Here is a 144,179-nt window from a genome sequence, read left to right as displayed (position 1 = left end):
CCAGAGAATGGTGCAAGTCGTAGCCGAAATGGACCCCAAAGTAGTAATAGAAACTATCCGCAAAGTAATAATAACGGTAATAATCAGAGAGGTGGTAATGGTTACCCAACCGGCGGCCCTCAAGGTCAAGTTGGTGGCGAAGAGGGATATCCCAGCGGTACACCAAATGGGCCCCGAGGATCTGGATACTGATATTCAAGAGTGTAAACATGAATGAATCTTCACTTGACGAATTGTATAAAATAATGGACATTGATATTGTAAATAAAATAAATAATCATAAAACATGTTTTAACTTATTTATAATTAACAGTAAAATGTATTGCTCTTGTCTAATTTGTTCCAACAATAGTACTTATTAAAAAATTAACAATTTCCTATTAAGTAGTAAAATTACATTAAAATAATTAAAAATGCTACTAGTACTGTTAATACTCATATATTCGAAATTTTATTGTGTTTAAATATGAAAGCAACATATGGATTATGATCGCATAAGAAATCAAATGTGAAATTTCGAAAGAAGACTTCTCACAAAAAGATGTCCTTTTGAGTTTGCGTGCATTGGAGAGGCCTATGTCCACCAGTGAACAGCGGTGAGCTTATGATGACGATAAACGCCCATCATTACATATGTATATATAGTACAAAACAAAGTCGCTGTCGCTGTCTGTCCGTCCCTATGTATGCTTAAATCTTTAAAATTACGCAAGGGATTTCGAAGCTGTTTTTTTAATTGATATAGTGATTCAAGAGGAAGGCGTATGAATGTACAATACTTGTACACCCGGGCGAAGCCGGGGCGAGTAACTAGTAAGATATATTACATTATTCCTATTACAGAATGCATGTGCAATGCCACAATAAATTGCTACTTTTTACCTATCAATTACAATATGTAGCACCAAGAAATTACTAGTATTTTAAGTAAAACAATACAATAAATGCCATTTTTATAACTGCTAGTTCTGATAGTTTGGTCCTCAATTAATATATTTAATGAAAATGATTATAAAAGTGTAATTATTATAAATAATACCAGTGACAAGGTGTATGACAACTGTGTCCTGAATGAATTTGCCGATGTTGCAGATTTATCTGGAAATAAAATGTATTATTAAAATATATAAATAGCAAACTATATTGTGCAAAACGAAATGTTTATTAGTACACAAAATGGCACCCACATAATTACAGATTATTCCACAGATAGATCTTATTACATAGCTTTCCGATACTCAAAGCTGTTATAACTGCTAAAAACAAAGGAAATATATAACTGTGACAAATATTCGGCTTTAGATCCTTCAGATAAATCAATCCCCAATATTGACACTTACGGGAGAATTTGTAATGGAATCATGGAATTAACGTCTATATAGGCATACCGAATAAAATTAAGTTAGAATGCATTTGATATGAAAGAGTAATAATGTTGAATCATTTTGTATTACGCAAGAGTTAATATAATAAAATGCATTATTATAATAATTATTATTATAAACCAGTACAATTCAGGCAGTGCCATCTAGGTCCAAGCTAATCAGAGCTTGTTTATACCTACATAACTGATATAAATACTTAGATTTGTTTTTTAGTAAAAATATACGTAATGTATTTATTTAGAAAACACCCAGACGTATACAAAGAATCATACTCATGAATAATAATAATCTCAGGACAATACACAGAGAGCCATCTAGACCCAAGTTAAGCTACCTAAAGCTTGTGTTATGAGTACTAGACACCTAATACAGATACATAGATATATTTTTTTGTAAATACATACATATTATACATAGAAAACACCCAGACCGATACAAACAATATTTATACTCATACTCACGAATACAAATGTTTGTGCCGTGCGAGAAATCGAACCCGCCACCATCGGACGTAAAGCGGTGTGCCAACCGAGACCGCTAAACCACCGAGGTCGTCAGAATATAAACGAGGAATCGAACCCGTGGCCATCGAATGTAAAAAGATGTACAAAAGCGATAGACCACTAAGGACGTGAATGTGGTGAGTAACGTGCATAATTATTATAATATTGTATTATTATAGATATTACTTAAACTGCTCTCATTAGTGTTCAGCTGCTCGGGATCATCTAACGGAGCGACCATAGTTGTAAAGGCAGGTGTGGTGAGGTAGTACGTATAATTCGCTTCTTGCTGATATAGAGGTGCTATTGTTGCTTGACACTGAAAATAAATAAGAACGTATATAAATTATTATGTTAACATAACATTTATATATAGATCTGTACATAATAATGACATTGAGTAGCTGTGTAAAAGTTTACCACCTGACTTCGTTTCCAGAGATCATGAGACTAAAATTTATTAACAATAACTTTGTATTTCAATTGTTTTTTTTGACTCTTCAGTGTATGAAAGTTCAAGAACCAAACATATGAAATCCATAGACGGTGGTCGGCTTACCCCCTACTTCGTTGAAATCTATTTAATATAATGTATGTAATGTGTGTTGTGAAAGTATTACATATTATTTAATAAAACTAGTATGCTACCAAATTAATAGTAAACTCTATTGATTAAAAAAATCATCATCAGAATTCACAACGGTACCGTGCAAATAATAAATTGTTAGCTCCTACTTTTAAAATAATAAAAAAATAATCATGTTTTTAAATAAAATTATTCTGCAGTAAATCGAAGCGACAACATCTAAAAATATTTATAATTCAGATGATTGAACGATGTGCTCCGGTCGTTCCGGTCACATATTGGAAATGAAATGTGAGATCAAATAATGGAAAACGAACACTTTGTTTGTCCGCCGGATATTATTGATGATGATCATTGTATCAGGGCATTTATATTTCTAGTAAAAAATAATACATAAATTCATGCAAAACAGTTTTAACCTTTTTTACGAAAATTTCACACTTATAGTTTATATAGACAAGGAGTGTGGAATTCTATTTCTTTTTAAATATGTATCAATATAAAATCTATAAAAAAATGAAACACTATGTATTCGACTCACGCATAATCACGCAATATACTCTTTTCTTTATTGTTAAAGTTTGTTGTCTAATAAAAGGAGGAATATATATTCACGTACACTAAATAATAGTAATGACAATTCAAATTGTTTTAGTATTATTCAGTAGTTCAAATTTATAATTTGAATTAATTTTGATCGAATTTCAACCACTGGGTAACGCACCAGGCAAATTAGAAAAATGTCTATATATAGTCTATGGATACGCCGAATATGTATATACTACATCCGTTGAACATATACCAGAGATTTTGTTAAAAGACATCTGCGTGGATGTCCCTCATCTATATTAGTCACTATGTAGCCTGCTTTGTAAGCCGAGTTCAGGTTGGAGAGAGAGGTAGGGTAGTGAAATTACAGAATATGGCGATATAAGATCTTGTTTCGGAATGCTAATGTATGGGGTATCACGGGAAGAAATTGACCGATGTGTATGAAGAAGGTATGTTAACAGTACGCCTGTGCCAGAATTGGTTCGCTGAATTTCATTTCGGCAATTTTGATGTCGAAGATGCACCACGCTCGGGATGCCCGGTGAAGCTGATACGGCTTAAGTGTAAACTTGAGTGCAAAAATAACGAAAAAACGAAATGACTTTCCGAACAACCTAATATTATCAGCTATGTATTTTATGAAAACACACATACACAGCAATATTTCCATTCATTATCAATTTCCAGTCAAGTACATTTCTACAATTTCTATATATCCATCCTAATTATACTATTTTTAACCTTAATTCAGCAACTTTAATTAAGTGGTAACTGGTATAATATTATTATTTTATACTGAGTAATGATAATTTTAATGGTAGTCCATATCCTACACGCACAATGGCCCAGATAGAGGCCAAATACGGAATATAGAGTTCTATGTATATACATATAATTGTATGTTTGACTATCAAGTCTAAATCGCGTCCTCTTTTGAAAAAAGACCCGTCCTTCGTAGTAAAATAATAAAATAGCTGATGGATGACAAATATTACAGTAAAAATACATTAACTTTAATACTTACTCTAAGCGTCATTACTCCATCAACGTAATGTTCCGGTGTTACAATAAAACTCAGTCTCAATTTCGTTCGCATTGGTGACTCGGGATTTTCCATGCTAATCTTGTGCCATGGTCCCATAAGGTATTCTTCAGGTGCTGGTTCATCATTCAGCATCCATTTTAATTGTGCTTCGGGCCGGGATGGTGGAGAAGTGCAGTTTAAAAGCAGTTCATCACCAATTTCGTACTGTTTCTGTAGTCCGGTGATTTTTGGACCGCTTTTAGGAAGAACTGAAATGAAAGTGTAGGTAGATATTTAAATTAGTGAAATTGGAAGAACTAGTTAACAACGTATTGGCATCCTAATAATCAAGTAACTAAATGGACATTTGACATTTTCAAACGTTTTATAAATCGACGATTATTATTTATTCTACTTCAAAACTTTTCATATCAATGGTTAATAATATGTTTGTATCTATGGAACAGGTATAACCTTCTCTATAAATTAACTTAAAAACCTTATATTAAAATAAAAATATTGAACATAGTCAGATTTGATTAGTTTTTTTTTGTTTTTTCGTGTACTACAATCTGTCAGAATTGAACATTAAGTAATAAGTTTGTTGGCATGGTCGGTATGTGTCACAAATATCTTATTTACTTACTTTACATATACATTGTTTATTTGATATGGTCCTGAGGCCTATTGCGGTTTAGTCTGCGACTAGATTCGATATAGGCTACTTTTCATTCTGTTTAATAAAGACTTCGCGAAGAACGTCGCAGGCACTGGCTTGTATATTATAACTCGAGCTCTAGACAATATTGCATTACATTACATAGATAATAGAATATCGGTGAGGATTACAAAAAAATAACTAACAGTATATGGTGACGCGTTTCTCGCTGTTGACAACAGCGAAGTACGGAGCTTCTCCGGACACCTCGCAACGATAAACGCCTGCAGACTCACGCGTCAGGTTCTCCAAAGCCACCACATTACTTGATGAACGGGCCAGCTGGAAACAATTAATATTATATTTAAATTAATACTATAAAATTGATAGGTAGTATATAGAATAGAATTGAAGTAATCCTGATTAAAAAAATATGAGGTATCGTTTTACTCAGGTAGGCTTTGTACAACATGGGGACTTCTATCAGACGTCTTTCTGCTGATACGTAGCAGCATACTTTATCAGCTGTATCTCTTTTTGAAGAAGCCCTGAGATACGAGATTGAAATTATAAAATACGAAAACATGACACGTTAGTCTCCACAAGTGACAATACAGAAGTGATAGAGTGGAAGACACATAGTGATGAGATATCTATGGTGTTCACGTGAATAAATAGATTTACCATCAGCTAGTTTAGCTTTTATTTATATAAAAAATCCCGACGATAGATAGTGATAGACAAATTGAAATCGGTAAATGTGGTGACATGTTGAATTTCAGTATGATCGATGCATACAGCATAATTAAAACTCGATGAATACAATGCTGCCCACAAATATTGACAACAATGTACATCAAAATGGCTCGCACTAAAATAATTAAATGCGAGTGAAACCCATTCGACAAGGTCGATTACTTGTATACGAGTAAGATTTTGATGTTGTTTACTTTAACGATCAACCATCTATAGAAAATAAAATAATTAAATATTATATAAAGTTAATGTACTATATTTTAATTTAGTACAATATTATTATTATTATAATTTTAATTCATATAGCTTTATACATTATATAAATGAAATTACTAAATAAAATACGTAAACTTTTAAGATCATATTGCGAAGCAACAAAGTTATGTTGTAATTTTGAATCCACTTCAACGAACGCACTTAAAATTATTTCATACCTTCATTAAAGTTAATATTTCTATTATTGTCTATTTATTATGAGTCTTTACCTGTAAGAATTAGGATAGCAAATAGACATCATGAGTATCATGCTCTGTACCAAGTAATTTCACTGCAATATCTTATACTTAACGTTCACAAACGGCTAAAATGTCCTACTTGAATAAATGATTTTTGATTTCGAAGCATACGAGTGAAATTGCTTAGCGGTAAAATAGACGAGATAGTACTTATGTAGACGATGTTGTGTACCTTGATAGATTTTATTAATTACATAGAAACAGTACTCTAATTTTAATACTAAGTTAATACTTGTGAAATAGTCACGAAGATGATCTCGCGACCATAAACTAAATAGTATATCTATTCAAATATTATATAAAGAGGTATAGTTTGCAAATTTCAATGTGCCGAACATTGAAATTTTGTAAAATATAATTTGCAAACGGTAATCACAAATACCGGTAGCAAATACGGGAAAAATGTAATGCAGACAAAGTTGCGCGCATTAGCTAGCATGTATATATTTTTAAATACTGTACGGAATATAGTAATAGTACAAGAATTTAAGCTATGCATTTTAAATGGCTCTCTCGATCAACTCACATCTACGATAACGCCTGGCGCCGGGAAGTGACTGATGGGGGGCACGTTCATGGGCACGTATCGGTAGAACTCTCGGCCGTCCTTGTACCATTTTACCGAGTACAGGCTGTCACCCTCCATGTCGAACTGACAGCCCAGCAATGCCTCCCCGCCTTCAGCGGCGTGAGTTGAAATACGTAGCTCTACTATACGGACGCTGTTTGCGGAATCTGTTTGAAATTAGATTTCGTTTATTTTAATAGTAAATTTCAAAACTAAATAAATGATATATGTCGTGGCGATTGGCTCATTTGAATTCGATACTAATAGATAGAAATAGAAATAGAAATAATCTTTATTCAAATAAACTCATTACAAGCACTTTTGAATAGTCATATTTTGATTCTACCACTCATTCGGAATGCAGATTCATCACAAGAAGAATGAGCAAGAAACTTGTGTGTTGCTCTTTTTAATAGATGTTTTTTTTTTATATAAATAATTACAGTATAACAAGTAAGAGGCATGCGATAATCAACATAGAAGTCGCTACGCACTCATTATTAATGTAATCAGATAATATTGTCAGTGCTATAGATTTAAAGTTTTTCTATAAAAATATTATTATCGTTAACGAATTCTTCAATTTTATAGTAAGCTTTTTTTGCAAAGGAACTGTTTTATTTGACATTTAAATCTTTTTTCTGGCAGATTTATAACAGACTCTGGTATTTTATTGTAAAACCTTACGCAATTCCCATAAAACGAATTACTAACTTTAGCCAAATGACATTTAGGTAAAATCAGTTTGTTATTGTTACGTAAGCTTTTATTAGTGCAATCACTAACTCTTTTGAAACTGTCTATATTCCTTCTGGCATAGATGATATTTTCATAAATGTATTGAGAAGCAACGGTGAGGATATTTGATTCCTTAAAACACTCTCGCAATGACTCCCTGGAACCCATACCATAAATGGAGCGAATGGCCCTCTTTTGTAAAGTAAATATTGTATTTATATCAGCTGCTTTGCCCCATAACAAAATACCATACGACATAATGCTATGGAAATAGCTAAAATAGACAAGTTTAGCCGTTGCCACGTCTGTTAATTGTCTAATTCTTCTTACCGCGTAAGCGGCAGAACTAAGTCGACTCGCCAATTTAGTAATATGAGCACCCCATTGCAACTTGGAATCTAATGTGATACCTAGAAATACAGTATCGTCAACAAAATTAATAGATTTATTGTCCAATACGATTTTTGAATCTACCGGCCTTACATTGGGGAGAGTAAATTTGATACATTTAGTTTTATTTGCATTTAGTAGCATATTATTTGCCGTAAACCATTTTAAAACATAAGAGAGAGAACCGTTTACTTCGTCCATATCATCAATATGTCGATTGACTTTGAATACTAATGAAGTATCATCAGCAAACAGAACTATGTCAGCTATCTTTTCTACCATATAAGGAAGATCGTTTATGTAAACTAAAAATAAGAAAGGACCTAGAATAGAGCCCTGAGGAACACCCATTTTAATACTAGTTCCCTCAGACTTTACACCATTTATTTCAACAACTTGCATTCTATTATTTAGATAGGATTTCATCATGCATAGTGCTTCATATCTAATACCGTAATATTCTAATTTGAGTAAGAGTGTTTCATGATCAACGCAATCAAATGCTTTTGAGAGGTCACAGAATACACCGATAGCATCCTGTGACCTCTCCCAACAGTCAAAAATGTGTTTCATTAAAGCTACACCAGCGTCAGTAGTTGATTTACCGGCCGTGAAACTTGCCGACTGTGAAGCAGTCTATTTATTTTAAAGTGGTGAAGCATCTGATTGAGCATAATTTTTTCAAACACTTTACTTAGTACTGGTAAGATAGAAATGGGCCTATAATTACCTACTTCAGTTTTATCCCCTAACTTAAAAAGTGGAGTTATTTTACTATGTTTCATTAAATTGGGAAAAACACCGTCAAAAATACATTTATTGAAGATAGTTACTAAATATGGAGCAATAACATCTATAGCGGTGTTAATAACTTTAACAGACATGCCCCAATGGTCTTCAGTATTTTTTAAATTTAATTGTTTAAATGTTTTCGTAATTGTAGCAATGTCAATAAATGTAAATTTAAATGTAACCGGACACGAAGCAACATTGTCAATAAGGAATGATTTAGCTGTACTTGGAGAAGAGTCCAAAGAGGACGTAATATCAGTTGGAATACTAGCGAAAAATTTTTCAAAAATATTGACTATTTCTTTTGTGGACGTTACTAGTTTATCATTATAATTTAACGTAAAATCATTATATGGACTTTTAACTTTGCCAGTTTCTTTATTAATAATATTCCACACTGTCCTAATCTTATCCTTGGATTCTTTAATTTTTTTATTTAGATAATTAGACTTTGCTACATTACATACCTTTTTAAAAGTTTTTGAGTATCTTTTTACATAATTTACGAATGTACTATCGAAACGGTATTTTTTTTGATCATATAAATCAAATAATATATTTCTACTTTTAAGAATTCCCTTTGTAGCCCATTCTGAAAATTTTGTTTTGTTACTAATACTGATAGTTTTTTTGTTAAAAGCCTTATTATACTCGTAAGAAACAATATTGAAGAAATCTGTATAAAGTTTGTTTGGTTCATCAGATTGAGGACAAAAATCTAATTTACTACGAACTGATATTTTAAATTTATTGATCTTATAACTAGTCAAGTCTCTTTTTAATAAATTAATTTTCCTAATTTTGTTTACGTGATTTGGAAAAATTACTAATTGACCACAGTGATCAGAAGGAAGGTTGTTTAATATTATTTTATCTAAATATTCACTGTTGCTAAATATGTTATCCAAACAAGTAGCAGACGTGGCTGTGATACGAGTGGGTTCGTGGAAGACATTACTCAAGTCAAAAGATTGAAATAAACTCATTAATTTAGTTTTTGTGGTGTTATGTGATAAAATGTCAACATTGAAATCACCACACACTATAAATTTTTTGTTAATATTAAATACTCTTTTTAAAATATCCCTTTTTAAATAAATTATAATCACTATTTGGAGGTCTATATACACACATAACTATATAATTTTCTAGTTCCACGCAGGAAATTTCAATACAACACTCAACGGAAAGATTGCCAATATCACTACGTTCTTTTACTTTTATATTATTTTTCACCAATATCATGGAACCTCCTCTATTTACTATTTTTCTATTAAAGCAGCTGACAATATTATAATTGTTTAAGCTTAACATCATATTGCTCACTTTGAGCCAATGTTCAGTTAAACATAGAACATCTATATTATTTTTTTCTAAAAACAATTGAATAATTAATTCACAGCCGAGAAAACTTTGTATGTTCTGGTGAACAATTTTCAATTCTGATAGCTTTCCCTTTGTCTTTTTCAGCAGTTTAAATCTGCAGTCATATTTAAATTATTGTAAATAAAAGGATTCTTACTAGAATCAATATTTATGTCAATATTTTTATGATAATGATATTGATAGTTTGCTAAGTTCATCGCATGGGAAATAACTGTTAAGTCTTTTAGTATCGCATTTAGAATGTAATTCTAAATGGTTGATCTTAGAATTACTAGACATACCTGTACCTCGTTATTTACTTATATTTCATGTTATGAACTAATATTAGTTACTATTAAAATTAATAAAAAATATCATATTTCTAGATTGAGATTTTTCTTCACTGCTAGGATAGCAGATTCTCTGATTCTTTGATTTAACATAAAGTTCTAATTTCTAGTTTTGGAAACTTAGTAACTAAACAAGGACTATTATGAAACTCCACATTAGCGGAGGAATTTATCATTTTCACGAACTTGCTTATAATCTATAGCATTGTATGGATTGTTCAAGTTTACATACAATAATTATGCCACATGTGTATAGAAAATTTATTCTTCATGAATAGTCGAGAAGAAGAAGAGGTACATAATCCTAAACTAATATTGGCTCTAAACTCACCGCATAACTTTGACGCCTATCAAACCATTCATCGATAAATAGATGTGAAGTTATGTATTATATTATTAATTTGGGCACTTCTGAGATACAAAGTTCAAAGAACAACAATCAACCAGTGACGCCTTGGGGCACATGATCCTCATTGATATAAATAACAATCCAGTTTCATGTTGAAATAAATCACGATTTACAGGCAATAAAACGTGATGCGACTGTCAAAAACATTGCGAGCCCCGCGAGGTGCCTTTTCTGCTGTGATTTTTACGCAGCATCTGTTGCCTCTATAGATTGTTTATGTCTCGATACAAGCCAAGTTGTATTTTGTTTCACTTTAGGCTTCTTTACGAATCTTACTATATATTTATTTACGTATAACATATTATATTATCTTATATAACCTCTACTAAAAAGACAATGCATAATTGGTTCATAGGGTATATGGGTTTTATGCATGACGAAAAGTGGTAAAGATAAAATACCTATTATACTTTCAACATAACGCAATTACAATCGACTATGTTTTCACCATATGGTATATAGTCATGAGTATAACTCAGGACATATCTTTACGCTATGCTTATGTCTAAGTGATTATGCAGTCAACACCGTCATCAACTTTAAGTAATAGAAATATTTTACAGTTACGACAAATCGCTTTCGTAATTTGATAAACAATGCATACTAACTTAATTAAATTTAATGAATAATATATAATTTGAAAAATCGGAATATGTTTAATTTTAATTTACATTCATGCCAGTTTCTAAATGATAAATATATAGGTATAATAATATTTTTTTTTGTAAGTGACTAATTATAGAAATTCCATTTTAGTCTGTCATTTTATTCACATAAAACCTCCACAAAATATATTTAGTACTTTTGAGACGAAATTTGCGACCTACTCATACGTAATTATAATAAGTAGGAGTATATCTTATACGAGGGAAGGTTTAATGTAATTGTTCTTTATTCCAAAATGTTTCCATTTAAATTTCTTGGTGCTCTATTAAAATAATTAACTTAGATTAGCCTAACAAATTATTAAATAGATAATAAACCAAATTAATATAAAGAAAGTAAGTATGTGCAAAATCGTATCTTATTCTCTGTCACTTAGATTTCTAAATACACTTAGAAAAATATCGAAATATCAACATCACGACGCCGGCGTCGACTTGACAATACCTTTATCCTATTATCAAATGTTTAATTCACGGTTATGTAAATACGTTTAATGTAGATTTAAGTATCTACATAATACAAACAAAGTAACAAATTACACACTTATAAAGAGATGGAATCAAGATTCAGTACACAACCTTATTCAATAAAGCAGCCAGTTATAATAAATAATGTTTTGTAATTTAAAACGAATACCACTTACTTTGTTTCCACATCAATAATACGAGTATCAGTCCAACTACACGCATTTTCAATGTCTTATGGACTCACAGTTACTTACACGCAATTGTGTATATACATTTAATACCATTCATTTTATTATAGAACCGAAAATCCAAAAACATCGATCTACTTTATCATAGACAAATCATTGTGAATGTGCTAAAATACGTTTAAAACAGCACTGTGAAATTCCGGCAACAGTTCTAATTTTAAATCTCGCCGCCTGAGTCACGCATGCGCATTGCAAAGCTTGTCACCAATATCCACGTGATAGTCAGATTTAAATAATAATTTTATTACATCTATTTTATAGAACCTATTTGTTCTTTATTCAAATGGTGTTTCTGATAAATTGTATCTATGGAAAAGGAAAAGTTTGGCTATAAAAAATTAGAATTAACTACTTAATGAATAAATAGGTATATCTACTTGTCAAAACTCTCATTATAATAATATGTATAGACATTAATTGGTAGTATTTATTTTATATGAAACTATTCATTAATTTACAAACCAAGCATCGTCATCAGATCACCGACGCACGGGGCAGAAAGACGAAATAATTATTTACATTTTTATTTATTCATTAGGTGTTGAAATAAAATATTTTATAATCAATAAACATCAATTCATATCTAAACGTCCTGCAGATCCACTCTGGTGTACAATGTACAAACTATGTACCTCACTACCATCACATGTGTGCAGTCCATGTGGTACAGAGACATTCTACAAGATGTCGCTGTTCACATGAATAAATGTTTGAGTGTGCAGTTTATCCGACTTTTAATTCAATAAGTCGAATTCTATGTGTACTATTAATGTTTGAATGGTACCAACGTACACCAATTAAGTTATTATTCTATAAAACTAGAATCAATTTTATTTACTTAGATTGAACAACAAGCCCACAGTTTAACTGACGGTAATTCGTATATGAATAGTACCACAGACATCACGTCATCATGTGAGCAAACGTTGCCATTCCAGAAATCTATTATGTAACTCTCCCTACTCGTAACTTATCTGTGTGAACTTCATTCTCAATTGAAAGACATTTTCCAAATCAAGCTGCTTGGTAACTGAAATAGAGACAGAGAGTTGTACAAAATCTACCTCGTGTATTATTATTACTATAACCCAATTTCGTACTATAGGTAGGGTTTATATAGGAGTACATTTTTTACCACGCTAGCCAAACAGCCTATTATAAGACTTAATATTAAGGATCAAATTGTTTAGCTACAAAGAAGGATCAAAGCATGAAAACAAACAAGCAAGAGAATCTTTACATTCTTAATTTGCGATATGAAATAAGTGAACAATTTTGTTATTATTATTTTCTGCTAAATCAAAGACTTAGTATTCTTTGATTTAGCTGAAAATAATAATAAAAGAGAGTACCTATAGAAAAAGATAATAAACAACTGAAAATGTTTCAACATAAGCGAGTGACTGCAACCAATTACTGCACGTTTTATGTTCAATTCAATTATTTGAGATGCAACCATTGTTTTGTACATGTAAAAAAACAAGTTTTATTATGTATTCCGCATGCAGTATGCAATGCGTCAAACGACATGCTCTTACAGTTATTTTTCAAGCGACTATAAAAACGTGTTTCTCAATTCAACGTAGCGTAAATCATACGACTTGAAGATACTACTTCAACACAACTGAATGTGATTTTTTTTGCAATCGATCGAAATATATGAAATCATTATGAGAATGACCCCTCATTCTCATAATGATTTCACATATTTTTACCAAACACTGATCCATGTGTATTTCAATTTTTCTTTATTGTAATTTTTCAACTAATATAAAAATGTTTAGGTATATAGTGTACAATGATTTTTATCTAAACATAACAAGAAACAAACCAATCTCAATCCGAATCTAATGTAGAACAAAGCTCTGGAAATCTCAATTAATGTCGAGTTGCGGTAGGTACTCGGTATATGTAAGGCAAAGGCAACACACGGCAAATAAGTCTATTTGCGAACATTTAATATTCGCTTCGGACCCGGTGTTAATTAAGCCGGGTCGAATAGGGACAAGGGGCGGTGTGGTCCATGCGAGCGCCCAGCCATGCTTCAATAAAAGATACAAAACAGTTGGTTACCTATGCACTGCGACATATGTATGTTTTTCACTTGATATTTATGTACAATTTAATTTGTTTAAATAGATTTTATGTGCTAACTCTTTATAACAGAACACTGTTACTTACTTATTGTTCAATGTGTACTAATATTAAAAAGTAAGCAACAGATTTTGTAAAAGTGAATTCCGGAACTATAGCACACAAAGTTTATTTGAATAAATGATTTTCTATTCTTTCTATTCTATTCTATACTGATTTAAGTGTTAGATTAATATACCCATAAATCTTAGTATTTATTATATTATATTATTTATTAGTGGTAGCTAATACATGAATAAAACCAGATATCACGACATGGGACTATACCCGCCATTTGTTGATATTCCAGAAAACAGAAAAGCGCCACTGCAATACATTGCTATATATCACCGTTCAATCGAAACAGTCAAAGCAAGCTATTTGGCGGCAAAAATTGTTCAAATAGAGGTACTCATGGAGGACTTCGTGTAGTGTTTACCTTGGTAAAATAATATTTCCTCTTCTAGAAACTTCCTCCAAATCTATTTTAATTATTACAGCGTATTGTCTTATTTATTAAAATAAAGAAAATAATTGGTGAGAAAAGGACAACACACTTCAATAGGTAGATATTCTATTCTGGACACTTTTTGATGAGTAGATTAGTTTAGAAATGAGATAACGAGGTACACTAAATAATATATCAATATGATGTTATCAGTATGTTATTAATTACTAATTATATTACAAAAAGAACTATTAAATATCTACATCTACTAATGAGTTTATTCCCGGAGAACGCCTATTTTGTTGTTACCGATAAGAAGCTAAATAAATCTTAATAAAGAAGGGACACGTCTGTAGAATGAATGATTAAACGTTGTAGTTTCTTCATTTGTTTTCACTTTGGCTAGTACAATAGTGTGTAGTGTACAATAGTAAGGGAAAATTACGCGGCCCGTGGGATCGGGGGCGAGTAAATCATCATTAGGGGCGCGACCGCGGGACACGGCTTGTCTTTATAAAAGATTCAACTTAATATAAACGAGACGGGCGAGTAATGGCCGACTTGCTTCTAGTTTCGCAACTTGAGACACACAAAGTAGTTGACTAATAATTCATTCGTATTAAAATTAGTATTTTATAGTATTATTTTCAAATAAACCGTTTATTAATTGCATTCCAGGTAATTAGTGACTTATACGATTTTAACACTACGAGTAGTCTAGCGGCTCAGCACACCACTTTACTTCCGATGCAGGTTTTGTTCCTGCGCAATCCAAATATTTGTGTTTATATTTAAGTATAATTTATTTGTATTAGTCTAGGTTTTGTTGAGGTATTAGTGTCCATAGTAAACGCTTTGTTTAGTTTGGAGCTAGACATTATTGTATGAATTGTCCTGTTTTCTTATCATTGCTACAACAAATAATGTCAAATAATATTTATAAGATTGTGCTACAAACAAACAAACTAATAATAATGCAACCTAACCTGCTGTTCAATCAGGATAAAGATTAATCAAACTGACTTCTTTATGAAGTTCATAATATATAGATACCCACATTTCATTTTTGCTGTTCACCTATTAAAAGTATTTATACAGAAAATACCAAAACCAATTTGGGTTTACTGAAAGAGAATGGTTACAAAGTTAATTCGTACTGTTGCAATATTTTTTCATCACATTTTTTATGTCAGACACACTAAAAATAATGTAACGAGCGAATTTACTCTGTAACGACTGTAACTCACTATTTATTAATGCAATTTACACGTGCAATACCTAAATAAACTAAGAAATGAAAAAGTGATGTTAAAATAATAAAAATATTTGACAAGTTTCGGGACCGTATCTTTTATAGTTAGGTATATTGTGTCTAATCTATCTGTATATTAAGTAGAAATACGAACCAATTTGATAAATAAATATGCTTGTCATAATAATAATATAATGATATTCCTGAATACAGCGCCATCTAGTCTCAAGCTAAGCAGAGTCTGTAGTACCTATAATAATGTATATATATAATCGTTAACTGCTATGTAAATACACATATGTCTATTTTGTTTTGTAAATCCATACATAATATACATATATAACCATACCGTTACAAATAAGTATACCTATGAATACAAATATACCGTGCGAGGAATCGAACCCGCGACCATAAGAAGTAAAGCTGTGTACTCCTTAACATTTAAAAACCGGCCGGGAGTATCGTTTAGACTCATACCATTTCTTATCATTTTTAATAAAGTATGAAAACTGTGTACCTGTTTCTTTCAAGACAGAACAAAATAGTAAAAATTAGAGTACACCTCTTCAGGAAGGAAGCCGGACATCAAGACATATTAGACATACTTTCTACATCTTATAAAAAAAAATGTACATCTTTATATATACACTACAGCAGTAGTGTTTATACAAAAAAGAAAGCGGACTATCACCGTCCTCAATATGAATAACAAAGTTTAGATATTAAAGCATAAGTTTCAAGACGAATTAAGAAAAAATAATATAAAACCCATGTCAATGAGACGGAAAAGAAATTAATATAATTTCTATTTGTATCAGTAAATTAGTGTAAGCCACAGATAAGATAATATTAGATAGTGTAAGCATTATGGTGTGTGTCGAAAACACTAAACACCGGACATTATGGCATCGTTGGCAGGTCAGAAAGTTTTGATAATCAAAATGGCGGAGGAGGTGTCGGGTCAAACTAGTTTAGGATTTTCACCTCAGTTATCCCTTGACATGGGCCAAAGTGGGAATATTTTAAAATTATTCAATTTGCATAGGTTAATTGGCCATTTTGTGTTACGCACCTATGCTATCCGTACACCTATCTTGTGGCCCAGAACTATTTAATTAAAACATATTCGGGTGCTAAATCTTCGTTTTATGGTTTATTTTAACCACATATGAAATTTATTTGCTTGTTTATAGGATCCGTCTTCAACTTCAATCGGAATGTAATATTAATATTTTTATATTATAAATGTGAAAGATTGTGTTTATTATAAATTCGAAATTGTCTCTGTTTGCCTGTCTGTTTGTTAGCATTTCACGATTTATTCGTGTCTGAATGGATAATAATTAAATTGATATGAAATAATATTGTGTCATGAGAACAGACATGGATTATCTTTCGTTTAAAAAACAGCAGTGAAAAAAGTTACTTAAAGCGTGTATAGCTGTGTATTACCTATTGACGGCTGAACAGCTGAAACGTGAAGATGGATTATATCACAGACTATATCTTTTATCTTATAAAAAACAAGCTGTTTCGCGGCTAACTTAATTGAATTTTCTATTTTTGTTTTTTTCTATTACAGTCCCAATATAAAGGCCCATTTCTTCAACATAATTGTTTTTGAACCTACGAAGATATTTTTATAAATTAAATTGAAATGAAAGACAGACTAAATTGCGTATATATTTGCTGTATTTCTGTAACTATTTACACGCATATTGCCTAATTACGCCTGCCATATGAGTTTTTATTAGGACACTTTAATCATAATTAATAATTCTACCCCGTAAGAGAGCGGGCGTGAAGATACACAGATAAATAATAACAAAACTAATTAATAAAGTTATGCACTTAATAGAAAGTTGAAACTAATTAATTGCGAGGCCAGAAGCTTGGTTTTGTATCTCAAACCAACTGCACTGTTTGAAGAAAAGGTAAATAGGTCTAACTGATGTGAAAACTTCAAACGAATAAGTATCAACTACTATAAATTTAAGAAATTATTACATGGCAATGTCTCTATAATGACCTGTGTCGGTGTATCGGTGTACCGATGATGCCCTCGATGGTCTAGCGTTTTAGCTATTCGCCCTGGCGTCGCACGGGTGTACATGTATTATATATATGAACCTTCCTCTTGAATCACTCTATCTATTAAAAAAACCTCTTCATAATCCATTGCATACTTTTAAAGATTTGACCACATAGGGACAGACAGCGACAGCGACTTTGTTTTATACTATATAATGATGATGATGATGATATCTGTAATATACAATTTGCACACCACAAACATAATTTATAAATTCAAAGAATAGTAAGTTTTAGTTACTTTTACGTTTTTGTATGTCTTTTCCTTGCCTTTTCTCAAACTACAACTAAAACATATATTACGAAGCATGCTTGGTGAAGCTGATGATTTTATGCAAAGTCTACCTGGTATAAATAGATTTCAGAAAGAATTTTAAAGTCAGTAAAGAATTGTCCACAATAATTTCAGCAACTACAATGTACCTACAAAATGATAGATACCTATAAACAATTTGTTCAATTGATGATTCAATTGGGTCATTAAATTTTTTGATTCAATCAACTTCTTATTACTTCATCGCAATTTGTGCATACTAACATTATACATATGTCTGTCAGTCTTCTTGTTACCTTTTTATGACTAAAATATATAATAAAATTTGACAAAATGTATTCTATAAAAAACAGATGTAGGGTGGTTTTGATTAATTACAAATCGTAATGAATTAAATTTTATGTAAAGATAGATGGTTACGCGAGAATAGACTTGGATGGCCTTCTTTTATGTCAATAAAACAGATAACTTTAAGGAACAGCTAGTAGTATTTATTATTATATGTACGTACTTTTGTTTTAAATTAACATTTAATACGTCAAATTAACATTTCTTTAAAATAAAATATCATTTATTCTATTATTCAGTTTTCTTCTTCGCCTCCTATTATATATAACCTGATGATATAATAAATTGTATTATTTTTATTTGTATTAGTTTTTCTCAATTCATTTGCAATAAATCAATTGTAAATAATAATAACAGACGAAATATCCAAACCAGTTACAGTTCAATATTAATACCTAAAAGTTATTAAAATATGAGAGTAAATTTACATAATTGTAATTACAGTAATAAATGCGAGTTAAAATTAAAAACTAAAAAATGAGTGGCACTTTGAGATTCGCGGTATTACTAAATAATTTCTCCTGCTATATTCTGAGAAGTTACCATTGTTACTCAGTCGACTCCCTTAGGACTTAATGCGAATGCAAGTTCAAGTTTTATTAAAAAGTCCAGGACGTGGTAACTTTACAATTTTGCTTCAGATGCAAATTTCAAAGGATTTTTTTCTCAACATAATTTATATGTTATGAGAATTCACCCCAGTGGGAATTTGAATAGTATGTGAGTTTTGTACAGGAAGAACTTACTTACTTATCAAGTCAAATCTGTGTAGATTGCAATTTATAAATTTTTCATTAACAGAATACTAAAATAAAAATGAGAAACTTATGTGAATTCTATGTATCGATATAGCAATAGAAAATGAAATATAAAAATATTGTATATAGGAAGTAAAAGTATATGGTAACTATAATATATTCGTCTGCCTTTTTTTAGATGCCTTTATCCTTCTCCTACTATTTCTGTCCGTCCTCGAGGTATAGTCATTCTTCATGCCATATTCCATTAAACTTTGTTCAATCATTTAGGCGTGAAAAGCTTATAACTACAGAGTAACAAATAGACACACTGTTATATTTATAACATTAGTATGTATAACAGTAAGAAGCTATAATAAACCTTGTTTCAAGTTAAATGTGAAATTTATACTATTATGTAGGTAAGCACAAAACAAGCATAGAGCTACATCATGCATGCATCGTATTTGCATTACGCATACAGCGTAAACTTAGGAAACATTAATTATCTCTTGTTATTCGAACATTCGTGAAACTTTGAGTTACGAGAGGGGCACCTTAAACCAGATAGAGGACTATAAGTATAATTTTAGTACAACGCAGCAGATAGCAATTCTAAGTTTTGAGAGTAGCCTTAACACTCAACTTTAGCAGGCCAGTTGGCTGGCCGAGTTTACTCGCAACTTTACAAGCAAAGTTGACCACGCTCTGTAACGAGATTAATGAATATCTATGGCTGTTGTTAGTATTGTTTCATTGCCGTGGTCGGCCAACTTCGATATTATGAGCTAGACTTTCTACTCGCAACTTCTCGTAAACAGACTGAAAACTCTTGACTGTACACTGTAATATCTCAAACATAAATAAAAAACGAGTAGAATAGAGCGACTTCGTAGATTACAATCAGTAGGTCACGTACACTTTAATACTTTGCCATAGTATTTTTAGTGACTGGAATGGCCAACAACCTAATGGTAAGTGGCAACCGTCGTCTATATACACAAACAGAACAACAGACACACGTCATAATGTGACACCTATGATGTACCTCATGCGTTGCCATTCCAGACAACTAAAGTGCCATTGCATTCGTATCTTGTAATTTCACTTCCACACCTCACCCTACCACTAAAACACAGCTTACAGAACAACATTGGATATTAGTAATATAGTGACATTACTAATAGTCTAGAGACAAAGTTTGTGAATTTGGATTTACGGCACTACTAAAAATATTTAGAAAATCTTTTTAGTAGTACCGGTAGTATCACGCTACGACCAATAAAAAATGTTGCAAAAACAGGGAAATTGTATAATGTGTAAAAACAAAGTTACGGGTCACCTAGGTCTAAATACTTTTAAGATTATTTAAGAACATTCTATGTGTTATTATGATTCAATGATGACTTCAATAAATTCCATGATAGCACTGAATGTGAACAAACGTATATGCAGAAATACTACATCTTTAGTAATAGAGCTTCATGCTATTGAGATACATAGCTATAGTGAACAACGTATGTTAGTATCTTTTAGATATTTAAACTAGGTATATATTTATTGATTAATGAGTACTGCCGATATGACTTACACTCAATTGCTTATACTCCTATCATTTACTTAGTAATCACAGTCACATTTAAAAATGTGCTAAAACTAAGGTCACATTCGTATTAAATATAAGTACGTAATATGTTTTAAATAATACAGTTCGAAAATGGTAACATAACATTCAATTTGTACGTTAAACGGGTGAAAGTTTATTCAAGGGAGTGGAATAGAGGCAGTTTGTTTTGAGTTCTCACACAAAATAAATATCAATGCTAATAGTTCAGAAGATATTGGGCCCCAGATATCTCCCCTTTGGGTATCGAACAACAATAGCGTGAGCCATTTCCAGGCATTTCCCATTTAAATTTGTACCCTCGGTTTCCTTATCGATACGAGGGTGGCGATAGCGGAGTGTGTAAAAGACACGAGCGGGTGCATTACATGAGGGGATTGTCGATGACTCACAGCGACTCGCTCGTCGATTACCATAACTAACGGATTTCGATTACACTGATCATTTTATTATAGCTACACAAGTTTTTCTGCAAGGACGTCAGTGCCCGGGATATTATGGAGTGAAATAGCTTTTACTTATACATACTAATATGCACTATGAACTTAATGACCCCAAATACTAAATCCACTGTGTGCGAAACAATATATTTGGTCGAGCGATTAAAGCGTCAAGAACAAAGGAAACAAATCAATTTAAAAACTTACTTTCACATTTGTAATGTTATTTAAGTAGGTAAGAATTAGTTCGACTAAATGCGAATTAAGATGGCAGTAGTTACATAAGTACGTACTCGTAATAGTACTGTGGAACTATAGTTACCAGCTGATTTACTCATTTCTATATAACAATTTAAATTTGTTTTAGTGTATATCAGTTTGTATCCTATTTATGGCTAATTATATGCAGTATTGGCTTTTGATATCAAGGGCATCATTGGCGCATTGTGAACGCAATAATAATTTCACTAATTTGACGGCCTCGGTGGTCTAGTGGTTTAGCACACTGCCTTACTTCCGACGGTCACGGAATTGATTCCTGACACGTTACAAATATTTGTATTTATGAGTATTATTGTTTGCATCGGTCAGGGTGTTTGCTAATGTATAAATGTATGTATGTACAAAAAAAATGTATCAGCAGCATAACACAAATCTTAAGATATTACTACATAACTGGTAATCTTTGTACAAAGTCGTTTATGTATCGTGCATTATCTCTATCTCAGCTAAGTCAAACGTTAAGTAGCTTTGTGTTATTTGAAGATATAGTAAAGTGAAAATTACTAGGTACGGAAGTATAAAATCTTATTCCTCCAGAATAACAACACATAGATGATACAACAGACAGATGAAATGGGAAACCATGGCATCGTGTTATGTACGACATTTCATTTATACGAGACGGTAACTACTTCATATCAGGCTAGCTGTGAACTAGTTTGCCGTTCCGGTTATATAAAAATTATAAGCAAACAATAGATCTATTATCATTTTCGAGCAGAGATGACGAAGATTGTGGTTACACTCGTTTTCTTAGAGAAAATAATGGTACACACTGACTGCTATTCATCTCTGTCAGTAGCACCGTGTGATAAATCGAGATACAATATTCGTGCGCATGTAAACTAAATATTTCATTGAATCTGAAAATTATAGCAAATTTGTTTTGTCAAATCTACATTTAAGTAATCTACCTACTGTTATACAATTGATCGTGAAAGTTTCTAAAATAAATTAAAATTATTAACTGTTGTATAAGAAAAATCACAATGTCGAATATATACGAACCAAAATTAACCTAAACCTATAAAGCGTTCGCTGCCCGGGTCCCTACCAACATGCTGTTCACCTTCATGAAGGAAGACTACTAGCCGAAGCAACTCTCTTCTGTAGTGTACCGGTGCTATGGTGGCAGATTGCCATAGTGAGTGTAGTGACCACAAAGACAATATTATTATTTCATTTTTTATTATTTTATATACATGTTAGTCCGTAAGGTATACATAACATAGGCCAATATTGTTATACAAATAATATTATGTGCCTGAAGTAAATAAATAATGAAATTTAAGAGATATAAATGTTCTTTATTGAAGAATACTTAAAATTGAAAATTTTAAAGGCCATGGAAGTGATCGAAGCGTGTCGTATGACAGAGGCGAATAAATTGAAGTGTAATGAGTGAACAGAGCGAATGAAATTTATTTGTCAGAAATATATGAATGACAGAAAACAGTAATTGGACAGAATATGAGAAAAATTTAAAATGAAACCCATCTAGAAACAACTTCGCATTTCATTTACACGAGATCATATTCTCGAGCGATTTTTCATTTCAGGTACAAATAGTTACGTATTCCACGTCAGTAATGCTTTCGACTTTGAGTTCAAAACAAAATATTCACAGTGGCGAACTAGATTGCACACGTAGCATGATATCCAGGAGAAACTCTGGGAACTGGGAACCTAACGACCATTAACACAGAACTGACTGTAGAGCCTCAATACGTACTATAGCGAGTATGATCGGTATAACCCGGAGAACAATACGATACGTATTTTCTATGTTTGTTATTATTGGAACTGCTAATGTTATTTGCACGATAATGTGTTCAAGTTTCTGTTGACATTAATTCGATGATATGGCCTTTTATTTGAATAGGACCATACTGTTCAAGTAATGCACAAATTAAATTCATCTATAAAATTATTAAAGATTTTTAAATATGAGTGTGAGCGATTCCTATTTAAGAAAACTTTTAAAATTTACAGACTTTATAAAAAATGAGTAAATTGGAACTCCTTACGTTGACTAACTTGAGGTTTTCAATCCATATGTAATAAATATTCAAGCGGACTTGTTCGTCAATTCTACTTCGTTTTGCAACCGAGAAGAGTTTCTCGATAGCATCGTAATTGTAACTTGACTGATTAAACATTTTTTTTTGTGGTGATATACATATATAGTATATACCCAGATTAATAACAATAGACATAGAGTACGACGTTTTAATCTATCAACGCTGAAACTATCGAAATTGATCGAACTCTCTTAATAGGTCTTATAGGTTTTGATTAAATACCTATATAAATATTTGTAATATTGCTGTAGTTAATTATAAGCTTTCTAATAGTTAAAATAATTTTAAGCGTTGTCAATAACGAATATGTAACAAAGTAACTGCTTTGCATCTACTGTGTTCACCGTAAATGAAGTACCTTGAGAGTACTTACATGGTATTTGCTTACATGTTAAACGTAAGTGTTATTACCACGTCACGTGAGTATGTATAATATGCAGGGTTAATTGTAATTTGGTATACCAGACCGAAACCCAACAACAGTAGCTATTTATGTGGCTAATATTGCCAAACGAATATTATTATTTTTATCTTTTCTTACTTTGTTTAGAGAATAATGTAATGTTCAAGTTTTGGCTTTGTAAACAAACTTTCAGTACTAACATCTAATGAACAAAGCCACTATTTTCTCAAATTTCAGTTGACGGATTTGGATAAATCAAGTACCAATAGCAGTATCTATTTTTGAGGTCAATATTACCAAACTAATATTTTTATATATTATGAATATTACTGAAATAGCAAAGAAGATGGCGGTTCAACGGCAACTGTTATCTATGTATATATCTACATGAAGAGCACAACTGACATAAGATCTTAGGTTCAAATCCATCAGAAATTTCAAATTTCAACAATGCTAATTAAAGTCATATCCACCAAGCGCCAAGAGTTGGCATTCAGCCGCTTCATAAATCCTTCCGCGGATTTGGAGTGTCATCAGCACTGTACTCGCCCCCATATCGTTCGGTAAAGCTGTAAAGACTATCTGCGGCCGACAGCATTAGAATAGTATGAAAAAAAACCATTACGTCATCATATGACGTTCGTTGTACCCCTGATAACCTAAGAGCTGGTTAACTTTTGAGATAAAATTTTTTCTGTAAGGTGGAAAATAATTTTAGAGATTAATAATAATATGCTGAATAAAAATAATATACCATCTAGCTAGTTCACATGACATCATCATTTGCTTCTTCCTCATCCCATTTATTAAGGGTCGGCGTAATATGTTTTTCTCTTTTATTCATCCTTGTTCGCAGTCATCGCGTTATTTACTTCCTTTCTTACCATATCATCTTTCACACATCCATCTCTTTTTCGGCCTTCCTCTGCCCTTATAACCATGCACATTCATATGTAACACCTATCTAATTCACATGACGTCCTAAATAATTACGTTAGTTAGTATTTTATGTTAGTTGTTAGTATATACATATCTAAAATGTTCAATTTTAATTATTTTCATCAAATCCATAGCTTGGATAGTTATGTATAAATTTATGTTTATATTTGATTTTTATATATTTTGTTTCTAGTCAGTTTCTTTTTTTTTAACTACCTTCTTTATAGTGAAGGAATTTGAACACTATCTGTATAAATATTAATCGATTAACAAAATCTCTTTTATTAAATCTAAAACCGTCACAAATTGTGTATACTAATATTAACGTACTCAAAGTTCCACCCTACACTCATGAACATCATCATATTCATAATCTAATCATTCATAACTATTTCATGAATATTTAAGTACTTGTTGTAAATAAATACCAAGTTTACTAATGTCTCATATTTATGAAGTTGGTAAAGCACATACATTGTTGGAAATACCGATGATCAATCAATATTAATTCGAGGCATGGCGGTAATATTATCCCCTAATACGTAGAATGCAAAATAAAATATACGCAATATCGCATTCACCATTAAACATTAAATACCATTTGTGTTATTGAATAGAATTTTCATAGTTGTATTCCACTATATAGTTTCGGTTGAATATAGAAACGATTTAATATCTAAATCCGATTATAGAGTGATTTACCCAACCTACCAAAGTGTCGAATATATTGTAAAAGATTAGAATTGCAACAAAATTTTAAATGTCTATACATTTAAAATTTTATATAAGATAAAATAAATCGTCTTATTTTTAGAGTTTCATGACCTTCGACTTTGAACAATGATGAATATATACTATCTTCTCTTTTAAAACTACACATTAGTTATATTATTATATATTTAATAAAATACTCGGAAGTAGTACACATTTTTAATTCGCTATAGAAATAAATTTAATAAATCTAAGTACATTTTTCATTAAATTATAACAACCTGTGTAATGAACATCATTATATTAAGCATTTACCTACAACACTCTGTTGTGAAGGAATGTAATACTATATACAGTTATTTGTTTAATTCAGAATCTTTAATTCGAAATCGAAAATCGAATCACTATGAAGGGAGAATAATGTACGAATGCCCTTTTAGTGCAGCAACTTCGACATTTTACAAGTTGCATGTTCCCCTACTAGCTTTTATACGCCTTACTTCCTGTTTCCGCTACTTTCTTTGACTAATACTTGAGACCGTCTAATGCATTTATTATACTTTTCCAGTAATACATATAGCTGCCGAAAGTATCATTAACTCTCGCATTAATACTCCTACAACTGTATCTGTATGACAGCCATTAACTGTGTCCGAATAAAGTACACTGGAGTAGCTGTGCCTCGTAAATATATGTACTACTTTAAATGAAACGGCGGGTGCTTTCTTACCCATACCCACCGCATAGAATAACAGTGCTCGCAAGCGTTAGCATACTTGGATTAAGCTTCATAATTTTCTTTTTAAATTTTGCTGGGCTCCTAAAAGGTTATAACGTGATGATAAATAAAGATTTGGGCTGCAATTTGAAAAAAAAAACTGGCCTCAAAGATTAGGTCATTCAAATAAACAAACCCTTCTGTTTATATATTAGTCCATACCATATTACACGATTCATAAAATGAACCATATAATAATATCTAATAATTTATTGCTAGCAGTTTCCTAACACGGAATCTTGTTTCTTATCCTGCGGAAATCCACCATTTTACCTGAATACTGGCAAACCTCATATTTAATTTATTATATTTTATAGGTAGAGGTCGTTGTTGGCACTTCATTCTCTTTGTCTATTCCGTATAAACTGCCTAAATATGGTATAAATAAATTTATTAATAATAAAGTTTCAAATTTTCCTAATAAATCATTCCCTTTCTGCGGGAATGTATGGAAAATCTTTTTATACTTTAATTAGAAAATAATATATAATAATATATAAATTTGGTCCACTTCACGTCCACGTCCACTATTTTCTCAATGTTCAATAAATTTCACGAATTTGGTTAAATTAAATACCACTGTACCAACTATTTATTTGGACTACTATTTGAACTAAATTGTACCAAAAGCAAATCAATTCTAAAAGTATAAGAAGTAATTCGCATATAGATAAAAAAATTCAGTTATAGTCAGCTTTATTATATCAGCTAGTGTAATTATACAAAAAATTACATGTAGTAAACACGACATATTTCGAAACATATAGTGTGGAGAAAATATGGTGCTAACCAACAAAGTTTTCATATTTCTTCGTTCACTAACAAGAAGTCATAATAACAAAAGTGTTTAGTTTGTAACGACTTCCCGAGCAACTTAATGTTACCTGAATGAATAATGTCGAACGCGTGTTTGTTAAAATTCATCTAGTGTTGGCTTCGGACAGCAATACTTGTCTGGAGATGTAATCCTCTGCCGCAAACTAGAATGTTCAATTAATCTTCATTTGCCAGAGCGAAACATTGATTATTCATTGTTCCACGCATAATAAGGTGAACAGAAACAACGGTGGTAAATTAAACGTCAAATAGCGAGCGAGGATGACGTGAATCATCATAAATTGCTATCGTTTAATACAGTTTTGTTAATAACATGTTAAACAAATTAAGAATAATGAATATGTTTGCCCTATTTGAGATAATGTGATTGGTTGGCGTTGGGGGTCGCCGGGGCTGCCTCACTACATTATGCAGGCCGTAACGTAATGCAAGCAATCAGCTGCATTGCACGCGAGTGCATGTGTATGCTGATTCAATATTTTTTTGCTGATGAATGAGCTAAATGGTATTTGTTATGGACAGGGGTGACTGTTTCTTCGAATGACTAAAAATTGGTTTTTGGTTACAGTTTTTAGTAAAAGGAGTGGTAATTGTTTAAGAGGCATATCACTAATGGTAACTAAAAGGTTCCTATATTAACCATTGTAACACTTTTGATGAAATTTTGGCATCTGCTCTTTAGATCGTATGTTATATACATTTTGGCGACCATCTAAGAAACTACGGAAAGCTTTCGAGAAACAAAGTTCATAAGATATTAAACAAATGATAATCTAAAATAAAAATTATATTTCATTAATCCTCAGCCGGCTCCTTTATGAAGTAAGCACTGTGGTGGTTTCCTCGTCAGACAACACAAGATCAAACTATATAAGCCAAAACAGAATGGCTTGTTAATAACACTTAACGATTTGCTACTGCGTTTATCTAGTATGCATCATTTGGCTGAATATTTTTCTGAAATGTAGTCTCGCAATATTGCCATTCTAAGTGAAAAATGAACGTGATTTCTGCTCACTATTCACATATGGTTTCAATTGGTGAACGAAATTGAGTGCTATGATTCTGTGAAGTGAATATGGCCATTGTAATAATTCTCACATATTCAAATAAAGCGCTATCATACTTATAGCTGGCAAAGTTATTAATTGTAATTAATTAGGCTAGTAATAAATACTTAAGTATACTTAGTTTTTATTATAAGTGGTTTGTCTTTATTTTGTAATGTGTATAAATAATTTATCTATCTATTTATACTGTTAATGATTATAGACAAACTTTATTAAGAAAAGTAACAATACAACATGAATGCAACTTTTTCGTTTAATAAAGATTAAAATCCAACATAAATTTCTCCACGAGTCGTTTAATAATAATTTTAGAATAATTTAGCATATATTTATTTGGATTGTATTAATTTCCGTAGTATATCTGGAATGTATTAATTGTTAAATTATCTACTTAGGTTTTGTTTAAAATCGTTAAGTATTAATTTTATTGTCAATAACAGTGTTATTGCTATAAAGTGTATAAAAATACTTACTCATATTGCTCAGCCTTTCAACTATGAAGATGCTTATTAGCAAGCGTTCGTGCGAGACCAAGTGGAATATCATATTGCCTTTATGCTTAGCCTGGTAACCATCTAAAATAAAATAGATAACAGAAAGGGAGAACATAATTTCTGAAACCTCTAATCGTAAAAGGAGTAAAGAAAGTTATAAAATCAAATTGACGAAATTTTCATAACAGTCAATCGATAACAAATGTCCTTAGTGATCTAGCGGTTTAGCACTATGATGGCGAGTCCGATTGTAATGTAATATAATATATATATTTATTTATATTAATGGCAATATCTGTTTGTTTGTTTTTTATGATTATTGTGTCTTCTGTGTTAATTATAATAACATAATTATATTCAATACTAACTCATATACTCTGTATTAAATATAAATGTAACCATGTCCCGTGAGGTCCCGTAATATCCTATGTTACTCGTTGACAGTGTAGATTAAAGGGTCAAATTAAATATCGCTCAAGTATTTTTTTTGTTTTATCAATTACAAGCAAGCAAATATACAAATGAAATGTTTCTTCCTTACAAGATTAATTTAGAAAACACAAAACCCTTGAAAACTTTTTAATTGGAATTAGATACTAAATTAGAAGGGTGTGACACTCTTGCTTGTAGACGTTTTATTAAGTGTTTAATAATAATAAATTAATGGCAATAATAATATATCCAGTCGTAGCCAACAGCTGGCAGGTCCGTTTCAATTGTCGGACAAAGTTGTTTTAAAGTTCCACAAAGTTTATTTAGAGATGGATTAAAATTGAAAATGGTATCTTTGTAAGTTCCTGCCAGTACGTACTGAGTTAATTACACCCTTGTTAAATGCCGGTGTGTATTTAAACTTTATAATGTTAACCTATAGGTATTTTATTGTATTTCTAAATTATTGGAGAACGAAGTATGACAATATTTGATTAATCTACCTACGTGTGCTTGTCTTAGGCAAATATTATTATCTATTAATTAAATTTTCTTTTATATGTTCACTTATAAAAGTAGTTACGTAGGTTGTATAGCGAGGGCGTTGTGTCAGTGCTGTTGCTAACTACTACTTATTTATTTTTCATATGAAGTTTAAATGGTTTGCTAATCTGAATTACGCCCATAAGATCATGAGGTTAAATCTGGCCGACATAAAAAAAAAGTATATGTGTATGTATGGTATATTTGGGTTTATATTTCTGAGCGACTCTAAACAGAAAGAAGCATCGATAACAAAATCAAAAATTAATCCGACAGACAGCGGTAGGTTCCCTCCATGGTTGGATTCAAATATGCCCAGCGAAACTTAGGCATGTCAAATGTTGCATTCAGCATAACGTCTGGCAGACTGACACATGTAGGTAAAAGCTAGGTCATCCGGGATAACGGTAGTAACGGTAGGTTTACGTTTAATTTTTCGATGTCTAATTGTATTTTGTAATTGATTAAATCAGTCAGGACAATACGAGACATCTCATTCTCTGGAGTAGTATGGCGAACGTCACATGATAAGGTGATATCTGTAGTACCATTCATGTATTGTAATAAAAGTTATCATTTATCATTAGGTTGGCCGTTAGCTTCTTTGCCAATCCCATTACATAAAAAATATATAATATCTATTATGCAAATATAACAATTCAATTTCTAAGGAGATATATGAAATTCAGTCATGTTAATAGAACGATAACAAATAAAAAACATAAACAACTACATAAACAGACACAGAGTGTGAACTTCAACATTAGCTGATTCTAGGAAGAGGCATAACTATTCACTATTAATATACTAAGCGGGTCTTCACACGACTAATTGTATTGTAAATAAAGGTATTCCTCGAACTACTCGATGTTTCGACTAGCAATCTCAGTCGAAACGTCAAGCTAGAGATTAGCCATGATCACGAGTTGACTGGAGCACAGCGATGTCAAGATCGGTAGGTATCAGCAGTTTGTTCAACGAAACGTAGTTAATAGTAGCTATTATACTCATAGTAAACTTAAAATTCGTGTTTAGTTTATAGATATAAATTTCCATAATCCAGGTTAATGTAATATGAACTTTTCCTACCTTTAACTATATTAGTTGTCAAATTTAACAAAGACGATAATTCTTACATACGTAATAAATACAAAATATAGATTGGCAACCAGTGGCATGCAAATATGATATTAATAGGATAAATCCAAGATAAAACAGGAAGAATCTATCATTAATATAACTAAATAGACAACACAAGAGATTGTTATCGAAAAACACTAATTGCTACTAATTATTATTAACAATTTCCACTTCATAAATAAAAAAAACATGTTACTATTAATTATTAATTTTATAATATGTGTTGAAAAAATTAAATATAATTAAAGTATTTAGGATAAAAAAAATAATTCTGAACTGTAATGAAGAGTAACAGAATTTCGGTTGAATAAACTTTTAGCTATTTGCAACAATCATTATTAACGTATAAAATCATCTTAAAATGTTTAATGTAATTGAACCAGTTTATAAGGAAGGAATACTAAGAAATACATTAATTGTTCTCTCTAATTGAGTTTGCAGTTAATTATATAGGTAGGTATGGTATTCAATTTGTTGCGGTTGAAATAAAGCTATGTAAAACAGTCCAGTTTCACCCTGTAGATAATTATCCTCATTTCTATTCATGGCTGTTCGGGCCCATCCCGTTTTTCCTGACTCATTTCGCCAAGGTCAGGACGCTGTACAGAAATTATATATTTTATGTAGGAAATTAACAATAAGGAAATCTCTACATGTGTTCAATAATATAGATATTCCCTATTTTTTATATTCTCTCTGTTTTTTGACATTAAAGGGAAAAATCTAATCTTGTTACTCTATCTATAATTTTTCTTAAAATATGTATTACAGTACTTGATATTTTTTTTCGGACTACTCTAATGCTGTTGGTCGTAGCTGGCCTGCACAGCTTCACCGGACGTTAGGGGCGAGTGCAGATGGCACTCCAAACCCGCGGAAGGACTTATGGAGCGGCTGAAGGTCAACTCCTGCCTGACGGATACGACTTTAGTCTGAGGGTACCACTAGGGGTTCGAACCTCGGCTCAGGCCGTCGTAATTTCGATCCCCGTTTGAATTGGACGGGGGATCAATCGGAGGGGCGCCCGGGGGCGCCGGTGTGGAGCGCTCGGGCGCGCAGAGGCGCCCAGTTGAATGCGCGATATTGTGTGTATGAGGTCGTCGTCTTCGCCGGCGAGGACGGTGTCGTGTGTGTGTGTAAAAGTGTGGTGGTACTTGATTTCGTACAAAGTATGGGTTACACTGTTTTACACATTTCAGCTACCAAGCAGCTTGTTTTGTAAGATGTATTTCGGTTGATGGACAGTATAATTACCGGCTACGGAGGCATGGAAACTTAGTCTTTCAAAGTAGCAACGCATACATGGTGCAATGTTCGTCACATAATGATGTCCGCATTGCTGTTTAATGTATATCAGTGATGATTACTACTTACCATCTGCCGACCGTCAGCCAGTGAGCCATTCCAATAAACCACACAAAGAACAGTATTACTTCTGCACCAAGACTTAGTATAACAATTGTAACATATTTCGTTATGAAATTGTTATTTGGATATATTATTTTTATATATGATATCGTCTATTTCAGACAATGTAGAGACACTTGTTTTAAATACAATGAATATAAAAAGAGATAAAACCAGTAGTAGGTATTGCTACTAAATGGTTGAAAATTAATAATTACTGCCTTTGATCATACTTAAACAGTTAACAGTATTTTATTAAAACTTTATGGAAACGTAATCCCCAATATTAGGACGTCGGCACGTACCACTGCTCAGTGACACTCAGAAGATGATGTTATCGAAGTTTTCAAGTGAAATAGCATTTACATAAAAATGTTTAATTAAAAATGCTCCCACGATGTCAGTTGTCTACTTTCGTTTTCAGGAAATAACATTTGTGGAATTGTTTCTTAATAAATGAATTTAATTTATTTTAATTTATTACGTTTAACTGTTGTAATCTATGCAACTACTTGTAATGTTATTATGAAAAAAGTGCTTATAAAGTTTAATACAATTTTTGTTTTTTTAATTATTATTTTTATAATTTTAATTTCCAAGAATGTTTGTCCACTGGAATGAAAGCAAACTGTATTGTATTCAAATAGTTAGTTTTTATTATAATCCAAATCACCTACCTACTCTACTACTAGTTTTAAGTACCATCCAACCAATTCAGTTATTTGAGCTATAGAGCAAGATAAAGCAAAAGTGGTCATGTCGAGTAAATAGATTGCACTATATTATATCCCTTTAGACTTCTTGTTACATTTTTATTTTCGATAGAATGATGAGAAAATTGTCAGTTTTGCTGATGGATAGTAGTAAATATGGCCTTTAGAACATAATGGTTAGTGGTTTAGTACACCGCCTTACTTCCGATGGTCACGGGTTCGATTCCTCTAAAAATGTAGACATTTCTATTCACGAATAAGATTATTTGTATTGTTCTGGGTATTAGATGTTTCATACGCGTTTAGCCATGTAAACTAGTACACATATTTCTAAGTAGGTTATATAAGTTATATATAAAACTTATGTCCAATAAACTGATGTTAAAATATCTAACTTGCCTCATCTAACGAAAGGATTAAGAAATCCCATAACGTAATTTGTTATGAAATCCTATTCCATTCTCTCGCAATTATTTATCATTAAAAGTTTTACAGTGAAATTGTAACTCCCATTGTTTTCTATTCTGTTCGTTGTAATTACAAAATGGCAGGTATCCTTCAAGGTAGACAATAATAATGGCGCCTCGGAACAAAACACCAAATTTTATTCATTAACGAAATTCAATCGAAGAATGTTTAAAGTCACAACCAAATTCAATTCATACGTTTTAAAAGTTTATATTTAATATTACCGATTCACAATTTACTTCAAAAAAGGAGACGGTTTCCGATTTCAGAAATGTTTCGACGGTTATGTACATATTTGAATGATTTGGCAGAATTTTTTATGACATCATGTGTCGTAAAAATCTACAGGCTATATAAATAGAATTATAACAATTATATTATTGTCATTTACGAAAACTGATAACTAGGCGAGATACTTACCTACTTTCAAACTTATAAACTTCTATCTTTAAACTATAACTCTACTTATATCACAGGATCCATCGTGTCTATAATACTATCATTCTTTTTCACCACCACCTTTACTTTTTTTTTAAACTATTCTAATGCTGTTGGCCGCAATTGGGTTTCTATAAATTTTTATACCTACTTATTCCACTCCAGAGAAACTCATTAAAAAATTAAAACTTTAGCCATATCAAATCGCTGCTGAAGTAGTTAATATCATAAAAAAAATAAACACAATAGAGAAACAAATAAAATTAATAAAGAAAAACTAGCTACATTACACAACTTATTAATTCATCATAATGCATTTGATATGTTTGAGCTAAAGCTCTCATTAATCTCTTTTATTAAACTTACTCTCTTATTAAACTTACTTACTTGCAATCGATTCACTACCGATAAATCGATCGGTTTCTACCTAATAGAACAAATCGACACAGATAAAAAAATGTCTGTTAAAAAACCTGATGGAAAAAATAAGACAGCCAATTAATGCATATATGTAGATCACATAATTTATTTTGAGCTACACAATTTACCCATTATTTACATATTCATACTTAACTATAAATACTTCATAACAATAAGCAACAATTTCAACTGCATAGTTTTTTTTTTATATCGAAATATCTATAAAATAGCAGTTACTCGTAAATATTTTGAAGTCAGACTCGATAATTAGATAACATATTCATCACTTACAACTATAATGTATCACGTATGTAATGAAGCAGTCACAAATATATTTATAAGAACATCAAATGAAAACATTCACATAATTAGTCAAAACATCAAACATAAATAAAAAAAATCTTTTGCTGAAATAATAAATAATGAGAATTTGCAGAGCTCTCGTATGTAACGAGTTCTTTTCAAATTCAGAATGTCCTTAATTAGTAGGTATACCTGTCATATCTACAAATAGCTACTGACCCTTGTCTCAGATCCAGAAAGTGACAAGTAATTCATAAAGAATATGCTACGCCGATTCAGGCATGTGGAAACAAAGTCCAATAGAAGAATGACAAAACAGATTTACAATGCTTTAGTGATAAAGGTACCGTAAAAGGCCTAGGTCATGATATGTACTCAGGATATGTAGTCTAGGTGGAGCAAAAATAGGAGAGTCTTACTTAGTTACTTGCCTAATTTGTAAAGATCTTTAGGTGAAGATAGGTGATTTGTAACTGAATAACATCCTAGCGTAATTAATTTTATATAATCCTGATTCAGTTAAATAGTATATCACTATCAGATCAGGACTAAAACCTTATCAATTTATGTATCTCAAGAAATAGTAAAGTCATAAATAAACAATATAGATACTGTTTATACATTTCAGATATTTGTTTATATATTTTCGAAACTTAGGTCTCTCCTTCATATAGCTATAAAACGACTTACGTCTCGATCTCGATGTACTCCCTGCATCAAATTTGAGGTTTTCTCTTCATCTATGTATACAGTTGCTCTACATAGCACTTGAATACAGAGAGATGATATTTTATATAAATTCAGTAAATTAAATACAATGTTTAAATGCAATTAGCAATGGCGAGATTAGCTGACTTCTCTGATTACATCTAATGTATAATTATTTACATTTTATTACAGAGTATATTTATATATTTATTATATTTTTAATCTATATTGAAATATACATAGCTAAACATTACGTAACGTGATACATTGCGATTACTTCGATGCGCCATATGTAATATTTGTATTATACAAGCACCGAAGTGTTTTAATACTTTACTCGCATTTTTTTCTATACGCCGAATAAAATATTAGAGCAATTATTTATATGAGGCTGGATTTAAACTGTGAACAATTGTATATTGCTCTAATTAGTCTTGATTATACAATTGTCTTAAAAATGAGTTTGGTTGACCCATTGTTGACAAGACCTTAGGTATTGGTGAAACAAAGTATACTATAAAAGTATTTTTGTTTTAATACAAGCACAACAGAAATTTCTTAGATACTAATAGATGTTATATTTTTTTAATAATCTTATTTTTTTTTTCAAAATCGTTAGGTACATAAGGATATTTTAGGTTATTCCATATGACGTTATAAGTTAACGAAATACAAGGAAAAATAAATAAATGTAGAAACATTATATTGTAAAAGGCAAGTTTTGGGAACGAGTTTTATAAATGTAGATATATATATATGTAAGTATTCAGATGAGTTTGAGTGCATTTGTACAATAAACGGACAGTTTTATAATAACCTACCTACATATATTTTTTAATAAATAAATGATATATGTGTATGATGCAATATCAGTATTCAAAATTTAAACCCAACCTTTTTATTTGTTTCTAATACCTAATGTACAAATTGACAAATACCTGCCCAAAAGCATGACTGAACTTTGTTTCCAAGTACAAACATGGTTATAACTTAATTACTTAGTAAACATACCAATGTATGTTTGCATATGCAGACAATCTGCATTGAATATAATGTTATACAATCGCGTTATATGCATCGTTTGAAAATGTATACAAATCCAAAAAATGTTATGTTATGTTTTGAAAGTCCAAATATTGTTTTCACATTACCACTATGTCGCTTAGTGAAAATTGTTTAGTTTCATGAATAGATATAACTCAGGTTATAATATGTGAGTGTATAAACGTTTTAATACTTCATCACAGAGTCGTTGATTACATACTCTCCATAATTAACAGCAGAGTTATTGTGATAAAGTACAAAAGTATTTAAATGGTATGTCCTTTCAAATATAATATGAGTACTATACACATTAGTGTTAAAATAAAGTACAAACTTTATATTACACTACACCTCTATTACACTCTATTAGACCAGCGTTGTTGACAAATATATAGAGATATATTATGTATAATATATAAACTAAACAAAATACTAGACAATTCTTTGCACTTTTGTATTTACCTGTTTCTAGATTTATAAAGATTTCTTTAGCACTTTATCAAAGTGATATTATAGATGTATGTATTTCGCTACACTAATATTAAAAACGTCTTGGGGTCGATGGAGTTTTGATACTCTTTTAATAAAAAGTTATATGCGGGTAGCTGTTTAAATTCGAATAAAATATATAGTATCGCAGGATATAATCACCTGTCCACATTTTTTACTTTGAATCTGATTGCATTGTTTTTCCGAGAGAGAGAGAGAGCAACGAATATTCATCCATCCTTACAAATTGCATTTATAAGATTAATACAATATACACATTTATATATAATCTGATAAAGGTTCCCCTAAATATTTACATAGTATTACATAAAATTGTTCTAGTAACTGCGATATTATACAAATTAACTTTAATATAATGAAATTTAGTAAAGTAATACTTGACTAAATTATTTCTGAACGCTGAACTATGAACTCGCTATTTTAAGAATTTTCAGACAGATTATGATTACATTACATTTATAATTCATTTTTAAATCATTACATTTCTACTTTAATTATATTAGACGACATTTATGCTTTAATATTTACGAGGTCCCCAAACTAAAATAATTAAGGCATATCTGTAAGACAGTCTAATGCAGTGATGTAGCATTAAGTGACAAAACGATGATTATCATTTTGTTACTCAAAGTTAATCAAAAGTTGTCTATTACAAATTGTTACAATTGATTTAATCACAAATACATCGAATAGTACTTATTTAATTTGGTATTTGACAGGTATTAAATACAATAAACTTAACAATTATATAATGAAAGGTAGGTATGTTATATATATTATTACTTATATAAACAAGTATTAAACTGTACAATTACGGGGTAACAATAATACAATATTTCAATTTTGACTAGTTCGTATGTAATAATTTCTGCAGTAATATATTTTTCCATTATCGACAATAAACTTTTTTGACGCATTGTCTTTTTCCCTAAATTTTAGCAACAAATTAATATAAACTATATTATGATAGATATTTTATACATATTTGGTTTTATTTACTTTAAAATGAATAATTTCAAATTATTTTATGTATACATTTAAATAATTTTATTCTGTTTCAAATACAATATCAAACATACTTTACCTTGTTTGCCTGCAAGTTTAATTAATAAAATATTAATTAGAATTAAACCAGACTGAGTTCAAATTAAAAAAAAATTCATGGATATTTCTTATGTAATATCGACAGCTAAAGGTTAACATACTATGTACGATTGAAGTCACGGGAAATTCAATATTAATCTTTAGGAGATAAGTTACAATTTACAGCTTTAAACAACATTTTTAATTAAAGTCTATCCGTCTGACTTGCCTTGTTTTATTCCGAAATTATTTAGTTTATAATACGATAATAGAAATTCCTAATATACTACGTACTTACGTTTTATAGTATTTTAATAGGACTATTAATATATTGATATGTGTTAACTGCCTTTATTTACTTCTACAAATATTGCAAACTGTATAATTATAGGTATACATATGATTTTACAGTAAAAAAAATATACACTGATTTGTTTCAATGTCAGTAGATTATTTCTAGATTTATAAAGATTTCTTAAGTAGATTTTCCTAATTAATAAACTTTTTCAGATTGTTACTGTAACTTAAAAGTATGTTGTAGTTTAGACGATTTGTTTATATTAGTCAGCCGCTACTAAATAATATGGCACGTACCCAATTTTTAAGGTGTTGTATAATAGTATGCCCACATATATTTAGGCAAATATTATGTTAGGCATAATTAAATTATACAATGGCTATAGTTTAGTAACAATTCAGTCACTACATTTTATATTATATGAGTAAATAACTATAAAATAAGGTGCCAATCATTATCATATGTGATTTGTACAAGTTCTTCAGGTCAGAGTTCGTATAATTCCGTTCTTTAAAGGTTATTATTAGAGCAGTTCTAACGCTATACTGCTACGCTAATGCTATACTCGGTAGTTTGTGTCTGAATTTATTCATTACCAACGTTATATATTAAATTAACGTAACATATATTAACATTTTTGGAAACATACAACTCTTCCTTAATTATTAACACATAAAATGTAATACAGTTACTCCATAAACTCCAATTTTGGTGGAAAATCCAAATAAGTGCCGTGTAGGTAAATGAATATAGCTCCGGGCTTAACATGACTTGTGCCAATTATTCCTCGGTTACTGAGACGCTTCGGCTCACGTAGAAAACTATTATACTTTCATAATGGTTTATCACGAAAACTCGAAATACTTATCTAACCATCATTTTCTAGTGTTATAAATGTTGTATTATTGTTGTTTTAAAATATATTTAATAAATAAATAAAATTAAATAAATTTAACTTTGCCTACTTTTGACGACATTTATTCATTTATGGAAATGTTCCAACAGGTTTATCTTACCATTCCAATGAATGGAACGTATATTAATACCAGCATTTGGGTAACAATATAAGTCTTTGGACATAAATGAGGTCACAAAATTAAAAATAGTAAAGGGAAAGGGAAACGGCGAAATTTATACACGACAAATGAACGTCATAAAAATGGTGGCACATGTACCTATATTTTTTTATATAAATAACGTTACATTTATGAGTCCAAGTACACACGAGTTTCATGAGTATTCGGTTATATTAGAGAGAATGTATCGCCATTATAGTCTTCTACACTTTTACAACTTAATATCTTTGGCTACATTTTTCTGTGTTCTTAAAATAATTATTAATGTCTAATGATCTGTATAGATGTAGGCGTTATTTAACGTAACTAACAATTTACAGGATATATACGAATAACTAATTACGAGTCGATAGACAAGTTAGTTATTTACTTTAAAACATTTAACTGATCTCAACTTCTACTGTTCAGAGGAAGTAAATAGAGTATATATATATAACGAAGTTTTGTAAACGTATGTTATGCTAGTTATTTCACTTCATTATATACAGTATTACCGAAATTATGGAGGCTCAATACCATTTCGGATTCCCACGTTTAAGACTGAGGTCATAGGCCTTTAACTATAGTGATTTTGTTGCCAAATTTTATTTAGATAAAGAATCAAGTGAACACTCGATCAGTAGTTTTATTAAATTGCTGCACTTGGGGACAATATAATAGTTATAAAAGGGGAAATTGATACCTATGATATAATGACGTAGATATCAATATCTGAATATTAAAATAGAATATAGCCTATGTTGTCTTGAGGAAGTTATAACACGCTGATATGGTATAAGCAGATGTATCTACATTACCATATATTAGTAGCAGTTACAATTCCTGTAAACTTTTAAATGTCTAAATTAATATTCCGTCCCTAATGAATGATCCATTCCCATATAATGTTCGAAATAGAATCTCGCAATGCATTAAAATATCCAATTTAATCGTTTGTATTTAACATTTTGCTTTTATAAATAATTTCCTCTATCATAATCTTATTCTCAACTTTACTATCATTTACAACCATAATTTGATCTTAACAACATTAGGTATATTCAAATTACCCACTGATTATAGCTAAGTATATAAATTTCAGCTCTGTTTAGGTGTAACTGTAAGGTTAAAGTGCCTCGGTGGTCCTGGCATTATTAACAAAGTAAGTTAGTTAATTGTTATTATAACAAATTGATATTATTTGTAACTTAAGAGTAAGTATGGAATGGATTCTGGTCCTAAAAGCATAGAGAGCGAACCAGCAAATTGTCAAAATATTCGTCCAAGCGTTTTCCATCACTTTTCACACCTATACTTCACAACAAACGTAGAACTATCACAAATCTTGTTTCAGCACTTATAAGAGCATATCACATATCGTTTCATTCCGGAGTCATGTTGGTAACATGTATATAATCAACGTACACAACACAAGTAGACGTGTGGTGACACTGAGTCCGGTGGAGGAGCCCCCAGGTTTAACCGCGGCTTGGACCCGGTCCGCGCGCGATGTTCCCTCACTGAGCTCCCGGGACCTTGCGTAGCCTTTCAAGCGTTCCCCTTGGACGCTCTCCTCATTGCTACGCCAATACACTGTTGCTATTGTGGCCAAACACTGTCAAAGAAACAGATTTATGTTATATTGAAACATAACTTATCTGTTATTACATATTACATTAAGCGAGTAAGTAAGTACACGTTAAGCCTTTTTGGTTGCCGTACGCTTCCCTAAATTCAATGTGAACACAATGTAAACATCGTAATTCATGATATTTAGGGTTAACACTTCATGAATATAGATTGTAAAATAAATATGGATATAAATTTAAGTTTATTCTACTTTTAAACGAATAAACATTTTTTTTTTTAACTATTAACTAATACTTTTTACAAACCAAATATTACAGTATTTTGTTATTTTTTTTTATTGAACGTATTGAATTGTTTTGACCTTATAGTCAAAACAATTCAATACGTTCAATAAATTTATCGTTTTTATGTATATGGGGATTAGTATTTTAATATACATATGTGTAGTTAAACTATATAAATTACATGAATTTAAAAATATTTTTTGATAGAGGGAATCAAATGTTTGTATATAATATTAATGGCAATTTATAATCAAAATAAGTGATAATATAACACAAAAACTTTTGCGGATGGCAGATCGTAAACACCAAAAGTTGCCAACTTTTCAAAACAAGCAAAAAACGTAAATCGATAAAAGTTTTAGCTCATAACTTCTGTTTGTAAACTTATGTTGATCAAAATAAGTGAGAAATGTTTGTATTCAATATAATACTTTGGAGGGAAAACTTTGTTTAAACTCATGGAATGAGGTTCTGCAAAAATGCAGGCACTAAAAGGCTTTTACAGGGGTTCCAATGCACCTGACACCTTTGATAAACGTCAGTATAAGCAATACAACGTATAGTCTTAATTATAGTACATGCTATGTACGAATTATTATGTCAACAAAAATATAAAATTCTAATAATTATAGTATCTCAATAAAAGGTCTACTTGTTAAATTCAAAATATAAGGTACTATCTGTTACCTGCAACTTCGAGTGCTTTTTTAAAATAACTCATGAAGTAAGATATTTTCACGTCAAATTTAATTAAGATCCGTTGGTTGTATAAAGGTAACAAACAAATATATGTTCGTATTTCTAATATTAGGGAAAATTTACATAACGTCGTCAATTGGTATTAGTAAATATGCCTTAACAGTTTAACTTTAATACTCTATTTTAATATGTATATTTGGCATATCTATTTTCAATGTTATTTTTACATACATATGGTACATAGTAGAAAATGAAAGAATGAGTATAAAGTTAAGACAGTTAGCTCGAGATGAAATCATTAGGAATAAAACACGACTGTTTGCACGAAGGAACAGCGTGGAGGTTGCTAGCTTTGCTCTGTCTTACAAAACTCATCGCCCTGCGATATAAAAAACTATAATCAGGGTTGCCACTAAGCCTTATACTAAAAAATAAAAAAAAAATACAAATTCTTATACTAACATAATTTTATAAAAATTTTAACCTACTTTTTATTTATAACATACAAAGATTCTTCTATGGTTGGCATACCTGCTTCTAATACATATAATATAACAATTTTTAAAATTACTTACTTTTAATTTAAGGTCTCCCTTCCTAAAGTGTTTGGGCTTGGCTTTGAAGTCAAGTGCGAGACTGGTGACTTCCAGCCCGTCGTCAGTTATTTGGTGCGTGGGGGCCAGAACCGCCGGGGAGGGGGCCGGCTCACCGTTAATATACCACGCTAACCGGGTAGCCGGTCGTGACTTCCCCGACGTACAATTCACTTGGACCCTGTCTCCAATCTGATATCGCAGACGCGACCCTGTTATCGTTGGTCCATGGTCGGGCAATGCTGGAAATTTACACTAATTTACGATGTTTTGTAAATAGAATTACAGTGTATACAATTATTACCATTTCTAGTCCTGTCTGTCTGTCTTGAAATGTTATGTTGAAACATTATCATATGAAAGCAAAACGGAGTAAACCACTATATTAAGTAACGATGACATTTGATTTTTTTTATTTTCTATGAGCCATATCAAAGTTTCATGAGAACTAAGTTGTACGATTCGCAATGCAAGAGTATTCACTCGTATTACACTATTGCATATTTTAACGCGTTTCAAAAGAGAATTATTAGTTAACGTCCTCACATAATTAAGGCTCCGATTCAACACAAAATGAATCATAAAAAATTCCTTACATTTTAGCGAAAACAGAACCTTCTCCTCTTGACAGTCGGTTAAGATTTATGAATTAGATATACTCTACGCACATTTTTGTATATCCATTTCTTTAAAATGTGATCGCCGATAACCACGATTTCTTTTTAATTGAATGGGTATATTTAGGGAGGTCACGCCGTACGAATCTTTTAAAATTAAAGATTATTTTTTACTCCTCGCACAAGATACGTTGTTACGTACAACGTATTTTTATACTATAAATATTATAAAATTTCATGAAAAGCTTTTTATATGCAGTAAGTTAAATATATTAAATGATATTCTATCGATTGAGAATTCCGTTTAGGTTTGGCTAAACTTTATTTAAATTATAAAATATAGCTTGTAGAATCTACTTATTCAAGTAGTCATTATTTACAAATTTATATAATACTTTTTTGAAAGTTTAACTTTTTAATTAAAATTTCAAACGTTACAATTTAATCACAATAAATGTAACGAAAATGTGATACGTACATATAAACACCCTTAATATTATAAAGCTTCTCCACCATGCGAAAGAGTCGTAAATACTCGCACAAGTGTATAATAATAAAACTGTAAAGAGAATATTACATAATAATAGTAACCCTCATGGGAAACAATTTCATTGAAATACTGACGTACACAGAGTCTGCTTAGTCATTTTACTAACTGTCCAACACATTCTATTATCGTTTCTGATTAAATTGGATGTTAGTTCCAAAACTTGGAAGATCTGTTCGACTTTCCCTCGAAACTACTGTAGATTAATCGCTTATCCTAGTCTCGTCAATGTAGCATGCAATTAATAGGATCAATAGTCTATACATAGATTACATAGGGTTGAAACTTTATGGGAAGCTGATGTCTCATTGTTTTGCAGTTTCATTCACGTCTTCAGCTTTAATTTTATGACTAGCGTACATAAGAAAATATATTTTAATGGCAATAACTAGACGAGACGCATTATCATTAATACATTAAGGCGAATAAATATTGAGTAATAACTATGAATCTGAATAAATTTACCGAAGAAGTAAAGCGGAAAATTGACAATAATTTTTAAAATTTTCATACCAACTAAGCGTCTACTTGATAAATTTAGTATAATATGTACGAAATATATTTTCGAAATATATTCAGTTTTACCTTGATTTGTGATGTCTAACTATATAACAACCCACTAAAGTCCTATTTTTAAACATTATTTGCCTCATGAAAACAGCCTACTACTACTACTAGGTAATATTATATACCTAATTAATGACATTATGAATAGCTGACTTCGTATTGATTTTTGTTCGCTTAAATAGTAAATTATTCAATACAATAAAAATTTAAAATCCTAATATTTATATCTGTATAATACTTAATTATTATACAGATATATATATATTAGGATTTTTGCTTTTTGATTTGGATGCAAACTTTGCATTACTACATCAGAATAAAGTTGTTATCAATTGAATTTATTATAATATCCATATAAATGAACAATATTTCTCCAAAACTTACTGATTATTTATATATGATAAGCCCTGTATTACTATTTTTATTATTATTTAGTTACACAAACATTTCATAAAAATAGTGGATCCCAATTTTTAGCTCATATTTACAGAATAGAACAAAACTCTTATGCCTATACGCAACTTACCAACGATGGTCATGTCAGCGTGGTCTGACACAGTGAGGAAGAGCGGCCGCTCCCCTGACACCTCGCAGCGGTACCTCCCACCGGTTTCCAGGACCGCCGCATGTAGAGTGACATTGGCAGCGTCCCGACTTGATGCCTGCCATTATCATTGACATGATTGGATGCGAATGTAAACTGATAAACACAACAATATTATAATAATCAAGAAATTAAACATACCAATTGAATTAAGATACTTAATAGTAGAGGCGACTCTATAATGGACGACAAATACTTTTTTATGATATTTCTGTAAGCTTCAAAACTTGCCATAACGTAATTCGGCACCTATTAATGTACCTTATCGAAATGTGTATAAAATATATAATATACGTATATTCTCAATATATTTTATATGAATAAGTAGAATTATTTTTTATGTACCATTACAGTTGAATTTTGAATTACCATATATTTTTCGATACAAGTTTTGGTGTTTCGTGACAACGTTTGCTTACTGGCCAAGCTATAAAAGACATTATATATAAAAACAAAATATTTTATCAAGAATTGTCATTTATGTAGGTTCTAGAACTATGCTAACATGTATAATCCAGTTTTTCTTTTTAAGCCTTAGGGTTATTATAAAGAAATATTGTAGTAATTGAATAATTCTTAAAAATAATAGTACCTATTCCTTTCGACCTAATATTTTTATATAATTCTGTTGGTACTTAATTCAAACATGTAAGAATCTCAGTATATTTTATATTTAAAAAAAATATTTATTTGGTTTTCTGAGTACTATACAATGACATATGACCATATACCCTTTGAAAGATCTGAAGTGAAGATGAACATAGAAATGATCTTCATGTTATATATAACTAGGGCATACGGGCACAGATCTCCAAATGCTACAAACTGAAACTTGTACCAATCGATAAAATTAAACGATAATAGAATGTGTTGCATGAACTCATTCTTTACAATTTTAATAGGTCATAGATAAGTATAAAAAATATAAGATATTATTTATTTGCTTCAATAGTCATCACATGTAGTGTATATGTATACATAGATATAGTCACGTAATCTTAGTTACATGTAAATATTAAATACAATAATATTGCAATCCCCTTGCTTTTGATATCCTTCCTTGTTCAAATCCTTTGTTTACGAATTTTATTTTCCCCTGAAGGTTCAAGCATTCATTGTTAGTGATACTGTTTATAGCGAATGATTTGGTTACAGATATCATATCACATATTGTTTCCAAGCAACCATAAAATATTAAATAATGTTAGGGTATCAACGACACAACATTCGCCTTCTTTGACATGGCTTGTTCAAGACACCAATCATTATCATATATTTCCTTTCATCCTTCTGTTTATATCTATTTTCGTTATAACACAAGTAAAACAAAAAAAGATTTCTTGTTTTGTTTTCTTCTTTTCACTTCATATTATTACCACTATTTATCTTAGTAATATATATTTATATACTTCTTACACGTGTTAATAAAAAGTACTAAACAGTACTTAAATAATAATATGTCTGTGTAATGCCAACGGGAAAATAGAAGCTCGAATTATACTTTTTGTAATACCTATTTCTTATTCTAATAACATAAATGTACCTAACTAATTGTAATATCTAGGTAATTAGAATGGCCAAGAAGCTGACAGCCTACCTGATGGTAAGTGGTAACTGTCTCTTAGATACATGCGTTACTGTCAGTGTTACAGCCATTACGTTGTCTTTTAATACGACTCATATCATCATGTCATGTCATCATTATCATCGGCATTATTAGCCCACTACAGTCCACTGGACCTTGCTATGTTATGTTTAGTCATGTCTTTATTAAGTTGTAATTTTATGTTATCTTTAAAACAATGGCATACATAGAAATTCGTTTAATTACACTAGTTCAAAAAATTATAACATTTTGGTGCATGAAAGAAACTAACACAATAAAATTTAAAGCAGGAAGTCGCAGATTACATTTCAAACAGCGATGTTAAATCCATTACTATACCACTTTACGTCGCTCTATTAAAGACGTCTTTTAGAGACAGCCTATAGAGCGTTCATATAGTATAAAATTAGTGAGTTCTGAGAGCAATACAGTAATTGGATTGAATTATAGAGTATCTGACACATGTTTTGGGTACATACCTATTGTATTTCTTTATTTATTCTTAATTGTATATTATTAGGTTATCTACAATTTACATTATTAGCCGTTATTATAATTGTATTATTATGTTATAATGAGGTCTTTAAATAAATTACGTAAAGTAAAGATGCATTCAGTATTTACTAAAATTAGTTTTACAATAAATTCTATTATATATAGTTTTAATTTTAATAGACTTTAATTATACTGTTTTCTTATTGTACTTCTTTTACATGCACAATAAAAATTTTACTGTTATGGTTATTTAATGTACTATAAGAAACTCCTGTAGATAAGAAAAAGTAATATGAAGAGAAGAATAGAATAGTTATGTTAAACACAATCTAATAAAATTTAAACATATCTCCATCATGTAAGCAATTAATCATATTTTGTGCGTTAGAAAAACTAGTATTTGAACGTTCTGTTCTCTTTAATGAAGTGTTTTAAAGAATAGGTCGCATTCCCCATGGGAGAATGAATCCTTTCTGTTAAGGTCGTGAATAAATGAAAAAGAAAATAATTTGAGAGTTACTACACCTACTTTAAATTCACTGATATAGGTCCTAGTTTTAACCCAGGGCCTAGAATTTCGCCTGGATTACAAAGTTTAAATGTTGTGCATTAAACTTATCTGTAATTATAACGCAACTAGTGATAATAAATTGTACATATTCTTCTTAATTCAAAACAAAATGCGTGTATGTCAAAGTTTATGATGATTGATTGAGTCGTTAAAGAGTTAGAAGATAATAACAAATTCACTTTCATATATATTATTAATTATGATTAATTGTAAAGGTATCATACAGCTTTATTTACATATTAACTCTCCCTTATCTCTGTTTATTTATTACTTTATAAATATAAATATAAATACACTATTTACTTATTTCAGTCTCGTAATTGGATATATAATTAAAACTTTTGACGGGCGTCTTACAAAATTAATATAAATATACAACTTGTAAGTGGACATAGAAAATTAGTCTGAGACAGAAATTATAATTAGGAACAATAATTATTTTAATTAGCAAAATATTACTACTTTGGACGAAACCTAAATATTAAGTAACAAGTTATTACAGAGAAAATTTCATTAAAAATATAATAATTTTAATCTAAAGATTTTCATAAAATTAAACTGGCGATAGACTTCTTTACATAAAAACTATCTTTTTATGTGATTGAATGTGTGCCTATGAAGTACTAATGTGTAATGATGATCAAGTGAAATTGAATAATTATAATTGCTATATATAGACAACCCAATTGGGTTGTCTATATATAGCAATTATATATATTATAGGTTCTCTAAATTAATGTAATTATGACTAATTAGTCATAATTACATTAATTTAGAGAATAATATATATATTTATAAGGCAACGCATTCTGAAACAAGCTGAGATATCAATTCTCACCTTTAATAAATATGCAACGCACCTGTCTAATCACTATCCGAAAGGTGTACTGATTAAATTATAATAAATAACATTTGCTTCATATAAAAAAATGTGAAAGGGAGAAAATATAACTGGAATATTTGAAGTAGCAAATATAAGGTAGCCGCCAGACTGTTGTGTTTACACCTGCGCCCCTCGACGCAGTAATATCCGGTCGAGTTTTAGTATATTGTTTCCACTCGGTGAGACCTAAGCAAACTTGACTCACGGATTAATCCAATTACACTATGTTTGCTATCCAGAAGTTCATTGCAGTTTGTGATATCATCGTCTCAGATCAGTTCGTCCGCTACACAGTGTGTGAGGTGTTCTATGATGTAAACTATATAATTACATACATAATGACGCCTGTGTATGACTATAGTCTGTTATTGTATATTTTCAACTTATAAATTGTTATTAATTCATATTAAAATTAGTTTATATTATCATTGGTAACATCATTTTGTTTCTTATAAAGTGATAAAAATATATAAATTTATTACTAAGTTTATATTTTGAATAATATGGATTTTAACATTATATTATATTTAAATTGTAGTATGAAATAAAATTATTTATAATTAAATCTAAAATATAAATTACGTATCCACTTCAGATGAGCTTTGTATATTAGGTATTTTATATTTATTTATACCTAATCAGTCTATCAAACAACTGATTAATTAAACTGCACTTAAACTATTTTATGTTTCTAGAAAGGAGAGCTGTTCAGGAGTGGACGCAATCAAAATAGCGATAACACTTACCACGACATCGACGCCTGGTAGAGGGAACTTCCTGCACGGCTCGATATCTCGGGGTACATGACGGAAGAACTCCTTGCCGTCTTTATACCATTTAACCGAGTATAACACGTCAGTAGGTCCTAGTCGCCAGTGGCAGGAAAGCTGCGCCCGCGTACCAAGAGGCACGTGTGCTGGTACACGTAGCTCCAGTAACTCTAAGCTTCTCACGCCGCAATCTGTTAAAATAATATCCATCATCAATACATAATTGAACTACCAAATGAGAATATATAATACTAAAGAAAAACAATAATAACAGTATAAAATTCTCATAATGGTTGATTAAAAAATGTTTCACTCGGAGTAAATTGCTTCCACGACGCGTCACATATATGCAATAGGTAATTGTACGAATAAATGACAGTACTTTAGAATTGTGAAGATATTAAATAACTATTGAATGAAAATATAGTAGAATAGAATCGGATGGAAATTAGTAACCTCATTCATAAGATGCAATACCTAAATTATAAAATTATCTCAAAATATTTAATAACGCAGAATATAATACGGAACTTATTACCCCATTATTTGTAGAGGCCATAGTACGAAATTTAAAGAATTCATTACTTTAAACAATATTATTAAAAACTTCAGACATTTATTAAATAACAATCATAGTATATGTTAAACCAAAAGTAAAAATACTTTAATAATATTAGAAGATTTACACCTAGTGCCAAATAAAAAAAAACCCAAACAAACACATCAGCATTACATTCAGATTAAAGTTCACAAAAGTGCATGTAGAACTTTAATATCGATAATAAAATTAATTAAAGCGGCAAATTTTTCGACAATATTTTATTGTATGTAGTACGGGTATTTTTATTTGCCTGTAGATAGCGTGTTATGAAGGCAAAAATCCATTAAACGCCACGTCAAATAATTTCCCATGTGACGCGCTCGTGGCCCGTAAAAGAGGCACTATTGCCCTCGCCCAGCGGATAATATTACTTTACGACCCGCGGGGCGAAGCTCGAATGTAAGTAAATTGGTGAATAAAGACAACGAGCTACCAAACTGTTACTGTACACGACCTTAATTCTACAATTTAACAGGCACACTCATTAAAATTTGTTAAGTTATTAATTATAGGCAGATTTATACATTCCTTGTATATAAAACATAATGATTTTGGCAACAATACAATCTTATTCGCGTGGTGATGGAGTAAAAATACAATGTGTCAACATTCTTTTTTTTTCTAAATAAAAATAATATCGATTCAAAGGAAAGTTCGAAATAAAACCAATCTCAATCCGCTAGACATCGTAATAGTAGGCGGAGAGACTCGTGTCCAGCATAATAAGGGACCGTAATAGATTGTTATGACAATGATGTTCAATGTCAAACTACTCAAAGTCACCATCGACATCTTTTGGATGAATATCGCTGAAACTCCACTTTATGCCGCATTTGCATATGCGTAATTGAAAAATGCAGATTCTACTTTCTAATTAATTGTTTCTTTATACTCTTCGTCTAGGAATGGACAACCTTTATGGCTGACGTCGATGCTATGAAAATGTAATCAGTAAAAGTTTTCTGTATTTACGGTATTTAAATTTACTGGTTACGTTTCACGAAATTTGTGCGTTTGTTACCCTTTTTTAAGTTTTTACCCTTTACCTGAGGTTTGTTCAAAGTTTTACCTATTTCAGCCGCCAAGCAGCTTCCTTTCTAAGTTGTGTGTTGGTTGAAATGTATAACAAGGCAGTGACATGGTAGGAAAATTATATAAATATATAAAAAAATCTGCAAATGTTTCTGAAGTTTTTCTATTTTGGGTAGGTATTCAGTCTCTAATAAAAATGCGCAAACTCGCCAATGAATCACAATAGTAAATCATGTATTCCATTTAGTCCGAATCCTTGCTGCTCGCTTTATTTATTGCATTTTTAAATAGTAAGTTCTAGGGAAAGAAATAAATTCTAAAAAAAAACATACAAGAATATCTAAGAAATACACTTTCAGTGCTTCAATAGTGATCCTGAGCTATACGATAGATATACGATATTATTTATTTTATGCTATACATGGTATATATGTTTAGCAAAAAAGCTGTTTTAATGTTTAAGTTTTAGGATCCTTGATTAATAAGCTAATACAAAGCTTATTCATAAAGTGCACCAAAAATACAATTTCGTAAATCTTCTAAAACATATTTATTTTCAACACAATAAAAAATCTTAGGCTTTTTAACTGTTTTAGATTTCTTAAAACTTAATTACTCAACCGTTTTCTTTCTAGCCTCTAACGCCGGCAGTAACTTCTGAGGAAGGTTTAATGTACTATTTATAGATATCGAATAAATTAAACTAAGTGGAAAGTTATTATTTTGTTTTTGTCTAAAAACACATTTACAGCCATTACATACTAACAAATACAAAACTTTTAGTATAAAATAACAACACAATATGTGCTTCAATTCAGATGCGGATAATAAGTTACAACAAAAATAAATAAAAGTCTACTTAAGGACATATATAGCGCAACGCTGAAAAGGCATGGTTTGAAAGCCACGATTATGTGTCAAAAAACATCTTTATTTCACATTTTCCTCAAAGCGCGTCATAAGGACTACAAGACAAATTCCACGTGGTTTCCTTACATTCACATTGAATAAGTAAATTTAAAATCATCTGACATTTTCGACATTTCAATTCACATTCTTCTGTGATCTCCTATTGTACGTGCGGACATCTGACAATGTTATTTCTAATTTAGCGAATCTTATAATTCTGACGATTTCACACAAAAGGAAAAGTTTTAAGTTTATAATAAATAATTATGATCAAACTCTTGTACTTTAGAGTACTTTAGTTTATTTTTATATATAATATGTCATATTTATATATAAAAATTCTGACTTTTACTTATTTTGTATAAAAATAACATAAAACTAATTAGAAGTGGCCCAGCAGATAAAATAAAATTAATGTCTCAATAATCTATAAATATCTCAATGAATTTCATATAAAAAATATAAATACATTTTCACTTGAGAATCTGAAAATTTTGCACAAAAGACATAACTTGTTTTGAAAGACAAAATTTAAATGATTCAAAGAGAATGAAAGTTCAAAGAGGACAGCGATAAAAAACAATCATTAGGCATATCGCCATATTGTACCAATAAAAGACGGTTATATTTAAAAAAAATCATCTATCGTTTTCAATACTTTTCTTGTATTTTTAGACACTTTGGAGAAAAGTAGTTCTTAACCAATGTTCGTGATGGAATAATCAAATAGTCTTTGAAGTTATAAAAAATATAGTACAAAACTAACATTATTATAAATAACGAACTGTCGGTAATCTGAATAAGAATGAGTTCCACAGTAAAAAGCAGAAGAACAGTTCTAGTTGTAGAACACCTTGGTTTTCTTTAATGCTAAAATTTCTTATATATTATTATAAAAAATAATGAAGAGGATGAGAATCTTTATCTGAAAATATATATAATAAAATCGTAACGGATTGTTGTCTGAGCATGACATATATACATACATGAGACAAAATGTAATGTAAACTTTATGAAGGTAACAAAACCTGAAACAATTATTGTTAAAATTTTTGGCTATTTGTCTGTACGTTTGTCCATGTCAATCACACGTTAACTTTTAGCCAATTAGTTGTGATTTTCACTAATCAATTTTATTCTAATAACATTTCATAAGCATTGCCCTGCCTTTGCCGGCGCAGGCATCTTCTTCCATTGATCTTTATAGGCCTTCATGTCAAGGCATACACTCCTTTTATACTTATCACCTTTCAATCCATCCATCATTAAAAAAACATGCAAGTAGTTCATGCACTTCACTTTAGTGATTGTTTTATTCCAGTAATTTTACTAATAAATATGTAATTGGCCCTGGCTCAGTAATTATTTAATATTAAACAGAAATTTTCAGAATAGAAAACATGTCTGATCTTCAGACCCTTTGAACAGATTTCAAATTCTAAAGAGTGGTAAACGTAGAAGTTTGTGGTACTTTTAATATATATATTTTTCATAATGGCTTAACGACTAACGGTACGGTTTAAGTCCCCTCAATGTTATGCCATTATTATGACACGTATCACTCGAAGGGATAATACAGATACTCTTACAGAACGGAAATGGCAAGCGTGACGTCAGCGACGCGACGAACCGTCGACGGCCAACCTCTCAGCCATCGAGTGATAGTACACGTTTTGCTTATACAAAGAGAGTTCAGCTAGAACAGACCATAATATCCTTATATATATATGTATATAATAGCTTTGTAGTATTTCAAACACGTTGCCATGAATCCTAAATAGAAGTGAAATTTTAAACATAGCAATACCTAATAATAAAATATAGCATAGGTAGCTATAGCAAAGCATGTCTATTATTATGTTTGAAAGAATGATATTAAACTTTAAATCAATAATTAGTCGAAGACGAAGTTATGCCATGACATACATATATGTAAAATAAACAAAAAGTTACCCGCGACTCCGTTTGCTTTTTTTTGAGATAAGTGATAGTTAGTAATATCCCCATAGTGATACAATCTTTACGTCAAACTTTAAAATCCATTCAGCCGTTTCAGGCATATATTTTCATGTATAATATTAGCATGAATTATATTTGTTATTATTAATCGTATAAATAACAAAGTTTCACCAGAAGTTTTCTTTCCTGTACCCGTGTTTAGGAAATCCAAAAACGTCAGCTTATTAATTACTAACAACAGCACGTATTAAGTAGCAAAAATAGTGGTTTTCTCTTCTGAATATGTAATGAAGTTCGATGCCGGTATCAGGTGCGGTAGTAATGCGAGTGTAACCGAAAGTAACGTATGGTTTCAATATGTGTTATCAGAAAGCCGCCTTCCAAACGTCTTGTGTTTGCATCTTTTATTATATTACTTACAGTCTCCAACAGATGTAGTTTGAGAAGAAAATCTTTACAGTATCTTTATACGAATCCAGTAAACCGGAACGTAGCCTATGGTTTTAGCTGTTCACAAATATAGTAGATACGTGTTATTTGCAACTTTGTTGCCGTCCTTCGGAATTTTGATTAAAAACCTTTTTCAACATATTTGTAAAAGTTTTCAAAGCCCGGTCGTACGTTATGTTATTATACACATAGATTAGTCCATGACCCTGTAGTAGATTTCTGCATTTGTTTTTTCTTTATTCATTATTAATACTGACATACACACATATAAATGGGTGTGGAATATAAACTTTTACTACCTCTCACTCTAAAACTGAGGCAGCCCAACTGGCGATGTATCTATTTTTCTGTAAATACCACTGGAACCCTTTATTACGATGCCAAGTATAGAAGGAAAGTCTTTAATAACATAGAGTACATAGAGTAGTGTCATGGGATAGGTCACTTTATTATTATCATGCTATAAAAATAAATATAATTTCTTAGTTAATATACAATACACTAATAAATATAGGTATCTTTATCTATCTCTATGCCGTTGCTGTAAGTTCTGGAACAGAATTTGATTTTACTAATATATGTGTTGAGTTCCTGTGACCTAGATATAAGAATAATGTAATTTTATGTCTAAGATAATATTGTATGCCCGAACAAAGGCACGAACTGTGATTCTACACACATTACATTCTTACATCATTAACCTTCAACCTGTTTGGCAACAAAATATTTCTGATATTATTCTAATTAAAAAAATATACCTACATAATATGAGTATTTTAAATAAAATTACTAAGTTGTTACTTTTAACCTAACTCTCCTTTATCATACACAGAAATATTAATAATAACGGTCCAATTTGGTTTGAAATGCAGATAAATTATCATTTCCATAAAGAATCATCTCAAGTCTTAGTCGATGCCTTAAGGCTGAGAGATGAATTCACAAGGGATGCTTCATTCAACAAATATTCTCCAAGCTTTTCTTTCAAGCCAAGTTCATCGTGCATTGAACCTTATATTCGGAAACATCTCAGCAATCTGAAAATAATCTAAATGTATCTAATAATGCAAATGTCGTAAGTAATTTAAATCTCAATTATTTGCTTTCGGTAGAAACAGCCATAATCTGTAATACCTTATTAAATGGCTTTCTGAGTATGACACAGACGGAATATCGGATGAAACCAATTATTGGAACTGAATTGGGAAGCGATGTCGTTTATTTTCATTTTGGTTGAAATTTGAAAAATGTGAGGACATTATTCAGACTCAGAAAGCCTTTTCATATTGCATAGCCGGCAAGAAAAGTAGCTGAATAAATTTCGAAACTTGTGGAGTGTACCGCCGTACTGTTCACAACTTTGTTCAGTTTGTGTAAATTGTGTGCTGCTATTTGTTCACAAATATTTAGTATCTATTAAGTAATTCACATTAATTAAGTAATTATTTATAAACATTATATGTAATTTATTACTTACTTAAATATATTTTGTACTTGTCGGGGATCGAACCCATAATTATGGAAAATGAACTAGAATGAAGTCAACACACAAACAAATTCTACATCCATACTAATATTATAAATACAAAATTGCATATTTGTCCAATTAATACGTTATCACGGTGAAATGGCTGAACGGATCTTAATTAAATTTAACATGAAGGTAGATTTACGAGAATAGACATCGGCTTTCTTTTATTCAAAAGAAGTAGACGAACTCGCGAGTAACTGCTAGTTGTATAAAAATTAAATAAATGAACACAATAGCTAACCCTTGATTCATAATCATGATTTTTGACTTCTTCATGAGACAGTATACTATCTATCTGATCATAAAGTCAGTATAGACTGACCTCGCATTCTGCCTCTTTCGTAATTTCTTCAATGTTTCATCAAGTTACATCCTACATTCATTCCACAATGCTACAATTAATTAATTATAAAACTACATTTATAAAAATTAAAAATGAATATCTTGTTATACGTTTGCTTTGTAGATTGGATGCGCCAAATATTTTTTTTCAGTAATGTGCTTTCTGAATATACCTACTAAACACATTGAATGTAATAAAAAATATTTTTTACAATACACATTCTCATAGCGTATAAATTGTCGAATTGGAACTAAAGTAACACCGTCTAACGTAGGGGTTATCTACAATGATCGATACAATTAGATAACACGTCATGATAATTTAGCCATCATACTGGCGTGGCATTTATTGATATGTACGACGTTTGAAAGAGAGAATCGGTTATAACATTTAGCTGGCGTTTCGTAAGGCACGCGATGCCAAGTCACGGCAGATGGATATATTCTAACTGCATCTCAGGTCCCTTATGAGATAAGCGCGCGAATTGAATCTACGAGTATATAATGTAGTTCAATATATCGTTACATTTGGCAATATCTTTGATGCTAGATTGTGCCGTTTTTATGACCAATGTTAGGAATAATTTGTAGGAAAATTGAAGTGGAGAGGCACTTCAATCTTCCCGCAAATTATTCCAAACATTGGTCACCCCCAAATTACGTCCAATTTTTGTGAACTCCCTGAAAAAAGTACACTTGCGAACAAAAAACAGTAATGACACAAGTCTTAGCCCTAACGCTGACTATTTTATGGAACTGCAAATTTTTGTGGTTGCCCCCAAGACATACTGTATTTTATTTCTTGTCTGCAAAGCCAGTATATTTTTTTGTAATTATATTTTGTAAATAGTGCACTCTTCCTTTTATAGACTATATTCCTTTTGAGTTGCAATGACCCACGCGATTATTATTTATTTTTTACTTTCGTGTACATATTATAACAGGAATAATTTTATAGTAATAAATATATTCCCCTCTCTTGACGTCGCTACTGCTAGGTTGCTTTAGACGTGATCACAAGCTGACTGGAGTAACAGCGATGACAATATCGATAGGTGCTAGGAGTATTTTCTACTACCGTCACTAGATTGTCCAACGAAAGACTGTTGCACACAGCACTCACGATATTTATTGACTGATCCTAACAAACTTTGATTGAACTTCTTTATCATTGAATTCCACGCAGATAATAACATTAATCTCTCAGTTGAAATTGGGATATTTCTTAATTTCAATCATCTCCCGTCTCATTCGTGGATAATAGTGGCAATTAGAGGACTTTAGGCGCATGCAACTCAATCCAGAAAAATAATTTAACATAAAATTATTTCGTCCTAAGACCAGGTAAGCATATAAATATTTAGTATATAATGCGGTGTAATTGATATATTTCATCCGCCACCCTCCCTTACGACAAACCTTGAGAAGACTGACGATGCCAAATTTCCTGACATATTAATAAAAGATTGACGCATTGCACACCTCCCTTGACGTGGATTGAATTATTAACTTGACAAGTCTAGTGTTAACCTATTAGGGAAATTGACCCATTTTAGTATCATACTTCTGTATATAAATGTAGAATCACTGTCATTAATGTAACGTAATAAATATTTTTCTATGTGAGTATAATAGTAAACAAGCTAACAACCCACCTGATGGTATGCGGTAACTATCGCCTATATACACTAATAGCACTACACATATCACGTTATCATACGAGTATAATACCCGTGATACCCCATGCGTTTCCATTCCAGAGGACTCAGATTATCATGCATGCTGTAATTTCCATGCTTAGACGTATCCGTACATAGTACAGCAATACAGCATAGTAAACAAGGAAAGTCGCTTGGCGGCAAAGTAAATAAAACTGAGGTATTCCCGCAGACAACTTTGTACGATTAACCTCTATTAAAATATAAAATATACGTCTAAAACTAAATAATGATCTTTTTATCATTTATAAAACAATACATATGGAAAACTTGTACATGTTACATTTTTGGCAAACTAAATGAACATCGTCATTAATAAAGAGTTGCTATCGGTTATTTCGATAACAACAAATGCATTGTGTGGAATTGTTACAAAATGGCGCTACAATACAAATGGGTAGCGACTAGATTGGCCATCTGTTTTATGTTCAACTCAAGTGGCTCGTGTAATACTATCAATACAGTTCGCACATGGGCCTCGAATTGAGTGCCTTTTAATCGCACACTCACATTGATTAGCTGTCTGCGGATATTCATTCACACATCTGAAGTGTAATAAGGTCGTCCATCATCATTTGCCATATTAGACCTTCCTCATGAAAATATTTAACGGTGATCCTATGTATATATAAACACATAAATTCATTTATACAGACGATGTAGTGTATTAGAATATATAAAGTTCAAAAAGCATATAATTTGTGTACAAGAAAATATATCTATACTAATATTATAAATCTGAAGAGTTTGTTTGTTTGAACTCGCTAATCTCAGGAACTACTGGTTCAACTTAAATATTTTTGTGTTAGATAGTCCAATTGTCGAGAAAGGGTTTAAGCTATATAATATTACGCTATGACCAATAGGTGCTGAGCTGCAATAAAAAAGATTGCAAAAGATGGGGAAATTAAACGCAGACGAAATTGTACGGGTCTGCTAGTTGCCGCGTAAATTCTAAAAAATGACGTATTAGAAAGTGAAGTATAAAAAGAGTAATAAATATCCAAAATTTCATACATTCTTAAAAACTTTAATAATATTAGCAAGGTATTTTTTCTAAATGGGCTTGTCTTACTTGAATATTTTGTGCGTAAGTACATTCAATATTAAACACACTTAATTTAAGAGTAAAAACAATAAAGTTGGTTAGCCAATAAAAATACTTTTGTGGCTATTATAATTATGTAGACATTAACGACTGCCATCTAAATTAGTCACGCGACTTATGTAATAGCCGCGCTCTACGTAATTCGCGGAGCGTGTTCTACGTCGATTCATATTTACTTGATACCGCGAATGAAATATGCGTATTGTTTTGTAAAGTTTATTTAATTACTAGCAATGACTTTCCCTTTTATGATATACTATTTCTTTTTCTCATTCATTATATTTAAGCTTTATTAAATCGTATAAATAAAAGAATAATGTAATATTTAATATACTTACTATATCAGCGACTTCATTCATGAAATTGTACTTTGATATTTTCCATTGAAATATAATACAAAACTGTTTCAGTGTTCAGCAAACATTAAATAATATTTAAAGCCCACCCGTGATTGCTGTACCGTTTTTAACGATATCATCCAAGCTACAAGGAAAATTAATCTGTTGTTGATTTTGTGTTTTACCATATAATGTACGTACGTTGAATGTAAAACTAGAAAGCAATTACCCTATTTTAGATTCAATATCATTAAGGCTCAACTTGCATAAAATATTTCAGCATGTCATTATTATATATCAACCCATTAACCTCCCATTGTTAAGCACGGATAACTCCCCAATAAGGGAATATTAACCTACTATTACGACTCTAGCCAGGCGGCTTGGTATAAGAGATTGTTTCGAAATTTCATTCTCTGGCACTGTTATATCGTGCTTTATTCCCTTAGTTGCTTTTTACGACATCCTGAAGATAAAAAGAAGTGGCAACACATTGTTTTGCTATTCTGTCATCATTACCACAACGAGGACTCTGTATTACCAAATGTTTCATTGTACAAAGTGTAAACTAAAAGAATATATTAATAATAATTTATGTTACTAAATTATCTATACTTGGATTTTGGTTATTTTGGTTTTTTAATATGATATCTATTGTTTGTTTAGGCAAGAAGTACAATTTAACTATGTACAAAATATATATATATAGAAATAAACTGCACTCTAACTCACTCTTGTAATCATTTTTGACTATTCTTGTTGGAGCCATATCAATCTAGTGCCAATAAATACATCAAAATGGCCGATCAGTTCATATCCACGTTCATAGTCTACCTATATGCATATTTCAAACTTATACGAAATAAAACTAGCATGAAAACAAATCCAATTTATATAATAATATGCAATATAGTATATCTAATTATACAGCAACAGATTTATATTTAGCAGGATATTATAAAAATGCACATTTAACTTTAGAAACAAAGAACTATTAAAACGCCCTTTACTTTTCATAATAAAGTTGGGCCGCTTGCTTGTATATTTTTTTAAATCATTCACGTCAACAGCAATTCAACATTAAGAGAGGGCTCTTGGTTTCTTATAAAAAAGAGTACTTGGCATCAAAAGGACTTATTGTTAGTTAATAAACGCGGTACATACCTACCTATTTTATTAGCTAATTTAATAACAATTTCATTAGGGTAGCAGTAATAAATAACTCATACAGACGTATTTCTTATTATATTAATTTACGTCGTTTAATCATAATGAATTTTACTTTTAGAATAATCTTTAACCGACTTTAAAATAAAGAAGGTGATAAATTCGACCATGAATTATTATAGATAATTAATACATTATACCTAATATTTTTTTATAAAAATGAATGAAAATGCGAAAGGTAGTTCGATACTAATGTTTATTCAATATTCTTTTTATTTATGATATTAAACCAGCATTCAGTGCCAAAAAGTGACCAAATGAACATCACCAGTATGCTTCATGACCTATTTTATTATGCACACTTGGATATTTATGTATTTTAAATAGGTTTAAAAATAATGATACGAGGTATGTACTAAATGCATCTATTACTGTATTAAAAATATTTTGTAGCTATATATAACGATTGATATATATTCTATTCTATACTATTCAAAAATATATTCTTGTATGTTTTAATTGTGCATTATATTTATATAAAAATTGCAATTCCGTTATATAATCAAGTCCGGGGCTGCGATGTGTTTTACTTCTAAAGGAGCCATCACCAGGAAATTAATTAATGGGAGTTTGGAAGCACAGTGTTGACCGCTCGGTTGGTTGGCGTGTAGACCGTGACAAAGTCATTAATTGTTTGACGATGCCTTGTTTAAGGCCGAAATTTATGTCACAACATAGTCTTTTCTTATTGAAAGGCCTCTACTAGTAGTAGTGAACAGTTCACTAAATCTCTGTCGCACTTATCTCTAATACTGAATTAAACAAAATAATTGGAATACAGTAATCAGCACATTGAATATTAGTAAAAGAATGTATAACAAATTCAATTATAACAATATTTTTATTATTGTGGGGTCTAAAAGCGCTACTTTACAGGATATAATGCGATTTATTTTACATAACGAGCTGACCCACAGTCATCGTAGGGTTATGATCACCTAATCATATTCTTTTAATAAACATTTTTAGACCCCATGTTTGTTTTCTACATTTTATAAAACATGGTATGTAATGTCCGTTGAGACCTAAGACTATTTGATAGAACTCCATTACCACTTATTGGATAACTAAACCTAAAAAGAATGTATATTTTTGTTTAACCATACCTCGTCTAATTTTGAAAGCAAACAATGTCGAAGTTGTGAAATGGTACGGAGGCGAGTGTCAATAAAATTCCCGCTCGTACTTGGTAAGTGTCTCACAAGTAAACGGTTGTTGTGCTTTTTATGTGTAATTAAACGAGTGACGACGTGAGGACAGACTGCTCGACATATTTATGGGCCGTCAACGTACGTTTGAGTGATATTTTACTTGCTCTTATGTTTGGTATAAAATTAATCAATGGAACTTCACGACTGCTTTTCGCTCAGTCTAGTGATAATATGCTGTGATAGGTGGTGTCTAGACTACGGGCATACATACCTTACGGACATTAACCTCATTGCAAATTTGAAATGAACTAAATAATAGAACAGGCCAACTCACAGAGCACTATCGAGTGATAGAAATACTTACTTAATACATCAGACATACATAATAATTACACCTAAAATACTCGGATACCGTTGTAAGCAAGACGGTGTCCTAGACAGCTAGATCACGGAGGCCCTTATACGATAAAGCCGTGAGCCATCATGCCTATCGTGATGGCGTTTCAACAACAAATTTTTTACGCATGCTGAAATTTAAATTAAAATATTAATAATATTCTTACATAAATCGTAACAAAAAATATATGTACTAATCAGAAATTATGTCAACAATCTTAGTTACTGCGAACGCTACTTTTACTTACTTTAATGTGGGCAACATTTTGTGGAGAATATTTTTACCCTTTCTTATTATATTTTGTAAAATTTTGAAATATGCCTTGAAGGCAGTAACAAATATAAGGGGGCGATGAATTTGGCCACGCCGCAGGCAGCTTATACCCACATTTAGCTACTGATAAAAATTCGTTCCATAAAAGTCAATTTAATTTTTATTCTACTTGAATCATTACCTTTTATATACCTACATCTTTCATTAACGACAACTACTACAACTACACGTGCCTTTAATGTCGAATAACAAGACATATCTGTACTTATGACTCGGGATTCCAATTGCAAACTACATATTCATGAAGATTTATTTTTGCCTGACTCCATTTGCAAACTTTACATATTCATAAAGATTTATTTTTACCTCTGTTGACTAAAAGTGCTGATGAACCGCTGCTTAGAGCCTGACTTCCCAGTTAAAAGCATTGCCAACTATCGACAATGCGGTAAACGAAACACCAGATATGTCCATAGGTATTTCATTACTATCGAATTCAACATAGCTAATCTAGCACCGCCTCTGGTACTAATTTAATTTGATATTGATATTACTATCATCGGAAAATCAGTCAGTAATATAAATAGACACAGTGTCATCACCGCTAGTCTAATAAACATGTGAATTTCACATCTTACCATTCATAATAAGAACCTATTATCATCAGACCATATTAGGCTTGAGTTCCTACTTATAAGAGAAAGATTTAGCCCACTATTATCATGCTTGATAAAGGGATTTATTTGAAGTTTTCCTTCTATTAGTACTTTATTTCCCAAGTTGCCTTACTCAATTTGTAAGATATACAGTTTCTGACCGGAACCAGTCGTTAAATCGACTGGGGATAAAAAACACACTATCAAACTCACTTACACATTTATAATTCAAACTAATATTATAAGCAATTATAAATGCCTGTTTTCACCTTTTTTCTAATATTATATAGATGCCAATATTATTATTTACCTTAATTTATTACGCCACAAATATAGGTATCTTCTTTCGCACAATCCATACATACTTTTTGTTTTATCTACTTCCCTTGTATATGTATATCCAGGAATAACCTGTTGATTAAAAAACAAACAAAAACTTCGAACACGCTTCATATGTATGGTTTTTTTTTAATAGTTGCCTTAAAAAACAGTCGAAACCGAATCCATAATAAACTTTGCACCTGTTAAATACATATTTATATTAAACCCACCCAACGATTTATCATGAAATAGAAGAAGTAATCCGAACACATAATAATTATCCTCATTTACAACATTTAAGTCTGTAACATCCGTTGCTCAAACATTCGTATCCCGCAACTTCTCGGTAATATACTTCTTCAAATAACAAATAATTCGTGTAAATTGTGAATACATAATACAGAATAATTAAATAAAATAACGTCCCCACAAGACATGTTGCTGATTTAAAATACCTTTACATATGTGGGTAGGTAGCGACATATTGAATATACTACAAATATTATAGATGTAAAGATTTGTAGGTTTCAGTATCTTGTCCCATTTATGAATTGTTGTGGACATCTCAGTATTAATTGATTTAATTGGGTAAGAAAATTGCTATTTATATTCAATCAACTCAATATACAATCCCTAAAAAATATTTGAAATATCTGACACCAAAAATTATTATACAATAGTACGTGCAGCTATTTTACATAAATCTATTTCAAAATTAAAAAAATATATGTTACTAATGAAAAATTTGCCAGAAAGTTAATTAGTTTTTCTTCGAGTAATTACTAAAAATAAGTTTTTATTATATTAGTGAATATGATTACGTCACGTCCAAGACAGCGCAACAGACAGCGCAAGAATGAAATGAACCAGAGTCACACGACAGTCATAGTCAATTATAAAAACCCGCCGACCCATGGGTCATCTTTTATATATATTGACTATTGTTTACATGTATGTCATAATAAATAATACACTCTTATGACAGTATACTATACCTATATACTTTAGGATATAGGTATAGTATACAATTCATATCTCTCAAACATTGAATTCCATTCAGCCGTTTAGTTGAACGAGAAAGAAAAGTAACAGAAAGATAAACACACTGTAGCATTTACTATAAATATTATATTGAAATAAATTTCCTGAAATGTAATCTGTAATGATATACGTATATAGACAGAAATCAAGTATATTACACATTTGATGGGAATATCTTTATAACAATAATAATCTCAGGACAATTCACACAGCGCCATCTAGACCCAAGTTAAAGCTTGTACATATACATAGTTATGGGATCACTCATCAATACAAATGTTTGTGCCGTGCGAGGAATCGAACCCGCGACCATCGATAACTGATACATATACATAGATATTTTTTTATTTATCATTGCGTATTTATTTCAATTAAAAATAATTCGAGTGTTATCAGCTAGTTTAAAATAAAAACCTGTAATATTGAATTATAAACGTAATGAGTCGGCGTATTGTTTCAAATTTGGATATTAAATAACACAACTTGTTATATTGTAACAACAAACGTGGCACATTTTGAATAAGAATAAAATATTGCCCCACTTCCGTTCATTTCATTCAGGGCCCAGATTGAATACCCAATATCTTTGAAATAAGTCGAGTAATTAATTTTGCTCCAGTTTAATATTAGGTTTTCTGCGTAAATGAAACTTGTCGTCAAACAAAATAAATAAAAGACAACTGAAAACCGCAGTTTAGAGATTGCTATTAAAATATATTTTATAAAAAAAATAGAATTACAAGTATCGCATTTATGAATTGCTAATTACTTGAAATTCGCAATGCTTAATTTCACGTAACACCCACGTATTTTTTTTTTTGTTGGGACGTTACATTCATAAGACGTATTTAATCTAAAAATATATTCAGGTAACTGGGTTCATGAAACATATGTTAGGTGAAAGAATATTGGGATTTAGTGTACTTGATAGGTGTGTTATAAGTATAAAATACGATCCAAACGCTTATCCTTTCACACACATTGATAAAGTTTTAGCGCGTTTGAATGGCAATGGCTGACATTATCGTAAAAGTCGAAACTTTGTGTTGAAATAGCTCCGGCGAAACATAAGGGGTTCACGTACAATTGCTAAAGTTTCTAATATACTAGGATATACGTCCCTATTGTTCGTTATAATATCTCATAAAAATGTCAAATTGTATAAACTGTCTCCTTCGTGGTTCAATGAATCTAAGTTATCCGCTCACGGTTAATAAATTGTGGGTCGATATTTTGATAGAGCTGAATATTTACGGTAAATTTAACATCATAATACCCCCAAGGTTCACATATAACAGACTTCTGTGAAAACTAAGTTTGTTCGCTGTCCCAAATAACTAGGTTAATGAAAATTGGAGTTCGGGCTAGGCTCGCGGCCCTTTCACGTATTTAAAAGAACCTAAATAAATATAAAATTGCCTAGTCATTTTGATTACTGAACTATTTATTGCTGTGTATATAGAAAATTCTACAAGGAAAGACGAGAGATATATGTACATAAATAAATGAAAATATAGGTAAAATTATGGACTTATCTTTATCGGTATTTGATCCAGTCAACTAATAAGGTCTAAATAATGTGGCCAATTTGATAATAGCTGTCCAGTCTAAAACTATATCTAAAATGTATTAAATTTGACGAAAGTATTTCAACCGTGATACTGTGATATTACATGTGGACATAGAAATCGAATACATAATTTATAACAAACTTTCTTCCTGTATATTAAGCTGCGTATTTAATTGGGCATAAATTCGTAATTATTTTTTGAAAATAGTAATCTCATTCCATTTTATAAAGATCTCTAGGTTCTGTAGAAAAACCCAAACAATTTCATATAAGGCAGAGTTCAAGTTTTTTTTCCTGAATTGATCAACCAATTTTCTGATTTTATTACATCTTACCATTATCTTACTACGAAATTTAAAACGAAATGTGTTAATTATTTCTTCATTTTCCCTAAGGACCTTTACCTAATTATAATTCAATTACAAAATTGAATAATGAATCTTTTGAATTATAAATTCATGAGATTCATTCAACTATTTTATCTTATCTGTACATCTCTAAGAATATATATTTATTTCTTAATAACATTGATATTAATAAAATTATTACTAGACACAAACACAAGCTTACCATTTTAGAGAATAGTTTAAGAAAAGTGGTAGATATTCCATGTTAAGATATTAAATTCTATAATAGTATCCGAAGGGTAATTATAAATCTACCTCTTTAAGTTTAAAATTATGATAAAATGAGCGTAATATGGGGTCAGTTAGTCCATCGTCTCAAAATCACCAATGAAATAATTTTCAGTAAGGATGAGGACCCCTTGGAGGTCAACCTGACATTGGCAGCAATGTGGGGTCACTACTCCCCATTATTAGCAATCCCACTCCCTTGCCAAAATAAGTTGTAACCGATGTCCACCGTCTAATTCATTAAGTAAGAGTGGGTAACAGAAAATTTTCAATTTTGTTTATTTGTTTTACAATCGTCATTTGGCAACTGTTCGCTAGCAGCTGGGGATGTGGGTCTAATGACTAATGAATGTATGTCTACGGTCTACGTAATGTCTCAACTTCTCGACGACAGAAACAGTGTAGTTAGAAAACTATTTAGTAACTAAATTTATATATCCTGATACAAAACTACGATATCCATTCTTATTTTAGAAATGCGAAAGTGTGTCAGTCCATATGTCTATTTGTTATATTTTCTAGTCTAATAGTTTAGCAAACCGTTTTACTTCCTTTATAATGGTTTCGATTCGTCTTATGATGTAAACATTTGTATTCATGAGTATGATTGTTTGTATTGGTTTGGGTGCTTTCTATGTAAGTAATTATACAGTTGTTTAATACCTTTAATATAAGATCTGCTTAGCTTGGAACTCGCTGGTACTGTGTTATTTTGTCGAGATAGCCTTTGTAAAAACTCAATGATTTCCTACTTCTGTCTTACATATTCCAGCCGCTTAGCGCTTGCTTTGTAGGTTGAAGGGTAAGGTTGAACATCATGGATTGATAGATATAATACTAAGAGGCTGACTTAATGAAATTGGACATGAAAATAGACTATATAACGAGAAAAAAATATACGCGGAAGTGAAATAGGGGATGAAAGTTTGTGCAGACGAATCGCAAATAACAGCTAGTAATGGATTTATCTTGTTTTTCATGACTTTTAATCTCATCTCATTGAGTGCTAAATTAGAACAGTTAAGCACAGTATTGGTTTCCCTCGAGAAGTAGCTCATAAACCCGCTTTTTTTCTAGCTCATTACATACGAATACATTTGACAAATTTCATCAATTCAAACGTCCATATTAAAAAAGTGAAATACCTTTGGCGCCAAAATGCTGCCAAAAAATAAAAAAGAAATAATATTAGATTAGAGATTACAGATTTAAGAGAATAAGCGAGAAATATGTATTTCTATTATATATAAATAATTATAAAAGATATATAAGAAATAATTATGTTATACGTTAAAAATAATAGAAACAGTTCTACAGTGATATATTTCATACCTATAAAAGAAAATTCCCTATTAAACTGATGAAGGTACTGCTTCGCCAGTTCGCATTCTAATGGATCGCGTAGTCGCGATCTCCGAACATTCATTTATATTCAAGACTACATCTGTTTATATTGGTTTAGGCGTTTTTCATTTTAATTATATAGTATTTCCAAAAAAATGTAATATGTTTATCTAAATGACATACTTCAAGCTTTGCTTATATTATATACATCCCTAAATTTAATCGATGGCACTTAAATATTTATATAATGAATACCTAAATAAATATTGTATCGACCTATTTCCCTGAAATAACATTTTGTCTTATAATTACAATATATATTTAAACCATTCAAACAAAGTTTTAGTTACCTATATACGTTGCGAGTTTCATGCATGAAGAAACAAGAAGTTTGAGAAAATATCGTAACAAATTCTTCTACTAAAACAAGCAAAACAAGACGCAAACACAAAATCTTTTGTGACATGAAAGGTGATTTAGCGGTTTAGCACACTGCCTTATTTTCGATGGGCGCGGGTTCGCTTCCTCGCACGGTAGAAACATTTATATTCAGGAGTATGTATTATTGTATGTATCGGTCATTACATATAATACAAGCTCTGCTTAGCTTGGAACTAAATGACGCTGTGTGCATTGTCTTGAGAGATGATATATCTTATTATATTACCGTGCGTCTAAGTGTGTACACACTTAGACACACGATAATAATCAATGTTATAAAATAGTGTTTCTTGATATTTATTTATTAGTAGCTATGCCCGCGACACATGTGTATGTAGTAGTATTGGAAATAACAATATACACGAAATGTTGCGGGAATTCCACTTTGAAATAGATTCATCTGTTTCTGAGATTAGCGTGCGTTTATCTATGCGTTTCACAAACAAACAACAATTCTAAGTACTATTTATTGTGGTAACATAACCTTTAACATGTACATTTTTAAATAATTAATATAAAACCACAGGTCCTCGGTACGATTCAAGTAAATTATAATTTACTTTAATCGTATGAACTGAGAGCACATTTTTTTACGTTTTTCTAATAATTAGCTGTATCTACCACACTCACTCCACTACATCTTAAGACTTGTCTAATTTCCGGTAATACGTAGATAATAATCTTAAAAAATAGACACTGTTTTTCTATGTCCACTTAATTGTACTTAGAAAAAATTTCTCTTTTAAGAAAGACACAGATTTGTCCGCTCGTAATAAAGGTCTCTCTTTTCTGTTTATTTTTTGTGTTTTTTTTTTTATTATTGATGTGATGTGAATGACAATGCTATCGTGCGTATACTAAAAATAAAAAAAAAATTCATTTAAATTAATACAACACCAGCCAGAACAATAACTTAGCTGCAGCCGATTAATGGAATACACCTATATACCAGTTTTAATCTATTTCCAATCAGAGCTTCGTTGATATAGGCTTTTTTGGATACACTAATACATTCTATTAATATATGACTCAGATCTTCTTCTTTCCTACACGCTTGACAATTAGATGATGTAACTTTATTCAATAAATAAGCAAATTTAAAGATATAATTAAATGTATCCGGAACACAAACTATTTGCACTGACGATGTACTATTTATATTTGTGATTGATTTAATAGCACTTTTTGTACTAACGTAGTATTTCTGATTAATCAGGCCATACATCTGTAGCTACCCCTTCAGAGTAGATCTTTTGGCTAAAATATCATCATTCTTGTACATAAGTTCGGAGCCATTGCAACGCAAATAATAATGGCCTACATACACCGCCAACTTTAGTCGTCCAGAACATTAATAACAGAGTCGAAATATCAGGAACTCATTAATATAGCAATATTGTCACGGCAAATATGTCGATTGTACCATAAATCATAAAATTAAAACTGATACTTTGGTACTTACTAATTAAATACAGTTGAACTATTTATAGCTTTTTATTTTTTAGATATTGGGATCACATCTCCTACTCCGCATTTAAACGTAAATAACTGTAAGCTTCACATAAACTTAACTAAAGAGAGTTTACTTAATCCCGAATGTGAGCCGCCGGCAGGTGGCGTCGTAGGTCTTCCTATCGTATAACAGGATCAGAATTCACTTAACAACTGCTCCGCCGTAGATTAAATGAAATTACTAAGGTACCACACATTGCTGTTAAGTATATATACTTACAAATATAATCAATACGAAAAACTGATCAACGATTTATAATTTTAATAATTGATTTTATTATATTTAAATAAAATTTTGTACTTAAGATTTGATTATATACAAACAATAGTATTTAATATTAATGTTCACGCGAACACTGCTAGCGAGGAGTAGTATCCCAAACATTACAAAAAAAGACAACAAGAAGAAGAAAACGACTACAAAAAAAGATGGAAGGATTGTAAATATGATTGTATATATGATTGTATATATGACAGCGATTAGTGGAAAAGATTAGAGTATCTAATCTTCTCCGACCCCAAACAATAGAATAAAGGGGAGACAATAATGTATATGCACATTTATTGCTAAGCCACAATCGTGTTTCACTGAACTTCTCAAAGGTTAACAGTGAGAAAATGCACTAATTCCATCCCTTATACCATATTTTATTGGTCAATAAAGCAAATAAATAAATAACTAGACTATTGATTTATAAAATTAATTCATTTAATTGGCTAGAAGAAATAGGTTGCAGAAGTATAACGACCCACTCCTTAATATTGACATTGTTGACAACCCATGACTATTTCTCAAATAAAGATCACGTAGAAAAAAAATACATCTAATTGGATATGAAATATTTTGACACCACGGAAGTTGTATAATGCAGAAGTTTTCAACGAATAATCTATGCCAATTTCGCTCGATTCATTCTGCTCTTTCGTTAAATCGCACTTTCCCTGAGATGACATTATCTAGATCGATTTTTTACCTCCAAAACCCTCGTACCAAATGTCAATGGATAAAAATTGTTAAACGTGCACAGTTTGATATTCAAAACTGTGAGACAGTATGAGATTTTATTATTTGACGGAAATAGATACTGCTTGTATGGTTGCAGTAGTAATTTGTTATATATTATATGCCTCTTAAGATATTTAATATGAATATTTATTTCATGTCATCTACTTTAGAATCAATCATCAAAATGTATTTATTTATTAATTAATTATTAATCATTAATCAATTCATCCGTCGATTTATAAGCTGAATTTCGATTACTGGAATTACAGGATAAGTGGCATGATATCTTAATCCTCTAGAATGACAAAGAATGTATGATTTCACGAGTGTCACGTAATAACATAATGTCCAACATAGATATAAGCAGAGGTACCTACGTGCGTATATCTGACTCGGTATACATAAATGTGTTATGAAAATACTAAGCACATATTTTCTTAATAATAAGTCAGGAAAGCAATAGAATAAAAGGTGCTTCAACCTTTTATGGCTCGCATTAATACAAGGCCACCATAAACAGGTTAATCACCATTATGTAGGTACTTTCCATATAATATTTGTATAGTTTTGGAATCTAAAAGAGGTTGGGAGCTAGAAAGGTCTATACATAAGTTTCGAACCATCACATTTTATAATCTAAACAAAATAACTAAATCTAAACATTATTTAGAAATAAGTTTAAACAACATTTTTTGTTCATTCAAGATAATTTAGGTTGTTATTCGCGATCCAATCAGATTTTCTATATAACAGTCTCTGTCCGTCGCCATAATATGATCTATTTTCACGTCAATTTTAATTAAACCCTGTTCAGTAATGAAAAGATAAAATTAAACAAACAAACACACTTTCAGATTTATAGTTTTGAGTATAGACATATGGAGATATAAAAATATGAAGATATTATACATTTAGTTTCATTTCATTTCATTAATCCAACAAAGTATGTAATCATTTATAATTTTCTGTTCTTTCATATTTCATGACCACTATAAGTAATTAACAAAGTTTACAAACAAACATTTCTCATATTTATTATTAATACAAAGAAGAAGAATCATAACATAGTCATATGACCTCGTTTACTATTTGCCAATGAACTTTAACTATGAAATAAAAGCGAATGCACTTTAATGCATTTCTCTTTCATTTTATCACTATTAGAAACTTGTCGTCTTAATACACAACATAAACAATGTACATATCAGGTTAAACTTGTATTGCGTTTGACTGAAGTTTTTCTCTTAAATGTAAAACATGCTAATAGTCAAACTAGCTGAAAATGATGTTACCTATGTGAGATTTACGAGAATGTTAATTTCTACGAGTATGTTAAATTTTAACAGTATATTTTAAAACGAAAGTAAACCCGATTGATACTATGTCAATCGGGTTTACTTTCGTTGTATTAATTTAATTATTCCTCATGGATTGATCTTTTAATTGTGGTAATCCAAAATGTATCTCTAAATATGAGATATTTAATTAATATTAAATTGATTTGCTTAATTGAGATGACAAAAAAAATCCAAGTAAATAGTAAGTATTACAAGCACAACAAAGTATTATTTAATAGTAGTAGTGTAATGGCTCCTAATTCCTGCTTTTTACGGCTTGAACTTAAATAAAAACAAAATTAAAATTTTGTCGTTTTGGCGCGCAATTGGGTACTATGTTGACTTTATATGGATCAGGTTAGCTGAATTATACCCTCAATTTTCTCTGACCATCTTTTTAAAAATTAAAGTAATGATTGTTCATACAAACATTGGCTCCGCTGTTTTAAACTTAGGTCAATATGTACTTTCTCCTCTGCTTTGGAACAAGCAATAGCTGAAGTATAAAACTTTGTTCCCTGTGTAAATTCATCTATTCTCATATGCGACCTCCACTAAACTGACTGCTAATTGTATAAAATATCAAAAACTTTTCCAACATCTGTAAAAGCAACGTGTCGATTATTTTTATACGTCATATTTTAAGTTCAGTTTGGTTCGGGACGAGGTTTCGGACTTTTTTCAAGACGGCTCAACCATGCCTTAATCATTACCAACTTCCATTGTATTTATTGTGACATTCAATGAGAAAACTGAATTTACTATATACTTTAACTCCAGTTTCAATTTAATACTTTGTTGACAAAGTAAACTGCAGTTGCATGCTATAAAATCTACTTATCTAGACATTATTTTATTTATTAAGACATTTTTCATGTCATTGCCAATTTCAATAATGGTCAGTGGGAGCATACTACACATATATGGGAGCATATAGAATTGTTTATGACGGATTATCTCTACAATATGATCTCTACATTATACTCAGAGGAAAGCTGAAAATGTTTTGATACATTATTCATAGCATACCTTACCCCATGGTAGGTATATCAGTTACAACAAATGGGACATTTACATGGGTCTGAAACAATCTGCGACACATACTACTCTAATTGCCCATCATTGTTTAAGCTTAATACAACGATAACAAAGCCCTCATAGAGAGGCATTAAGCACTTCTCACGTGGTCTAATTAAGTGTTACTTAGAGCGCTGGTTGTGCGAGGGTGCCACTCAATTATTCGCAACTTGATGCGGGATCACGCCCAAGCGCCCAACACCCGCGCAGCGGCGACACCCGCAAATCCAACCAACGACGCATAGCAAAATTCCACACCGCAATTATGTGGGATACTCGACACTCGGATGGATTATGTGAAATTAAGCGCAGTACAGTAACTAAGTGAGCATAATTCACGCCGTCTCATGACAAACAAAAGGTTATGTAAACAGAGAACGTAAACGGAGTGTGTTCAAAATGTTAGTGTTTTGTTTGTTCACACATTATAACTTTAATTGCCGCGTATGTTTAACTCACCCAACACATACTGTCTAATCATTCAATATTAATTAACAAAATTTTAAAAGCGGTGAATTGTTAGTTCCTGTATTGTGAGACATATCGTATAGTATGGGGTCTGAGTTGCAGTATAATAAATATTGATAAACCGGAACCCTTATAACCTCGACACGTTTCCCGTCTCCCTTTCAGATGGTCTGGGTGTATTTTACAGTGTGATACTGTTAGTAACTTATGCACTTGAAAATTTATAAAAACGTGTACTGTGTCTTTTTTTTCACATATATCCATTGACAAGACATGGTTTCAGTTATAAGTAAGTTGCAACAGATCCATTTCTATTTGCCATAATAGCCAAAAAAGAGTATTCTAAGATTTTTAGCTTTAACCTTTAAAAGTCAAATGAAAGTTATTAATTTTGTATAGAAGTTCAAATGCATGCACACATACTTACTCTTTGTCGATTTTTTATCGTCATCATTTTTATAGCTTCTATAATATCTTCCTGGACCTACCTGTAAGAAAGAAAAATTCGATTTAAACATTGAAATGGTGTTATTATTCAAAGGGTTATTACTCATCCCATGGTTTGTATCTTTAGTGAATTGAAATTGGTGCCTTTAGCCTTTGTATTAGAGTATATTTCAGAATGTACCCGTCGCCGGCTTAGCTATAACATTGTGAGATTACGGCGTGTCGTTACGATCCTCGTTTAGATATGTCACATGAAGGATTGCAGATCTAGAAACGGTAAGGAAACATGCGGCTTCAGGCTTACTAACGCACCTCAAGTTATTTATTTTATCCCAGATCCTGTATCACATAACTAAGCCAACAAACAAGATACTACGTACGTTGCTTACGACGTGATTTGATTTTGCCTCGTCAAAACGTTTTTTTTATCGCCGTTCCAATCTCAATTGAGAAATATTTATGAACTGCTGTTTACATTATTTGCTTATTCAAATATACAAGACCAGCTTGGGGTTATGTACAATGTGCTTCTATATATTAGTTTGAGGGAAACAAAATTGTTCCATTGATTGTATTCATCGGTTCATATCCAGAAGAAATTGGAGATAATTAAATGCATCATACTCGTAATAATTGGCGACTTTCAAATATAATAATATAGTCTTTAAATATTTTAAAAGTGGCATAAATTAGTTAGGAATAAGATTATATTTCCGGAAAGTTTATTTTCATTTTTCAAAATCAGTTCCTAATTGGTTAAGCTGTCTCTTTATATAGTTTAAGTGATCCTCTTTATTTTTCATATTCCACTGAAAATTTAGAAAATGGGTCACTGATCAAATAGTTGAATTTTACATCAGTACCTACAAAATTTAAATATTGCAGAGCAGAATAAAACTGGCGTATGTATATGGAGAACTTTCGAGTCTAGATTGGAACGACTAGGCCACTTATAAAAACATCACTCTGTCTGTCAGATTATACACGATAGGACGGTACGGCAGCACGCGGCACCATCTGGGTCGATTTTGCGCCGCGCGCGCGCTATTGAACATGCTCTTGATATTGCTTACATTTATTTGACCATAAACAAGGTTATATATCTTTCCTTTATATATAAAATAATAAGATTTCAATAAGGAGGTACAATGTAATGACATAAACATCTATAATTTCACAGAATGCTAGTTATTAAATGATTTACTTTGATAATGAAAATAACTAACTTGTTATTGTAGGTTTTTTTTATTTTCTTGTGTTTAGTTATTTTTATAATAATATTTTTCAATATAAAACGTAAACACTTGCGACGAACTAAAGACAACACCGAGCGGTAAAGTCAAAGCATTAGTGGACCGGTGTTTGTCAAACATGTGGCATTCCTAAATATTATAAAAATATTAAATATCATGTTATATTTACGTATAAATAAAATTGGAGTGTCTGTTTGTAATATTGAAATAACAGTTTTTTACTACATGCATATGAATATAAATTCGGTATATACTGCAAAATACCATTTTTTACAAGTTTTGTCTATCTGTCAGTCTGTTTGTTCCGGCTAATCTCTGAAATGGCTGGACCGATTTTGACGGGACTTTTTTTGACAGGTAGCTGATGTAATAAGGAGTAACTTAGGCTACTTTTATTTTAGAAAATAAAGTTAAATAACCACCTGAACGAAGTCGCGGGAACAGCTAGTTGTATATATAAATATACAATAACATGATATTTAATACTTTATGAAGTACTCATGTAGGATGCTAAGTATCAAGACATCTAACATGTATGTCAGACCTTTAAAGAATAGTTTTGGACGATCCCTAATGCAAAGTTAATTCAAATTCTAATTTCAAAACTCTTTTAATTAAATTCGTTCACTTAATATAACTTATTAAAGAAGATAACGGACAAATACTTCTAACTATAGGAACGTGAATGAAGCATGCGTCCAAGGGAGAAAGGTTAAAAATAGCAAATTAAAACCTCGGAAACGCCATGCAACGTTCATTCTTTGATCTTTATTATATAATAAAGTTAGTTCATTTTGCCCCGGTAATGAATATTAATGTTCTTGCTTAAGTCATAAAATAAACTTTATCTGAACAACGCGTCGTCGTGCCTGCCACCTCGGCCCTAGTGATAAATTCACAAAGAATAAGCCGAACTCAGTCCGTTTTCAATTATAACCAAAATTCGTATTGTGTATTTTCCAACTTCAATAATATCATGAATTATTTAGGACGCACCGTTAATCATAACATGAGTTTGTTTTGTTAACAATGTATCTCGACTTTCGCCGTCTGCACCTTTATTTCACGCCTGGATAACCCCAAATATTCTGTTTCATTTGTTAAGACCATCCGACGCTTACTTGATTTTCTCACACTGACATTATATTTTTAATATATAAAATCTCGTTAATGGAATGTTTTTCAATAGTACATTTTTCACCGAAGAATAATAAAAGAAATAACCCTAGACAATTTACACAGAGCGATCTACTCTCACGGTAAGCTGAACTGTATCATGGGTACTATAATAACTAAGTATGATATAAAAGCTAAGATAGTTTTTTTTTTATAAATACATACATAGTATGGAAAACAGTCGTACCGATACAAAAATCATACTTATGAATATAAATGTTTGCACGTCCGATGAAACGAACCATCGAAAATAAGCGGTGTACTAAACCACTAGACCACCGAGGTCGTCGAAGAAAAATAGTAAGAACTAGCCATTAAGAAGCTTCAAATTACACCAGCTTTAAGAGAAATACATATAACATACTCTCATAAACAAAATATAACATACTCTCATAAACACAATCTCTTCATATCATCAACTTGTGGGTGTATAAACTCCAACATTCAACAAAGTACAACAGCACACTCACTTTATTGATCCAGCAAAAAATGTACCTATATACATATAGATGTTCGTAGCAAACGAAGACTGCATGGTAATTTTATCAAAACGAAAGTCGATTTTATATGATATAAAATCTGTTTCTGTGTTAAAATGTGTCTACTCCTGAAACTAATCTCCATATCGATTTCAATCCAATCTAGTTTTGTACCGTATCTACTCTTGAAACTTAATCGCGAGTATCGCATAAACCAATTAGAATGTCTGTTTACTTATTTCAATGACTACACGAATTAAACTAAATGTATACTTGTGCTAGCTATAAAGTTTGCGAAAAATCACAATTTCTATCGATTATGATTGAAGAATATATGGAAAGTTCTAAAGACGCAAATATTTATAACAACAGCAAATATAGTATACTAATTTAATAGCAGCACGCGAGATGCAAGTAACTGGACCACGATGCATGTAAATTGTAAGACTATAAACAAGGGCTAATCTCATTCCGAGGCCCGTTACGTTTGTTGAACAAACATCCAGTCTGTTTGCGTAGACAATAGCTTAGTACAATAATTGTGCATGAAGTGCCCGGGAGAGAGCCCAGCATGTTAGCACAGTGGTACCGCTAAGCTTTTCCGATGTGTGACTAATGTTTGTATATGCTAATGATATGGTAATTGCTGTTGCCAGTTCACTGTAACTGGATCAAGCTTCCCTCATTGTCGATAGCCAATGCACCTTCAAGTAGTTTGTTTATACCAGATTTCTGAACAAACAGTGCGCACCTCGCTGGGGTCTTATTGTAAGTCGGCAAACTGCTAACATTGTATACTTAAGACTAGTTTTGGTTTTGTTTTCAAAGTATGTTGTGAACCCTTAAGGAATCGCAATTAGAATTTAATGACCTTGCTCATGTTCCCATGTTTAGGATGAACTAAGATATATTGTAAGGGCACTCGTGTGCCTTCTAACGGATTACACGTATATTTAGGTAATGTTATGGTAAAATTATATAATATCAAATAAAGTGTAAAAAATGTATTAGAATATTAATGACAATGTAAATATATAATAATTCCTAAATATAAGAGACACATAACTTATTTATATTGTTATATAACTTGATTTTAACTAATTACAGTTCACTTTTATTTTAGAATTTAATGTCTAACATGTGGTTTATATTTATTCAAAAACAATATTAATCATTGGATACCGAATAGGTGGAAAAATAGATCTATAATATTTTTCCAAATAATCTTATCAATATATTATTGTATATCATCATACATAAAATATTAATAATTTATAACATTGATCCTTGATCATTTCCGATGTTACTAGTACCACTTAGGTTCATTTTACCAGTATTATGGAATATATTACGGGACTGAAGTTGATTATATTTAGCACAATTAAATAAGTGATAGTTTTTACGTAACAATACCTGGACTGCTGTTATTTTATATTTAATTTTATTCTTGATAAATATTGACAACATCGCAATAATTATCAAAATGTATAATATTTATTGGAATATTTTTAATCAAGTTTAATACTTAATGTGTGTGTATTTATTAATTTTAATAATCCCATAATAAGTTCAAGTAACAGTATAGTTTCTCATTACTATTCATCTAGTCCAAATATTAGATACAAAGAGAGCAGCACAGTTTGCTATACTATCTAACACACTGTCTCTTTCTAGACATACATCTTCGTATGTATGCACAAGAAAATATATACGACGATCGTTCGCGTCGTGCTTGAAAAACATTTGCTCCATTTTCCGGTGCTAAGAGCCATATTATTCACTTTGTTTAGCCGCTGTGGCGATTTATCTACGACGCTTCGCTAATCATATTCAAACCATAATCGTAAATTCGCAAAATATACCATCAAAACTGCCATCGCTGATGATGTAGTCAAAGTCATGGTAAACTCAACACTTGACATGTCCACATTTCGCTGGGCAAATTTGTATCTAACATGTTGGACAATCTCACATGACGTATAAAAGTAAATTATGTGGTATTTTTATAAGTTTTTTTTTTATTGATGATAATGGAATGTTTCTACCGCCTGCGCTAACGGCCGCTACCGAGGCATCAGTATGATGATTAGATGAACACGAGGTCAGAACATTTAGACCGTGCTTATCCATTTCGTAACAAATTCACCAGGTACTAACAGCAATAGTTTCCACGGGGATTGTATATACCACCACCAATACCAATTGGACCAGCAATTCCCTTTACTAAAAAAACCTGTATATTTTGGGAAGTTGATGTATATATAATATATTTGATGTAATGAAAACAAATAAAAATGGTCGAATTGAAATTAGATACATATAGATCCGGATTCCCTTAAGAGTCATTATTATGTAGTACATACTTCCACTGTAGTACCATACAACTCTTTGTAGGTACAAGCGGGTTACGTAATGGCATTCAATTTAGCAACGTGGAACGAAACCTATACGTGTATGCGTCGGACACTGCAATTTTGGCACTACATATACTGCATGTATCCAGGTCTTTTGAGGCTAAAACAGGTAGTTATCTACTATAATTCTATGAAAACTAGTTACCAGAAATAAATTGAAAATACGTATCTACCTATAATAAAATAAATAAATATATCTATAATAACAATAATAATAATAATAAACTCTTTATTGTGCACATCGAAAAAAAAACATTAAGTAGAAAATTAAGGGTACTCGTGTGCCTTCTAATTACGGATTACACGTATATTTGGGTAATGTTATGTATAATATATTGTTTTACACAAGATTTACGAGATGGTAATATAAAACAATATACATTTTTTAATATAATTGGTATGACAAATAAGATAACCCACTAAATGATGAGTGACAATTGTTGCCTATATACCACTATGAATGGCAACCACAGCACGTTATCACAGTGATGCCCATGATACCAATCTTGTGTTGCCATACGAGGACTAAATGTCATGCCATTTTTAATTCTAGCCATAGTGTCTTACCGTTTAAGATAGCCTAAAAAGATAATTGCTTAGTGGCTGAAATAAGGCATACATACATAAGGCAAGGAAATAAGACTCATGTTTGAATTTTGTCACTTTTCACAAAGTCTATCTCAGTAAAAAAAGTTATATAATAATTATACGCGTAAATAATATATTGTTACTTGCATCTGTAACTATTTTCGAAACAGAAATATATCTCACTAAAGCAAATCCTAAGCGAACTTTCACTACAATGTTTGATACAACTGAATATGTATAATCTACCTACGTATACGTACATTCAAATTAAACGAGTAGTTTGTCGGTGTTCGGTCTGAGGAAGCTCTTGTTTAGTTTGGTTTATAAACTAGTAGTCTATTAAAATGAACCAAATACATATTACATTTTGTGTATAATTCCGGTACTGTTATATATGCACTCGCTCTCCAAAACAGTAGGTATTCATTGTTTGGTTGAGTCCATTAAATTACTACATGATATATACTATATAATATATATATATATTATACCCTGTATCAATAATAATGTAATGAATGAGTGAAAGTTCAAATTTTTATTGATTAATATTGCAACTGGAGAATTCAGACAACGCCCAATATTCACATAAACTTGATAATCCAGTTCAATTACAATATAATATTCTTAAATACCAATTATAAAATTATTCGTATAAACACCCGATTAACTATACTACTAAAATACACAATATATGTGAAATAGGTAACTATGTGTACAACAAGTTAATCTGTTCAGTAAGAAGATTTAATAACGCAAACAAAAAAAAAATGGTTTACAATTACTGTAATATTAATAAGTAGCGTAAAATTGTGAGGTTTGCAAATAGCAATAGAGATTAGATTCAAAGCACGACAGAAATTTCTCATAAATCCTTTTATGTATCCATATTTACATCAATTAGGTGGCTTCTATAGTGACCCAACTCTCCCTTGCCAGGGGACTATTTGGCAAACTTTTCCCAGTTAATAATCTGTTGCTGTAGGTGACAGTTCAATGTTTATTACATATTAACCTTCATAAGGAAATGTACTTTATATTTATTATAATCAAATAAATTACATTTCTTTTAATTATTTGGAGATTAATGGAACATTCGATAGAAGTAAACATAAAAATATCTCAGGGTGCGATATGGCAAATTGACGTAACATCCAAATGATGGACGTCTCCAAAACTGAAGCATATAATCCATGTAGTAACGGATATAGTTTCTTACTCATAATGTATATGTAGTTAAAGGCGAGTAACAAATACCACGGTACACCACTGCAACAGATGGAAAATGCCTCATAAAACGCTAATTAACGTTATAATAATGGACTTATGATCCTTTAAATTAAAAGGGAAAAATCGAACACGATGCTGGATAAAGGTATCGTGATGTAATAGTTTGTTTGATTACACATTGGTCGATTACAGAAAGTACCTACAAGTCACAGGCGAGTCAAATAAAGCTGTACCACTCTGATTGTTATCTTAGTCCAATGACAACATCCAGAGCTACCATAAATAGTAGTCCATTTATTTAATATGTACCCACTCAGACTTTAAACAAATATTTTTAAAATACATAAATATTTAACTGAATATCACAAAGGAACCATTAAGGTACTTTCTTATAGGTACTCTCTAATATACAATTTATAAATATTACTATACTGTGGTATAAACTATAGTATAATTGTTTATAATATACTTAATGAAACGGTAGTTGAAAAGTGTTACTAATTATTTAAACTGAATTATTATGAATGGAAAGTGCTTGTCAATTTATTAACTATATATAGGCAATAACAGATCAACCATTCTCTATAAAAGACTCCAGGAGTAAAATAGAGCGTATATTTTAAGTTAGACTTCTAAAATTACCTCGGTGAAAACTGCATCCAATTCTGTGTAGTTCATGTTAAAAGTAAAGGCAGATAGACAAATACTCCACGAACTATTATTTTAGCTTTAGTTCTAATAAAGACCATTTATATTAGGTTTTTTATAAATCATACATTGCCTGCTACAATTTTATTAAACTTCTATGATTATTTCTCAACTAACATAATGTACACAATAAGCTACAAACTTCCACATTCGTATACTTCCTCTGTATGCATAGTGTTATATGACCTGTTTTGACAGTTGGACTGTCGTCAGTATTCTAACAAGATATTAAAGTTACAGTGTAATCACAATGTACATTCAGCAACTAGTGTACGCTCGTAACTTGTGAAATATAAATATACTGACACTATATTTTAACAATGTTATTGTTATCAATTAACACATAAACATATCAGCAACGAGCTATTAACAGCGACTTAGTTTGCTTTTAACTAAAAAAAAGAGCATCCTCTTTCTTTATTCTTTTGATGCAACTAACATCATGTATTATGTACACGTTAAGATCCGCTCAGCCATGTAGCTTTAAATAGGTAACAAACTGATAAACAGACTAGCCTTTCTTTTATAACATTAGTACCTATAGATAAATAATAGGCTTTATTAATACACAAAATAATCGCCCTGGCTTCGCCGGGTGTACATGTATTATATATATAAACCTTCCTCTAGAATCACTGTATCTATTAAAAAAACCGCTTCAAAATCTGTTGCGTAGTTTTAAAGATTTAAGCATACATAGAGACAGACAGACAGCAACAGCGACTTTATTTTATACTATGGAATAATAATGATTATATACATCATTAACAGTCTTAATATGACGATGTCAAGATTCCTAAGGATTGAAATTATATCACCTAGTAGTTCCGTACAGATACCCGTGTGTTTTAATAAACAAATACCTGTGGAATTGTCACATACCGCCAAACTAAACAAATTATACTTTGTTTACTAGACAATTGATAAACAACTCACAAGTAAATGCATTTTTAGTTAAATACACACTTATAATGCACAGGAAAATGAACTAACCAATACAAACAAACGTACACATGCAAATGAATATTTGTTTTGGGTGGGGATCGAACCCTGCATAGTTAAATATTGTAATTATGTTAATATTGTAGTCTTGTAGAATGATATTGTACACATTATTTTATATAGTTTTGTTCCCATTTATTGTAGGGTATAATAAATATGTTTACTATTTGAAACAACGTGGTAGCAAATAAACACAAACCCAATAAAGTTGTTTCTAAGGCCTGCTAATCAAAATAATTTTAATACATTAATAAAATGAAATAACAACACGTTAAGAACATATGCCATGAATTATATTTAAAAAAAAATAGCTAATGACATTATTAGCCTTGAATAAATGTTGTGCATAATATATGGCACATTGTGCTGACTGCGAAATTTATTCATGAATATTGTATAACAGAAAGCTGTACTGATAACAATAAGTTTTCAAGAATAATTCATAAACATTGCATTCATGCGAGCGGAGCACGTACGGTAACATACGGCCCTATTTTGGCGTACAATTTACCTGCAGATGCAACAAACACAAAGAGGTTATATTTCCGAGGAGCGTTATGGGGGGTGGTGGGGTGACGGGAGTGCCGGGCAGCCCGGCGGGTCGGATTACAGCGGCCATCTGCCGCGCGACACCGAACAATCAAGCTAACGAGCCGAGCTCGCGAGACGGGATTAAAGCCTAATGCCACTGCGAACAATACCGTCGACGGCCTTTATCAGTTACACTTAGACGCTAACAGATCGCTCGTGTCGTGACAATGGCCCTCCTTGTTTATGGCTAATCCTAAGTGGATTACTTCTGGCCCGCGGAACTGTGACGCGACGCCGCGCTGAAAGGTCGCCGCTCCGCGCTTGACGCACGATTACACATCCAACTAGGGTTTGCAAATGTCATCCGTGTTTGATAATGTCTACAAAGATAAATATACAATAATACATTACATACATATCAATCATATATGTAAATTCTGTACAATCAAAATTTAATAATAAAAATTATATTTGGCAAAAGGAAAATTGAGAGCACAATATTGATGCACAAAACTTGATTTGCCTTACGTAAACTAAAGTATATTTAAATATGAATTGGAAGAAATACCGTTATTAAAAAAAATATCAACTTCATTATAGGAACTTACAAAAATAAAGTAGCTATAGTAATTAATATTAATCAAATATGTATATCTTAAAGGTATTTATCATTATAATATTATCATTATTCATATGAATATTGTATTTATTGTTGAGTGTTAGTTATAATTGACATAGTTATGAACAAATACCTTTGTGTTCATTTTTTAATTCTAGTGCATTACGAAGAATTAATTTTAAATTATCAATACCATAAAAGAGTTGAGTTGGTAGCCCTACATGGCGCACTATGTAGTAGATACTTAGAAGTTCATTTCGTTTGACTGTTGGGAATTGCTACAAGGTAAAAGAAAATCTGATTTCTATTTATATTATAATTTCTTTTTTTTATAATATAATCATAGTAAATTTAAATACCGGAGAGAGTTATACAAAAAAACACTGGCGCCCAACGTGGGTAACACATTGATACATATGGTTTTTCTCTTTTACTTAATCCTTGTAAAATATGTAAATAATATAGTTAATATTAATTTCTATATATACCTAAAAAGTCAAAATTTCACCGTACTTTCTTGTCTATTTCTTTAATTATACAATTCAATCAGTGGTAAGATCCTTATACTTACATATGCGTTCAATTATTACTAGAATATTTCATCTTAAACATAAGTGTTTTTATTTGTGAAATTATCAATTACATATAACATACAACACCTTCCGCATACCATATAATTGACAAATATAATAGACACTATGTCAAATTGAATGAATTATTCGTATACTATATGGTACTGGCGAGATTGCAATTATCTCATCTGTGACATTACCTCAGAAACAAGTACCTACCGTACATTACAAATGGATGGAGATAAGAATTAGCCAGCGCCTGACAGTACAGTAGAAAAGTAGAGAAAATTGACACTAGATATACTCATACTTGGGTTAATGTTACTACAATGGATTTGTGTGTATCTGAGTATATTTTTACATTCCCTTTCAGCATTAATTATATTTTTTATTCAGGTGTTTTTTCATTTTTAACTTCCTACAACTTGAATCCAGAAGAGAAGTTCGTTTCTGTCACTACCTAATGAAATCATATGACATACTTTGTATAATAATTGTCTTTATATGAATTCTCTTATCTCTTATCGCTAAGCCAATCAGAAGGTATACATCTAATCTCAATATCGATTTTAATCCAATCTAGTTCCATACTGTACTCCTGAAGCTCAATCAAGAGAACCAAAACAAATTACAATATAGTGTAGTTCAGTATGAGCAGAGATGGAAGTTAGTTTCAAGAGTGGACTGAACAAGGATGGTTTAGTTTTAAAATATGTTAGGTATCGTTTAACTTCGTTAATTTTAAACTTTTGTTTTTATTTCATTTTAGACTTTTATTACGTATTTACAGCATGACAAGCACATATCCGCCCAGCAAGGATATTTTATTTATCCTTTTTATAAGAATCGGTTAAAAATTGCATATAAGAAGATTTTTTTAAATACCTATATTACAGGAAATTATTCCGTTGTGAGTATAAATAGATTCACAATATAATAATAAACGTAAATTTCGAGCTTAAGTATTCATGGTATTTACTGATAATGGTCTCATATTTTAGGAAATATTCAACATTGGAGTAATTCTCATTGTTAGTCAGATTATATTTATTGAATATTTTTAAAGTATAATTTTGGAAAATATCTCTTCGATATTATATTATTTGTTAATATCTACATTTCTTCCCTTTTACCGCCTACAATGTTATACGTTCTATTCTCAATATTTTAAAAAGTAGTATGGAAGAACAGATACTTTTGATTTATAATTCGATTTTAATATTTCTATACATATGCACAAGATTATGTTTTTTAAATTACAATAATATTATTTTTAGGTACATAAATAAGTATAATTATTTGAAATATTTTCCGTCTTATGTCTTAAATAATTAATACGAAAATTTTTAATACAAGCTTAAGTTCGCTATTGTCATACAATTGAGAGAAGCTTCAAATAAAGGCCGTGTCATGCCCCCAGTTACATATTAGACACCAGTTAGGCCGGAACTGGAAGTGGCCAATCTTTCATTAGATTACAGGATATTAGAGACTGGCCTGACAATGTAACGGAAAATTCCCCACCTTCATCTTCACCAATCAAAAGAAGACTATAAATCATTTGGACGAGTACAATCAATGACTTGTGGAATAAAAGATTCTGATTGTCATTCCCTATATTTATATCTTAAATTTAAAATTAATAATTGCATTTGAAAATCTTAATCTTAATAATAATATTATAAATACAAAAGTTTGAGACATACCCATGTTTGTTACTTTTTTACGTAAAAACTACTGAACGGATTTTGATGAAACTTTACAGTTTGCTTGTGCATCAGAGCAACTTTTACAAATAGGAATCTGTTAAAGTTATAATGATCAAATATCTTGCTTTGTCAGTTTTGTTTAGGTAAAAAGTCCCATCTTTTCACCTAAACAAAACTGACAAAGCAGTTTAAAGCAGAGCAATTACAAGATAAGAGGCACGGCATTTAGCAATGGCAATACCAGAGCTGTGGCTATGGTTACCACTTACCATCAAATGGACCGTCGGATTGTCAAAATTGTCATTCCAATAAAAGTCACACTATTGGTTAGTATCACTACTACTAGTTTAATTTAGCTACCGTGCTATGTACCATTGATTGACAACTTTATTAGCTAAGCAGTTTAGCACACTGCCTCACATTCTGATGGTTACGGTTTCGATCCCCGCACAGAGCAAACACAAATTCGTGAGTATATTTACATTAGTGTGGCCGCATTTCTATCTATATAGTGTATTTTATTTACATAAATCAATACATATAAAAAAGTAGTTCACGGCCTCGGTGGTCTAGTATTTTAGTACACCGCTTTACTTACGATGGTTGCAGGTTCGATTCCTCGCATGGTACAAACATTTGTATTCATGAGTATGATAGTTTATATCGATATGGGTGTTTTCTATATATAATATTATGTATGTTTTTCCAAAAAGGTGTGTATATTTATATCATTTGGGGCCAGACGGCGCTGTGTTACTTGTAAAATAAAATAAAAAAAAGGGAACATGAAATATACGACGAAATCTTTTGGGGAACTTTACCATGTAATAGTGTCAAGATTGTTGTTTTTCTCCACTCTATCCAAAATAGCACGTAAATATATACAATATTTACGTGCTATTTCGGAAAAACCTGTTTGCCTGATTTGGTTTTCACTTTTAAGTTTTAGTAAGTATCACTTACAATTTTGTGTTTGTTTTATTCGAATCGGTTTACTGATAAAAAAACTTCTACTGGTATGAAATCACCCCATTTTATATTCCATATAAAATAGAATGTCTATCAGTTGTCTAATACATATTGTTCAAGCTGTGTGTACTCTGATGATAGATAAACTAGATGACGCAGTGTTATAAATGCAGAGCATTCAACTTGTTTATATTATCGAACTCGCGACCATGGGACGTATAGTCAAAAAACAAACAGCTCATACATTATTTATATTTTAATTTAATTTTACTAATAAATAATCGTGTATTTTAATAAAATTTAATATAATAAGTGATAATTAATTAGTACCAGTGTTTGTTAAAGACTTCATCAAGATTTAATTTGTGAAATTCTTGCCCGATCGACATCTTGTCAAACGGGGTCAACGGCAGCAAAATTCGAAAAACTTTGGATAAACTTTGGATAAACCGGGGAAGTATTGTTTTTATTTATATGTTTACCTTTGATTGAGTAATCTATTTAATCAATAAACTACCTCTTAATATAAATACTTTCTTGCTAATCTAAATAATTAGATTGTCATCAATTCATCACATGCTATAGATCGTTTGTTATATACAAATTCTTTGAATGTTGTTTTATTTATAGAAAAATAAGTATCTAGATTTACCATTTTTTACTCATTTTATTCCTAAAGTAATATTAGAAATATTTAACAATAATTGCGACTTACAAAATACACTCCTAACTACCTACATAATAGTACTAACGATTCGTTTATTTTGTCTTTACTGTACTCCCTGACAATTTCTAGTATATTTTCTTAATTAATAATTAATACATAAATATAAAATAATACACAACTACAAAATTGTTTTATAAATTATTAAATTGTCAAGTAATCTTATATATTAACTCCCTAATCAGCCTTACTAAATTGTATATTTTCAATACTCATCTGTTTTATCTTTACTATGTTTCCAGTAAAAATGGTCACTCGCAGTAAGGACTTGGATGTGAAATTGAAGAAGGCTTTACAGGAGTTAAAAGACAAGAAGGAACTATGTGACAAATTAATTCAGGAACGGGATGAGGGGGAGGTAGAAATATCAAATATAGTACATAAAAATACTATATTAAAGCAAAACTTGGCTGAATTAGACTGTAAATTTCAAAATGTACAAAAAGAACGGGATCAACTGCAGTTTCTTGTCGACTCCTTTGACCAGTGCCGGAATGCTCATGACTGTGCACTCAACCGCATCCATGAATTGGAATGTGAATTGTCAGAAGCATATAATAAAATTAACACATTGACCACAAAAATGGGAGACCAAGAAGCAGAAAAGACTATGACATTATATGCCGAGTTGATCGAACAAAGTGTATGTGATGAGCCTGACCCTGTCCACTCCATCTCCGACACACAGAAGCCTTTTGTACAACAGAAGCGAGTAAAGCACCCTCTAACTAATTACAATAGTAAGAACTATAGAAAAATAAGCAGACAAATTAAAAGATTAAGAAAATCTTTCAAACTTAATCAAACTGCCTTATCAAAATTAGTAAAAGAAAAAAGAATTTAATTTTGAAAAACAATTAGAATATTATGAAAATCAGTTCTGGACCCATAAATTACAGTTTGATACAAATACTACAAGGTTATTATTGCATATAAAAGAACTGGAAACATCATTGGATGCTATTAGTGACAAGTACTCACATGCTCAGTTTCAAATATCAAAACATAATGTTGTGATGAAGGAATTGCTTGAATTTAACTCAAAAAGTGAAAGTGGAACATCAGAACAACTGTCACAGCAACATGCAGACTGCAACACTATGTCGGGCAATTACACATCACCTTCATCAACATCCACTGTCACTCCGGAACAAACAAATATACTACCCAATGTTGTTAGTAGTCACCACACATGTAAGAATAACACTGTAATATATTCAGATAGTATAGGAATAAATCTAGGATCGCTCATGAATAACTGTTTGAGTGAACATATCCAAAACAATTGTATGCCGAATGCCCCATTTAATTATATAGTTGATAGAATGTTAAAAAATCAAAATAGTTATACTGAATACACAACTATTGTGTTATTCATTGGAAATAGTTTAGGTATCACTCAAAATGATTTGATGAACTTATTTGAATCTGTCTCAAATATGAGAATTAAAAAATTTGTAATATGTACATTTCCATACTCAAAATCATTATCAAAGAATAGAAATAATTATATCTTTAAACTTAACACTCATATATATAACATGAGCTGTTATAATGACAACATTCATTGTTTTGATACAAATAAATTTGTAAAAAAATTTACATTGACTAAAAATACTTTGTATTTGTCACATTTTGATAAAAGACATATAGCTACTTTGTTAGCTTATAATATACACAATCCTGTTATAAGTAGTATAACGGGTACTTATTCTGACTGCACAGTTTTTAGTAGTTTTACTAATGTTTCTGTGCAAGAATCTTTAAACTTAAGTTACAGACAAAGAGAAAGCCATCACAACTAAATTTAGTACATCAAAATATTCAAGGCTTTCTTGGCAAAGAATTAGAGATAGAATTATTTATAAGTAAATTTAATATTGACATTGTATGCCTCACAGAACATTGGTTGAAACAGTCCAACATGGTATTTCAGTTACCAAATTATGAAATATTGAGTACATTTACTCGGCAAATTTCAATTAGAGGTGGTTCAATTATTTTATTAAAAAATAACATTAAAGGGAAAGAACGTAAAGATATTGTAGCACTTTCAAATGAATGCATTATAGAATTATCATGTGTAGAACTAGAGAAACACATAATTATATGTGTGTATAGGCCTCCTAACTCAGACTATGAAAAATTTGAGTCTACCATGGAAGATGTACTGAAGTTAGCATTCAAAAGTAACAAATTTATTTTGGTATGTGGGGATTTCAATATAGATCTTCTTGTTGATAGTCCTATAAGTAATAAAATTAGAAACCTTTTTAAAAGTTTTGATCTGGATCATATTTTCTTTGAACCTACTAGGATTACATCCACTACGGCAACATGTATTGATAATATATATTGTAATTTTAGTATTTTAAATAAATCGATTATAAATAGATTGCCGTCAGACCATTGTGGACAAATAGTAACATTCGCATGTAATGAAAAAAACGAGATTATGTATAAGTTCTACAGACCAACAACAGCATTTAAATTACAGAATTTTAAAAACAGATTAAATGGAAGTTTACCGTTTTTGATACTTGATAATATTGATCCAAATATATCATATAATCGTTTTTTCAATATAATAAAAAATCATTTTGATAAAAATTTTACAGTAAAGAAACTTAAAGTCAATAATTCTAAGTACGCTGAATGGTCAACATTAGGTATCAATATAAGTAGGGAAAATATGTATCAATTATATGATATTAGATCATATTTGCGTGATCCTATATTCTATGAATATGTCAAAAATTATTCAAAGTTATTCAAAAAAGTATGTAAGGCCGCCAAGGCACTTTATTTAAAGAATAAAATTAAGTTTTCTAAAAATAAAATAAAAACTACCTGGAATATAATAAATATTGAAACAGGTAACATTAAGTCGCGCCAGTCAGAATATGAGTTAAAAGCAGAAAATGGCGTTATTATTGATAATAATGAACTAATTGCTCAAACTTTTGATAATTTCTTTTCAACAATACCTCTCAAAGCTACGGAAAATTTAAACTCGTCACCTAGTTTAGCTGAAACATTATTAAAAAATACCATAAATCCTTGCGTTCATGACTTTACTTTTCATCATATCAGTTGCTCCTGTGTGATAAAGACGTTCAACGCTCTCAATCTAAAAGGAACTGAGGATATCTGGGGTATGTCAGTTAGAGTCATGAAAACTGTAATAAGTGAAGTTGCTTCACATTTAACTGAAATATTTAATATGAGCATTGATCAAGGTATTTTTCCAGATCTAATGAAAGTGAGTAAAATAATACCGCTATTTAAATCTGGTGACAAAGACAATATATCAAATTTTAGACCTATCTCAATTTTACCAGTATTTAGTAAGATTTTTGAAAAGATACTACTTACACAAATGTTAGCTCATTTTAATACACATGATTTATTTCATAAACAGCAATTTGGATTTATGAGTGGACGGTCTACTACTGATGCAGGCATTAACTTAATACAAAGTATTTTCGGTGCCTGGGAAGATTCACAGGATGCCATTGGTGTCTTCTGTGATCTCTCTAAAGCGTTTGATTGCGTTGACCATAGGATATTATTACGCAAACTAGAGCATTATGGAATTAGAGAAAAATCCTCAGAACTCATTGGATCATATTTGCGCGATAGAATTCAAGTGGTAGACATTAAAGGAAGCAAGTCCAAGGGGTCATTTATAAAAATGGGTGTACCCCAGGGTTCTATACTTGGCCCATTTCTTTTTCTTGTTTATATAAATGACTTACCATACCAGTTTCAAAACATACTTGACATAGTATTGTTTGCTGATGACACATCACTTATTTTCAAAGTGAAAAGAAATACAAAGGATTTTAATAATATAAATATTGCTCTTGAGGATGTTCTAAACTGGTTTACATCAAATAATCTAGCGCTTAATTCAATGAAAACAAAATGTGTTAAATTCTCGTTACCAAATGTAAAACAAGTAACGACAACTGTTAGTATGAATCATCATGTTTTGGACTTTGTTGATGAGACTTCGTTTCTTGGTATTGTTATAGATAATAAATTGCAGTGGGGTCCACATATATTCACACTAGCCAAAAGACTAAGCTCGGCTGCTTTTGCTATCAGAAAAATTAGACAGTTGACTGATACTGCAACAGCGAAACTAGTGTATTTTAGTTACTTCCATAGTATAATGTCGTATGGTATTATATTGTGGGGAAGAGCGGCTGATGTAGAATCAATTTTTATATTACAAAAAAGAGCAATTCGTTCAATTTATAATTTACCGTGTCGCGAATCTCTTAGAGAACGCTTTAAAGAAACAGGTATTCTTACTGTTCCCTCTCAATATATATATGAAAATATTATGTATGTACGCAAAAACTTAAATTTATTTCCAAAAAATAGTCACTTACACGCTTTTAATACAAGGAATAAAAATAAATTAAATATGCCTAGTTATCGTCTCAAAAAAGTAAGTACATCTTTCATGGGACATTGTATACGTTTTTATAATAAATTGCCAGATAGTGTTTTAAATTTAAGTGAAGCCAAATTTAAGATACATGTAAAAAAAACACTTTGCTCTAAAGCTTATTATAAAATAAACGACTACTTAAATGACTACAATGTGTGGACTTAATTACAATTTTTAACTTTTGTTATGATGCATATAATTTTTCCCATTGACATGGATAATGTAATAACAATAAAGAAACTTATTATAAATTTTGTAATGACATATTGTAAATTAAATAATGTAAATTTAATATTGTAATGGGTGAAAACTGTGATCGGTACAGCCTATGCTGTAAATAATATAATTGACGTAGTGGAGTAACCTGAAACAGTCATGCTCGCTATAAAGTTCAAACTTGTGGCGGCGTGGTGGGCCGGGTGGATGTGTGGTCAAATATGGTTGAGTACAATGATGGCTGGCTCATACGTCATACTCGTGAACGGGTGCTGCTTGTGGGGACTGGTCTGTTCAGGTTGTGAACACTGATTAAATTTTTTGTTCTTTGCGATAGCATATGGTGGTGGTCACTCTATTCTCCCAAATTTGAATTTTAATAACTGTATTTATCATAAACATGTTCCACTATTATTTGAAAAAAATTACGAGCTGAGTTTCTTGTCAGTTCTTCTCATCTCGATATCATTCCGAACTGACGGTAGATTTGACATATCATAAGAGTCTGTAATAGACCTACATGAATAAAGATATTTTGAATTTGAATTTGAATATACCAGAGTTTTAAAGAAGAAATAATTTGTATAAATAATTATTTAATGTAGTGTAGAGCTAGCGAAACGCTCCTAAACTTATTAACGAAATTACATTCATGAGAGCATCACTACTATTAACAGAATTTCAAAGGATGATTGAAAACACTCTGTTTTGTTTCGGCTGAAATTACCATTTTATAATTAAAGTTTATTTTAACCGTTTTTGTTTTTATTTACCTAAACCAATTGGACAATAATACTAATGTACTAATAAACACAATCGATCAATTCTTGTTTCAAAACTGATTATACAAATAATTCTAATTCTAATATGTGTAAATGAAATATTCAAATTTCTATATTTATTAAAACATTTAAGAGTGCTACTGTGACAAGTAACAGAAATGTAAGAATAAAAAAAAACAACAAAAGTGGTCAAACAATTACATGCTAAGTACAAATTATTGACTGTTACTTGTTTAGTACAAATTAATAAAAGACGTTTTCAATATATTTTTTTGTATGAAGAACATTTTTCATACAAATAGCATTCATCACACATTTGGGACGGAGGGGCTGCGTGCGTGGTAGGTGGTAGGCGAATGGGAACAACGCGCGATATATTACGGCTCGCGGCGACCACATGTCAACATGCCGCAAGCCGGCGCCGCGCCGCGTCCGCGTCGCCGCGGGTGGAGAACCGACGAAACTAAACGTTTCTGCCAAAAGTACGTGACCTTAATGTATATCAATCCCGCCATGATTTATACAGGAGGGATCTGTAAAATATGATATAAAATAAACATTGACAACCAAAACGATGAAATACGACGTAGTGTTGTGATTTAAGGGCGCGTTTCACGAGATTTTATGGCGCTATAAAATCAGCTCGCGCCACGCTCGCCACCCGACAAAGAGCGCACGTACTGCACAGATTTGACAAAACAGACGACGGGCCATTTATTTGTTCACTAGGTTTTTTTTGCCAATTTTATGGACTAACGCCAAGTTTATGGTCCAGTCTACGGGCAACGAGCGTTTGACATGTAAATTGCGACTTGATCTCAAAATTCAATATTATCATATTTTACAAAAAAAGTAATAATTGAGTAAAATACAAAGATAATACATTTAAATAATAATACAATGTGAGTTACTTAAAACCATTCCACATACATATTTAATTACGTCTGTATCAACTAATCTTCATTCAGAAGATTAACTTGTTAAATGGGTATTATTCTCTTAAAATTAATTAATTTTAGAGATAAATATAGGGATTGTCGCTTCAGAGTCAGTCACCGAGACTCATTAACCGTTATAAAATGCTGTCTATTGATTGACTTCAATAGAATCTCATAAAAATGCAATAAAGTCATTACACCCGAACTAACTGAGTCATCGGGTCCATTGTCTGAAAATTATGGAGGGATTATAAAATTTGTAATGGATTATTGTTTTAGAGGGCAGCGGACGGCGGCGGACACGCTTGAGACATGTTTCAATTACTGCACGCATTGTGTCACGGAGGCGACTGTACCCGACACAGTTAAGGATGACACTACATAAAAAATAAAATTTAATTCTAAACCAATTTCTAGTAACTACAAAATCAATTTTCTTTATTTTAATTATCAGTAAAGGTAACAGTAAATGTTGTACATATATTCTGTGTGTATTAACGTGTCACATTGTTAACAGCTAACTTTCAGAATTCTGTGAATGTATGAATTTCTCAGTCGTCTATAGTCCAACAAAAAAATAGACGACGGTAAACACATGCCTACTGCGTTACCAATCAGATCTTCTAATTAGTATATGGAGTCTACGACGAGATTAAGTTGATGAATCGATTAGCTCAAATGAAACCTAAAAACTATTTCCATGGGAGAATACGGTATGTACCTAAAATACAATATTGTCCTATGGAAATAGTTTTTCATATTATAGCTTAAAATTGAACAAACTCACACAAATGATGATTGGAGTATAGACATATATTTTTTAATTAATATCTAATGTAATTACACGGCAGTTTACTCCATAATTACAAACTTTTTAAGTAGGTATGTTTTGTTATTTTTAGGTATAGTATTGGTACGTAATATTATGTTATCTGTCGTATAGATTACATTCCTTTATATTCTATTATATTGTGAACAAACGAGTTATTTGTACCATTAAAAATAATTGTCGTTTTTATATGTGTCCTCTACAACTAACATTACATTTTAGGAAGTTGTTACTAAAGTAGTTTAAATAATTAATCTAAAATAGATATTTGTAATGTTTTGTATTTTTCCTAATCGCATAAGTTCTCGCATAAACATAACTATGATACAAATGGTATAATATATTTCACATACATACAATCAAGCACAAAGAAGAAATACCTAAGTCTAATTTGTATATTCATACTTTTATTTTTATGAAAATATTTTATAATTTATATCATTCTGTATTACATATAATATAAAATGGAAAACAATAACAATAATACGTAATAAAATATCACATTTTACGTAATACATGCACATCGTAATGCACAACAACAATATTGACATAATTTTTAATAATTTTAAATTGTATGGCATAATTTAACCGAATATAGTTGATGAAAAACACGGATGTAAATACAATGATAATCAAGATTAGATTGTAGTTATAAACACATACACAAATGAATTACATATTTTGGATAGAATTACATATAGAAGCATATTTTGAAAATAGATATTTGAAGCAATATAAATTATTAAATATACTTTAAAACAGCATATTACATGACACTAGAATTCGAGAAACAAACTGAAGTAATCCATAAAAATATACGAACTATATTTTTTATTATGGCCAGCATTGTACATATATTATTATTAAAACTTCTTTTTCAATCACTTAAAAATAGCCTGCTTGAGAACCCTAACTGTTTGCACTTATGGGTAGGTATAAGACGCCCAGAACAATAATGGGTTAGTTGAAACTGCCCGTTGCAAGCACCATCCGACGACATAAAGACACTGTGTGTGTTATGCGTAATCAAACGGAGCTTCCTGAAAATCCACAGCTGCTCCGCAATCGCTTGACTTGTATCTTTAATAATAAATAAGTCATTGATTACACATAAAGGGCAAGGACTTCAAGGCGTCTCAAATGAAATATCAATGACATTGAAATTCGATGATAACACTACGATAAATATCATATTCAGTACAAATTGAAGTTAAATTTTCAAATTTACGGAAATTATATAAATATTTGATTTAAATATTTCTATTTTTAGATTCAAATACTTTAAGTAACAATGTAAAGTTAATAAAACAAATATTCATATTGTAAACAAGTTATTTTATGTACTGAATATTTAATTTTAATTATTTTAATAAAAGCTATCTACTTACTTAGCATTTTAATAATTGAACGGGTCTACGAATTTGTTATTTTAGTATCCATACTCTCCGCACGAGGCTTTTAACTTCAACTGATTTAATAGTAGCAAAATACACATGTTGTCTTTTTGTTTTACTATAACTATAGGCTACCTATAGATGACCAATCGTTATCTAATAGCCGATCATAATAATAATAACACTAAGTAATGGCCAATTATTCTCACAACGGTTGACACATTGGTCTAATATAGGTGCAAAACCAATTAACTAAAATAATTAGTTTATTACATTATGTGAGGTATAACACTTCTATTATTAAAGTATTTTCCGCAGCAATCAAATAATTTAATGCCTTTTAACAACAATAACAACCAATAGATATCCTTATGGTTTTAAGTCGTCCTTCTGTTACAATATTAGTTACTAGCTGACCCTCGAAACTTCGTCTGCGTGTCATTTTCATTTTACTTTGCTCCTATTAGTCGTAGCGTAATGTTATATAGCTTAAAGCCTTCATCGACAAATGGACTATCCAACACAAAAATATTTTTCAATTCGAACCAGTAGTTCCTGGAATTAGCGCGTTCAAACAAATAAACTCTAGCTTTGCTTTAAAATATTACTAGCTTCTCGCCCCGGCTTCACACGGGTGGACATGTATTATATATACAAACCTTCCTCTTGAGTCACTAACGCAACGAATTTTGAAGCGGTTTTTTTTTAGTAGACAGACTAAAAAAACCGCTTCAAAATTCGTTGCGTAGTTTTAAAGAATTAAGCATACATAGGGACGCTACAGCTACAGCGACTTTGTTTTATACTAAGTAATAATAATGACAAACTACTCGCCGCGGCTGCGCTCGGGTGTATATGTATTATATATTTATATAGAAGGTTTATACCTTCCTCTTGAATCAATCAATCAATCTATTAAAATAAATCGCTTCAAAATCCGTTCCGTAGTTTTAAAGATATAAGCATATATAAGGACAGACAGCGACAGCGACTTTGTTTTATATTATGTAATAATAATAATAATGATACTATAGATATTATTTGATAGCTACTATTATATTTTGGACTAAAAATAGTAAGCACTATTAAATACTCAAACCATTCAATATAACCTTTAAAATGTGACAATCTCATTTCATTTCCCAGTAATTCTTTCTTATAATTATTAATTTTCAATAAAGATGGTCTTGGTATTTAAATAATTCCAAATTTCAAATCGTTAAGATTAAGAAATTCTGAAGAGCTCTACCAGGCGGATCGACGTGCAACGTACCAAGTCGCGCCATAAGGCATTATTTTTGTTCGAAACTCTAAAACGGAAAACTTTAGTAGCCTTGCTAAACTTGTTGAACCAGAAGCAACTATAACAGATGTATGTTCAACAGATATAGTTATGTAGGCTTTAGTCACGTGTAATAAATTAGCAACGTTTTAAATTCAAAACTTCATTTAGAGGTCTAGTCACATAACAATAGATATTTTTGCGATCATTTTGATTATGAAGTGTTTAACAACAAACTTAAATAGGACACGGTTGAGTGGAATGACAAAATAAAATAACGTAAATATAAAACTCACAGTAAGTAGGCAAAAGTTTTACCTGAATGAAAAGATTTAGCTAAACTGAGCGTACGTATATAGAATTGGTATACATTTTGCTAATAAAAGATGTAAATACAATCCCCAATCACAAGGTGAAGCATGAGAAGAGTAGTAATTTACTTCAATTACGAAACAGAGCAACCTGAAAAGTATTTGGCACAATTGGCTATCAGGGGCCTAACGAAGTATTTTGTTTGCGGATCAATCACCGCCCTTGTACTAATCCCGTAGTCGGCGCTGCAATTAGTATCCAGGGTTGTCTAAACATCATTTAATATTATTCTTATAATGCCATTTCTTTCATATATATATATATAATCTATAGAAATATCGTAATTGCTAATATAACTGTAATACAGTGAATGAAAAACATTCAAGCTATTTACTCTCTGATCTTATTTTCTTTTATAGTATTCATAGTTGTATGTATACCTTTATAATTTTCTTTAGGTATTTTGTATTTTTATAGTGAAGATTGGATTATATTCCTTCTAAAAAATAAGAAATTTCAATTCACTAAAACTTAATCAAATATATCCAGCGCTGTAGCTTAATTATAAGAACTTATAACTTATTATCATTTGGTTACTGTTAATAGGTTTTATACACAAACCAACGGTTTAAAAATAAAAGTACAATAACTTTATATGACATTTTTGTTATTTTTTACTATCATATGCGTCGTTTAGATATGCGCTTCATGACGAGTTATATTTTATACATTATTAACATTAATAATAATAAAATAATGTATATCCACAGTAGACAATTTTTATTAATTTATAATGCAACTAGCTACTCGCCCCGGCTTCGCCCTTGGTATATATATATTGTAAACCTTCCTCTAGAATTACGCTGTCTATTAAAAAAACACTTCAAAATCCGTAGCGTAGTTTCAAAGATTTAAGCATACATATCTAATAAATGCTGACTGCATTCACTATTTACTTAAATTTAATCTCTTTTTAAACTAAGTCACTTTTGCATTATTTTACTAATCATTGTAGTATATTCTGTATTATACCAAGAAAATTTATGAGAGAAAGAAAATGAGATGAAGAATTAATAATGCGAGTACATATACATAGTGTAATAAGGTCGCGTCTCAGAGAATTAATGATTTCTCGAAACACTACTGTATAGTATATAGTCAATGTTTTATTTAAACGAACCGAGAAAGACATCCAAAATTTATATAAAACTAACTGTTACCCGCTACTTCGCACGCGTGAATATATTTTATTAAAATAAATATGATTTCTGAAACAAAAGTAGTCTAAGTGACACCTTATAACATTAGATATCTGCGAGTAAAAGTCGCGTCATATTCGACCCAGCTATTTCAGAGGGTAACAAGAACAAACAAGCAGACAGACAGATAAAAATTATTTATTTTGATATAAATACCGTATATATTATACTTTCATATGCAATCAGTGAAAATTGAAATTACAACTAGACACTTCAATTTTATTTATATGTATACATATATTATATAAATTTTAATACTAACGGCCTCGATGGGCTAACATATGGGTTTAACATATCGCCTGACTTCTGAAACATTTATCATCAGAAGTATGATTGTTTGTTTAGGTTAGGTCTAGGTCTTTATATATTATGTACATAGGTATATACAAATAAAAATATTAGTGTATTTCTGTTAATTATCTAGCATTCGTAACACAAGTTCGGCTTGATTTGGAGGTAAATGATTCTGTGTGAATTGTCTAGAGTTTTTATTATTAGTATTATTAACTAGCTGACCTGCGCAATTTCGTTTGCATCACATACCCTTGATATTTATCATTATATTCCGACCAATTTACATAATAAATAATATCTTTTTAAATTATATTCCATGTATAATTTTGATGTAAAAGCTATATTATTGTAAAGTTTCATTAAAATCCGTTCAGTAGTTTTTACGTGAGAGAATAACAAACAAACATCCATACTCACAAACTTTCACGTGTATTATATTAGAAGGATAATTCCAGTGTTAATATATTCCTTCAACTCATAGTAGATAACCCTACTGTTTTAGCATCGCAGTAAACTATCACATCATTGTAGTTAAATTGTGAACTCAATATTAACAGAAGAACCATTACTTTATTTTGAATTAATCGAGTGCCTATTTCTCTCAGTCTGAAATACATTCAGAATTAGTAAAACAATCTGTAGTAATATAGGAAACTGATTGGTGTATTACTCTGTACACGATAATTTCTGGGACTACCAGATTTGAAATGAAAATATTACTGATTTATTAAAGTATAATACAAAACAGTTCATAATTACGCTATAACGCTCAGGAAATGAACAAAATATAAAATTGAAAGTCAACTAGAGCAATACAATATAAATATACGGTGCAAATGATGAAAAACTTGAATTATAACTCTATATTGAGGCATCTGACGTACATGGTAATGGAAGTGGTAATCAAAATACTTATACAATATGAATCATATTTAAAGAAACCTATGCGGATTAGCTAGATATTAGAATGATGAGGGAGGAGAATTGGAATAAGTTAGAGACCAAAATCAGCTTAAATATTAATCTACCATATTCCTTTGGCTTCGTACAACGTTCGGGAGTGTTGAGAGGCTAACTTTAGATCGCTTAGAATATTTACTCGTTCATACGTTCATATCTACATACAAGTTCTATTGTCATTGCTCAGATAACTATCTAGTCATGATAGGATAAGCTTGATTAAGAGGCATAGAGATAATAAAAATAACCATATTGAATAGACATACCAAAATAACTTTGTCATTCTGCATTCTGTATCGATTGCCAATTGAGCTCGAAATAACCGAACGGTAATTATCTGAGATGAGTACCGTATAGTTTTATTCAACCATTGTGGGTTCCGTCCGCAGACACCAAATCAACAACCTCTATTAATTTGAAGTCAGATGAAAGGAGAATAATAAATGTAGAGGACCTCATTAACTTCTCTACTGTCAATCATATATATTTTATAAAGACTCATCGCAATGCATGCCACTGCTAGACATAGGGTGCCAGCCAGTAAGCGTGATTTTCAGCTATTCGTTTCTAACTACTCGTACTACAACATCTATGAACATTGACTGATAAACACACAAATTAAGTTAAATGTCACGTTGCAATCTGTACACTTGCAAAACTTAATATCATTTTTGTGGCATCGTAATTAATAATAACACCGCGAGACGTAACTCGAGCGCAGTGCAAAATTTCCATTTCGCTAAATTATACAGTATAAGGAAAATATTCAATATAAGACCGGTGGTGCGGCAGTCGTGGGCTAAATTAACATATTATGGCCTATGTCTATACGCAACGCATCTACCCTTACCACTTTGGTAAACAAGATTATACCTCGAGGGTTACGTCTCTCATGAGTTATGAAAACTCCTGCCCGGGCTTGCATCATGTACCTTCTGGGTGTACTTCCAATGGAAAGGTTAAGTTTCAACGGGATATTCATTATTTGAATGTTAAAGTTTTGAAATCATATACGTGTATAGCATAAATACAACGCAGGTGGTAAGTACGTACCGCTAGGCAGTTATAGGGGTGTATTATATATTCTAACAATTATTAACAGATTTAAAAACTAAGCTATATATATATATAGCTATATATATATATATATATATATATATATATATATATATATATATATATATATATATAAATTATATTTTATATTGAGTATGTATTACATTTTTGTTGTAATATACCTGTAAGCTACTTATATAACAATGAATAGAATAGGGTACTTTCAGTCAATTGTTGTATGGATTATTTGAAATATAAATGTCGTTTTGTACAAAAATTGCTCGGGTATTATTATATTATCCATATATGTGTATTACAAAACCAAATAATTCAAATTTATTTTTCTTATCAGTATTTATCTCAATCCTAAACACTACATATATGTAAAGTAATAACAAAAATCTGATAAATAAATAAATAAATAAACTTGCATATTTATGATATTAGTAAGAATTACTTTTATTAGTGTACTGTTTACTAAACACTTGCATCTAATGTTGTAGTATAACTCAGATCGTAGCTTCACACTCCGCGTTGTTGATTTAGAGATTGATTTTAGATTTTCCGAGAAGCATTAATGTGGAAATATATCAAATATTAAAGTATTATAAATATAGTTTAGTCTGTTCAAGCACTAACAATTTAGTATCTAAAACCAAAACATTTATCTAAGAAATAAAGACAGATATATATTTTAACTAAAATATTGAAAATTGTGATTTTAGATTCATATGATTTTCATATTTGTGACTAGTAAAGAGCTGAACAATTTTTGTTGTAAAACATATCATATATATATTTTACAACAAAAATTGTTCAGCTTCATTTACTGTTATAGGAAACCTTAATAAAATGATACAGATTTATGATGCACTTGATGTTCATGGTGAAGTACTAACGTGCCTGAAATTTCTCTAATGATATTTAATCATTCGTACAATATTGCTTTAGCTTCTAAACATACAAAAATGACTTCAGACTACCTTTCTACATGAAATAGGTTATCCTAACTACAACTTAGAAAAAAAAATGACACAAATAACATTTTACAATTATATATGTATATATATATATTAAAAATAGATTTATTAAGTAGTGATATGAAATATTAACATATACTTTTATAAATCGGAAGAACTTAACCAATTATATGTACGTAGTTATACGAAAATATAATAATGGTTATTCCTGACGAATTCATTATATAATTAACACAATTATTGGCTTTTATATTTATTCCCTGTTGGACATTTTGGATTGCCAAGTGAACCGCATTAAAATTGCAATTCCAGCCAATCAAAGAATCAAGTGCTACTCTGTTAGTAAAAGTACATGTAGTCAGTAATCCAATATTTAAAACGTATTTAATAATTATATTAACATATATAACAAGAGTAATAAAATGCCTTTGTGTAATATGCCACTTATTTTAAGAACATATTTTCTAAATGTACGTATGTATGAACATAGTTTCTAATGTATATATGAACTTTGAACTTATCTAAGCACCTTCATATATGGTAATAATTTGGTAATTTTACTTTTGAATTAAATTATTACTTTACGCCGTTTACGTACAGTTTTCATAAAGGAAACTCGTCGTTTTTAGATATTTGTATATTTAAATACTTAAACCACTGGCAAAAAAATAAGGAAAATAATAGAGGAGTGAAATGATATTATTTAATATATTATTATTAACTAAATCATAAATGTAATTTTTATGATAAATTTTTGTTAAGGTGAAACATCGTGTAAATTTAATTTAATTCGAATAATAATTGTTAAACATTCCATTCTGTCGCTCGCCGTAATATCCGCCGTACTGTGCCTTTGTTCTCCTCGAAAAGGACTTGAAAATATTCATTATATTAATTATTTGCTATATCACGGCACACCATTAAAGCTTGTGATATTCATGGGATTACAACATATTTTTAACTAACAACGTTATTTTTGATCCCTTCTGCTTTAATGTACTCCGAATTAATAGGAGTCAAGTTTTAATTACGTCAATTATAACTTCATAGGTTCCACGAGGATTACCCACACACAGTGTATTTTATACTTATTCTGTATCTCTTGATGTGATTAAGAAATATGTGAAACATTAAATTTTAACTTTAGGATCACGTTATTTATTGTCTGAATATAACCTATATGTAATATTATGTTATCTTTGGTAAAAAGTGAAATAGTGAATATTGAGTACACAATCACAGAATCTCCACAATAAATTAGAAAACAGTACTACTGTATATATGAAATTATAATTGGCAGCAATGTGTCTTTATATAAAAATATAATTCAAAATTTTCCAAAAGTAACTAGTAATTACTCTCCAGACCTTGCTCCATCCGACTATTTTCGCATCAATGGGCCACACTTTGTCTGAGCACCGCTTCGCTAATTTTCAAGAAGTGTCAAAATGTATCGAAAATTGGTGCGGGTCAAAAGGTGAAGAATTTTTCCGCCGCAGAATTCGAAAATTGCCCGAGAGGTGGGAGGCTTGTGTGGCTAACGAAGGAAAATATTTCGAATAAAATCGCGCTTGTGTGTCTAGAGTATTAAACGATAAATTTTTTTTTAAATCAGTCCGGTTTCATATTTATACACTTGGATAATGTAAAGTAACTAGTATTAACAAAAATATTTTGTAAAGAAACTAATTAGTTATATTATTTATATGTATGACGTGCCTATGTCAATATTTATTATGCATTATAATATGTTGTACCTACACAATACTTGAATACAAATTCAAACAACCGATTAATATTTCATATATATAATTTTCGTTATTTTTATTTTTAACTCTAAGTTATTATTTAATATTTTATTTCTACATCACTGTAAATATATAGTATATTTTAATAAATATTATCTACTACTTTCCAACGTACCTTTTAACAGCCTCTTCATGATTTTCAATAATACATATATAAACAAAATAATTTCTGGAAATTCAATCAACATAGCACAAACACAAGAATAATAAAAATTCATGGGGAAAATTGTGCCGATTATTCATTACAATGGCTTCGTAAATTTCTAGGAATACATATTTTCTATGAAAATGTCCATATAACTCTATATAGTTGTGAATACGTTTTACAACTTAAATTACGCTAAAATATCGTAAATGAAAACAATTTATTTTCAATGTTGTTCAGTTGAAATTATTGAAAACAATAATTTCAACTGAACAATGAACTGTCTAATTAATAAACACGAAAAATATTAGCGTAAATTAATGTTTACTGAATGATTTAAAATTATTAATTTGTGCAACGTACAACGTTACAGGAGATTTATATTTATATTATTTATCGACAGAAGACTACAGAAATGCTAAGAACTGAAGGAAGGCATTCTTTAATAAAATATTTTAAGCTGAGACTATTTAAGCTATCTCCACTTTATTGATTTCATTATTAGTACATAAAGAAATATTCAGGAATTTCACAGTTCATTATTAAATATAAGATTCCTGAATATTGAAGTAGATAATTTAATAATCGCATAAATATTTAAGAAAAGTTAAATCTATTGGACTGCTTTAACTCATACGTATAAAATTTAATATTCATGGGTAACATTTTTAGTTCTAAATACTGCTAATAACCTCTATTTTATGAGATAAATGTATCATTATAGTATGACTACATATTATGTTTGTTATTTATGTCTGTAATTAAAATACTATTTCAAATAATCTCGTCAAACACTCTTTCACAAAAAAGGTGACTGTACTCCTGTAGGTGTACACACTACGAGAAATTATAATGTCTTTTCTTTTTGTTAGTTTCTTGTAGACATCACTATATCGAGGAACGTATAGCAAGAATACTGTAGTAAATCCACTTAGGCTATTCTGTAATTCAAGCTGTTCTCATCGGGTATAATGCAAATTATTATGCTAATGAACGTGTCTATCGAACCCACATCAAAAGTTCTTATTAGACGCGATTGTATTACAGATTATATTAGGTACGATGCCCTGCGGGATCCACGCAAAAACACTAAGAGCCAATAACGTTGCTTTTTGTTACTCACACGGAGACCTGATATCAACCCTTATCGATAAAACCTATACAAATTTTAATAAAGGACAAAATCTTTTTTCAACTTACGTCCAAGAGGAGGACATTATCATCTTATATAAAGCCTGACATGCATCTTCTCTACCTTTTCCATAAAAACTTTCTAAAAATGTTCTTATTAATACAAGAGATATACTATATGTATTTTAGAATATATATTACTAGTGCTGTTTTATATTTAATTTAATTTCTTTTTATTATATTTTATTCGAATATATACTCGTATATTCGATATTAAACGAGCGGTCGGTCCACCTTCGCTTTTATAAATAAACACCGCCATGGACATAACGTCATCATGTGACGGTACTGGTCTTTTCTTATTCATGTGTTACCATTCCAGTAGACTAGGATATCTTCGTAACCTGTAATTTCACTTTATTAAAAAAAATAGTTATATGTAAATTATATCAAATAAATCAGTAAGGCTTATCATTAACTATTATTTCTTGTTAATACAAATCACAATATGTTGTTTCGATTGACTTAAACCAGTATTGAGTAATAAAATTGTAGTTTGATTATAGTCGCTAGCTGAATATTGATGACTCAGCTCCACTGTAGCCAATCTGTACTCTATGCATAAGTAATGAAGAAAATATGGAACCTAGATTCAAGTGAACGATAAATATTGGCGTGGAACATCTTTACGGTATGTAAACAAATCAATTGAACAAAGACTACTCATAGGGAAATATTGAATTTGTTTCATAAATATTACACGCTCATTGTAATGCTAGTGGAGCTTAGAAATATCAAGATTGCTTGTTAATTTTTAAATCTTAGTCAGAAATAAGAAAAATCTATACTAATATTAATATTATAAACAAGAGAGGTTTTTGTTTGCATTCATAAATTCTATTATCATTAGATTGCTCCATTATCCCTGTATCACATAGACGATTCTTAAAATCTAGCAGATTTTGAGAATTGTCTTGAAAATCGTTTATAAAATACTCTATTGTATATGTGCTATGAAAACTTCGATAATGTAACCCAATATGTGAAAAAAATACCATTAAAATCCTTATATCAAATAATTGAACAAAATGATGTACTACAATTTTATAGAGGCCATCAATATCTACAAATATGTCCTTGATACCACATATCTAGCTATTACGGTTACAATAACTACTTTTTCATATTAAAATATGCAATAGTAACGCCTGGTATACTAATATTATAAAGAAAAGATTTGATCGTTTGTTTGTTATAACCCAAGAGACCATGACAGCCAGACATTCTTATTAGTAAATTTGAAAATTCTTGTATTTGTGGGACACACAACACAGGTACGAACAGTACCTACCATACTAAGTATCTGTCAATGAGCAGCGCAAGTTATAATATATAATACTGTTACGAACAATATGTGAAAAAATTGTTTCATAATTTAACGAATTTGATATGAAAATTTTTACACTTTTTGCTTTGTTACTTGTTAAAGGAACCACGATCCAGGTTTCATGTGTGGGGATTCTTCTTACCTGAGTTGGGGACACACATACAAGAACTTTCACATTTGCTAATAAGACGAATGTCTGGCCGTCGTGGGCTCTTGCTCTATTAACACAGAATAGGCTTAGAAACTACTGGACTGATTTGAAAAAATATTTTATTACTGGAATCCTACGCTTTTTTGTATACAGTTATTAATATCCAAATTTTATAGACAATGTATCCTTTTTAGTAAACCCCAACAACGCAAAAAGAAGGGTGTATATGTGTGCGTGTGTGTTAAAATATATAGTTTTTTTTTTATTTTTGTAAGAGACCTATGCGAGGCCAAGGCTGAATAGAGAACTTAATAAAAAGAATAAAAAAATCCTTGAGAAGATTATTATTCCAAAATCATTTTTTTTTCTAAATATCTAATATTATCTAAATGCGTTCGCCTGAGAGGTATTTGTTATGTAACGAAGTCAAAGTAATTAATTCATACCTATGTTTATATTATTACTGTTCCTACTGTTCACTCTACTATCAAACATGTAGGTATATAATATATGTAACAAACAGATTACAGTTTTTGGGGATTAACATATATATGATGGTGCATTGGTAATCATAATATATATAGATCCCGACTACGTGTGCTTTTTAAAAAAACAAGTAGTCTATGCATATACTCGATATATCTTTACATCAACATTTCTTGAGATCCTTCAGAAATAGTTCGTTAACAATATATAGACAGACATATTTATAATACTAGTATGATTACAATGTTCGAACACAAATGTGTACATTTTATAGTTACAGTCATGGAAATGAGAAAAGTGACCAAGAGCGTGTCGGACACACGCGAATAAGGTAAAAAAACTAATATAAAAAGTTGTTCAATTTCACAGTTTAACGAATTTTTACTTTTGCCGCTTCGTCAACTGGTTCAACAATAAACTATTATAAGTTGAACCCAGTACATCACTTCAACTGGATGTAAGGGAGCTCAGTCTAACTTGGTTATAGGTGGTGTATCACAATGTAACTATGTCTCTAGTAATAAGTTACAACGCGGTAAACTAAACACGGGCAAAATAAATTATAAATTTTTTGATCAAATAATCTAATATTTTGTTCTACGAAAATAAATAGGTAAATCATTAAATCGTATGATCTGTAAACATAATATAGGATAAAAACATTTAAATATAGTTATTCGGGCCTTAACAAGAATAAGGATTTCTTTGCGATGGTAACCGAAATATTATTTATGAACCTTTTTGGAATATATTATATTTTGCATCTAATGAAATTTAACAAAATTTGTTTATATTGATTTCCTTTTAGCCGATCGAATCTTCGTTATGATATTGTAAGTACGTAAATATTTTTTTGATATATGTATAAAGATATTAAGATTTTATAACTCATATAATCTGTCAGTATACCATAATTCTGAACTTTCTAATTCATTCAGGAGCCCTGATGGACAAATCAGTACAAAAAAGTTAGTAACAAACTCAGTTACGAGGGATTATTGAGTTGGTGGTGCTAGCAAAAGCGAGCAAGTCTCAGACGGCGGTTGAGTGAGTGTGCACCCCAGAGCAGATAAGCCATTGTCCTCGTTACTTCTAAGGTAATGCCGTCGAAATTCGCAACGCTGACGAGTAATTTGATTTTTTTACTTGAGTGCGTCGCGCGGCCGCGCACTGCCGCTGTCGCCGCGAGAATGTGAAACAATTTTCTCCTTATGAATAAAATTTTAAGGTGCGTATGCAAATTTCCATTACGTAGGACCGTCTCCGTAATGGTGTCATATGGGTAGGCATTTTCTTTTCATATAGACTACGTAAATGCGTCGTTTAATATAGCATCGTGGAGCTAAAGTTTATCTATAACAATCTTCAGCCTCGTTTCTGAGGTACATTATAAGGCGGTGTATGTAGGTTTTATATGCAAGCTATACTATAAAATTATGCTGCACGAGAGAGAATTTTTCTACCGGTAACTTTATTGGTAAAGAAAAGCAATTTCAATCTGCTTGCAACCTCATTCGCCTGAAAATATATTTGACCTGAACACTTAATGAAAATTGGATGTTTGACTGCACATCTATCTCAATCCAGTGTATCTACGTCTATAGTACAAAATTTAGAAAATAGAATGAACAATACGTATGAGTTTGAAGTAAAAATAGACGAAATAATGAGTCTTACGTCCAGTAAGCAGAAACTATATTCTTTTAACATTTTATATCACGTGTTTTATATCTGTTTACTTTCAATACCAAAAGGTATGATAAAGTATTTCGAAAATTAAAAAAAATTAAAGCACAATATTTAATAACATGTTGATAACATTTAATTAACTTGAAAATGTATAAGAACATGTTAATTAATAACATATTCTTAAAAATTCTATTATTTTATCCATTTCACATTATAAGTACTCAACACTTAATCTTATAGACGTCATTGTTTCTGACTGGCTTTAGAACTCTGTAACACTAAAGATGAAAGTCAAAGCAATGACATGAACAGTAATTGACGTTGATTATATCAGTTAGTAGTTCCTTAAAGTGACAGAATTGTATGGGAGCAAGAGGCTATTTCCGTAATAATATATTTTAGTGGATATAGGTCAGTACAAAGTACTTAGTACAAAACTGGATTAATTCAAACATTATTTTTTCTTTTAATTAGACTTTAAAGATAACATCATAAAGTGAATTTTCCAAAAATCACTATTTTTAGTTAATCCAGTATTGTCATAAGTGTGGCAAATATTTTTATGTAACTCGAACGGTAAAGAAATCGACAGATTACCTAAGGGTAAGGGCAACCGACACCTGTCGGAGGAAAGGGATTGTTAGTAATATGGACTCATAACCCATGACCATATTACTAGCAATGTACCATGTCAGGTTGACCTCCACGCGGTTCCCCCTGGAAACCATCGTGATTAATTCCTGGTGAATTTGTCACGATGCTAACTGACCTGACCTCATGTTCATCTTATCATCCTCCACTGGTGCCCCGCCAGTGTAAACCGTTAGCGCGGACGGGTGCACCATTCCATTATCATCCATAAAAAAAAAAACCGACACCTGTCGGAGGAAAGGGAGTGGAGTGATGAATCTAATGCTAGAAATATACCATCATACATGTCAGATTGAGCTCTACGCGGTGTTCTCTGGAAACCATCATGATAAATTTCTGTGGAATTTGTCACGATGGGCTAACTGACCTGACCTCATGTTCGTCTTATCATATTCCACTGGTGCTCCGTGCAGCGTAAACCATTAGCGCAGGCGATTGCACGTTCCCTTTATTATTGTCAAAAAATGTGTCACCTATATGTAATAACAGCATCAATCACCACCATTATTTCATCAAATCATGGCTGTGTATATATGCTGTCAATCACTAGTCAATCCAAAACACAGCTACCAAAGCAAACTGTTTGGCGACAGAAAGAGGTTACACAAACGGCTTTATATGAAGTCTAATAAATAAGTGTATGCCAAGGTATTCTTATGTGATTTACAGAACTAATACAGCCCTACATTCTGAGTAAGTGAGTAGTACACACTAAGTATCTTAATCCTTATAAACGCGATATTGAATTTGTTTGTTTTTTTATTCGTTCCTAACAAATCATCACCTGTGATGGGTATGTAACCTACATGGTATTTGGGATCGAAAAATCATGAACTACTTTTTATCATTCGGGCATAGATATCGTAGATGATGGTCAATTGATAGTAAGTGCTATATATATTTTATTACTAGCTTACCCGGCAGATGTCGTCCTATCTTAACTATGATAATAGATCGCAGTGGTATATTAAATCAAAAAAATTCGAGCCACTATCCTAATTTTCTTTTTTAATTTATAAGTACCTTCTGCTAATAACAAACACAACAAATCGGTTCAGCTCGAAGTTCAATTGATGACGACGGAAATAGGTATTTATTTTAATGTATATGTACATAATAAAATTATAGTGTCTCTTAAACATTTTGTCACACAGATGACCAGCTAAAATCATTATGGTCTGTTTTAACCACAGAGCAAAAGTAAAATTAATTTAATGGATATGTATTCATATAATTTTCATCAATACATCCAAATTGACTGTGTTTACCCCGTGTTATACAAAGCGGAAATTTATTCGGACGATTTGTGTTTTCGGGTTTCGAACCCAGTCACTCGAAAGCACTTAATAAAATAATATTGAATTGTTATTAGTGCCTCATATTACAACTTGCGAATGATATAAAGTCGCTGTAACATACTATAGTGTGCTTCTTTAGTTGCTTCTTCAGTTGATGGCCGGTTGAGTCAATTCTAAACAAAACAACAATAAATGAAATTTCACAAAACTTCATTACCTAAACAAATATTCTAGCTCGCATAAAAATAAATACCTGTTTAAATTAATAGTTTTCTAGTCATAATCGTAGCATAGAAATCGTTTTTTAGTCGATAGATTAATAATAGTAAAAAAATCAAACATTTCTTATAATTGGGTAAGCCAATTGACTATTGTTGGTTGGTAATTATAGGACGTTCATAAAAAGAATGTCAAGACGTAAGTATGATATGATAAGTAATTAATAAAGCAAGCAAAACAAATCAGTATATTTTTTAAGATTTCTATCTTCATAAATATATTATTTTGTTTTGGTTGCTTTTTTGTTTTGTTTACGAATATGTATTTGAATAAAGTTATCAATAGAAGTGCATCATTGTTACAAGCTCTCCTTAGCTCTCCAAGTGACCAAATGGCATTGGATGATACATCTACAACCACTTCATTATTCTATGTTAACTTTAGTTCATATTCATCTATAACGTAACTTGTTCTTTTAATTTGAATCTGGCATATAACATTAATGGATTCAATTGTGTGTTGTAAAAACGTCGGAAGGAAATTTACATGCAAAATAATGTTTTTAGTGGCCTTTTGAGAGTACGCAAACTCAACAATGTGAAACGTTAATATAATGTTGTTTTAGGACTATTTTAATTATAAGTATATGCGTTACATGTCCTTAGTAACACGAGTACGTACTCTAGACATGTTTAAGTGTGTTATGATCCGTTTGTGGCAATATCACTTAAAAGTCTATTCTTTCCATAAATCAGAAATGGCGAATGTGGATATCACCCACCTAATAGAAAGTGGTAACTCTAGTAAATGGCATATTAATAAGCGGTAATAACAGAACTATTAAATGTTTAAATAATATCCTGCATAAATTGTAAATATGGAACCATTTAATACATTAATATGGTGTAATATTCGAACAACGGATCGTTTTATTGTTGCGAATAAACTCTCACAAAGTTGCAATTCGGAATTTCTTCATAAAAATTTATCGAAACACGTTTTGATGATATGATAAAAACAGCATCAGTTTAATTAAGAGTCTAATAAACACATAGGTACAAATACATACGTATACTAATACGGAACATACGTAAATATTATAAGTGAATACCAAACTTTAATAATAAACACCAAATTATGGATTAGTAGATCTGTGGTTTTTGCTCAATAATGGTGACAGAAAAACTAGTTGTGCTAGTAATTACAATAGGTTGGCTATTTATTTTTAGCTTAACTTTGTGAATATAACCAAAAAACTTTTTTTGGTCATAACTATACAAAATTAGTTGACATTTATTTTACAACGACAGTCTAAAAATAATATGTTCCATAATATATATTAATAATAATTTATCAAAGACTACATTATTATATATGAAAATAAAGATATCTCATATTGTTAAAACTATTTGTAAAGGTTCTACAAAACTGGTCCTAGTAATGAATATATAATGAACATTTAAATAGTTCATTAAGTAAATACATTCTAAAAGGCACAGTACCCATGAGACGTCGGAAATACGAGCAGCTGTTATGAAATACATCCTCTTAAGTAGCTACTCACTTTCTTTTTATGGCATATAAACGCTTTTTTATATATTTAATCTTATATAAGGATATCTCTACAAAAGCAATTTGGTTTATTGTAGTAAATAATAAATAAGGTGCTTAAAACATATGCTCGGCATATGCCTAAAACAAATCAAATTGGTATGTACATATACAATTGATAATAAACATTATAGAGAAGCGTTATAGCGTTAATTAATTTTGACTTATCAACAGCTAATATCACGATTTCTTAAATGTATAAAGTCACGTCTATTTTATTCGTATTTAATTCACATTACTTCTCTGTGAGTTTTAAAACACAAAACGTATTATAAACAGACACTATTTTTATATAAACTAATCACACAGATCTGAATTAAATGTAATATGATTATACGCGCAATATTTCAGAACTTTTATAGTAATTTTCATAATCCTTTATATGTTGTGTTTATTATTATTATTAGTCTAAGGTTATGTTAGGTTAGGAATATAATACAATATATATAGGAATATAATAATACATACGGAAAAGTAAAGTATTTGTATCAATAAATCTCCATATATGAATAAATATTAACAGGATGAACTGTTATTACATTATTTTAGCTGAATAACGTCATCCCTGCGGAACTCCTTCGTACTATTTTTTTAGATCAGTTTAATTAAAATTACTATATATTTATATTCTAATTTTAATGTTTATGCAATAATAAATTGTATGTCACATAACCAAGAAAGATTCTGACCCATGCAACTAATTGGAGCAGTATAGTTTTCATGGTATATTTTCGGCACCCCGTTCGAGATTTCCTCTAATAACAATAATGTGAACTGTTTTATCCGCATGGCGGCCCCACTCTAGCCTTTATTACAAAGGTTATTATGTCATATTTCATAAATTATTCGAGGCAGCGATTACCCAGGCAACAGGGGCGAGATAACAACGGGGTCCTGCGAACAATTCCGTTGAGCGGCGCGGGGAAATTCTCGCTTTTCTCAAACCGACAACCCGTAGCCTCCTCTTAAACGGAACAAAGAAGACATTTATTGACCGATTTACAATTTCTAATAAATAATAACAATACAATAACATATGAATTGAATATAGATATTTAAATTCTATAAGAAAGAACAGATTTTATGTTTGATTTTAATCAATGGATTAAAATCAAAGCAGTTCTTTGTGTCAAATATTCTACTAAAACTATTTTCCATTTATTCTTCCCATAATTATGTACTGTATTTGAATTATATCTATTTTTTACTGAATATGTATTTAAATAATAAAAGCATATAAAGTACGTAAGTAAATAATGAAAATATTGTTCCTTAAATAGGAAAGCCTAATGGAATACAACACAGTCTTGAACAAAAAAAAATACATATATTGTTAATTGTAAATCAAACCTGTGGTAAAACTAAAGTTCTGACTGCAAAGATTTCCTTAACTTGGAACTAGACGACGCTATGTAAACTCTAACAATTATTATCTAGAGAATTTTTGGTTAAAGATCCTTACATATATTTCATGTATTAAATAATAGCTATAACACGCGGCGCTGCCCGCCACTATGTAACTCGCAGCTTATGTCTATGCTAGCTGTCTGCATAGGTAACCAATTTAAAATCTATTCAGTATGTATATTTTGGATTATTCATTACAAAGATATAAACATCAAAACTTTCCTCTTTATGATATCAATATGGATAAATAAGGAAACATTTTTTTTCTAATCACTCCTCCTCAGATGGTTAACTAGAACATTAAAATTTGTATTTGTATCTAAAAACCTGATATAATTCGGAAGTACCCATGTGAGCTATTACATGGGTAGTTCCAAATTATTTCAATATTATTCATTTATCGTAATTTGACTTTGTAACTGATTTTCAATAGCAAAAGTTTTAAACATTTTAACCTAATGGATTCCATTTCAAATGAAATTAAACACATTTACCTCGTACACAATATAGATGGAAACTATTACTGTATAGAAAAACATAATAGAAACGCTTTTATTGATTGTTTCGTAGACAATCGGGATTGGAGTCAGTTTGCGGGTAGCGGGTTGCGGCTAAACCGGACGGGGTTGCTTTTGAATACCGATGACGGCGCAACTACGCGACTCGTTTCAATCTGTACGCTATGCATAAGTAATGTGAAAAGTATGGAGATACCGCCCCGTTGCGGAATACACGCTCCTCTAAAATATCGTTGTATATTTTTATGGTAACGACTTCAGTTATTTGTTCCTTACCGTAGCAACCACTGTAATCTTCGTAGAACGTTCTCTGTATTTCTTGCAGTATGTTAAAACATATTTATTTAAATTTGACTATTTCATATAACATTTATTTTTAACTAATACTCTAATAATATTTATCCTGTTTACTATTATTTTTACGTCTACGTACCTCTGTCTTACCTATTTCAGTGGTCAAGTAGCCTGCTTTGTATCTATCTTTACCTGTATTCTACTATAAAGGTACATTGTGTATATATATATATATATATATATATATATATATATATATATATCTGTATTTCTATTTAATTAGTCATATGTCAGCCAATGAACTTACATGATACAGAGACTACACTACAAACCAATGACGACGCATGAGGAATACCACGGGCATGACATACTAACATATAGGCAATAGCATATACATATGTAGCCAGCTTGTTTGACATACAATTTCATATAAAACAACACACTGTGTTTATAATAGATTATAGCTAAGCTTACTTCTAGTTAATACAATGTTCTGTTAGATGTAGGTGGGTGCTAACGTAGTGACCAGTAACACAGGATTTACTTAGTTCCACTAGGCTTTCACAAACAAAAATAAAGAACTTCGCATTAATTGTAGTTATTTCTTCTAAGAGTGTTAATAAATGCCTATTACTGTGATTCTTTCTCATAGAGCTGTTCTTATTGTGAATCATGTATATAACAACTGAAGGCTTGCAGTTTCACTTACAGAGATTAAATCAACCCTTTTCAGATTATTTCGCGGAAACATTCGGAATCCGTAAAATAAAAAAAAATATACCATTCTACTAAAATATTAATGTGAAGGGGGGCACATTTACTACAAACAAAGAACGTGTGGGTTTGTTGACATCGCCGATAAAATAATTTATATAGAACGATCTTCAAATGCTTTGAAAGAAAATTTGTTGTTTGTTTTCATCCTTCTAAATATTATATAACATGGTAAGTTACCTTTATACACTTCAACCTTACAAATCCCTTTCTTATTAATATTATAAATGTTCAAATGAGTCTGTCTGTCGATCTGTCCATTTTACGTGTTCTCAAGTAAACTGCAGACCGAATTTAGATGGAAATTTGTAGAGAAATAGTTTGAAAGCTGAGGATGCACAGCGCATACATTTTCTTACGTTATCACATCAGACAGACTGAAGTCGCGAGTTGCAGCGGTATTTCATAATAGATAGATAAAATAAAGCTATCGTTTTTTTTACTTATAAATATGTATCTAGAAGTACTATACTACTACCGCATAACTGAAAAGAAAATTAGAAAAGTAACTTATAAACTTATTGATCCCGAACACTACTGGTATAATCTTAACTTTTAGGATGATTGGTAGGATAAGTTGATAACAAACACACTTTAACATTTCTAATATTGTTAGAAATTTTTATTAACAATAACCAAACTACTGTCTAATATAAGAGACAATAATATCTAACTGTCAAAACTTCTTTCAATAATGTACTTATTTAAAAAATTTCTAATACAAAAACAAATCGGATAATTTTATATGAAATCTTTGCGCTGCCTACCTCTGGGTATAGGCATCTCCAGTCATTGAAAAGATTAATGTACTGAATGAAGTGCAATTTTTCACAGCAATATTCCCTTTGCTATCTTTTCATTATTCTGGCAAATTTAAACGTACACCTACTTGTAATTTAGGGATGTGTACTGTACCGAGTGAAAAATGTAAAATTGTCCTATTGAATGTACATAGACCAAATGACATATATGTCAATAAAGGTGAACAAGAAAGTGTTTTGACTGTAAGAAATATCTCCCAGTTCTTGAAAATGAAGGACCGTCAGATTTACTAAAATACTATGTTTTTATATATGTGTACAAAAAAACTTTATTACTTATTGATTCGAATAAAAGTTCGACATTTTCTTATTTCCATTGACATGAAAAATAGATGGGCAAAAACTAATACAACAAAGCCAGCCATTTCGTATTGAGGATCGCGTAAAATACACCGCTGTTATAGTTCCATTGTCATTCAACAAACAATAGATAGAAATATTGAATGCGTGTCATTGATACTTATATTTTGAATTTATTGTTAAAACGTCCGCCCGTCAACAAAAATTCATCACTGTTGCCGTCGGTCGCGCGTCGCCTGCAGTAAGACGTTACCACATAACGGAGTTATGGCTTATAGCATGTAAAATAAACGAGCATTTGGCGTGGTTACTGTCTATTCCGGCATAGGCAATAACTACGCGATTATCCTATTTGTGCTAGCAACAACCACGAGGCGTGACTTGCTGGGATCTTTTTATATTAACCAACCTCGGACGTATAGTAATAACCAAACCAAATTCATGTTGTAACAGTGTAATAATAGTGCTAGCTATTTGTCGAGCCTGCCTGACGCGTGTCCGCCTTATATTTCCGGTTCCAATTCTGATCTTACGATATAATAAGTACATTACTACAAAAACTGCTTTCTCTAACAAAATATTTTTGTGACGGTCGTTTATGGTAAATCAATAAAAATCAGATAATAATTAGGTCCTTAATAATTTCATCAAACCGACAAGATAGAAACAGAAATAGGAAATAGAATAATTCCAAACACAAAATTTATATCAGTAATAACAATAGTTTATATTTCCATTTGCTCGGATTTTTTTTTATTATGATAAATAATATCAAAAGTATTTTCCGTTCGCCACGAAATAATAAGTCCACAAAACCATTAGAAAATAATAGAAAGCCTAAAAAAGAAAAACGTTGATTTTAATTAACTGTTATAGTCAAATATAGTATAATAATATTGATATAATAGAGCTTTTCTTTTAAAATAACTCGTGCTCATAATAATATAATAGTAATTGATATTCTCTTTGCAAATCAAGACTGAGTTTTGCAATGAGTAATGGCGTCAGCAAGTAAAAACTAATAGGTACACATCCCTACAGATTAATATATATTATTTTTAGCACGTAACTGTAAATCACTCATTCTAAGAAACTTGGGAATATTTATTCAAAATACGTCTTCCTGACTTAATTTCATAAAAGATTTATATAAATATTACCATACTAAAGCATTTCATTGTAACAGCACAGACTAGTTTGCAGTTTCCTCGTAAACAAAATATTTCAAAGTCTGAGTTAAGACCTCGTTTGTTAAAGGCTGCTGGCGCTCCGTATTTTTAAAATCACTTAAATAGAACTGTACTACTACACAACCTTCCAAAATAGCTATAAGTACTAATTAATGGTACCTTCCTGGCTTTAAAGAATTTTATTATAGAGAAAGAAATTATTACAGTCTTATTATATGCATTGATAATATTAGAATATATGTAACTATTTGTGTATGATAGAGTAGACCTAACTTATGTACATAAGGATGTAGATACTTACATATGCGAGGAAGGAAAAATTGTAGTAGAGGTGTATATTCCGTCGTCTGAAGCGAGTACATTGAGAAGATTGACAAGATTTTTAGCAATAGTTTATTTTTGCAACCTGCAAAAATAAACTATTGCTAAAAATCTTCTGTACCTAACAATTATTCAGTACGTTTCATGTGGTGAATAATTCTGGCTAACTGCGAGCATAGTCTAGTATTTCAATATAAACGAGTGGACGAAACTCCAGAAAAAAAGTAACTTGGTAAATTGTAAATGGCGTTATTTACGAGAATCACAGTGGGGCTATTAAAAAGGGACAAAGTTGGTATTACGAGCATCAAATGTTGGTCAGGATAAACTGCGGCGCGCTCGCGGCCCGCCGAATGAATCACCAGGGAGGAAAGTTGTCGTTGTAATAAAGAAATTGCTACTAACTTTAACCCAATTGTTTGTGATCTAATAATTATCAACTTATCAAATATCAAGATATTTAAATTACCATCATTTAATAATTGTTTCGTCGGAAATATTAACGCGCAATGTTCAATAGTGTAGTTACTTATTTGTGTACTAGAGACGTAAAAGCAGGTAGGACCATCATACTATGGGTTGTAATTAATGAGCGATTATGATTCTTATCTGTACATAACACGCACAATAGATAAACTGATGTCTCACTTGATAGGAAATGTTAAGTGTAGCTTGTATACCGTATATATGAACCGTACCATAGATATTTTAGAAATATACGCGCCATAGTAACATGCTTTTTAAGCGTTGGTAAACATGTGTTTAATGAAAACCAGTTTTAATTACTATTTGAATAATGACAGTAAGTCAAATAACAATTATTATATGAATAGATAATACATATTTAAGTATCAAATATTAATCTCAAACAATAGGAAATGTTTATACACTGTCTATTTAATATATTCAAAAATTCACCAAACGTTTTAAAAAACTTATTTTAAGAGTAATTTGAGCTTCCTGACCATTATTATTCATATTGTATGTTGCAAATATATGTATAATAAATAATTGAAGGTGTTTCGAACAACTAATTAGGTAAATATATAATATATTTTGGCATGAAGTGACAGAAATGCAAAAATAGGCGGGAAACATAAATATTCAACAAGACTATATAAATAAAAGAAGTTCGGGCCATTTATTCCGATACACCGAGACTCTGCGCAGAGACTGGAAAAGTTAGGCGGAAACGGGATTTCCTAATGCGATTTTAATTCGTTCTCCGCGACGAAGAGGGTAATTTCAATAAAAGCAAAGTCAGTAGATATTTTGTCCTCTGAAAAAGAAAAAAATAAGAGAGTAAAAAACGTGTGAATTCTAATTTTGTATTTTGGGATTGGCTGTGGTGAGTGCTATTCGGTGTCAGTATTTTTGCCTCGCTAATTTCAAGTGGTCTCTAATCGCTTTGAATTGAATTGATTTCTTGTTTGGAACAAAATGTACCTAACCTAAACTTATTCTGTCGATGCTTACGAATTCTTTTTGCGAGCCAACTACTTTATAAAAAAAAAACTTGTGTGATTCAAGATTCGGTTTTGTAGTAAAAGTAGACTACTTTATTATATTAGAGTTACTCTATCTACTAAAATATAAATATTGTTATTGCTATAAATTTAAGTTAAGAAAGTACACTTGGATTTGTAATAGCGGTCTATCAATCGGTTTTAGAAATTAAAGATCTTTTACAGGTATAAAAAAACTCATTGTAATATTAGTGTTCTTGTAGGTAATTTTCAAAATGTCAATTGGTAGGTACACCAAAGAAGAATCTATATAATTCTAAGCTATTAAAATGTATTAGTTTTATTGTAAATTCTTAATAAAGAAAATAAACAGTGTCTTTTTAAAATAAAGTGAGCGAAAACTTATAATATCTGATACAAATATAAACTGCTTCACACTAATGACCGGAATCTGATTTATACAAATACAACCTATAAAAACAAATTATAAAATACTTTGGCAAATACCGTGTAGTATGTCACAGATAAACCTAATTAGGTAGGTATGTATGTGATGTAGCGGCTAAAGTAGAGTACCCATATCAGCATGTGTCGTGATCCCACAAAAGCCACGAGCTGCGACATTGGTTTAAAGCGGGACCTTAAAGTAAGTCGGTAGCAAGTAAACAACAAACGAAGGTATGTGTCTTGACAAATAATCTTCTGGTTCATCCATATTTTTTCATTTCACCCTAATTTTTTGTACAGACATAGCACTGACGATATAGTTCAATTAATTATGCATATAAGTGTATATTATAACATTACAATATATTAATTAACTGCAGGTACCATTAAATTATCCTATAGCTTACAATGTCTGTTAAATAATCTGTATACAGAGACTGGTTAATTGAATTCTCTGTATATTCTCATATGTTTTCTTAACAGTGACATCTTTGTGTAAACCCTGTCTAAAGAGAATATATTCTATCGTATCCGCAACTGAATGACAATCTTTAGACTTTGCTTGTGAGCACTCACGTGCTATATTCCGGGGAAAGCAATTGTGAACTGTTTACTAACAATCATTCTTTGTAGACCGCCATATCACGAATATGTATTTGTATAAACATTGCTATCGGGCTTTTAAAGTTTTGTAAAATTGATAAATCTCATTTTCATATTTTATTTTACTTCGTTTAGATATTTTTATACATAGTTAATTAGTTCGGGATTCCGTAATATAATTTATTTGATGAAATATTTGGAATCTATGTAAATATAACAATTGCAATAGTCATTTTTATAAGTAACTGTTTTCCAAAATATAATGAATCTTAATAAATACTGTATAAAGTTTTTTGTTTATTTGCATAAGTACTTTTCACTATTGTGCTGTAATATATTGCATATAGATGACGAAGAATGATAGTCCATTCGATGTGATAAACAATGTGTTTATATTTTTTTCAATTAATAATTACTGCTATATATTTATAATGCAGTATTTGTTCATTTAATCTAAATTTATAGAACCAGTACGAATTCGAATCAGAGACGCTACTTTGGCAGTTGATAAAACTTTGAATCGATGCGGAATTAAAAGTTTGTTTTCTTTTTCAAATTACAACTTTAAGAATCGGTCAATGTTTTTATAGGTTTTACTGGAAATGGCAAACAAGCTGCTGACAAGTTTCATGAGTAATTTTCCTTAATAAACAAGACCTTGTGCTCACAGCTAACAAGTAAGCCGTGTGCTGTGCCACTTCTGAGGACCAATATTACGCTTTGCGTTCGAGATTTCACTGACTATTTTACTTATAGAACCAATCTTCTTGAAAGTATATATCTATCATTAAATACATATTACTGACAGTAGAATGGGACAATATAGAGTGAACGATATCAAGTCGTACTCTAATACCTGTTCATAACAACCGTTGGTAATTGCAAATGTATTGGTGCAATAAATAATGCACTTGATCATTATTGTTGACATCCATTAATAATGACCGGTGCCGCTGGTATCTTTAGACGAGTGGTTTACCATTTAATAATCATCCTTAATAAATATTTTTTGTTTTAAATTTGACACAGTGATTATTTATACGTATAATTATTAAATCATGGCTGTTGAATCACAACCGAAATATCGGGGGCTCAATAAAAAATAAAACGTGGTAAGATCCCGTGATTTACTAACTATACTTATAAAAATTTTTTGTTTAGCTCGTGGGGTCGGCTTGTTGCTCAATCGAATTACGCAAAAATGTTCTACATAACATACCTTGACAGATGAGCATGAGTGCCATAAGAAGAGCACGGTGGCCCGCGCGTGCTAATGTCATGCTGCTCCCTCCCGTCACTGCTCAGGTAACGACCAAATCCGACAGCGCACGCTACGTGCGCAAGACAATTTCATCATATTCGAAAGTCTGAAACAAACATACTAAATGTACGACTGCAGTAGTACTTATTATAAAGTCAAAGTTATATTGAGAAACTAGTAATGTAAAACTAGTTTCACGAAATTAATTTCGTGAACAGTTTCACGTGTAAATCTCTATTTTCGCAACGCATAGTAGTTCCCCGACACCAAAATTGTGATTCCGAAGGCGCCACAATTCTAGCGAATAAAGAGAAGCTTTCAGAACTAGTGTTAGTATAGAATAATTAGGCATTAGGTATTCCAACTTCAAAATATATAATTGAATTGAGAACCTTCTAGTTTTCAATTGCATTCAATTTCTTTATTATATTCTAAAGCAACCAAACTTAGTTACATCAAAATTAGTATTGTACCTATACAGAATGTATAAATCGCAAGTAATATTATAATATCATCTAAATCAGTTCCAAAACGGCGAGAATATCGGTACACAAAAAATACCATCGTATTGAGAACCATCTCCTTTTATAAATCTGATGAAAATATAGAAATCCTTGCAGTTATCTTCCCGTGTTCGCAGTTCGCCCTTACTTTTTACGATATAAATTTTAACGTTATTCGGGGCAGCTTGTTGAGCTCCAGTTATAGTAATCCTCGGATAATCTTGTTTTAAACAATTACCTTGTTAAAGCGATTTAACAAATGGCCATAATATATTTAACTTAATAAGAAAATATGAATACCTATTTACTGTTTTTTATTTTATATAAACATATATAATAAAAAACAATAATGCTAAAATTCTTTAACAATACTAGTTTTTACCCAACTAATGATATAGTATAATTAGCATATATCCATCCCGTATATTAAAATTCGTATTTTCGAAACTAAATATTGTAAATATTGGCAAAAAGAACTCAATTTCTTTATATGTGTAAGTCAGTAAGTATGAAAGTATCAATAGATTAGACGATAATTATAGACACTGACATTAATTATTTAGTTACTAATACAAACATCAGGTCGTTTGCCTTTTCATATGAAACGTCTGTAGTTTTTAAATCGAGGGGTAAAGTCTGAATAATAACACATCCATAGTCATATAACTATCAATCTATTTCAAAAGAGAATCGTTACCAATTCTGTTACATACTCAACCCTCAGATGACATCTTAAACTGACCCGTCATATGTTTCCATTAGACTCGTACAATCTAGTCCAAGTTAATTGTCATGGCTGCATAACAGTTTCTTTGAGGAGTCACGGACGCCTTTGCTAAAATCTATTGAGTAATTAAAGATCCTTGAAGCCAATTTTATTAAAAAGATTATCGAAAAATGAAGGTTATTTTGTATGTAAATTTATTCATTAAAGTTTATGTAGTAAAAAATGTATTAAATATAAATTTTCAACCGACTGTCAAAAAAAGGTATTCCTTTTTCACCAGTTAGTGAAATAGGAATACCTTTTTATTACCTTTAACATTTTTTCTATCATTACAATTTGCTTCAGTATTGAATCTACTTTTTTTTAATATCACGGTTTGCTTTTTATTCTGTACCGAAATATACCCATTTTAATAATGTTTTCTTAGCAACACAAGAAAAATGAAAATATACACTAACACATGGTGAGGAAGTAACTATGTATACATATAATATGAGAAGATAACAGACTAGACTCTAGCGTACTTTGTTGTGTATGTATCTACTTTGTTAGTTATTTATATATAGTCGACTCGGACAACTTCGCCGGATACAACTTGGTATTCTTTGACTTCATAATATTGTTATTATCATTAATATATTATTCTACTGTAAGTAATAGATTCAGAATATAGATATATATTAATAAATGCTTCTCATTACAGATAGTAATATTACTTTGTAGTAATCTATATACTATACTTATTAGTGTTGTATCCGCAAAATATATAATATATATTGTATCCCACTCTCATTGGGGTAGAAAGATATTCATATATTTTTCGACATTCATCGATCTACTCGTATTATATCCGCCTAGAAGTTCCGAATTGGATATTCCAATAAATTATTAAATAACTCATTATATAAATTATGGTTTTAATGCCTCACTTACATATGCAAGCATAATAATCAAATTGCGCAATTAATTCATACAGGCCCTGTCTTATAGAATTGACCCTTGAAAATTGAGAAATTCTTACTGATTGACATCAGATATCTTAAATTCAGATTAATTTATTATACACTTAATTATAATAAGTAACCCTACGCCGTTGGTGTATAATACAATTGTTTACAACCTATAAAACGACCGAAAGTTTTATTACTCTTATATGTTTTAATATAAGAGTTAAAATAGCATGAATCTGTAAATATGCTTATAAACAAAACAATCCCTGACAAATTTGACTCTACTACCCTACTAATTTGTCACTGTTGTTATTTGGGTTTCGTGCAAGAAACCCAAATAACAAATCCATCCAAATAACCTTCAGTTTCAATTATCTATGAAATTGCAACAATCTATCATCTCTATCGTTGATATGTTTAGTGGTATAGTATACAACTGTAATAAATAAATGTTAAAAATTATGAACAATCTCTTTAAAACAATACATTCAATGAATTTTTGGCTTTTGTTAATAGGGTAAAAACCATTTCGACTTAGGCAGCTGTTACTATACGGGTAAAGTTTAAAAAAAATGTTTGGGAGTTCTTAATTGGGCTTTTTGAAACATTAATCAAGTGTTACGTCGGGGGGAATTTTTATGTCGGCCGAGACGGGTGATAGGACGGCTGACGGATGACGGGCGGCCGCGGGGTCGTGCGACACTCTGCATCCATCAGAATACGATTATTTCAAATTATTTGACTACCCAACCACAGATTGAAATTTGGAAAACATTATTACAATATGTCAATTTGTTCCTTTTATTATAAAATTATTTACTTAAATGGTGCACCCATTCCAACCATTGGTCACGTCATTACGGTATTTACATATTATTATCGGTTTTAGAGGGAATAATTGTATGTTAAATAAAGATATTTATCTCTCTCGACAATACAACTAGGGCACTATCCGATTACAGCGATCCGAGAGTACAGCAATGTCAATTTTGTAAGGTACCAGCAGTTTTTCGACTACCATCACTATTGTCCAACTAAAGATCGCGACACATCACTACTATCAACTTTTGGGCAAGATATTAATAATGCGTTACTAAACACGAAAGTTTTCAAATATATGGTAAGATTTTTGTACTAAACTGTACAAGTTCTTACATATCCTGTCGAAATTGTATAATAATTGCCACGAACCTAGTATTGTGTTTAAACAAAATGCTTTAGTTGTTGATTGAACTTACATTTCACACATATTTAATACTGTACAATACAATTATCTTATGTATTAACATGGGAAAAAATATAAATGAATACGAGAATTCAGTCTGTTTTAACCGCACCCAGGGGGATTCGCTGCACAGATTTCATTAAAACTAATAGCGAAGTTCTTTAGTAGGTATATATAATATTTCTAATAACTTAGCTGTACTTAACTTTAGAACTGTAGTAGCTAGGTACATTTAACCTAGACCTGTGTTAATATCAAATTCGTAAATAATTTTAAGAATGAAATTACAGGATAAGATGCATTACCTACATCATAATCCTTCGAAATGGCAACATATGAGCTGTACAACGGACATATAGGCAACTTACTGTCAGGTGGGCCGTTAAATTGTTTCTCATTCAGATTACATTAAAAATTATCTAACACGTACCCACATAACATAATAATGTGTTCTAAATCATCAACAATGCACATTCACTTCAATAATCATTATACAGATTCGTAAATATTACTCGTAGTGATATATTTGCTTATGTATCAACAATTACATTTTATTACTCTAATCGTATATATTATTAGTACAAATTATCTTTGTATCTGAATGTTACACTAAGCAGTCGGTTTATATTTGTGTAATATCGTATGATATCGTCGGAAGTCACAGTCATCACGGATGCAATGTTTACCTTAGCAAACCGCAACGCATGTTAACTGCGCGCGCGCACCGCTACTGTTATTATTATTTTATTTTTAAATCGCACGCATCGCTCGCTGTACGCGCTGGCCGCCGACCGAGCGATCTTCTCCCTATACTCATTTTGAAATGGACCACCCCACCTCAAGGAATTGTCTAGAAATTTATTTGTAACGATTCATAGATAACTCTTAAAAAAGAGACACGAGATGGCATGCTTACACTGTCTGTAAGTTGTAAATGCCAGAGTGAGTTTATTACTCTTAAGCTCTCTTATATTTCTGACATAATATAAAGTTTGTAAGTAATTACAATGAGCCGACACGTTTTTTAACATGAGAAAACCTTCTTAAGTAGTACCGCTTGGTTGTAGAGTAACTATGACATTAATATTTCTTCAAACCCTTAGCAGAGATAATATCATAGTTACCTTATACTATGATATTATCTCTGCTAAGTGTTGAAGTCACACAGACAGACATCGGTATTACTATATTACCTTGTTATAGTTTAAGTTTGCAAGTATTTTCTATTAAAATAAAATAATAATTATATTGTGTTATTTTACTTTTAAAAAATTATAACTTAAGTCCTAAAGCTAATTTAATAACATAATTATAATTTGGGTACACTTAATTCAAAGAATCAAGATCAAGTTCATTATACGAGACTATATAAATTTTAATGTTCTACATTTGATTTTTACACTTCTAAAGATCATTAAGAAAAATTAGGAGTACAGTAATCGATAACGTGTTAAGTGTGTTTTGTTTATTTTGTTTAATACGCTAATTCATCCGGGATGTATTCAGCTTTTATTCAAAGGGCCGGTATATTATACTTATTGACTTAAAGCTTTTATTATCTTATAAGTATGTAAGTGAGTATTAACAGAAATTTAAGAAACATTTCGACACTGTATTAATATTTCTATGTTAATTGTTTGCTCCAAAGCAGTCTGACATTATTTAATTATTTATTTATTTATTGATAAACAATTATCAATATAATGCTATATGAATTATTAAAGTTAAGTATACTATATAATGTCATTATATATAAGTTATGATAAACAATGTCAATAATAATAAAATAATTTAAAAGTTGACAACTGAGTACAGACTTTTTTCTATCTATATTCAAGTTAATTTATTTAATGATTCTAGTTCATTCGGTAACTTGTTGTAAAGTATCATCGCTTGATTCCTTAGACAGTAAAAGTAATCCATATACTTAAACGTTAAGTATATGGATACTTTATGATCTACGTATAGATCCATTTGCCTTGTTTTCAAACGTTGATACATATTCCCCAGGTTCATATAAGTGTCTATTGCACTTAGCACTCCATTAGCCTATAATACACACTGTCTTATCGCAGTACACCTCGTAAACCAAACCAATTCTTAATGTTATAATTATTAATGTCTGCTATAATTATTAAAATTTTATCACATTATGTATCTAATATTTATAGTATACTCGTATATACGTCACTTTAATTTATAATTATGATATTAGAAGTATTCTAATATACTTAGTTACTATGTATTAGTAATAGTACCTGGTACTATAATTATTAGTAAATTCATGATATTCATCTGTATTCTAAAATTCATTCTAATCTATTTAGCCACTTAGAAACATGTTTGAAAACTTTTACTTTTTCATTATTATGTCAATACACACAATCACAAAACTTTCATCATTATCACTTTCATTTTTAGCCGCTCATATGGAATCCTCGGGGAATGATGAGATAAAAGGAATTAGAAAAAGTGAACAAAGAAAAAAAGACGAGACGACCCCGTCACATTAATCAGGAAAGTCGGTCATCAAAAGATTTGCTTACAAGATATTAATGTCTTAACCATAAGGGAAAAGTCTCGCTCGCATATCTAATGAAAAATAATTTAGGTGTAGACGGGGAACATTAATATTAATAAATAATAAGGTGACGGTTCGCACGGTAGTACATAAATCCGGAACGCTACGAGCCGTCACAATAGTAATATATTAGGACAAATGTTATTACAAGCTCGACTCGTTATGTTATTTTTGTACATTCCCCCGAGTTACGAATTGAAGGCAAACAGTCGAGCAGCGGGCCGCCGGCGCGGTCGCCCGAAAAAACCGCCCGTAGAACAATATGCCTTAACAGATTGGGCCCTGATGAGCCAACAAGGACGTATGGTGCGTCGCGTCTATTTCGCTTTACTTCCAATGGTCGCTGGTTCGATTTCTCACATGCTGGAAACATTTGTGTTTATGAGTAGGATTGTTTGTATCGGTCTGGGTGTTTTCTATGTATATTATGTATATATTTACAAAAAGTCTTTATATCAGTTGTTTAGTACCCATAACACAATCTCTGCTTACCGTGGGACTACACGGCATGGCAGTGTCAATTGTCCAGAGTTAAAAATAAAAAAAAATCGCATCTATAACGTATGGGATTATGCACAAATAATTCGACTAAGCTGAAGTTTTTAAACACAACAAGGGATTTATGCTATTGATGCTAACGACGGTCAAAATCGATCCATATTTCATTAAGTTTCAGAATCATTACTGAACGTGTATAATCAAAATATTTTCAAATATCATATTTGAATATTTTGGTATGCTACTAATCCTAATAAATGTACTTTTTTTTTTAATATATATTTTTAATCTTTAGATATTTGTTATACAAGGGTTAAAATAACCAAAAAGAATTTATTAATTCGGCCACACAGATCAACGATACTCTATATTAATACATAACACATTTTCATCCTACTTTTCCCACATTTGTCATGTGCAAATCTGCGGGTAAATAATACATAAAATAAACGATTAGGAATCGAATGATAAATCTATTTTCCTCCCCGGCCAATACTAAATGATCATTCATTATCATACAGTCGCCTGCACAATGTTCGTACCTATCTATTATGAAGGACCATTGCCTATGGGAGCCAAAGCGTTAGCAAAGTACCGTCTGTGTTCTAGTCGCAGAGTACTGTCCGTTTGTGTCCTGACGTTGGCGCCTTGCACTCTAGTTGCTCCAACATTGTGATTATCCATTGGGATAGTCACAGCAGATTTATTAATAATTTCTTTACACACACAAAATTACTATCGTCGAATCTTATTACGTCGCATCTTAGTTTTATTTGGATATATGTAAACGTATTACCTGTGTCAGATTAGAAGAGTCAGGAGAAATCGTTTCCACCTACTCCAATCGAAGTTCCACTAAAGTGTGAATCGTTAATTACAAGCCAACTTACCACACAGAACCGTAGTAAATAACTAGGCTCCCACTTGTATTATTATTCTAAGTCAGGGCTGTCCAAACTGCGGCGTGTGGTCCGCAAATAAATTTTTAATTTCTAGACCAAAATTATCTATATGTTGGTGTTATTACGTGTTAAAATATATTTTTACTAAAGTAGACTTTGTAAATACTCTCCTGCATAAGTACCTCATAGTCACCTATTTCATACTTTAGCCGGCAAGCTTCTTACTTCGTATGCTATGTATCAAAGGTTTTTTTTTATGGATGATAATGGAATAGTGCACCTGCCTGCGCTAACGGTTTACGCTGGCAGGGCACCAGTGGGGGATGATAAGATGAGCATGAGGTCAGGTCAGTTAGCCCATTTAGTTATCGTAACAAATTAGGAAAACCAGGAATTTATCACCATGGTTTCCAGGGGGAACCACGTGGAGGTCAACCTGACGTAGTACATTGCTAGCAATGGGGTCATCAGTCCACATGTTACTAACAATCCCCTTCCCCCCTGTATCAAAGGTTAGATAATACAGAGAAATTATAGAAGTAGTGACATAACGTTTTAGCTTTCCGGAATGGTATCGCGGGCGACTCAAGATTAGGGCTTTCATGTGGTAAAGTTGCAAAGGTCGGCTACGGCCAACAGCTAATGCTGTTATAGCAGCAGCAAATAGTTCGACTAAAACGTAATGACCGTGATTATCATCAGTTGGACAGTCAGTTTGTATGTCGTTTCAGTGAATAAAAAAAACATAGACTCACAGATAGTTGTAAAGTGCTATCTATGTTGCTATCTATTGATATCTCGCGAAATCTGGTAATCTAGAGCCCTTTTAATATTATACAATATCCACTTATAAAGTGATAACTTAAAATCTGCGACCCGCCGGTTTGTACCTCATTCAGCATTGACCCGAAAGTTATAAGTAAGTACTTAGGTATACACAGCAGAAACTATCCAAATTGGAATCTTTTCACAATAACTGTCTAGATATTTAACTACTTATTTACCATTAGACTATAAATGAGGTTTAATCTTAAATTTGTAGTTTTTTTATTTTATTTTTTACAGCACAAAAACTTCGTAAGTAGGTAATACCCAGTTGTCGTACTTTTCGCGTTTTCAAGTCTATCTCTTTACTTGCTTGCTTGATATATATATATAGCGATAGAGTTTAAAAGTCGTTTACTATATCTATATTTTTGACAGAAACAGTCAACTTATTAAATCGAAATAAATCGAGAATTATTATTTAACTAGGGATTAAATGAGAAGGTTTTCAATTGGCAATAGGACACGGGTTCGATTCTCGTATTATTAAACATTTGTATTTATCAGTAAAATTATATTTATCTGGGTACGTAATATTTTCTTATCTGTGATCTGTATTTTTTCAATTTACCAATAGTAGGTATTATACATATAATTATAAATATTATTACATCTATTTGTTGTTTGGTACCCTTAGTATAAGTTCTGTTTAGTTTGGGACTAGATATCGCTATGTAAATTGTCCTGGATTATTATTTACTTTTTTTGTAATAAAAAGTATATATTTATTTTCATGACAGACTTCTGACATAAACAAAATATAAGTAACAGTATTTAAAGTATTTTGCAGTTCATCTGTGTGAGACATCGTAAAGACATAACAATTGAAAGAAATGCAGGTTAGATATAACAATTTAAAAAGTAATAATTATATCAATTTCTTAAACATCTCTCCTCAATACATTTGTTCATATTCTAATTCTGCATATGAATTTACTAATTTATTGCCTTTGCCCTAATTTTCCTCATGAAAATTTTATTCAATTCAATCAATAATATCAAAGTTACGTGGTAGATACGTAAAAGTGAGTTTGCTTCATAGATTATTAATATACGAGTACATTAGTTTGTTTGTTTGGCAGCTCTTCTCTTTATATACCGTAAATAGTCATAAACATAAAATAATATTAGAGAAGATAGAATATATTACGTATTACTTTATTTTTTAAAACTGGTGCAGCAAACGTTTGTCCCGCCTGATGGCAAGTGATAAATATCACCAATATACATGAACAACACCACAGACCATTATGTAATGATGCCCGTTGTACTTTTTATACGTTGCTTTCTCATTATATTCAATTATTTAATTATTGAATTAATAGAATATAAACTTACAGCTAATTGCCAAAACGTAACTTAAAACTGTTGTACACATTATTATTTTGTTTATTTATTAGCTGTGCCCGCGGTTTTTAATGTAAAAACTTGACGTTCATAAGTGGCTAAAATGTCCTACATGAATAAATGATCTTTGAATTTTAACCGCATGACATTTACAGCCTATGTGTTAATCTGATGTATAAGCTAATATTACTGTAAAGTTTCGTTATAATCCGTTTAGTAGTTCTTGCGTGAAAGAGTAACAGGCATTCATCCATCCATCTATCTATCCTTACTCACAAACTTTCACGTTTATAATATTAACAGATGTTGATGATTTTATTTATGTAGTTATGTCTATATTCCTTGTAAGTTAATTGTTTTCAACTGAAAGATAGGTTGTTGCCTATATTGCTTAAAATTATTTATTCTGCGCACTGAATTTTTTTAATCTTAGACGTACGAAATATTTCTCGTACATTATGTCACGTACGTACGCTTACTAAAACTTTATTTGATTCCTTTACTGAAAGGAATCAAATAAAGTATTAGTAAGCTTAATAAAATTATAATGGCGGTATCTTATTATTGCATTCCCAAAATATATAAAGATATAATTTCAGATAGATTTATTATTTGAACAATACATAAAGAAAAAGTATCTATGTTAATAATATCCTCTTTGATACAAATTCAGCTTTTATTTATTATTAACATTAAATACAAAGAACAACGCTTACCGTTATCGGTACCCACCTACATTAAACTTTCAATGAATCCCATCCGATAGGATAATTATATCAGTTATCATATATTAGTTTGTTACAAAACTAAATACGGTTATTCTAACAAAAACTTACTTTAGTCCCTTACGGACCTTTCAACTGGAGCTTCGGTCAAAATAAACTTTCCACAGATGTATATTATTGTAAAATAGAACGTTATATTATCGTACATAAGTAAATATTATGCTTTTACCAGGCTGTACCTTCAAACAATAAAATGATGAATTTCAAAGAATTCTTTCACTGTTTTAAACAGAGAATGAAATGTGTTTGGTAGTCTTTGTTGTTAAAATATATCATTATCGTATAGTAATGACTATTATAGTATATTAAACCACATTTCTTACTCTTATTATTGTCATTAATAATCTAATATCACGGCATCGGTGGTCCAGTGGTTTAGCACACCGCCTTGCTTTCGATGGTCGCAGTTTTGATACCTTGCACTTGTATTGTATGTATTTACGAAAAAAATACCTATGTATTTATATCAGTTATCTAATACCTATAACACAAGCTTTAGCTAGCTTAACTTGAGTCTATATGGCGCTGTGTGTATTGTTAAAAAAAACAATAGGATCTCATATCAAATATATAAGATCATCATTCTCCTGGCTATTTCCGTATTTGGGGTTAGTCTAGGTTAGTCTGATACTTTTATGCCACTCTTGGCCGTTTTGCATCATCTCAGATATTGTTATGGAACTCTTTAGAGTTATTAGAAAGTTTTATATTTTGATATGTATTTGAAAATGAATTTGTTCTTGTTGTTTTCCTCTTGTATCAGATTAGTCCTTGTAACATAAAATAAATAATTTACTAATGTAATAGTTTGTTTCGCTAACTCCTACTCAATCCTTCACAGATATTAAGTCTATCGTTTAAAAATCCTGCTGGATGGTTTGAACCTAGGTTGTCAGTAAACATCCTCAGCCTGGCTTGCTTTCAACAATTTACGTCACTTTTATGGTTACATGGTCTTAATTCCACAGCATCACGTGTCCATACCACCAACATCGCATTATTTTTTGTTTAGTAGCCGCAATACAGAAAAAGAATCGAAGAAACCCGAGGTCACACGTAAAACGTCCGTCAAATATATTCGGTAAATAATCAGAGCCTACCCTATTAAAGACTAACAGTCTAAGCCACTGAAGTTTTATTTGTCAATATTTATAATTGACAAATCGAGTTCACACTTCAGAGGATACCTAAGATGACCAGCTTTATAAATTCCTACGGGAACCGACGATGAGAGACTCTGCGTATATAAAACTATGTGAATTCACTTATACACGTTAATATAAATTAACATTACTAGAAACATACGGAGAACGGTAGGTTACACCGAGAACTTTCAGGTATGAAAACTGACCCCATACCCTGACAGCTACTGTAGCCAAAGTTAGTTGAAATAATGAACATATTAATATAATTTACCCTTATCTACGTTATAGATCAAATTGTCGCAGCCTTCTGTCTTATATTATAATTTATTGCAGAACTAGTCACTAAAGTTCAGAATTTAAACACAATTAAAGGTCACACCAACTTTGTGCAGATTAAACCTTTAACAGCGTCGTTATTCAGAAACTAAGTAGTTTTGACCACACTGCTGGGATCTTTGTCGGATGAAATAAGGTTTAGTTTCGACTATATATAAGTCGTATAATCTTGAATACCAGTATACATACTGAAGAACATCACGGCCATACCAATGTCACTGATATATACATATATAATAATAATAAATTCCTGGATAATTCCCACAGTGTCATCTAGTTCCAAGCTAAGCAGAACTTGTGTTATTTGCATGGGTACTAGACAACCGATTGATATACTTATATATTTTTTTATTAGTGCGTATGTATCAAACTCATATATATAAATATTTGTACCCAACCAAACCAAACCCGCGTACTCGGAAAAAAAAGCGGTGTACTAAACAGCTTGGCCACCGAGGTCAATATGTACAAATGTACTAGGTATAATTCTTTATTTTATGTTAAATAGATGGATTTAGGATGGTTATTGTGGTAGATGTATTTACTAGAAATCTTTATACAGATGATTTATTTATTCATTAAAACTTTAATGCACATAATTTTAAAGTACATACGGTGAACTCAACACCATGCGGCAAGATTTAGTATTTAGTTATAATGCAAAAATATATGTAACCCGCTACTCCACTCAATTAATCAATGTAAAGAACTTCTTATTCAGGTAATACCGTAATTCTATTTCATATTGGTGATAATGTCTTTTTCGTTTATATTTGAAGTCTAAAAAATATTTTCTCTTGTAGAACGTCGAACTTTCTACGCCGTAAAGAGAGAAAACTAAAATACGTGTTGAAATGTTTACTTTAAAGTAGATATATGATGTGAAGTTTAAATTTACAGTATTGTTTATATCGCTATTGCATACGCTGTGCTAGTTATGATTTTCTTAAAATAACACCTAAGTACTGTACCTACGTTTGAATATTTTGTATAAATATTTACTATTAGCGTTACTATAGGTAACGTGATTTGATATAAAAAATATTATATGTCTTAATCTGTGCTAGATTACTCTAGTAATCTACGTATATACTAAATTTCAATTAATTCTTTCGTTTTCAAATGACTGCGTAACAGACATCGAAACATATCAATATCCTCACAGGCATTCATATAAGTGTGGAAGTTTGTATGTTAATAGTAGTAGTTATTGGAAAGTAGCATATGATATATCAACTATTCTATTTATATATCTCATAGGTATACAATTTTCTCTAGAAGCCAATAAGGTAGGTTTTAATATGCGCCCAAAATATGCCGTATAATAGCCAAAAACTGTTCAGTCACGATAATGACGTCTATGTTTTTGATTTTTGATATGGGTAAATATTACCTACTTTAGTTTTCGCAAAATTATTATCAGGCCAACACATTGAATAAACGCTATTGACTAAAGGCAAAATATAATCATACTCAGTTCATAATTTAAAAAGAATCTCTCAATATACTCACAAATGTCTAAATATTAAGAATCGAGTTAAGAACCATCTACATCAGTGTTATAGTTTTTTAAGTTGAGACAGTGTAAAAAGGAACTGACAAATTTATTTAATTTGATTAACTTTAGTGCATGTTGTAAAGACGGAGGAACACAATTTGAACGTCAGAAGCGTGGAAGTGTGCATGGCGGAGTAATTATTTTTTGTTAGGGTGTTTTAATGGGCCGTCGACATGTGTCCGCAAAGGGGCGGCACAGGGCTCGAAGGCCAACGGATTAATTGCTGTAACATTACTTTAAAGACCATATGGAAAAATGACAACACGGCATTTGGTAGTTCACACACGCTTAATATATCTCTTAAAGAAACATCTTCAAGATAAACTAAAAATAAAAAGTATGTATGTGTAAAATTTCCAAATTCTTATCCATACAAGAATCAGACCAGTGTTTAATACCACTCTTACTCTATCATATAGAGCCCAATGAATAAACAAATCTCTGATACTTTAATACTTATATGTAACTTTACATGAGTACCTCAAATGTGCATGCATTTTTATTTGTTCAAAATATAACGTAAACGATAATTTGCACAATGTCAACAACATTGTGATAGACTTTGTTCAGTTTTCTTGTCCAATTTGTGCGACAACTTATTTTTGGCATACGTTCCATTCATTTTCAAGTCAGGCCGAAGTCAATTATACAATATGTTGCGCGCAATAAAATGCCGCACGCGTCCACGCTCGTTCTCGATCACTTTGATCGCTCCGGATGTCACAGTCGTTTGGAACCATTCAAACAGTTTCGCGAACGTTTCCACCAATAAATATCGTTTAATTTTAGAATAATTCCCAACAGATCTGCGAGCCCAGCCTCACGATTCATGGCTCTATAAAGTTATCCCCTGGCTTGTTTATAGCTGCGCCAATTTGATGTGAAATATGGCATGCAGGAAAAAAATTTATACGCACCTCATTACACATATATAATATTATATTATATGAATGCTTTTATCATCTGTATTAATATTATGAATGGACAAGTAACTACATGAGTTAATTTTATGTGTGTCTGTTACATTTTTACATCTGAACCATTTCTATAGTAAATGTAACATGAGTACTGCTTCCATCCGGACACAGCTCCAAGTAACACCTTAACACTTAGTATTTAATATAATAAATGCCTTGTCCAACGTCTGCTTACAACTATAGATATTAACTAAACTTAGTACATTAGATACCGTTACGAAACAAGTTCGTTCGTAAATCTTTAAATCTACAAATGATTTCTACATGTCATGTAAAGGACTTTAGTTAGTACTGAAGATTATTTTGAACATTATTTAACGAAGTAACCCATACAAATTCTGTTGTTGAAAAAATAATTCATTTCCATGTATTCATAATCAAGAAAAGAAACTCCATTTCAGTAGCGGCAGTACGACATACAAATTGGTATCATACAAAGCTTTCTTTACGAGATTACATATGTCACTACGACATTCAAAAGCGATCAACAGCCGACAGCCGTTGGCAGCTCCGGGGAAGATTGCGTCATGTAAACGCCTCACTATGTGGACAATGAGACGCGTGTTTATGTTATTAAGAAAAACTACAGCCATATAAAGACATTTCTAAACATTTCAAACAATTCACACTGTTGAGACACAGATATAATAATTACAAACACCATGTTATACGATTATGACACAAAAGAAAAATTAAATTCTTTTTTTAAATATTATTTTTTATTTATTATTAAATAACTTGGCGAAATGAACGTACGATAATAAAATAATTTGATAGATAATTCTATTCTTCTGTATTTCTATTCCTTCATATCTCTACTTAAAACGTATATTAAATACAAATTATTGGACTGAACCGATTTTGTCGATTTTCACGATGACAGATAGCTAATGTTTTATTAATTTTAATATAATAAAAATAAGCTAATTTTACCTAAATGCCGTCTACACAAAGTTAGTAATTCATTTTATGGTAATTGCGTAAGATTCTATAATAAACTGCCAGAGTCTACGCTAAATCTTACAGAGAGGCAATTCAAATCTTATATTAAACAAATGTTATGTAAAAAAGCCTATTATAAGATAGATGAATTTATAGATGATAGCAATATATAGCAAGAATAAGTTTATTTGCGGACAACGTTATAATTTTAATTTTCATACTGCTTTCTTGATATATGATAGCGTAGCGGCTTTTGTATTGATTGCCGCATGCATCCTTATGTAAAGTGCGAATACTGTAACTACCATATAGTAATTTTTGTAGCTGTGACGTGGTCGTGTGGAATGAGTAGTCATGCTCACTAAAATGTCCAGACATGTGGCGGCGTGGTGGGCCGGGTCAATGGGCTCCCTAAAATATGGTCGAGCGCAGTGATGGCTGGCTCATCCGTCATACTCGTGAACGAGTGCTACTTGTAGGGACTGGTCTGCTCTTATCACTACGACTGATTTAATCTTATTGCATATTTATATTTGACCCAAAAATTAGTGCTTGTTGGTAGTTTGTATTCACACGTTTCGACTTGTAAATGTAAACTTACAAGGATTATTTAAAAGAGCAACACACAAGTTTCTTGCTCGTTCTTCTTGTGATGAGACAGCTTTCCGAACGAGTGGTAGATAAAAAACAAATTGTTATGACTATTCAAAAGTGCTTAAATTAAGTTTATTTGAATAAATGATTTTCTATTCTAAAATAAAAAATATTCACGCGGCAGAAGTCGCGGGTAACAGCTAGCAAATAAATAAAATACTTCTATGTTATACATTTTCTGTACCTACTATTCTGTAATGTGAATATTACAGGTATGATAAATAACAATCTTAATTTTATGGTTTCTATACAGTATTACATATTAGGTATGTTGTATAAAAGAAACCATAAATTAAATTTATTATAAAACATAATTGCAAACCTACTGACTCTGCTAACTTGATATTTGTCACTTCAATTTTTAAGCATCCTGTACCTATGTGACAATGATATTAAAAATTTATTGTATTAAAATTTTTTATACCTATTATTGTTCTATCTATTGATGAAGTGCCGTGTAAATAACTGCTATACTATAGATATCAAAAAGTGAAACTTTGAAGATCTAATTAGTAGAACTGAATTCATTTTTCTATTTTTCATCAAATATTTCACTCCAACTTAATGAAAATTTGAACTCGTATATCAATAATGCCCTTTAATAACCAATATCAAAATGTTTTACAGTAAGTATGAACAAAGCCAAATCCGCACAGCATTTCATGTGAGTTATGCAACCTATTATTCTCATTTATATTGCAAATATAAATGTTAGAGTGTGTGTCATCTTGTGGACTACAACGTGTCTACAAATCGCTACAAAAAATTGTATAGTTTTAACTCTTAGAAGCACAATATTTTTAATAAAATCTATATTTAAAGTAACAATATCAAAATATAGTTTTTTATTCACGTAGGTCTATAACAGACATTTATGATAAGTCAAATATACCGTCTGTTTGAAATATAATATGTGCCGACAAGAACCCACAAGAAACTCTACTCCTGCTCTTTACATTTGAGATTTGACATCCCGTCATAATAATATATATTAAAGCTTAAGTTCAGAATAAATACAGTATATTTTTCGTATTAACAGGCTATATGTATAAAACATAGCGCAATGATTCATTGAATTATTTCACAATCAATGGATTATAGATAAACATATTTGGCGCCGCCATAATAGTATCTCGTCTACTATCAAATAATCCATACGCAGGAGCAAATTTGTCATTGAATTCGTTAATAAAATTGTCCTCTAACAAGAAGATTTATTGTCTGAACACAGTTTACTAGCGGCAAACGGCGGGCGTGCGTTTCTAAGCGGTCAATTGATTAAACGAAGCAATTAAGCAATCAGCCTTGCCGGACCGATTGTCGCAAATGAGTGCGGGTTCGACATCTGCGTTGAGTCGTCAGTATTATAGATGCCTACGATTCAACTATAGAAAATGTTCCAAGAATTGGTCACCGCCGAATGAAGGCTCCCTATTCCAAAAAATAAGAGAGCATGAATATGAACGTATTTTTAATTATAGTTCAAGTAATTTCCGTGTTTATATTACATCTTTGCAGTCGATAGCTACATTTTTCTAAATATTAATTTTGATATTAGTCCATGGAATAAAATCATTAGGTGGTAAAATTACAGTTCAATTCAATTAACAAATATTTGTGTGCGTGCATAAAAATCAGAAGGGGATTCAGTAGTTTACTTTCTGTTTAGATTCTCCTTTTAGTTTTGTGATATTTAGGTTATATATTAGAAACATGTCAAACTTGTTTAACATGTTTAATATATTCAATATTATTAGTGATGTCTTAAAACGGCAGTTTTGTAAAAATAAGCTATATACATTATGTATCACAATTTTCCGATCAAAATGGCAAAGAAAGAAAAGAATTCATGTGATGGAAAATTGTAATAATCGCCTATATGTATGCACATAAACTAAATTTATTAGAAAAGATATTATGATGCCCATGAATTACCTTTCGTTGCCATTCCTGAGAACTAAGTGTAATATCTCCGAACCTCGTAATTTCAATAAAGATATTAATTATTTTCAAGTATTTGCTATTCTAATAATTTACACAAAAACCCTCCTATAATTATTACCAGCAGCCCTTTCTAACAATTACTATAAAATGCCTATTAGTTACTAAAATGTAATCAATATATCAGCTACTAAAAATACATCCGAAAATATAACGGATGTTTATAAATTTAACTTTTAACACCACTTGTGTTACAGTAGTTATTTTATTAGTTGTTGTTAGGTACGTTAAGTGGCTTCGTAACTACATATATTTATATTATATCTATAAACATTCCGCCAATAAATATATATTTATAACATAACTAGTTATAAATATTCATCATTAGTATACTGTTTTCAGTAAATGTTGTCAGGTATATTCAATGGAAGGCTAAATTCATGTTCCAAATTTTTTAGTTTTTGTATTATTAAGAAAACATCTGCATAACAAAACTTAAATCCTCGCAAAATAAGATTAAAGTACAAAGCGATTAAATGTTGCGATTATGAAAATAATTATCAAAATCGGTTTCAAACTGCGAATATAACGCATAACCTACATAACAGCTACCAGTCGGTTAAATGTAAATCCACCTTTAAACCATGCACAGTTGTGTCGACGGCCGCTATGACTGGTGATTCGAACCATGAGTCATAAACCATTTACGGATTGCGTTCCATACAATGTCCGCCACGAATGGAAACCAGAACAGCCCCAAACAACTATGAAACCGTCATTGAACGGTGCAAATCCCAGGCTTGATAAGAGCTTTGGCTTAGTCACTCTGCACTGTGTATAAGCGGCTTATATCATCAATTAACAGAAACATTAAATTCCGACTTGTGGTCGTTTAAACAACGTCCGTAATAAAGACGAGGGATTGTAATATTCGCATAACGTGGAGGCTAGTGTTAATTAATAACATTATTGAACCGACCTCTCAATCTGATATCCTCCGATATTGGTCTCCATGGAAATGTAAAGGACTAACGAATTATTGAAGGACAAACCGTAAACTAGACCTTTGCCGTTAACGAGAGATTAATAAATCCACAAACCAATTTATACATTCTGAAATCAAATTAGTATGACTACATTGACTTAATTCTTTACCCTCCTACACGTCTGTTGGGAAAATCGTCACTGGTTCTATACCTTCATCTATAAATAGATATAGTTTATCTGTTGTATGTCTATGTACAATATGTACATACATATACATATAAAAGCATAGAAAGCAATCTAGCTGATCAGCGTATGGCCAAAATTATACGTGGGCGTGAGTACATAAAATACTATACTGTACTTTCTTATACATAAACAATAGACGAATCTTGCGAAATTCTCTTCCTAAACAAGAGATGAGATATTATATCATTAGATAGTATAAAACAAATCGCTGTCGCCGTTTGTTCCTATGTATGCTTAAATCTTTAAAACTACACAACGAATTTTGAAGCACTTTTTTAAATAGATAGAGTGATTGAAGAGGAAGGATTATATTTATAATACATGTACATTCGTACGAAGCCGGGTTGGGTAGCTAGTTAGATAATAAGTTACTCCTTTTAGAATATTTTATGACGACATTGACAATAAACTTTAGGGTATGTCTCATGGTAAATAGCCGGCGCATTACCAAGAACCCACCAGCACGTTCCTAACCCACAGGACAAAAATGTTCAGAGATGTGATAATTTATTGTCGCCATTAAAAGTGTAACATTTAGTTACATTATATTATCTTCTGTTTACATCTTGCTTACACGTCTAACATAGCTTTAAAAATTATAATATACCAAATATTATAGAAAATATTATTTCGCTAGATTTCGGACCAATGGTGAAGCTTTAAATCGACTAACAAATAGTTTGAAACAATTTAGAGATCTTATCACCGCAATTGTTAAAACTGAAAATTAGTTGCTTTTGTATTGCTTTTAAATGTATATGCTTTTAAATAGACCGCATTTACCAAATGAAAACTTTGCTCGCTTGGAACTACACTGAACTCCCTAACAATTCTATACATAACTTGGCCAATAGCGTTTGAAAATGTGGATATTAACCTCAAAAGCATTCATCGAAATATTTACCTCGCCAGCCTCGCCCAAAATTTATTAGGGAAATTGTAAATAGCCTCTGGTACCACGTTCTTGACGTTCAGAAGGGTTGCTTTTATGAAAAGTTTGCATTTGTTGTAAACGCGTTACTCCGTTGCTATTGAAAAGTAAAACATACCTCTATGCATTATATTTTAATTGTTCTCTTTATTCAAATACACTCCGAGCTCATTTCATGTATTTTTGTAAGAGGAAAACTTTTTTAGTAGATATTTCGCTAGTCTAAATGTGACTTTGTACTTTTCTCTTGTCTTAATATTTACCCATTTAAAACTACACTATTCAATGTTTGAAATAAGAGCTATTATATAAAATTTACCTAAAACTACTAACAATCTAACCTGTACATTTCTAATGAATAGAAATTTAAAAACATCAAAGATATAATTTATTAGACTAATGTTTTATTTCATATTAAATAAATAGACTGAGTGTATCTAGGTTAAAAAAATAAAATAATAACTATGGACAATTCACACACCGCTATTTAGTCCCAAGCAAAGCAGAACTTGTGTTATGGATACTGAACAAGTGATACAAATACTTATATATTTATTGATAATAAATAATAGAAATAGTAAACACCCAAACCAAACAATCAAGAATTCAAATATTTGTTTCTTGCAAGGAATCAAACCCGCGATCATCGAAAGTAAGACCACTGACGTCTTATAGGTATAATATATGAAGTAGTTACTAAAAAAGTAAATCTTTTTTTCTAAGCGACCAGTATCTATGTCTAATACTTCTATACCTGTAGGCATAGAGATAGAATATACTATTAGCAATGGAATAATTTAGTCTAGGCATTTATGAGGTAGTCGACGTACTAATTTTGCTGACGATCGCGACGGCTTAATTGAATACGTATTAATTCATAAATTAAAGCAATTAAAAGTCTCCATCGATATAGTTAATTTTTTTTACAGTTATTTCTGTAACATCATTTAGGCATAGTTAAATACGGACAGATAGAATACAAGCTTTGGTAAATTTACTTACTGAAACAACATTCACTTATTATTAGGTATTACATAGTTCATATTGAACACATAGATATATTTATTATGAAAAATATATTAGTTATATATTGTTACTAGCTGTACCCGCGACTTCGTCCGCGTAAATAATGAAAAAATATTTAACTCAATTAACACAAAATAAGTCAAATAAATAAGTTCATCATTTTAGCTTAAAAAATGATAAAAAATAA

General features: G+C 30.9%; 3 protein-coding genes across 3 annotated transcripts in view; 1 reads left to right on the top strand and 2 right to left on the bottom strand.

Moving 5' to 3' along the window:
• The window catches only part of LOC131844711 (pro-resilin-like), a 3,093-nt gene extending 1,999 nt beyond the window's left edge, over positions 1–1,094 (top strand). Inside the window, exon 4 of the mRNA XM_059193657.1 lies at positions 1–1,094. This exon is cut by the window's left edge and continues 410 nt beyond it. Within this exon, the coding sequence (XP_059049640.1) occupies positions 1–192 (192 nt within the window). The 3' untranslated portion in view covers positions 193–1,094.
• Positions 1,095–2,045: 951 nt separating this feature from the next.
• On the bottom strand, positions 2,046–12,110 carry LOC131844689 (uncharacterized). Its single transcript, XM_059193630.1, has 6 exons — positions 12,023–12,110; positions 11,901–11,991; positions 6,506–6,714; positions 4,915–5,050; positions 4,051–4,319; positions 2,046–2,207 (listed from the first exon to the last, which is right to left on the bottom strand). The coding sequence occupies exons 2-6, from the start codon at positions 11,944–11,946 to the stop codon at positions 2,046–2,048; spliced, it is 822 nt and encodes a 273-aa protein (XP_059049613.1). The 5' UTR covers positions 11,947–11,991; positions 12,023–12,110.
• Positions 12,111–40,304: 28,194 nt separating this feature from the next.
• LOC131844674 (uncharacterized) lies at positions 40,305–123,000 on the bottom strand. The gene is made up of 5 exons (XM_059193612.1): positions 122,865–123,000; positions 49,279–49,493; positions 44,900–45,035; positions 42,625–42,884; positions 40,305–41,091 (listed from the first exon to the last, which is right to left on the bottom strand). The coding sequence occupies exons 1-5, from the start codon at positions 122,923–122,925 to the stop codon at positions 40,870–40,872; spliced, it is 894 nt and encodes a 297-aa protein (XP_059049595.1). The 5' UTR covers positions 122,926–123,000; the 3' UTR covers positions 40,305–40,869.
• Positions 123,001–144,179: the final 21,179 nt, after the last annotated feature.

This window comes from Achroia grisella, unplaced genomic scaffold (assembly GCF_030625045.1).
Source record: "Achroia grisella isolate CSIRO2021 unplaced genomic scaffold, CSIRO_AGI_Agris_v1 utg4116, whole genome shotgun sequence".
NCBI lineage: Eukaryota > Metazoa > Arthropoda > Insecta > Lepidoptera > Pyralidae > Achroia > Achroia grisella.
The sequence above is the reverse complement of the archived record's forward strand: the minus strand, read 5'-3'. Positions and strand labels throughout refer to the sequence as shown.

Bases quoted from the DNA above. Each gene is read 5' to 3' on its own strand.
- LOC131844689 (XM_059193630.1), bottom strand. From the start codon at position 11,946: ATGCGTGTAGTTGGACTGATACTCGTATTATTGATGTGGAAACAAA. The intron at 4,320-4,914 runs GTTAGTTATTTT...CTTTCATTTCAG, and splicing joins GAAACGCGTCACCATATACT to TTCTTCCTAAAAGCGGTCCA. The intron at 2,208-4,050 runs GTAAGTATTAAA...ATTTATTTTCAG, and splicing joins ATGGAGTAATGACGCTTAGA to TGTCAAGCAACAATAGCACC.
- LOC131844674 (XM_059193612.1), bottom strand. From the start codon at position 122,925: ATGACATTAGCACGCGCGGGCCACCGTGCTCTTCTTATGGCACTCATG. The intron at 49,494-122,864 runs GTATGTTATGTA...TTATTTTAACAG, and splicing joins ACTCATGCTCATCTGTCAAG to ATTGCGGCGTGAGAAGCTTA. The intron at 41,092-42,624 runs GTAAGTAATTTT...TTTCTTTGACAG, and splicing joins AGGGAGACCTTAAATTAAAA to TGTTTGGCCACAATAGCAAC.